This window comes from Melozone crissalis, unplaced genomic scaffold, assembly GCF_028551555.1.
Source record: "Melozone crissalis strain CALT ecotype California unplaced genomic scaffold, PUWL_Pcris_2 ptg000002l_1, whole genome shotgun sequence".
NCBI classification, from domain to species: domain Eukaryota; kingdom Metazoa; phylum Chordata; class Aves; order Passeriformes; family Passerellidae; genus Melozone; species Melozone crissalis.
In genome coordinates this window covers 11,021,111-11,148,145 of record NW_026535780.1, presented here as the reverse complement: position 1 = coordinate 11,148,145, position 127,035 = coordinate 11,021,111, and the positions used below count along the sequence as shown (strand labels likewise).

At 42.1% G+C, this 127,035-nt stretch overlaps 1 protein-coding gene across 1 annotated transcript; it reads left to right on the top strand.

Annotated features, from left to right (window-relative positions):
- The first annotated feature begins 41,311 nt into the window (after positions 1 to 41,311).
- Positions 41,312 to 110,205, top strand: FER1L6 (fer-1 like family member 6). Its single transcript, XM_054270408.1, has 42 exons — positions 41,312 to 41,346; positions 49,071 to 49,153; positions 49,857 to 49,983; positions 50,608 to 50,662; positions 50,758 to 50,889; positions 51,601 to 51,663; positions 56,271 to 56,349; positions 57,850 to 58,006; positions 59,057 to 59,243; positions 60,848 to 61,040; positions 62,064 to 62,404; positions 65,019 to 65,127; positions 66,853 to 67,033; positions 70,000 to 70,120; positions 71,391 to 71,491; positions 72,149 to 72,239; positions 73,027 to 73,146; positions 74,201 to 74,353; positions 75,661 to 75,847; positions 76,411 to 76,535; positions 78,476 to 78,610; positions 79,152 to 79,301; positions 80,506 to 80,616; positions 81,232 to 81,393; positions 82,541 to 82,724; positions 82,910 to 83,094; positions 83,648 to 83,770; positions 83,902 to 83,941; positions 84,911 to 85,026; positions 86,129 to 86,260; positions 87,186 to 87,311; positions 88,325 to 88,452; positions 89,694 to 89,864; positions 91,079 to 91,239; positions 94,175 to 94,317; positions 94,898 to 94,986; positions 96,895 to 96,993; positions 98,728 to 98,969; positions 99,291 to 99,454; positions 100,655 to 100,755; positions 104,880 to 105,062; positions 110,070 to 110,205. The coding sequence occupies exons 1-42, from the start codon at positions 41,312 to 41,314 to the stop codon at positions 110,203 to 110,205; spliced, it is 5,721 nt and encodes a 1,906-aa protein (XP_054126383.1).
- The last annotated feature ends 16,830 nt before the right edge of the window (positions 110,206 to 127,035 follow it).

Below are 127,035 nucleotides of genomic sequence, written 5' to 3'. Positions count from 1 at the left end.
TACTCTCTATAGTGGTTTTTAAGTTGCCTTATTTCCTCCAAAGTAAATTGAAGAGGAATTGGATGTCAATCTGCTATAAATGGCTGAGAAAACCTTTACTGTGAGAACTGTTACATGGAGATGAAGCCAAGACCTGGCACTGTAGAGGCATTCAGCAGTAGTGATGGCTTACACTTCCAGGGCTATAGATGTTACTTTAAGTGCTACTGTGAGCTGCACTAGGTGAGCTAGTTTGCTGTATTGTATTACATTTTGCCATGCACTATCCATACTAGTATGTAAAGTGAAGATAGTGCAAGTTGTATGAAGGTTTGAAAATAGATGAAAACTTACTGTTCTCACTGCATATTCTTCAGTGTTGCTAAGTGAAGGATATTATCCTTTGTTACTAGGTTGTCTGAAGTAAAGTTTCTCAATAAAAGTAGTCTGCTCCTCAGAGTTGGTTAATACCCATAAATCTTACAGTTAATGGTGAGAATTCCAGATGTGTTGCAGTTTGTTAAAACTCAAGCCACTCTTACTTAGGGGCTTCAACACTAGTTTAGGAGCTTAAATATTCAAATCTGCATATCTGAAGTTTACTGAATAAATTGTAACCAAAGAAGTCTATTGAAATTCCTGAAACTCTAGTACAGCAACAGTGATTGGGATGGTCAAGAGGCTTCAAACTATGTGACTTTTGTTTTAAATATGGTGTAAAAACCCAACAGGTCTCAAAGATCTTCATACCAAAAGAATCTATTTTATATTGTATTGCAAATAAAGACAAATTAAATCAATTTCTTTTCTTCAGGTAGTTTTATTGACTGGGGGAAAAAAATCACATGCATTACACATTGTAAAGCTGTTTTAAGTTTCTGTTTCAGCAAGATTTTTAGCTTGAAGAAGACAGTTTGGCTTTGTGCTCTGGCACAACCCAAGCAGTATTGAAGCTAGATGGATATACCTGAAGATGTTCAGGAGCCAGCTAAGAAGTGTGTTACGTTTGTTTTCAGGTTTTTTTGATCATGATTTATTGCACTTTTTTCCTTCATTGTTCTCAGATTTTCCCTTACTTTCTTGTTCAGTGTTTCAAATAGTTTGTATTTTGGAAGTTTGAAGTACAACTGTAACTGAATACGGTTGTGCTCTTCTAGTGTGACATTGTTAATATTATACATTGAATTGTACAAAGTCTGTGTTCAATTAAATTATTGACACATGTAACAAATGTTTACAAATAAACTGTGGTGTAGGTCAAACCATGTGCAGAATCCTTCTCATGCAGCAGTTTTGTTCTTGGGCAGAGTCGTGTCCCTCTGTCCCTGCAGTGCTCAAGCCCTCCATGTCATTAAACCACCACCAAATGTCATTCAGCTTCTCTCCCCAGTACACTGCAGTTCTGCAGACATGCAGTTTCCCCAGTGCAAAACCTCTGTTCTGGTGTCATCTTTCCCAGCAGTGTTACTTGTCCTTCCCCTTCTCCTCAGAGGTTGAGAGCATTGTGCATGCTGCACCTCCTCCAGCCACACCTAAACCTGTAGTTTTGCATGCTGGGTATTTGAAAATATTTGTGCCTTACCTGTTTGCTTTGGCTAAAGATATTTTCGACTAGGAACTTGAAAGAAATGAGACAAAAATTGTTTATGTGAGGTAATGCAGGCTGAGGATTAATTTAGCAGTATAACTGCAATGATCTGATGTCAGTGTGAAAAATACAGACCTAGATGATGAAAGAAGTCAAATAATCTCCTGTGTTTAAACCTTCCTTTATTCTAGCCTGGATTTTCTGAGAATGTGTATGTAACTATCTTTTTATATGTTTTTCCCCTTCACCATTTGTTCCATTTGATCACTCCCAATGTGTGTTTCTCTTTGTCTTTGTGATAGACCTCAAGGCTCCTTTTGGACCACAAAGAAATGCATCTGGTTTTTTTGTGCAGCACTTGAAGCTAATGTTAATCCTTCCCTCAATTCCCTGGAACAAAGCCAAGCTTCTTAATGCTTCTTGGCAATGGCTTTGGGGGACTTTGATAATCAAGATTGCTTTTTTAGGAGCTACTTGGTACAAAAATTGCCTTTTGGAAATGGTCCTCCTGGTGAGGGAAGGCTGGGGCTGGGCAGGGTGTCGGAATGGCCTGGAGACATGAAGTCCTTGAGGGTCTGCTCAGCTCAGGGTACACACAGAGCTGAGTGAGTGAGGTGGCACAATGCCTTGTGCTGTGCCAGAGTCTCTGCCCTCAGCTACACAGGTGTTAGGGCTAGCACATCCCTCCTCCTGTGTACACCCTTGTCCTTGATGCTGCAGAGCTGCACAGAAGTGAATCAAAAGTGTCACTCTGAACAGGGTAATGGTGGCATTGGTTTGTGACAGCTTTAATATATTCAGCTGGGAAAAAATGGAAATGAGAAGAAACTAATGGTGATGAGGGGGAAAGAATAATAGACTAGAAAAAGTGTTGGGAGAAGGGGGGGAAACATCTTTCTGACTTACGTCCTAGAGCTTGCTCTTAACAGAATAAAGAAGTGGAAATGCATCTCTTAATTACCGATGTTCAGGGACCCTTCCCTGCCAAAAAAAAAAAAAAGAAGGGAACGAAGTTAGAGGCAGAAATGAGAAGTGCAAAGGTTGTGAGCAGAGTGGGAAGTAAGGAGTAGAAATAGAACTGGAAAGTACTCTTGACAGCTTATTTTTTCAACTTTCTGAGCTTCAAATAATCAGCATTAATTGGCCTGGATTGTATGTTCACGAGATGTATTAAAAAAAGTGTTGAAAATGTGTATGAAGTATTACTCCAGTCATTTGTGAATAAATTCTGATGGAGTAGCTGTTGTACTCTGAAGCCATCTGCTTGTTTAATTGCACCACAGTGTGAGTGATGTAGGACAACCAGAACGGGTTTCTAGACACACAAATGTCCTGTAGGTGTCAGCACTTCTCTTGCTATTTTCCTGATTTCCAGCAACAGAAGTAGCAGGAAAAAACAGTGGATTGGGCTTTTTTGGTTGGTTGGTTTTTTTAAATTAAAAATATTCAAGTGGATAGTCTTTGCTACTGAACACTACTGAAGCAAAGTTTTAAATAATTAACAGGAACTAACAGGCAGAGCTCTCCTTACTGGATAAAGAGGCTTCAGAAAATTGACTTGGTTAAAATGCTACTTGCAGAATATCATATAGCTGTTTATAAAACTGTCTAAATAATAGGACTAAGCCTTTGGTAAATATTGAAACAAATGACACTCACCAGTTGTAATGTGCTCTGCCATATGTGACAGCATCTCTGAGGTTAAGCATTAGCTCCAGGTTGTCAGAGTTCTGTCTTCTGAAGCAGTCATGAACATGGCATGAGACACAGGACTTACATGCAGCTGGTTCACATTCATGTTTGTTCATCTGCTGTAAATCCAGCAAGGGCAGCCTGGCACCAACCCAGCTCTCCTGGGGCACTGGAGTCCAGCTCTGAAGGGTGACAGCAGTGAGTGAATGTGTGTGACTCAGGTGTCTGAGCACCATGGGGAACTGGGGTCTGAGACACCTTGGAAGCAGGAGGAGAAATGTGGTTTAACCCTGTGCTATTTACAGAAGATTTATTTCATAATCATGGTTGGGAGGGTGGAAGAGTTAATTTGAACCATCTTTTTAATGCATAGGAAGAAAATAGGCATGGAGCACTCTCTCTCTTGGACTTGGAACTCTGAGCACCCTGGCAGGTCTGATGATATTAGCAAAGCCATTTGATTCAGAAAGAGATTTGGGATTTGTGTTCAGAAGACTGCTGAAGTTCAGTTTTGTAACATTCCATGCTTTTCTTGCTCTACATTGAGCCTGGTTAGTAATTTGTCTAGGTTGTCTCTGTATTTCTGACCTCATGAATTACTAAAGAGCTCCTTTCCCTGACACTTGTTTCCAAGGCAGTCCAAGAAAGTATTAATAGCTGAATTTCCATAAGGATGTTCCTAAATATTGGTTTCTTTGGCTAAGGAGTGTGATTTTGTTGGCTCATGTTCTTCATTTGACCAACACTTCTTGCCCTCTTCCTGGAGAGGTGATGTCACAACTATGCAGAATATGTTCTGAGAGGACTGAGGGGATGCCAGTGACAAAACTGAAGGTTTATCCATGGTAGCACATGTGATAATATTTCAGAAGGGGGAACTATCCTGCATTTTTATCTCTAATCTTCAGCACAGATGCATCTGAGATCCATCACTGAACAGATGGCAGGATCTGTAATTCAAGCATTCAGTGCCTCCGGGATGCCTGTACAGGAGGTGAAGATGCCATGAGGTGTGAGTGAAGCCAGATAAAATAGAACCAGTTCCTCTGGACAAGATGGTCTGGATACTATCTTTTTACTGGAGCTTATGCATTGAAATAATCAGTTTATCTCTGTCAAGCCTGCAGATTGAGTTGGTGAAGGCAGCAGCTCCTGAGGGGGTCACTAAACCTGTTTTCAGTGAGGTGAGCTGGGGAAAGGCAACCAGCCCTGTGCAAAGCCAGCAGCAGTGAGGAGCTTGGTCTTGGCTACAAAACAAACCCACAGGGCTGCATAAATACATGAAGTGCCCAAGCCAACTTTTACAAGCAGCACTGCACAGAAAATGCTGATTTGCTAAAAGGGAAGAACTACATGGGCCTGAGATGCCAGGATGTGTGCAATGGATCCTTTTGATTGATGATCATCCCCTGATGATCAGACTTAGTCCCTGCTCTGAATCAGGTGTGCCATTACTCTGAAGTAATATCATCTTCTTTGCGGTAACTATTATAATTCATATAAATAGCTGCATATTATGGAATAAAACTCTGAAGCCAGAAATTAGAAAAAAAATTAGCATGCCACATAGGACATTGTTTATAGTCCTGGCTCTGAGTTGGGTAGAACAGCTGCTTTGTTTATCAAGGGGGAAATTGAGCTACTGCTTTCTTAGCATGGAGAACAAACTGTTAGTTTTTTATAGACTGATTTTTAACTCCCAGCCAGTGGGACCAGTGTGCTGCTGATACTGGAAGAGCACCAATTGCTGCCTGATAGCAAACAGCAGGCAGGACTTCTCCAGTCCTACAGAGAGCAGCCTTGCATTTAAAAAATAAGACTAATCTGTTAGAGAAGTGTTGTTGTGTCTGATTCTCTTAGGGTAAAAGTCAAGAGCACCTATCCAGAGCTTCTGATTTTTAGAAAAACATTTTTTTTTCTCTAAACACAACTTCTGCCCTCCTATCTTCTCTATTCATGACTGAATCTCCATCTGCAGAGAGTGGATGAGCCTGGTGTGGAAGTTTAAACATCTAACTGCAGCTCCTGGCTTGGCTTTGATTCATCTTGCTTTTCCTTCACCTTTACAGGTGCCCCAGGGCTGAGGTGGCCCCTGCTGGGTGTGTTCCTGCAGCAGAGCTCCCTGCCTGCCCCCAGGACCTGGCAGGGGTGGTGGCTGTGCCTGGCAGCCTGAGCTGTGCCCCCCCTGGTCAAATGCCCTCTGTCAGCAATGACAAGCCCATGGTGTTCAGAGTCCAGCTGCCAACAGCTGTGTGTGCCTGTTCCCATGGGGGAACACCATCACTCCGTGTGTGCTAAAAGGGACCCCTGGACCATGTCAGCAGTGTCCCACCCCTTGGAACATCCCACAACAGGATTCCAGGATTCCCAGGGCTGGGTTCCCTGCTGCCTGTGGCAGTGGGGTGGGGCTTGGCTGGCCCACAAACCCAAGCTGGGGCCACAGCCTCAAGGATTGCCTGAAGAAATTTGCAGACAGCTGTCCCCTAGTTATGCTTTGCTTTTTTGTGGGTCAGGTATTATTTTTGTGGGATGAGGGAAGGAGAGAGATGGGAAGAAATGATCCTTAGTGCAAGGATCTTATTAGGAAAAAAATCCAAGAATTTTTGATGCTCCTAATAGATTTCCATTTGCTTGAGTAGAGAACAGCTCAGGTGGATTTCTTAAAATATTTAGATGATAAGTGTAGTTTGATTAAATGCTATGTGGTCTGTGAAGCTTTGCCATGATGGAAAAAATCTCCCCTTGTGAGATCAATTAGTCGGTACTGAGATCAATTAGCAGCACTGGTGAGAGGATTCAAGAAATGGAGCCTAGCCTGGGGTACCTCTGGGCTCTTAGGAGGGTTGCAGAAAGGAGGGATAGAAATACATGGTACAATGCAACTGAGGAGACCCACAGGAACTGTATTGCTGCTGCATTCTGTGCTGAGACTGTAGGACCAGCACTGCTTTTCAGATGTTTCCACTCCATTTCATCTGTCCCTGCTGTCAAGCCCATGCTCTGTGTTGGTATTCCAGCACACAGCAGCTCTTTGGGAAGGGCTTTTCCCCACAGCAGAGCTGTGTCTGTCAGCTGAGGCTCCTGCTGTGCCTCACTCCTCCCCTCCCTGTCCCACTCACAGGGAGCTTGACAAGAGGAGATGGAGAGCAAATGTGTCCCAGACTGCTCCTGAGCACCTCAGAAAGGAACCATGGCTGGAAGGACAGCTGGTCACTGGGCAGCTGAGGCCACTGGGGTGTTCAATAACCAGCAGAGAGGACCCACAGAATTGCAGTGTCTCTGTAAGAAAAACTGTCTCCTAAAGGTGTGCACTGAGAACAGAGGCTTCCAGAGCTGCAGAGCTTATGTAGCCATTACATTTCAAAAGAGTGCTCTGTGAACTAAAACAATTAAAAGATTGATGTTGTCAGAAGCCTTGCAAAGCATTAGAAGGAGGGTTATATGCATGGAAAAAATGCAGCAAGCTTATTTTTAATTCTGTGGACCCTTTTTAATTGTTGTATTTGTGTCTCTAATTTTTCTGCAGCAGGAAATTGAGTGGCATCTCAGGAAAAAGGTAATTATTCTTGAAAGAGGAGACATCATTCTGAAATAGGGTTATTTTTAACCTGGGATTAGGTGTCCCCATGGGGTGTTACACTGCCATACCTGAGCCACTGGTCACTCCACTGGAGCACTGCTTGCCCCTTCCTCTGTCCTCATGTCTTCTTACAGATTTCAAATGCTTAAATTTTGCTTTGTCATACGTTATGGTCTCTAAGGTTTAAAAGTGGAACTAAATGAATGGCAATCTTCAAACTGCCGATCCAACTTTACACGCAAATGAAGGTAAAAATGACAGAGAATGTTCAAGTGCTTCAAAGAAGTCATCAGATGAGCTTACCTGTCAAGGGTGTTTTTAATCTCATACATGTCTGGCAAAGAGTGTAGCTGTCCTCCAGGGTCAGGCTTGGCTTAGGAAAAACAGAAAAAAGATTTTGCAGAACCAGGCTCCTACCTCCAAACTAGTTTGGGCTACAACCACCTCTCTCCCATGCTGTGTTCCTCAGTAACTGTCTGCCCCAGAGAGCTCTGCAGAGGTCGGACACCCTGCAATTTACTCCCTGTGCAAAGCTGCTCCATGGAGACCCCTCTCAATGCAGAGACTGATCTCAGCCTGATTTAAGGATCATTAAGAATGAAGCTTCAGCTTCTGGGCTCACCTGGTTGTGAGTGAAAGCAATGGAGAGCCTGAAATGGAAGCCATCCAGAGTTTGGGGGCAATGGCTTCATGGATGGCATGGTCACAGGTGACTTTTGGGGTTGAGATGTGCAAGGGTTGAGATGTAGCATGTTTGTGCTCCTGTTCCTTCAGTTTTTCTAGTCTTTTCTCCTAAAAAATGTTTGAAAGAGGAGAGAGCGAATGGTGCATGACACTGAAGTGTTACTGGAGATCATGTCCCACCCGGGAATATTTCCTGGGGGTTTTGGCTTTTTCTAGCAGCTCCAGTGAGCCAGTTTGATGTCTTCACTTCTCTGACACCCAACACATGCACACAGCAGGGAGATGGAGAGGTTTCCTCTTGGGTTTCATTGAACTCCCAGAGGAATTTGTGTCTCCCCATTCTGAACATGGTTGTGGTATATATTTAAAATGTTCACTGTGAGGATATGTATCTATCATCTCCTTGCCATGATCCTGTTACCAGATATCTAATGGTCTCCTGGCTTCAAAAGTCAGTCCCAGGAAAGTACTTAAATTATCTGGCACTATAAAGCAATTACAGCCTTAGCACATTTTACCTTGACAAAATGGTCAAAATGTGCATTTGGGGAATGTTGTGCAATTTTAACCAGCCCTGATGTGGATGACTGGCACTGGTGTTTTATGCTGGGGGTGAATTAGATTTCTTTGCTGACTTACTGCTCTGCAGAAAAATGAAAACTTTGTCCCCAGAGTGGATTTACTTTTTCATGCAGTGGGTAGGGGGATGTTGTCGTGCTGCCTTTGGAAATATTAGCCTAGAGGAAAGGAGACTCAGGGGTGATCTTATCACTCTCTACAATTTCCTGAAATGTGGATGTAGTCAGGTGAGGTTTGGTGTTTTTCTCCAGGTAGCACTGGCAGAACCAGAGGACACAGTCCTAAGCTGCACCAAGGGAACTATATGTTGGTATTAGGAAAATGTTCTTACAGAAAGAGTGATGAAGTTCTGTTCTGCCCAGGGAGGTGGTGGAGTCACCATCCCTGGGTGTGTTTGAAAAAGACTGGATGTGGCACTGGGTGCCATGGTTTAATTGAGTTGTTGGGGCATGAGTTGGACTCAATGATGTTGAAGTCTCTTCCAGCCCAGTGATTCCACTGGGGACAGCCAGCCTGTGGCTGCAGTGACCTTGCATCCTGTTGTTGAGCTGCACCTGTGTTGCCTGACTGATAAACCATCCCAACACTCTGGATGCACAGCAAGCACAGCCCTTTGCAGGTGCTGCCTCACTGTGCACCTGAGCTGCAGGGCTCTGTCAGTGTCCTGCACACCCAGTTATGGTTGTGGGAGGGAATGCAGAAGCCTTGGTGCTCAAGCTACCATTCATTACCCTCATCTTTCTGCCATGTTAATGGTGAGCTGCAGTGGCATGAAAGAAAAGAACCAAATAGCTGGCTTTGGGTATTTAGAAATTGGAGGATTTTGGTAATGTCTGTCCCTGGGATGTCCCCAGTCTCACACGTACAGAGCAGGAAGAATTTCACAGCACTGCCTGTAGCTGTCTGTGCCCAGCCCTGATCTGGATGCTCACATTTCTGCAGGTAATGAGTACAGGCACCAGGATCCCAGCAGGCTTTTTATCTTCTTCTCCAAACACATCTAAATTCCCATGTAATTATGAAGCCATCATGCTAATTACAGCTGTGGGAAAAGGTTGTCCCTGTGTATTGCCAACAGTTCCTGTGTATTGCTGAGGCACAGGCCAGGCTTGGGAAGAATTAATTTCACTGTATTTAGTCATGTTAGCAGTTCTGGGCTTTATTATTGCAACAGCACAGACACCCCTTGTTAACTCATTGTACTGCATGTGTCACACCTGGGCTGGGGGCCTCAGGGCTCAGTGATAAGGTCAGCGATAAGGTCAGTGATAAGTGGTAAATCTGTGATGAGGGGAGCAGGCTCAGCACAGGGATTACAGTTTTGAGGGAAGGAAAGGATACTTAAACCAAATGAAAATGGATGAAGGTCTTCTGTGGTTTGGGATATCTCATTAATATTTAGAAATAGAGCTCCTAGCTCCAAAAGTTACAGAACAATGCTGTGTATCAAGTAATTTTGCTACAGGGTTATCTTTGCTCTAAGTAGAACAGAAGACAATGACTGCAACTGCATTGTGCCTTTTTATTTTTAAATAAAAATAGTTAGGCCACCAATGACTTTGCTATAAGCAATATATACCTTCTTATTAATAATTTTTTAAAAAAGCTTCATCCACAAAGGGGAATTTTTAAGGAATTGTAACAAGGTCAGAGAAATCTTCCACCTGCTACTGTGATGTTTGCATGGTACCTGCAGAAGTGTGTTGCTGTTCTGGAATTGATGGAGACCTTTTCCCTTTGACTTGCCCCTTCCCTGGGCTGCTGCCAGGGCTCTTGCCAGGGCTGGAATCAGCAGGAGGTCAGCTGGGGGCGAATGGAGGGAGATGAGTCAGGAGGGGTTCAGGCTTTGCCCTGCATCTGTGCTGGGCTGTGTCTAAAAAGCACCAAGCCCCAAAGGAATGAATTTGTTGTAGATTTTCAGAATTGGCTGAACTTTTAACCTAAATTGTCCAGAAGGCTGCTGGAAGGTTGCTCTGCATCCTGCAGGGCAGACACAGCCTTGCCTTTGGTGTGAAGAGCTCCCATGTAATGATGCCTGCTGCTACTGAAACCTGGGGGTCCAGTGGATATTTCTGGAAAGCTGGTAGGGAATCTGTGTGTGTATCTGTGCAGTGTGTGTGAATACAGTGCCACACTTGTGTTCCCTCCTTCTGTGCTTTCTTTCCCTCCCTGATGTGTCCCCCTGCCAAGTGCCTCAGGAGGAAATGCTCTGAGATGGGTCTGTGTGTGAAATGCAGAAAAGCCTCTGACCTCATCACCCTGCCAGAGACCTCCCAAGGGACACACATTGTTTCTGTCTGGTGCTGTTTAAGGGAGAGATCTCAAATATATAAATTCACAGCAAGAAATCATCTTTGTCCCACTTGATAAGCTGATTAAAGCTCCTACTCTGAAATGCAAAGAAAAAAAGAGGTGTTAATGAATAGAGCTAATTAAAATTTGGTTGGAGCTAATTAAAATCTAAATCTGGTAACACTGTGGAAAAAGCACAACTTTCTGCTCTAGGTTCTGCCTCATTTCAAGGCAGATGATTCTCATGAAGTTACTAAAATTGTCCAAAGTTGTTGTTGTTCTACGTGTTATCAGACATGCAGCATTTGCATGTCCAGCCAGCATGAAACTTCCCAACCTGAAAAAAGTTGAAAATATTTAAAAAACCCCTTTATGTTAAGGGATTTTTGTCTTTGACTCTAAAATGAGCAGTATATGCTCACATCATGGGCAGCAAGTAGGTTTTCTAAAACACAAAGGTGAGAATCAAACATAGTTACATGGCTCCAGGAGGAAACACCAAAGTCCTTTTTATCTGTGGCACCAATTATGCTGCAAGACAACTTTCTGAAATTTTCAGCAATAAAAATCAGTTAATTGTATTGCAAATGGCAAAGACTATAAAACATAATTCACAGTCCAGATGCTTCTTTTCTTAACTTCAAAGAATACAAGTTATTTTAAGAAAAGGAGAAGTGTCTTTTGAAGGTAGCCTTCTCTTCCCCACGTTCATCAGAACTTTCTCTCACAAATTCTTTAAATACTTTGCACAGTCAATTAAAATTATTATTATAACAATTTATTACAGTTCAGCAGCAAAACACAAGTGGGCATTTGACCAAGTGGAACTGTAATGGCATGAAATGTGCCATTATGCTTGGAAGAAACAAGTGAAAATTTGCAAATATGTCTGTGTGATATTCCGAAAATGGCAGCTTAACCCTTTGAGCTTTTGAATGGATTTGGTTGGAAGCACTCAGGAAGGCAGCAAGGAGATTACCCAAACTGGCCTGGGGCTGTCCAGGATGCATGTGAACGCTCAAAGCACAAAGCAGATCTGGAACACTTGTCTGATCATGGCGCTGAGGCTACATTGATGAACTGAGGCTACAATGACAATGAATTTTGTCGTTGCATTTTGAAAGTTTACCACAGTGCCTGCAGATGTCAGCTGAGCTTCATGGCATTTTGCTGTCCTATTTAATATTTACTTTTTTAGCATAATTTTTTAAACTTCCTAGTGTGATTTTGTGAGCCAGCTGCCCTGCATTCAACTTGATATTTTTATGAGACTATCCTGGTGGGAGACTAATGGGAAATAAAACTCAACCCAAATATGTATGAAGCATAGTCATCTTATAACAATTTATATATTTAAAACCTATTAGACTTTTGTAGACAGGGACTTAGTATGGCTTGTATGTTTATTTTATGCACAGGAACATTAACTGGTATTAGTTGTTTTAGCAGCTTTGTATGGAGTTGCATCTCTGAGAAGGTAATGCAGAAAGGATTGGAGGGTTTAGTATCTGCCTGCTAAAAGGGTTTTATTTAAATGACTGTCTTCCCTGCACTTAATCCCTGCCTAACTCCTGCTGCCCTGATGCTGGTGTTGTAGTTCTCAACAAAGTATTCAAGATTTGTAGAGGGTGCTGGGATTTCTGTAAATGGATTTCAGTTATCTGTTCTGAAGAGGTTGAAAAGGCACTGAATTAGACTCTGAAAGAGCTGTTCTTAGTTTTGCAGATCATTTGAGCATGACACTCACTTTTTCCAAAAAAGGAAAGTACCTGAGATGAATATTAAGAGAATAATGCAGTTTTTGTATTTTGAACAAAGAAAATTTAAAATGTAAAAAATCCAAATATTTTAAAGTTAGGCACAAACTTTTCAATCTTTAGAAATTTACCGATTTGTGATTGCAAACTTATCTTATGCTTTGTTATGTGTTTGAAGTAGACAGTGCTGAAAATCCAGAAATAAGCTTGTGAACCTGAGTTGCATTTGATGGTCTGTTGGCAACAGTGATACTTTTATATTTGCTGCCCCTGAGTGTGATCATGTTCACAGGGGTCTTAGGATGACGGAAGAGACAAGGATCTGACTCCATGTTTCAAAAGGCTTGATTTATTATTTTATTATATATATTATATTAAAACTATACTAAAAGAATAGAAAAACGGATTTCATCAGAAGGCTAGCTAAGAATAGAAAAAGAATTAACAACAAAGGCTTGTGACTGACTGGCCAAGACAGTCGAGACAGCTGGACTGTGATTGGCCATTAATTAAAAACAACCACATGGGCCAATCACAGATGCACCTGTTGCATTCCACAGCAGCAGATAACCATTGTTTACATTTTGTTCCTGAGGCCTCTCAGCTTCTCAGGAGAAAAAATCCTAAGGAAAGGATTTTCATAAAACATGTCCGTGACAACTGAGTGCTGAGGTGAGGAAGGCCATTTTCAGGTTTTCTGCGTTTATTTAACTACATGCACGAGTTGTCTTGAGCAGTGATGTTGGGAGGAAATCCACCACGATGGCTCTGCTAAAGCTGAGCTGAGGCTGTGCTGTCCCTGAGGGCTCAGCCCTGGGAAACTGCAGCTAAACCATCCCCTCCTGGGCTGCCAGGCGGGTCCAGGGTGCTTCATGCCATGGCCAGAGAGGAAAGAAAGCAGCTCTCCAGGGCTCAGGTGCCATCAGCAGGGAGGGATGGCAGGGGGTGTCTGGCAGGGGGCACAGGAGGCAGCCAGGAGGATTTCCTGCTGGGATGGGGCTGCTCTTTCCCTTCCCCTGTACAGGCAGGGACTGAGACTGCTCCTCTGAGATGAAATGTCCTGTTTGGGGTATCCCCTCAGGGGGATGCCATGTGCTGTTTCCTGGCTCTTGCTCTGAGCTCAGTTCAGCCCTCACCTGCCACAAACAGCAAATCTGCAGTGAGCCTGGGCTGCTGCCTGCCTTGGGCAAAGCCAAGGGGGAACCAACTTCTCTGGTGGGTTTTGGAGCAAAACACAGAAATATTTTATTGGCCAAGTGTAGCCATGATATTTTCTGAAAAATCCTTTCCTTAGGATTTTTTCTCCTGAGAAGCTGAGAGGCCTCAGGAACAAAATGTGAACAATGGTTATCTGCTGCTGTGGAATGCAACAGATGCATCTGTGATTGATCTCATGTGGTTGTTTTTAATTAATGGCCAATCACAGTCAGCTGGCTTGGACTGCCTGGTCAGTCACAAGATATTATTATCATTCCATTCCATTCCATTCCATTCCATTCCTTGCTAGCCTTCTGATGAAATCCTTTCTTCTATTATTTTAGTATAGTTTTACTATATAATTTTCTTTTAATATAATATATATAATAAAATAATAAATTTGCCTTCTGAAATATGGAGTCAAAATTCTCATCTCTTCCCTCGTCCTGGGACCCCTGTGAACACCACCACAGCTAAGATGTTTGTGGCCTTTTGCTAGTGTTGTCTTTGATGCTCTTTGGGTTTTTTTAGTGTTCTCAGGTGAGAAAGAGCAGTGGATGTGACAGCATCACATACATGCATTATCTGGTTCATGTCTTAACTGTGATTCCTTCCTGCAAAGCTCCCCACCTTGGGATTTATGGCTGAAAAAAAATTTTAGGAAAAATTCAGAAGACAGTCTGTGCTTAGGAGTATCAGAAGTTTCATTTCTGAGTGTGTGCTGTGAGCCCCGGGAAACAAAAATCACTTGAAGGTCTTCCTTTGATCATATTTTATTTATTCTGAAATAGGTAGAATTCCACTTCTGTAGCCTGTCATCTCAAACTCTGAAGACTGGAATAGCTTTGCAGATTCTTGGTCAGATATTGAAGAAGAGATCCAGCAGCCATGCCCTATATATTTTCTGCTGGGCTGCATCCCTCTCCCAGGCGTCCTCCACAGGCCTGGCTTTTGGCAGCTCTTTCCTGGGATGAACACAGACAGTAGGACCAAAAAGTAATTGTTTGTGTTCTGCTGCTCAAATTTATCTTGAGATTTCACACTCACTTGATTAAAAAATTTGCAAACCAATCTGCAGTTCTGTGCAAGGAATAGGATGGCAGAAAGATTCATGCCTGCACCAAGCCCTAATTTGTTTTTATCACTCGCTTCAAAGAATAGAGATAAGTGGTATTTTCTAGAGAAATGGATTTGATCTTTTCCTGCATCAGGTATAAACCAAAAGTAAACAGAAAATTGATGAATTTTTTTTATCTAAAAAGGAAAAAAGCCCCAATTTTCATTAATATCAAAATATGTATTTACAGAGGGATGTTATGGTTTATGATCATCCCTGAAAGAATCATTGTAGTTTTTAAAACTTCAGGCTGAAGTTTTAAAGTCACCCTGTTTCTTTCCTGATGCAAACAAGCCAGTTAAAACTGCAGACTAGAGCTGAGGCACTCTATTTAAATGACTTAATTTGACAAATAACTTGCCTGTTGAAAAAAAATCAAATGAAACAGGCTTCTTTTGCTGAACTAGCTGCAGATTTAATCTAAATGTATGCCATTGTGAGATATTTTGCCTATGTTTAAATTTTGGGGGAAAAAACCCCAAACAAACAAAACCATGCTAAAACAGGTGTTTGATTAAATTCCAAACTGACCAAGGTAATATTCTCCACTTCACCAGCAGAACCAAACTGCCCCTCTCCTTTTGGTCAGGACACAAGAGGAGACAGCTGGAGGCTGCTGTGTGTACCTGGGGATGGCAAAGTGCTGCACTGAGGCGTAGCTAAGCCAGGTTTATCTGTTGGAGAGATGCAGAGGGCAAAGAGGTTTTAACTCTGTTTAATGCCTCAATTTTCATGGCCTGCTGAGCAGCAGTGCTGTGTCTGTGTGGCTGATGCCTGAAACAATAGTATTTCAGAATAAGAAGTGAATATCTGGATAAAAACAGGGCAGAAATGAAGGGATGTCCTAATTACAGCGGTCCCCAGGAGCCTCTCAGGATTGACTCATCAGCTTCACCATCACATCATATTATGGACGACATTGTGGTGGTCAAAAGTGCCTTTTGTTCAGAGGAAAAGACCAGAGATCTATACCATTAAAATGAAGTGAAAAACTCGTTTATTTCCCACTTGTGCCCAATGCAGGATTGCTGAAACACTCCAAAGCCAGTATGGTTACACAATAGTTCACCAGGAGCAACCCACCTGACCTGATCTGTGACAGTAAAAGAGGTGAAGTGCCCAAAGGGTCTTGGCTTTCAATGGACCAGATTAGTTCTGAAAATGCCACACAAATTCCTGTGTTGGGTAATTTCAATGCAGCTGGCTTTGTGCACCTTGGAATGGCTCTTTGGCAGAGAGTATTTCTAAACAGACTCACAAAATGCACAATGTCCTGCCTTTCTGGCAAATATTTGGTTAAATTGGATGTTTTTGGGAATGTGCCCTGTACTGCTGTTGTTGACATTAAGGATTTGTCATTGCAAGTTAGAGGACAAAATGATGGGAAGGTTTGAAATTGTCAGATCACAGAGAGGTTTGGGTTGGAAGGGACCTTAAAGATCATCCAGTTCCAGACCTCTGTCACAGGCAGGGACACCACAAGATCCCCACACCTGCCCCTAGTGCTGGCTGAAGCTGTTTTATCCCACTATCAGCCAAAATGGGAATTTTATTCCCACTGTATTCTTGAATTAGGGTAACCCCCCCCACAAATACTGTTTAATTTGTTACTGCAGTAATTGCAGTATAACCAGACAGATAACAGAAATCCAAGGTCTGGCTTCAGCTCCTCTGACCTGTATCTATAGGGACCTTTGTAGTCCTGAGTTACTCAGGCATCTGCTGCCAAGATTCAAGCCTGAATTTGTCTTATAAATCTGCTGGAGCTTTTAAAACCACAAGAGAGCAGGTAACGGAGGCTGAAGTAAATCTGGAAAGAGAACTGGGCAGGCAGTGGCTCAAGGTTTTCCAAGCCAGGGGTTTGCTTTATGGGAACAGCCTGTAGTTAAATACATCTGCAGAACTGTGCTAGTAAAGGGGGAATTGAATTGTGCAGTGGGAAAGCTCCAGCAATGTGGGAACTGCTATCAGGAAAAATAAAGATGGGTTTATCATTCTTACAGGCAAATTAGTTTTGAGGGTAGCTGACTTGAAACTAAAATGGAAAACACTGACATCATCCTGTGGTGGTGTTCACAGGGGTCCCAGGATGAGGGAAGAGATGAGGATTTGACTCCATGTTTCAGAAGGTTGATTTATTATTTTATTATATATATTGTATTAAAAGACAATTATATATTAAAGCTATACTAAAAGAATAGAAGAAAGGATTTCATCAGAAGGCTAGCAAGGAATAAAAAGGAATGGAAAATGATAACAAAATCTTGTGACTGTTAAGAGAGACTGAGACAGCTGGACTGTGATTGGCCATTAATTAAAAACAACCACATGAGACCAATCACAGATGCACCTGTTGCATTCCACAGCAGCAGATAACTATTGTTCACATTTTGTTCCTGAGGCCTCTGAGCTTCTCAGGAGAAAAAAATATTAACGAAAGGATTTTTCATAAAATATGTCTGTGACACCATCCCTCAAAGTCTCACATTTGCTCTGCCCTCAGCCCTGGCTGCCATCGTGTGCTCTGCTGCCATCGCTCCTCCCTGGGCCCTGGGTGATCCTGTGGCAGCCCAGCCCCTGAGGAGTGGCTTTGGCACAGATCCAGGATCTCTGTTTATTTTATATTTTGGTCCATTTGGAGATGGTGTTTGTCTGCTGGCCCCGAGCCCCCACCCAGACTCAGCTCAGCCGGGGGCAGGGAGCAGCTGCAGGCTCTGCCCTGGCTCACAGAGCCCTCCCTGTGCCACAGCAGGAGAGGAGATTGTTCCTGTAATGCAGGAGAACAAGGTCAGGAGAGACCAAGACTCACGTTTTGTGTTTACTGTGAGGCTCTGGAAAAGATTGCCCAGAGAAATTGTGGCTGCCCCATCCCTGAAGTGTTCAAGGCCAGGCTGGATGGGCTTTGAGCAACCTCTTCTAGGGGAAGGTACCACTATCAATGGCGGAGGGCTGAAACTAGATGATCTCTAATTCCCTTCCAACCCAAACAATTATATATAACTGGTAACTGGCTTTTCCAGCCTCTGAGAAGTGGGTATTTGGCTCCTGAATATCCAAAATGAACAGATAAAGATATGACATGATGTGCAGCCTGTGGTCAGAGCTCTGTGTGTCCCTGATGCTGCGGCTGAGTTTCTGTAGCTGTGGTGGAAATGGATCTCTGAGAAATGGGATGGGAGTTCTGCTGCTGCAGCTTTTGAGGGGAAAGGGACAGAGCAGGAGGCCTTTGGGCTCTGCTTGCAAGGGTTCTTTACCAGGAAAGAGAGGAATTAAGTGACAAAGGATTTTGGTTATCCTTTGCAAAAAAGCATCAAGCTTTCTTCCCTGCACTTCTGTTCTGTTTTGGGTGAAAACGTAGTGGCAGTTAAATGAGCTTTGCTAAATCTTTCATAAACCATGCTAGCTGTGGAGAAAGCAGATGAGTTAAAATAAACTCTGGTGTTTTCCCTGCAGACTTTCTTGCAGAGACTCCTACAGATACCAAGGTCTGCTAGTCTAAAACTCCTAAATGCAGTTGCTCATTTTTGCATTCAGAAATTCCTGCAAGCGGGTCTTTTCAGAGAAATCTCACAGATCCTGAATTTTCCTCTGTTCCATCTGCAGTCATTTTCACCCAAACCAGTTCCTTCTGAAGTTCATTTTGTTAAATTTTCTCCATCGTTAAAAAAATATGGATTTTTTGTGTGTGTGTGTATATGTAAACATTTCTAGGTGCACAGTTCTTTTCACGAAGGATCAGCTGGTTATTTTAAAAAGAACCACACAGAGAAGAAGCAGGCTTGTGGGTACAGCTATAAATTTCTTAAATATTCCCATTTCCTGGGTATAAGTGGTTTGATAAACTACCCTTGGATATAGAACCCTGTATGAGAGCAAAGCAGCTCTGTATTTTACAGAGATTTTGCAAAAAAGCAAAGGCTGTAGGTGCTCAGATCTGGTGTAATTTATATTGCAGGTGATAGAGTGTCATTTCCAATTTTCACAGTTTCACAGTCCTGCTTGGATTTGTTTTGTACTAATTAGATTTTCTTACATCTGAAATTTCTGTTATCTCTTAATTATAATAATATCTAAATTCATATTGAAAAGTGTGGCTTATCAGCCTACACAGTACCTTTCACAAAACTGAATTAAATGTCTTGAAAAAACAAATTTAATTCACATTTATTGAGATGAATTACAAAAGAGCTTATCTCCTCTCTCTCAGCTTTTTCTTATTTATATTCCTAGATGCTTATTTTATCTGGCCTTCAGGTCCCCAGTATAGTGGATTTTTCCTGTTTAAAGTAGAGCTATCCCTTTACAGGCAAACAAATGTTTTTCCAAATGAGAAAGAGAAGTATTTGCCTTTTTGCCTTACTCACCAGAGCTGGTGCTGTGAGGAGGTTGGGCTGGTTTTGTGTTGATCCTGGCAGTGTTACTGTGTTCAGTAACTGGGCATTTCTGCTATGACTTATGGCACTTCACAATATCAAATATTATCCCTAACTTAACTCTCTGCAGAATAGCTGTCACGAAGCGATGCAGCTTTTTGTGCCTCCTTGTTTAACCAGGGCTATAATTTTTGCAGCGTGTGTTTGGTCTGGGAAGACAATTTAATGGAGACATATTTCCTCCCATTTACAGATCAAACCCTCCCAATAAACAATGAGTCAAATCACAGGGAGCTCAGGGAGATGCCTCATCTCTCATATAATTTTTTCTTTGCTGGGTCATGGGTGATTTGAGGCAGCAGCCACACTTTCCTATCTCTGTCAGATGGAGCTGATTTGAATGTTGGCTTGAACATCTCATAGAGTGATATAAAATGAGCATAGAAGTGGTTTGTATAAAAAGCATAATCTACTTTTACCTTTACTTTTCATTTTTACTGTATTTTTAATATGGTATGAGGCACTGATCTTAATGAAGATGCCAAACTTGCACTGTGAGATCACTTCATTCTGCAATGAGATTGTGTACTTGGTGTTTGGAGAGGGATGTGTATCCATATTCAAGCTCCTTTTAACCCTTGGTTTGGGTTTAAAACTCTTAATTAAAGCTCTGGGACTTTAAAACTCTTAATTAAGGTCCTGGGACCAAAATGCTCCTGTCCATTCTTTGAACTCTCAGCAGGGAGAAGATGCTGCCACAAAGAGAACTTGGGCCCACGTTTCAGCCAGCTCTGTCCAGGTGATTAAAGATCACCATCACCAACTGAGAGGACAAAATCATGCAGGGTGTGAATGAGCAGAGTCTGGTTATTGCAATTATCCCAATTAAGGCTCAGGGTCCCTTGGGGCAGGTTTTGGGTAATGCCAAGCATTACCAGCAGTCTCTGTCCCTCTGGCCCCACTGTCCATGGATCACAGCCTGGGCTCTCTGGCCCTTGCTGGCACCTCCAGGGCTTCCGCAGGGCCCTGCTGGGTTCCTGCCTGGGGGCACACTGGTGCTTCTGGCATTTCTAATGCTTCTTCTTTCTTCTACACCTCACTATGGAACTCTGGGCTGCCTCATTTGTTCTCTAAAGTGGGAGTTGGGTGCTCAGAGCTCAATCTGTGCGACCATACCCACCTTCTGTTCTCTTAAGCTCATTTTTTCCCCAGGTTGTCATTTTGTCAGTCAGTTTCATACTTGAGTGATACGAAAAGCAAAGTCAATGAAGAGAAGCCATGCCTGAGGGTCTGTTTATATGGCAGTGCACTCACTGAAGCAGGCCCTGTTTGCTCAGGTTTTTGAGTTTTTGGGGCAGGAACTATTCCTCTCTATAGGTTCTGAATTGGTGTTAAGATGGTGGCACCCAAATTTTGAGTGGGGTCTTTAAGGAGTTGTCACTCTTGCTAAAACTCAGACACTGAAGCATTTAGCTGTTGCTGAGGATGTTCAGGGAGATGTAAAATGCTTGTGTTTGGCCAACAGCAGCATCTTTCTGAGAAAGAGGTTTGTGTGACCAAGGAAAAAGGTCTGAAGTGCAAACATGGAGCCAGGAGGCACCCACCAGGGGCAAGGCTGGTGAGATCCACAAGGATGACTCTGCTGGGTGATGTTTGCCAGCCTTGCCATCTCCTCTGTGTCCTGATGAGGAAAGTGGGTTCTCAGAGTCAGAGAAACCCCCATCCTGGTTTTGCATATTCAATTCTGAATTTGCACCTGAAATCCTGACTATGTAAATATACATTTGACAAAAGCACAAGGAAAATTCTCATAACAGTGGCACTGAAATAACAAGATACTTCCTCAAATTTAGCTCCTTGCTCAATATTGACTCACCTGTGTCACAAGACACAGTGTACAGGGGTGTTGACACACCAAACAACTTGGCAGAATTCCGTGTTATAGCCCAAATTTATATTTCTACCTGGCCTACTTTTTGAAACCTACTATGCCTGAAAATTTTACAATAATTGTGTCATAGTCTCTGATCAGTCTTAGGACTGATTTGCATGACATGGGGGAACATTTAAAACTGCAGATCACCTGGAATGGAGTCCCCCAATGGATAAGATTTGGAGTTATTCCTTGATTTCTCAGCCTGTAGGTGGTTTTGGTGGTTTGGACATGTGGATGGGTTTTGCTTTACAGTCAAATCATGCTAGAGGCGGAGAGGAATATTTAAGAAGAGCCTGAGATTCTTGGGTGTTATTATTCCAACAGCTCAGGCAATTAAAAAAAATCCAATAGAAAATGCAAAAGGAGATTACGATGAGAAAATAATTATGAAATTAAGATAAACACAGTCATGGAAATACTTTTGAAAAATAGTAGTATTGATCTTGTCCGTGTAATGACCTTGTACCCTACCAACTAGGTAAAAAAATAATGCTTCCAACTTTTTCCTTTGATATCAGAAAATGTGACATTTGTCCATCATTCTCTTTAACTGAATTAAGCTAGTGTTGACCAAGTGGTTTGCAAGACCTAATGAGAGCTGAACACCATCTGGGAAACCTAAATCAGGGCCAGGTGATCAGACATGCAGAAGTGCCAGTGTGGCTATTTGTGAGGGTGTTTGCCATGCCCCAAGTTAACACAATCATTTGGAAAGCTTGTTTGGAGAGATGCTCAAGAGGCAAAGTTGGTGTTTCCTGGCCCAGGACAGTCAGTACCTGGGCAGAGCTCCTCATGGTGGGCTCTTTGCTTCCTTATAAAATCAAATGAGGGGGACAGTGGCACATCATACTGGTAAGTGGGGCCACACATGAAGAGTCTTTATCAACAGTATTGGGAAATATTTTTGGGGTTCTAAATTACACACCCAAGGGTCTGGGTGACTGGGCATTTTAGGGACTGCAGTGCTTGTACTCCAGCCTGCTCTTCAGACAGCCCTCTCTGCAGCTGGCCCTCTGCTGTATTTTGGTTTCTGGAGCTGCTCTGCAAGGATTCAGGAGGAGAGAGCTGATACCTCTTGCTGCTGTGATCTCTCGTTTAGGACCTTCAGGCAGCTTTGAAGCAGAGCCACATGAAGACATCACCATTCTGGCCTCATCCCGGCTTGAGACATCACAGAAGAAAATTAAATAAGGACATAATATGAAAACTGCTTTACAAATTATACCACTAGTATTTTGAAGGCAAAGCAATGCAGATAAAATACACGGAGCAATTCCAAATCCATTAGCAGTGGATGTGCTCAGAAACACCATGCCTATTATGGAAATTTGTGGGCAGGTGTCCATAAATTGATAAAAATGCATTTTCTGAGCAATGCTCACAAAGCTGAGGCTGGAAGAGTAATGGGGAAGTTGTGCAAGGCATCAGCAATAACTATTCTCCATAGCTATACACAAAGAGAAAAAAAATACAAAGCTGGTAAAAACAGAATTAATGTCAATCTAACTTTACAAGGAGAAGTGAATGTCTCACAAATGCCTGTAGAAAAAATTAAATCTGTTTAATGCATGAATTAGGAAATTAAAAAAAAAATCATGCGATATAATCAGAGGCTTGGTGTGAATCCCACCCAAGTGAAAAGCATTTCAAAGGTTTGGCTGTCTTTGCCTTTTCAAGCCTGTGCCATAGAATTAAGCTAAACAAATAAAGAAGCATGTGATATTACAGATGCAGTAACTACCTCGTCTTGCAGAAGGGGAGAAAGTATACAGAGGATTATATGGACATTGTTACCTTAAAGTAACTTGTAGAGAATTAGGTTCAGGATCAGCAGAGGACAGTAAAATTATACATTTTGGAAAGGGGGATGGAAGATTACTGTGGGTAGTGCTGTGTGAGGTTTTAAAGCACAGAACACATCCTCATGCCTATGACCAAACCACTGAGGCTTGGAAGCTTGCCTAGAGGTGGACACTGCTGAAAAATTTCTGTATAAAGTTGTTTCTGTTGAAGTGAAAAAACAAAGCCCAAACAGACTTCTGCTGACATAGGGGCATGAAAATGTCACCCACAGGATTTCAGATTAAATTTAAATGAATAAGCTTGCTGTGGATTAAATAAACCAACAGGTCATATCTGTATGAAATACTAAGAAGTGCACATACTAAAAACTTTTCTTTCCCTTTTCTAGTGCAGTATATCTGAGGAAGGAAGCAAACCAACTTTACCATGTGTTTAATTACAGTTGTGAACAAACAACAATTTGAATGGTTTATACAGAATTGTTTCACAGAGGGAACCCAAACCATCTACAACTTGGCTGCAGGGGAAGCTGTAAGTATATGAATGTAGAGAATTTTATTGGTTTCACATGAACAAAAGAAATTCCAATCTCTTCATACTATTTATACAAGTGAGAAATGCATCAAATCAAGCAGAGATGTCTCTTTGTATGTTTCCTTCAGTAGGATGTGCTCATTTAAAGCATTGGGGAATCCAGGTACAAGCCTTTTTAAGCTGCTTTTGATTTTGCTATGTAAGACTAATTGAAGGACATGGCTGGAGCTCTGCCTGTGGAGCAGGAGGATAAGTGTCAGTGGTCACACTGCAGGACAGGTCAGTCTGGTGTGTATTTGTGTGATGTCCTTTCTACTTGACACCAGAATCAAACATTGCAGAGTTCCTGGGAAATTCCAGCCAATGTGGTGTGGGGACCTCGTTGGTCGTCAGACAAGGGTGGCCTGAGGTTTGAGCTCGAGGGGGAGCAGGAGCTACTCCTTTCATGGTGTTAATTATTAGCTATGTCTTCTATGCCTTTGAGTGTAATCTCAGCATCACATGACTGGGAAGGACTTTTGGGTCTTTTATTCCACCCTCCACACTGGGCCAAGGCTGCCAATGTTAAGTCTGAAGCTGACAGGAGAACTCAGGAGGTTCCCTTGCTATCCAGGGATGCTCTCCATGTCCTCATCTGCATGAGCTCCCTAGAATGTGCTAGGTCAGCTGAGTCTCAAAATGTTCCTTCACTTCCACTGACCAACAGGTTCTAGGTGACTATTTCACACATCAACATTTAGTCTGCAGACACATGCAGTTAGGAGAGATGAATCTCATCTGCCATCCACATCGGATGGATTATGACCTAGAAAACTGTGTGACTTCCAGCACTACTCCCTTTTCAGAGGAGAAAGGAGAGAAAACAAGAAAAGTAAGAAATCTGATAGCAGGTTCAAGTTCCTCCTTTTATGTTAGAGTTGACTTCTGCCTGACTGTCTTAGCTTTGCAGCTTTTTTATTAGGCTAGTGGGTAAGAGGGGAAATGGATTGTTTTAAAATGGGGTAAGCTGATGGATGAAGTAAAATGAAAGAGAGCCTCCTCCCAATTCAGCTGCTACAGACAAAGAAAATACATCTCTGGGGGGGTTTGGCCCCCTTGTCAGGGTTTCTCAGGAGGGTGCCCTGCTCCATTTCCCAGCAGATATTCCTCTTGCTGCTGTCTCTACTAACTAGTTCAGAGAAAAGCAGGGAAGTCTTGGATTCCAGGAGAGCTCATGCCTGAGTAAATTTCAGCACAAGCTGTTTCAGGAGAGGATGTCACAGGCTGATGCTTTGCCCAGGCTGTGGTTGGCCAGGGATGGGCTGCAGCCTCCCTGGAATGCTCCAGGCTTCACACCAGCTTTGGTTAGGCAGCATAAAATTTTATCTGTGTGCCTCAGGGGGTTCCTGTTCTGAAAGCAGAGAAAAAGGGGCCATCAAACCTTTATGGCAGGGTGTAGTTAATTTACATGAGAACCCTTCTTCCATTTCAGAGCCCGGAAAATGTTTTTATAGTAGCTGTGCATGATGTCTATTCCAATTCTTCTACATCAATAACCATCTTTTCAGGACTGAATTTATTCATGAAAACTCAGCAAATTTTTCCAAGCAGCATGAACTGCTGAGAAGCTAAAGATGATAATCTATTAATTGTGAATTTAAAAACTCCTGTTCTTTAAAAACTGACTGTATTTGAGAACCTTGTGCTCTGTGCTCTGAATGGAGTTGCTTTACCCTTAATTTCTTCTGGAATCTCAATGGGACATGGTCATGTGCTAAGCGGCAGCAGCTGAATGGCTGCATCTGTTCCACACTGTAGCTGTGTCTTATGCAAAACACTTCTTCAGTGAGAAACTGTGAGCAAGGGTTTCCTGCTCATCTTTGCCATTCCACTCATGATTTTAGAGGCCCTAATGTATCCCCCTCATTTGTCTTTTTCAAGCATCAGTGTCCAAGCTATAACTTAGAAGGCACCCCATGCCCTTGGGGACCTCAGTCACTTTCCTCTGTCCCCTGACAATTTCTATTGTTTTCTTTTGGGAAAACTGCACAGAATGTTAGACTCAGAGTGTAAAAGTAGGTGTTTGGAGTGGCATAATCCTTTTTGTCTCAAAGTGAAGAAATGATGGATGCTTCATCCACAAAAAGGACTCTCAGACATGGCCACTGCATGAATAAAATGTCCTTGGAATTAAATATTCTCAATGAACCTCTTAATTTTTCTTTCTTCCTTCCCCCTTTCTTTCTGAAGAAACTTTGCCAGCTTTGCATCTGTCTGGGTGGAGCCCTTTTCCTCATTGCCTGTTTTCCTCATTGCCTGTTTTCCTCGTTGCCTGTTTTCCCATTTCTGTCCTGTGCTCTACCCAGACTTATTCTTCTCAGCATTTCAGTGCACTCATTGCATTGCCCAAACCCTCCCTTGCAGGTGTAATGGCACTGTTCAAACGAATCATGATAGCCATATAATAAGAACCAGCCACACCCTGTGGCTGCTCTCAGCTAAACTCTCAGCCCAATTGCTTGTCAGAGGTTTGGGATATTGGTGGGTAAACACTTCTGAGTCACACTGTTTCTGCAGGACAGCTGCCTGGGAAGCAGGAAGATGCCCAGGTTTATGTAATCCCTTAGCCAGGGAGGTCCCTCCAAAGAGCTGTGCATTGCTGGAGATGGATTCAGGCAGGTTTGCTTTCATCTTTCATCTTTCCTTCCACTACTGAAACACAGCAAAGTTTTCCATGTTCAACCATTGGGTGGATGTTGGGGAGAAAAAAAGGTAATGTGTTCTTATTGAGTTATTAGTGTCAATTAATCCCAACCCAAATCCCACTGTCTGAGGACAGCAGGAGCCTCACTGTGGATTTCCAGTGGTGTCAATCATTATTTCTCATTGCAAAGGCTGTGCTACAAGATATCCTGTTATTTCTGTGAGGGTGTATTACCCCTAAGATAGCAGCAGACTAAAAGCCTGGTTTTGACACAATTTTTCTCTTCCTTCCTGCAGACCTTCACTACAGCCACTGCTTTTCAGGTCACAGTTGTGTTCTTCAGCCTCCTTTGCCCCCATGGTGTTCAAGCAGATCAGACAGACCTCACTGGGCTCCTGTGTGACCCCTCCAGGGCGCGGAAGTGTGTCTCACTCCACTTTCATTTATTTAATTTCCAAAGCAAAGGAAACCAAATTAAATTACTTTCATGGTAGTCCTGAACATGTGTCTCTGCACAGAGATGAATGCAGTTGAATTTGTCCACTTTAAATATTAATTCAGAGTAACTCCCCCTGTGCCCCCTGTGCAGTAGAGACACCAGTGTCTCCCACAGAGCCAAGAGACTGGCATCTTTCAGGAAATTAGAGAAATAAAAATACCTAGAGTGAAATGAGGGCCATTTGACCTCAAAAGGGCCTTCTCCATTCATGCTGAGCAGTGAGGCACAGCTCTGCTGGTCTCTCTGCACAGGCCCATTGGAAAGCCCCCTGGAGTGCTGAATTGAGGGCAGCTGGTACCTGATGGGTGTCTGTCAACATGAGAGATGATTCTCCCACCTTAAGATGTGTCAGTATCCTAAATATGAAGGAAACAACATCAATTCTGTAAGGTAATGACCAGTGGCAGCTATAGTATCCACTGAACTAATGATGCCCCAGAAAAATTCTCAAAACAATTATGAAGTGAAAGAGCTCTGCACCATGAAAGACAAGTTTTCTTGAATGTGGGAGCTGGACAGGTTGAGATTACCCAGACTAGATTGGAATGACTTTGAAAAAAAATTTGAAATCCATCTTTTGTTTTATTTAATTCAGTTTTCAGAACTGAGCCCTGCAGCATTCATTGCCTACCAAAAACGAATGGGTCACACTCAGTCCTCCTGAAGTGCTGAATCACAACCAGGCTGGAGCTGTATGAACACAGGCATTAGAGATGCCATGGAGGGCAGCCACCCACAAGGGTTGGTGAGTGTAACACAGGATCCATGGTACCTATCTGTTTCTGGAGCAGGGAAGGGAGACCAAACAGGATTGCCTGAAGCACCACAGGTGGCACTGGTTGCCCCTGTTGAGCTGCTCTGCTTCCTTTGCACCCTTATTTCTGAGTCTTGGTCCTCTCCTGTTTCCAGTTGCTGTCCTGAGGAGCATCCACCTAAACATACCTGGAGCCCTCCTCAGAAAGCTGCTGGAACTACTTTGTCAGGATAAACAAATAATTGGTTGAAGAAATGAAGAAACTGCTCACCTGGCACCTTCACAGGCCACACAAGGGAACATGTGAGTGGAGAAAAAGTGCTTGAGCTGTGGTTTCTTCTGGTTCTGAGCCACCCTGGTGGCTCTGCCTTCCCTGCTGTCCTTTCTCCTGTTCCCAACTGTACAATGGCTCTCCCTCCTTTCCTCCTGGCTCCAGACTCTCTGGGTCCTCCTGGAAGACAGTTCCAAATTGCCCACTCCTTCCTGGTGGATAAACTGTCTCAGAGGAGTGTTGCTGTAGCTGGTGTAACATATGCATCAGAAAGATGGTTGAGAGCAAAAAGGGGACTGGTAAATGGGAATACTGTCCTCATCCCTTCCCAGCAGCAAAGAGGGGTTAAATTGACTCAGATTGCCATATGAAAACCCATCAATCATAAATGTCTACACTACGGGGTATGAACGTGTCCCTGTGACTTTACCTTAGCACTCAGCATCTGTGTGAGTAGCCAAGTGCTAAAACAGCCATAAGCCCTAAAAAATCAATTAAGAAAATGCTAACAAGCTTAAAACCTTTAGAGTTTCCCTCTATCATAATCTGTTTTTAACTAAGATAGAGAGGACTGCCTGTTTGGAGAGACATGAATTAACCTTCATGATGTAAGACATTCCTCTTGCCAAATGATCAGGCTTTTATTTTCTTCCTCATCTACTCCTTAATGCCACTCTTTGGCAACGCTTGGACATGGATTGCCAAGCTACTGCACTGAGTAACAAAATGACTGCACATGCAATGGACTGCTCAGTGAGACACGTCCCCTCTTTTTCTGCTAATTTTATTAATTACAGCAGTTTCTTCATTCTTTGATTTCATTCATTTTTTAATACATGGGAGATGTTTACTTTTGCAGAACCATGGAGCACAGTGTGTATATATATATGTTTTTATATGAGACATGAAATGATGAGCTGGGTAACACCCTGTGTATTTGTTCAGCAGGTAGATGTTCAGTTAGTTTAATTAGGTTAAGCCAGACATTGACTAAACTATGCCTTGTGCTTTGTCCCAAAGTCTACACTTGTATCACTTCAAGGACTAATGGAGATAGAAAATGTATGACCAATACCTCTACAGGAAGTTGATTTTATCCTCAACCCATGCTGTAAATCCTGATATGCTCCACACACCATCCCCAGAATACAGGCTCACAGGATGGGATCACAGGAGAACTGAGCAAGGGCCTCTGGGTGGGCTCCAGTTCAACCTCCTGCTCAGAGGAGAGGGACCCTGAGAGCTACTCAGGGCTTGGTCCAGCCAGGCTTTGAAAATCTGCGAGGACAGAGATCACACAGACTATCTGAGCAGGTTGTTCTAATGCTGGTCTGTCCTCAGAATCGAGATTATCTTTTTCTTTTTTGTTTGTTTTTGGGATTTTTTTTTGTTGTTATATCTGGGACATACAGGGAGCAATAACTCTGAACTCTGGGAAGACCTAAACTAAATAAAATATTTCTTATGCCTATCCACTCTACCAGTCTCTGATATCTTGGAGTTAAACTCCCAAGATTCTGTTGATTTTGTTGGGATATTTGTACACTGGGGAGAAAAGTCTGGGGTGGTAAATCTGGAGAGGGTCTATGCATGCAGAGAAGGAGCAGAAGTTGTGTTAGTGCAGCAAATACCTGGACCACATGAAGCCCTATGAAAGGATATATACTTCATAACCCTCCAAAAACCCATTTTGGCATTGTTGCACCCCAGAACATCAGGCTGTTGTGCCTCTGGAGCTGTTTTATGAGCCTGAACACTGGCTGAGCTAGGAGCTGATCCCACCCAACTGCAGCAGCATGGTAGGAGGAGGAAAAGATGTTTCTGTAAAGGAGCACAATGAGCCAAAACCACAGACTTTTGCTAGGCTTCAGTAAGCAGCTAAGAGCACTTTTACACTTCAGTGCTTTGGGAAAGCTTATCTACAATAACCATCCTGAGTATAATTCAGTGTTTAAACAGCCTCACCCTGCCCTGGCAGATCTCTGGGTGGGTTAGTCATAAACACAGGCAGAATCCCTATGGCAGCCAAAGGATGAACACTGGAGTGTCTGGCATGTGTGGGATGAGGTGCTGAAGGCCAGCTTGACAGCAGACAACAGGAAGGTGCAGGAGATGGAAGGAAAAAAGCCCAGGTAATGTCTTTTCTTGGCAGTGAAAATGTCAGACATCTGCAGTTAGAAAAAATAAGGTTTAGGAATACCTAGAGACCTAGAATTTCAACATTAAGGTGCTTGCATGAGTGTTTCATTTAAGTCAGCAAGTTTCATATTATTTTTTTCCTTGTTTGAAAATTTTCAAGGGAAGATCATGAATTCTACTGAACTACAGATGGGAGGAGATGAATGTCTCTGGCAAGCATAATTTCTCGCGTCTTTAGATCTTTTCTTTCTTTTCCACTGTTTTCTAGAATTTTAGTGTCCTCAGGATCACTCTGGTTCACCCTTGGTGTGCATTGACCAGCAGTGCAAGTTAAGAGAACAGAAATCCCTTGGAGCACCCTGGTCCAGGGCTGTGGGGCTTGAATGTGTAAGAGTGGTTTCTGTGTCTGCATCAGCTGGCTTAACATAGCTGATGTCTCTCCCTGCAGTTTTGTGATTCTGCCCTGAAGAAATACTCAGAAACAGCATTGCTGTGTTTCATAGGTAGATGTATAGGTAGATACAGGTATGCATCAGTTTATCCATTGAGATAAACTTTTCATTGCTTTTCATTGCAGTAGGATGCATCTAAAGGCAGAATATGACACCTAAATCTTTCAATACTCAGGTGCAGCAGCTGGAAATAATCTTACTTTAGTGAAATTGATCTAATTCATGAGCTGAGGACTAGCTCTAGTTTCAAGTCCTTGTTTTTCATAAGGAAAAGTTACTGGCTTTTTGCTGAAAGAGAACAGAGGAATATGTGAGTGTTTGTGTCTTTGAGAATATGCAAATATATATATGCATCTATCCATGTTTATTCATATGTTTCTATATTTCTGTTAACAGTAAGATTATTTAAATAGGATATCCTGCTTGTAGTGTATATTCTTGTTTCTACCTTCTTTTGCAGTAGAGCTGAATGTGGATCTAGAAAACAAATTTTGCCTTGGCTGTAGGAGAACAAACGCAGAATTTTTCATGGATTTTGTAGCATCTCTATGGAGTCAGAGATGTGGAACTGAGACCAAAGCTTGGCCAAAGTTCTTAGAGAATTTGCCTTAGAATTTTATATAGTTTATATAAATAGCAAATAAATGGTAGTGATTAAATAAATTTAATGTAGTGACAAATTTTAATTTGTGCCTCACCCTAAATTCTAGGACAACTACAAAAGGTTTTTTGTGTGTAAAGAGAGAGTAATGTTTTGCTTTAATGGTTTGTTTCCTTCATTGAAACAACCTAAGAATATCTACTTAAAACTAAACTAGCATTAGCTCTGATAAGATTTATATCAATTTTTCAATTTCTTCTGCTGAAATGTATTTGTTCTGCTGAGATACATATATGTGATTTTAGAGTTCAAGTCGTTTAATATTCTGTAGGACTGATCCTGCAGACAAGGGATATCTCCATCAGAGAAGAAAGAATTTCTAGTTATTATCACATAGATATTTATTCTGCATTGCTGTGGAATAGCTTTGAAGTTAACAAAAGGGCTTGTCACAGAAGAAAGGCAAGAGGAGGCTGGGTAGGATTATTAGGATTAATTGATTAATTTTAGGTATTATGTTGTATGCAGGCTGCTTGATGTCCTTGAGGAAAGTATTCCTCCCTAAAACAACTCACATAACCCCACATAAACCCTTGTGGCTAAATGCTCTCTGGAAAAGCCTGTTTGTCTCCACTGGTCTGCTAGGAGCATCCTGCCTGCTAATGTGCAGTGGGACCAAACCCTGGCTCCCTGCCTCAATCCCAGCAATGGTGAACGTAGTGGGGGCCTTTATTTCAAGTTTGGAGCTTTATTCCTGTTCACCACAGCTCAGCAGCTCTGGTCAGACTGCAGCACAAGGAAAAGCAAAGCAGTTGTGCTAGGCATGAAAAGGTTTTGAAATAGTGGATGTGGAAAATTACTTCAGGGATATATTGCTTTCCTCTTTGAGTCACACAAATCCCCTCAGAAAGTTTGCAGCCAACCCAGAGCTGCAGCTGAGTCCCCTGAGGGGAGGGATGCCATCCAGAGGGGCAGGACTGGGGAGGGGTCTGTATGAGCTTCATGAAGTTCAAGTGCAAGGTCCTGTGCATGGGCTGGGGCAATCCCCGATATCAGAATGGCTGAATGAATGGGTTGAGAGCAGCCCTGAGGAGAAAGGCTTAGAGATCCTGGTTGGGCATATTGCACATGGCAATGTCCGGAAAGCCAAGCATGTCCTGGGCTGCATCAAAGGAAACGTGGCCAGCAGGTGATTGCTCCCCTCTGCTGTGCTCTTGTGAGAGCCCACCTGGAGCCCCTGTCCCCACCACCGTGTCCAGCTCTGAAGTCTTCAACAAGAAAGGCTCTTGGAGAGGGTCCAGAGGAGGCCATGACAGTGATGTGAGGCTGGAGCACCTCTCCTGTGAGGAAAAGATGAGAGAGTTGAGGTTATTCAGCCTGGAGAAGAGAAAGGTCAAGGGAGACCTTATTGCAGCCTCTCAATACACAGAGGACACTTGCAGAAAAACAGAGAAAGACTTTTTAACAGGGTCTGTAGTGGCTGGACAAGGGGCAGTGGTTTCAAACTGGAATCCAGTAGGTTTAAGTTGGACATAAAGGAAGAATTCTTTTGATGAGGGCAGTGAGGCACTGGAGCAGGTTATCAGAGGAGCTGTAGATACTCCAGTCTGGGAAGTGCTTAAGACCAGGTTGGATAGGGCTTGGAGAAACCTGGTCTGTTGAGAAATGTCCCTGTCTGTGGTGGAGGGGTTGGGGTGAACAATTTTGAAAGTTCCCTTTCAACACAAATCAATGTATTATACTGTGATTCTGTGAATAGAAGATTAATATTTCCTCTGTATGTTTATATACAAAGAGGCATATTAGTGATTCTTCCAGCAATCTTTCTTCATATAACAATCTGTATCTTCTTTCATGTTTGTTTGCTTTTCTTCTTTATTAAATAGTCCAGGTAAAATATGAATGAAATTCGATGCAGACCTGATTCCTCACAAGAGGATCAATTTTTGTGTGGAGACAGGCTCCTTGCTGCATGGACAGGTATTTTTGACCAGCCATTTCCATCTCTGACACTCACAAGGCTTGTGACATTGCAGTAACTTGGCTGCTTCCAAACATCTTGAGAAATACTGCAATAACCAAAAGAACTTGATTCAACCAAATGTGCTGATTTTTGATGAAGTGTGACTCATACCCCAAACAGCAAACTCCTTTGAGTTCCACCCTGTGAAGGGAGGATCCTCTCAAGGACATTGATGAGATGAGAATATTGACATAGAGATGTTGCTGTAGACCTTAGCAGTGTTCTGGACATTTTATACAGCCTTTATTTGAGCAGCTTCCCTCTAGCAACAGGGAAACAAAGGGGTAATACTGATAAACAATGATATATGGATGGCTGTGGTAAAAGGTGAGAGAGAAGATATTTGCCCAGAACTCTCAGGCCCTCTCCTTTGAAACATAAAACTTTCTTTGAATTAAAGGGTGATTTTGTAGAAAATCTGGACTGGTCACACACTTTCTTTTTACAAGTTTAGATTTTCTGGTAGCAAATGGAACCTAAGTTGCTGCAGCACCAGAGAAAACTCATTTCTAGTCCAGTTTAAAGGCATTTTGCAGCATCAGTGCAAAGCACATTGTCCTGGTTTCAGCTGGGATACAGTTAGTAGCTTGGACAGCCTTGCAAAATCGGGATTTAGGATTGAGACTAATGTTGCTAACACTGATGTAGTTGTTCATGAGAAGTATTTACACTCTGTCAAGGACTGTTCAGCCTCTCACACTGCCCTGCCAGTGAGGAGTCTGGAGGTGCACAAAAAGTTGTGAGTAGACACAGCTGGGACAGCTGACCAGCTGATCCAAGGGATATTCCATAGCATATAGATCCAAGGGATATTCCATTCCATGTGGCATCATACTGAACAATATCCTAGGGGAATTGACTGAGTGGTGACCTGCTGCTCCAGGACTGTCTGGGCAGCTGTCAGTGAGTGGTAAGCAAACTGCATTGTGTATAATTTGTTCTGTACATAATAGTAATAATACATTATTATTATTATTATTATCATCATCATCATCATCATCATCATCATCATCATCATCATTATTTCTTCCCCATCATTTTTGTCCTAATAAACTTCTCTATCTCAATGAAAGAGTTTTCCCTTTTTCCCCTGTTGTCTCCCCACTCCACTGAGGGGCAGTGAGTGAATGGCTGTGTGGTGCTCAGCTGCCTGCCAGGGTAACCCAGACCCCAGTGTAGTGTGGCACTGATCAGCCCTGCCAGGGGTTGGTGCTGGGTGGCAGCAGCCCTGTGTCCCACTCAGAGCCTTTGGAGCCCCCCTGGGATTTCCACAGGCAGTTATCCTCACACTCTGTAAGTAATTGTTCAAGGTGTTATTGTTTTTCTGTCTGTCTTATGACTGGTTCAGGGCTGGAGAATAAAGGAGTTTATTTGGCCTGGCAGGGCACAGGCTGTCCACAGTGAAAATCAAGTCACCTTGCAATGATTGCTGTCTGGACCAGAGCACAATTACTGCAGCAGCTATTCCATAAAATACTCCCTGTAAACTTGGTATCTGTAGAAATGCTGAAGGCAGCATTCACTCTTCTGGTTTTCAAAAGATATGTCTGTTATGAAGGTAATCCTCTAAAATCATACCGAAGATTAATTTGAAAGTTTTGCAGAACAGGAGGTTATTCTGGAATATGTGACTGGTAAACTCTTGCATTTTACAGCTCCACTGAGCCAGAAATAAGAGTCCTTTGCACTTTAAGATAAGTGAGATTCATCCTGTTTCAAGAAATGTCAGAATAATAAGCTGCTTGCCTCTTTATCTAGGAGCACCTTTTACATTGGTCAATGATGGTCTTTCCACTTATTTGGACTGGAACTGAAGTAGGGACAATAAGAACAGATTTATAATGGAAGAAGAGATCTAAAAAGAAAAGAGATCTAATGTTGGCAGTGTGGGATCACAGGGACATAGGAAGTGAAAAAGTGTTGTCAGGCCGTGGGCAATGCAAAAATCCTAACTTTAATGTCACACGTAGGCATTTGTAAATAGAGAATTGTATTATGTCCTCAAGAATTGTCAGTAGCTTTTGGTAAAACTCTGGGAGGGCAATGTACATTCCTTATCCTCCACATTTGCCCACCAGGACCCCTGATACTGGGTGTCTGTACTTGTCTTGGTAAGGTGAGCTACAGCCTTTCTGAGGCTGGAATAACAAAGCTGCTCTGTGCCAGGTGTAGCGACCTCAGAGCTGCTTTGTGCTCACAACTTTCTGTTCATGGAAACCAAACTGCTTGTCCTCCTGAGCAGTGTTTGAACTTCATGTCTGCTTGGTAGAGAATCCCACTGTGTGTGGGGGATAAACTGGGATGCTGAGCACTTCCCTCAGCAAACAGTCTGGTTTTGTTCAGAAAGGATTTATTTGGGATTAACACTTCCCACTAGTCGATGGTTATGTTCCAGTGCAGACAATCCACTGATAAAGCAGAAGCATCTTTGCAGATGTCACTGTTCAGTTGACATTCACAGTGTATCTTGTGTCATCACTGTAGTGGGATGACCCAGACAGAAGTCTTGGGGCTGTATTGGTGGACTGTGTTTTTTGGTCATGAGTCTTGATAGCTGTACTGGGCAGACCCTTGTTTGCCCATCAGAGCATGTGAGAGCTCACAGAGCTGCTGTTGGCACTGACAGGGTTTGGTGCAAAATAGGGCAGCCCTAAGTGTGTTTCATACCCATGGCCCAGGCAGCCTTCTGTGACCAGGAATGCAAGGGAGGGAGAGGAATTAAATTCCTGTGATTTAACTCATCCCTTGACAGGAGACTGACCTCTGACTTGGGATTGACGACCACATCCAAAGATACATAATATTGTGGGCCAAGTGCACCCAGGTGGGATTTGTGATTCCTCTCCTTTTCTAGGTCCACAATAATTTGCTAACAAATCTTGCTAATGGACTTTGGAAAGTCAAAGACTTGGTATATTGTGAGTCCTGTAAAATAACAAGCCCCCTGGAGAGAGGAGATTGCACAGCTGAGCTGCAGAGCCTGGGCTCAATACTGAGATCTGGCCTGGCCTGGGAAGGGTTGAGGCACTGCCTGTGAGAAATGGCTCAGCAAGGGATGCTTGTCTGCCTGGCTGCACAGAACAAGGCTTGCTCAGGGACAGCTCCTGCCCCAGGCTTGTTTCAACACTCACAGGGCACTAAATCAGGAATCATCACTGCCTATGGGCAGATCACAGACCCCTCTGGCTGAGCTGGCACTGAGACTGCTCTGGGACTTGGCTGCTGAGCAGGTTTCTTTTGCAGAGCAGCACAGCCCTGAGTCTGTCACTGATGCTTCATTACTTCTGCAGATACAGAAGTTTTTATGGCTGCAGGAGCAGAACCAAGGGCACCAGCAGGGTCTGAGTCACTTTGTGCTGCCTGAGCCACGCTGCAGCACCTGCTGTACAAGCAGGGAGGGGGAAGGGGAAGCAGGGGCACAGAAACCTGCAGGCAGCTGCTCACCTGCCATAAGCAAAGCTGGGATTACAATTCAGGGCTCTTGAGTAGCACTCCCTCCACCCTTTTGTATGCCTTTATCTCCCTGAAATAATTTTTTTAGTAAAGCAAGTGCTAAAAGATTGAGTTAGGGATGGAATCAGAACACTGAGGTCCCCCTGGGCAGGGCACTGAATGTAATACTTCACTTCCACAAGCACATATTATATTTCTCAAATTTGAAATGTTTTCCTTTACATCAAAGCATCCATCTGTTCAATATTCAGGAAGAAATACACTCACTGAGGGTAATCCAACAGCATTGTCCCACACCAGCCAGGTCTTGCAGTGGCTGGCAGGTTCTGACTCTCCATCCCTGTATGGCCACCTTGCAACCTGCTCCCCAAAGCTGTAGGAAGCACTGGGGAAATGCTCTTGCTGTGGCCCTGTACAGCCACTTCTATATCTGCACTCCTCCTGGCCCTTGGCCAGCTTTGCAGCATCACTTACAAAAGCCAAATTCTGCTCTTTCTACTTGGCTCTATTAAACGTCTTTATTTCTTTTCAGCTGGATCATTAGTTAGATCATTCTGTATTGTTTTTGACATATGTATTCTTCCCTGAAAAATTATAGAAATCCCATTTATAGGGCTACCCATTCACTGAGAGAGCACACCAATTCACCAATTTATACCGGCTGAGTGGACAGCTTATTTAATGTCTTCTTCTAACCAGGTATCACTTCCTCCAAAAGAGGTTGTTCTAATGCTTTGAGGACTCCCTGTCAGCAGATAATTTGTGCTTCTTGTTCTCTGACTTGCCACAAAATGAAGTCCCTGTTTATTGCTGCTTGCATTTGGCAGCAACACGCCCAGTTTGGTCCCATCTGGAGCCATAGAATGGTTTGGGTTGAAAGAGATCTTTAATGGTCACCTGCTCCCAATGCCCTGCCATAGCAGGGACACCTTCAGCTAGATCTGATTGCTCAGGCACTCTCCAGCCTGTCCTAGAATGTAGAGATGGGGCATTTACCTCCTGTCCCAGAGGAACAAAGGGCACCAGGTCCCTCAGGGTCTCAAAGGTCATTGAGAGCAATATTCTGCACCCATTTAGGAAACCAAACACAAACCATGTAAACATGGGGATCACTAAGTGCCCAGGGTAGTTGGGAGGAACCACTTTGTCCTCAGATGTCATCTCTAGAAATGCCATGGTTTGATCAGAGCATTTTCAAACCACTGAAGTCTGACACCCTTCCCACGGGACAGGTAAATCTTTTAAATCCATCAGCTGCAGAGACCACTCAAAGCTGCACAGCTTTATTGATATGGCAGGAATGAGCTGGAAATAGACTCTGTATCCTGACTTTCTTCTCATCCTTGGCCTTCCACTGGAGGCTGGACTTAGCCCAGGTCTGGTCTACTTTTTTTTTATGACAGGAGAGGGGCTGAGTCACTTTTTTAACATATTGACTTATTGAAAACCTCCCCTTATGTAAACTTTCTGTTTCTTGACACTCCTGACTTGCCAAGTATCCTAGAACTTGGTGCTGGGCACAGCCCCCACCTTGATTTATCAGGCAGCTCAGAGAAACACCCACTCTGTAAATACAAGGGAGTTTCTGTTCAGCCTCAGATTCATAAAATGAACATGCCAGAACTTTCTGTCCTCCTGTTCCTGTGGCACAGAGCAATCCATCAGGCACAGGGACTGCTGTCCTGTGGTGCCTGGCTGGTGAGTTGAGGCTCACAGCTGGTGCAGGGCTGTTCCGGCTGGGTGAGAGTGGGAGATGCAAAGCTGAGCTTTGAGCATGGTGGGAAAATATTATTTTAACAAGTATTGCTGAGGTTGGATTTACTAAGGAAGGGGAGAAAAGAGGCAAGAATCAGGAAAGTGTTCCCCCTCAGGGAGTGATTTGTGATGTGCTTTGTGATCTGGGATGGGCAGCTGGTGAAGGCAGGGTTCCTGTGGGGCTCTGCTGCTGCTTCCCTGTATGAACCCCACAGCTGGAAACTGCCCCCTTTGTCTTCCACCAATTTTAATAGGTTAAACCCCCTGGTGACATTTCCCTTTGGCTACCACCAGCCTGAAGCCTGCTCTCACAACCATGGGGACAGTGCCTCCCAGCCAGCCCTTCCTGTGTGCCACAGCAACCACCAGGATGATTATGGTGACAAGTTTCACTGTCTGTGATACAATGGCAGGTAAAGACCAGCACCCCACTGTGTTGGGGTCAGATATGGTCACAGAAAGTCTCACAGAGTCTCTGAAAGTCTCTGAGGAAGCCTTGAAGAGATTTCAGTTTCACTAGCAAAGGGTGAGGAATGGAATTGTCAGTACTGTGCTCATACAGATAGGAAGGATTACATGGTCTGATTTCTCTAATTTAATGTCCAGCTTCTACATGGCACCCATGGCTTTTCTAGTGAGTAGTACTAGATGGAAAGGGTAGTTCCTGGAAGAAGACTGTCCATTGCACCATGTGCTCTGCAAGCATGGCTTGATTTCAGAGTGTACAGATACATACATGGAGCCTGCTGCTGCCCTACTTGTTCCACAGCAGTTCTGGAAACAAACTTCAGAAAACATGGGCTGAAGCTGCACCTGGAACATGGTCTTTACAGCAACAAGAACAGGAGATACCACCCTCACAGCCTTTCCTTGCTGTTACAGTGCTCAGTTATAAAATAATCTGGGAGATTTCTTGCCAGCCTTGCCAGTCTGGAGGCACACACACTGAGGAGCAGTGTACATGTTTACATCCACTCAAAAAAGCCCTGTTGGCAGCTCAAGGCAGGCATCCCATATGGCCTGAAGGCTGATTTGCACCTCTTTACACACTGAATCTTAACTGTTAAACTTCATAAGCCTGAAAACATTTCCTATGGAAAATGAAGCAGTGAAGACAAACTTACTCTCTACTTTCTCCTTCAACAAAGTGAGAAGGAAAAGGAGAAGAGAAGAGAAGAGAAGAGAAGAGAAGAGAAGAGAAGAGAAGAGAAGAGAAGAGAAGAGAATTAGGTCAGGGCAGCTGCTGAATGGTCACCTCAGTTTTTGCCACTCAAATGCTAATTAAGTCCTCAATGCAGAGCCAGTTGAGCAAACAGGATGCTATTGGATTGTTTCAGGTTTTTTGGGAAGCTTTGCCCAGTCAGAAAACAAGCTGTTTGAGACCCAGATGGTGTAGGGGGCTTGCAGCCTGCCAGAGAAGCTCTCTGCAGAGGTGAGCAGCGTTTGGCTGCCTGACAGGATGTTGGTGAACAAAACTGATCATACCCTGAGTATTGGGTGCCCAGGACTCTCCCTGACAGCTTTCTCCTGCAGAGCTGCCAGTTCTGCGTACTTGGTTGCAATTTCTAGGGCAGGGTAGGGAAACCACTCTGTGCAGGTCATGAATAATTTCTCAATTCAGCTCTGCAAGAGAGAATGTTTTTTTTTTAAATTTTAGCAGACTGTGAGCAACCCCTCCACTGAAAGGGCTCCCTGATCTCTCCTGGTGTTTAGGATTTAATCTAGAACAGGGTGCTTTAAAACCTCACTTTGGTGAAAGTGCTCTGGAATGGCTGTGCTGTGTGGGATGTCCCAGGGACCACAGCATTCTGCTATCAGTCCAGCCTGCCTCCACCGGGTGTGCTTTATCTGCTATTATCCATGTTCCAATTCCTTCCTTAGTGGAGCTCATGCTTTCTAATGAGAAAGTTATTGAATCTTTTAAAGGAGGTAGATGGGTAAAGCAACAGGCACATCATTACCCAAAACTGGGAAAGACAAGATAGATGAGAAAAAGAAGGAAAAGAAACTGAAGAAGAGTATCCCCAGTGAAAGCCAGCACAAGAACTCAGGGCTAATTACAAAATTCAGAAGGATGAATGAAAAAAAAAGCATTAATTTTCTGCTCCAGTGGAGAAAAGGGAATTTTGCATATGGTTTTTAAAGATACAGGAGCATATGAGATATCTGATTTAATTACCATTTCTCCTTTGAGCAGAAAAATCACTCAAGTCAAACAAGATTGTGATGGCTGCTGGTGAAGGGCAGGGCAGCTTCTGGACAGCTAGGCTGGAATCTTCTTGAACAGAAGAAGAACAAATAAGCCTGACCTTCAGAGGCAGCCATCTCCCCAAATTCCACTGAGAAAAAACAAAAAGATAGAGAATTTTGACCCTGGTTGATCATTTGGGTTAAGCTGTCTACTGTAGTTTAATTTCTCTGCAATGTTCACTTCAGCAATATTACCAAAACCTCATGTGCTATGGGTACTTCATCACTTCATCACATACTTAATGATGTATTTTGGGAATAATTAATCCTTCTGCTGGGGCTCAAATGTTTCATTCCAAAGGTGTCCCTAACGAGATGTTCAGCTCACAGTAATGGAGCGTCCTCTTTAAAGGCCAGCTCCCATCAGACAAGGTTAAGAACAATGTGAAAACTGTCTTTGGGAAGTGCAGAACAAAAGTGGTCTTGTGCCTCTGTAATTTGTTCTCAGCAAGGACTGAAGGATGTCCAAGAGGAAATGTCAAGGAATCAGATGTACTTACAAGACTGGAGACAAGACCTGTGACAATATGATGGTTTATTAACCAAGAATAACAGATACTAAGCCTTTGAACTGGGGAGGTTAGAGGAGTAGAAGGGGGAACCACAATCCAGAGCCTTGTACATTGATCTGCTATAGAGAGAAGTTAGGCAAGCTATAGGTGGAAAATGAAAATAGAGAAAAGAAATTATGTCCTTATTAGAAAAGAAGTGAGTGTGAATACAAGACAAGCCTGTTTTTCAGAGAGTGGTTGCTAAGACTGTCTGAAATCTAAACTTTTCAAGGTGTCTTGGTGGGTGTTATATTCCTGCTGTCCTCTTAGCTCTGAGCTGCTGTTCAAGAGCAGGGCACGGCTTCCACAACAGACTGGCTCCTGCAGATCTCTGCAGAGCAAGAGGAGTTCATGTTTGCACTGAGATAAATCTTTGTTCTTGTTCAGTGTTTACCAGATTGACTAACCAGGCACCACATTTGCTACCAGCAAGAAGCAAACTTAAATGCAAATAGAACAAGAGGACACAGCCTCAAATGTGACCAGGGAGGTTTTAGATTGGATATTTAAGAAAAATAATTCTTCACTGAAAGGGTTATCAAGCACTGGAACAGGCAGCCCAGGAAAGTGGCTGAGTCACCATCCCTGGAGGTATTTAAAAGACATGTAGATGTGGCACTCAGGGACATGGTTTAGTGGTGAGCTTGGCAGTCTCAGGTTAATGGTTGGGCTTGATGGTCTTAGTGCTCTTCTCCAGCCTGATTGGTTCTGTAAGCTTGGAAAGCCCATTCACCATGTAAAAGGTAGAGACTGAAAGAAAAGCAGCAGGATGGAGCCCTCAACAGTGGTACCTCAGCCCCACAGGTATGTCTAATACCCTCAGGAAATTCTTCCAAGGTTTAAATTAAATTCAGCTAATTAGAAGACTTTCTCTTGAAGGAAAAGAAATCAACAAGTCCTTTAATTCTTGTTTTGGCTGCTTCTGGGGAGTGTGATTATTATTCCTGGTAAGATCTAGTCCATAATGCCTTGTGCTGTCTTTAACAATTTTTAACTGCACAAGGTCATGGAAGTCTTTCACAGTTCAGCAGATGAGGGGTCAAGATCCCTGTAGAGAGAATAAAGAGCTCTAAGAGGTGCAGAAACACAAGAAAGGACCTCTCTGCATGTAACAACTGCATTCTTTATTTTGTAGGCCTGTGTTAGTATTTAGTAGATCTATTCCCCAGCTCTTGTGTATTGACATGAGAAATGTCATTGAATAGAACCACTAATTTGCATCTGTTCAGGATGTGGCTTCCTTGTTGTCATGACTCATGATGCATAAGGATGCTAAATGTCAATGCAAAGTCCTTGGTTTTCTGCAGGAGGGACAGACTTTGGAAGAGCCAAGGCTGTGTGTGCCAGGGTGGATGGCCAGTGCTTGCAGAGGTACTGTGGTGCTGCAGCTCTGGTGCTGCTCTTCCTGAAGCCTTCTCAGGGTTTGGAGTTTGAGATCATTTGTGGCAGAACTGTGCACAATTCAAAGGCTCAAATTATAGGTTGCTCAGAATGCATATCAGTATACCTGGTATTTCTTCTTCTGCATCTAGGGAAATAATTTTTTTAAAATTAAAATGCTGAAAAGCATGGAAGTAACTGTGTCAAACCAGTTTCTGCCTCCCAGGAAGGGCTAAAGGTGGAAATACAGTTTATGAAACAGGTATGAGCAAGGCCCTCAGCAGTTTCATACACTTAGGAAGTTTATGAGCTGGATGGATATCAGACCCTCTGCCCACAAACTCCATAAATGTGCCTGAAATCTCCTTGAATTCTCTAACTCAACGACCTTCTTTGCAATGTCTGATTTTGGTGTCTCACTGAAGAATACCTCATTTGTTCACAACCTCATTTGTTTTAAACTTGTTGCCTGATAATGTCATTGAGCACTGTGGTTTTGTGGTCTGGGGGTGAAACTGAGACACTCCTTCTCTATCCATCTTTCCATGTCACTCATTATTTTATAGCTCACTTCCAAAGAACACTTCAGGTGTGCTTAAACAATATAGTGAACCCAGATGTTTCTCAAAGACCTGAGGATCACATGAGACTGATAATTGGGAATGAATTCACCTTCCTGCTCAAATGTGTTCCAAGAATGGATTTGTTTTTTCACTATCAGGCTTTATGGTGGATTAAGTATAATTTTGGCAAAAGCTTGTGTATGTATGCTTTGATCATTCATAGAGAAGCATGATAATGAATCCATACCTGATTCAAATCCATGCCAAGTGACCCAGCCATGCATAGATTTGGTATTTATGATCTGGGAATGACCAGAACAGGAGAAACATCCTATGAGGTCAGATACCATATCCATCTGGCACTGTGCTCTTCTCCAGCAGGCACAAGGGTAGGATATTCAGAGAGAGCACAGGAGCCTGGGCACTTTCTGTGTCCATTCTCCTTAGCATCCAGAACATTTTTACCATGAGTGTTAATGCAGACATCCCCATCCAGTCCTTTTAGTATTTTCAGTCTTGTTTCATCAGGTGCATCCTCATTCTTGTACTGTGTGTTATGCTGTGTAAGAATCAGCTTTGCTTTCACCCTATTTGCCAGTTTAAATTTACAAAATTTCATCCTTTTCCCACTCAGTCATCCCCTCTCCAAATTAAGAGTTACAGCTGTGTCAGTCTGTCATAAACTGACTTTTCCCACCCTTTTTCTGTGCCTTCTCTAACCCTGTTGCCTTATTTGAGATGTGGAGACCAAAGCTGTGCAAAGAATATGAGATATTAAACTGATTTATTCTGTGTTCCTGTGTAATGACCTTGTGTAGGTTCACCAGTGATTTAAAGGCAAGCTGACACTCACTCCTTTCTTGCTGACACCCATCCTGACAGCACAGTGTGGATGCTTTTACTGATGCTGCACATGAGCTGCTAATTCTGAGACCACCAGGGGTGACTCCAGGACCATCTTCTAGTGTTGGGTAGCCAGTTCAGCATTTCTCAGGCATAATTCATTATTTTTACTGTACCACCTGAAAAGCACAAGCTATCATCTCTTTCTCAGGGTAAACAGTTTCTGCCAGGACCCTCTTTTGATCACACTTCACAGTGTTTTCTCTGAATTGCTGAGTTTTAGGTTCCTTTTGAGATGGGAATACAAAGCAGCCAACTGTAGCCAGAATACAGTAATTTAGTGGAATAAGAGGTTCCCTTTCATATTTTAATTTAATTTCTTATGCTATCTAAGGCTGATTTCAGGTTTTGACTGCTGCAGTGCAAGAAGCAGAAGTTTTACACAGAAATACCCACAAAGACAGCAGAATTTCTCCTGAATAGCTATTTTAGAGCTTTTTCTTGAATGCACAGAGCCAGTGTGTAACTAATCCTGACCACTGTATTGTCAACTTGAAATTTTGTTTTCTTATGGAGGAGATATTAATAGTTGAGACAAGACATGTAAAGTCACAGTGTCAGATAGATATGACAATCCCTAAGATTCAGAACTGACACCTGTGGCTGCCACTGCTGTTTTTTAAATTGTAGCTTGTCACACAGGATTCTGTATTCACCTTCTTGAAGAGCTGAAGCTTTCCTATTGCAAATCCTTGGACCTGTCAACACAGCAGAACCAGGGGGAAATCAGGAAAAGTGTAAACAAGTTAAGGCAGCTTGTAAAAGCTCCAAGCTTTGAAAGAACCACATCAGAAATAATGGATTTGGGAATAAAGGGAGGTTCTTTGCTGAAGCAGGATGAAGGATCTGACAGTATCTGAACTGAACAAAGCAACCCTGCACTGGGAAACAGAGTGAATTAAATGAATTAATTGGTGAAGTCTTCCCTTAACTTCTATAATCCTGAGAAAAGAAGGCATGAAATGAATACATTTTAACCACTCATTAAGATTTTTTTACTTTCCATATGCCCAAGATCACATAATTTATTTTATTCAGCCATCCTTAATAATTAAATGTAATGCAAAAAATTTCTTCCCTGGGACTTCACTTATTATCACAAATGACATATTGTCTTAATAAAAAATGGTTGTGAATTAACCAACTGTGCTTATGTGGCTATTTTAGATTTAGTAGACTTTTCATTTTGAAGCCACATCTTTGTATTGTAATTATATTTTATTCTTTGGAAAAAGGGATGTAAGTTATGAGATAATTTCCTTGACTAGATCATATTGTGGGAGTGCTAAAATGAGCCAAGAGTCATTCCTATATTTCAGGTTTGTTGGGTTTTTTTTTGTTTTTTTGGTTTTTTTTTTTGCATTTGAAATGAAATGAAGTAACATTTTTATGACTTAGAGAACTGGTGTTTATTTCATGGAAATTAGAACTACTCATGTAGGTAATTATTCACCTGGTGCAGTACTGTTTGATCTACTGAAATACTCTTTTGAAAATGAACTTACATTGAAAGAAGTGGAATTTTAAGGAGCTGAATAATAACCCCACCAGGACATCTTAGAAAATGCAAATAACAAAATCCAAAGATAAAAACCCACCCATCAAATTTTATGTTCATGTATAGGAAGGCAGAAGTATTTTTTCTTCTTTCTTCAGTTTCTGCCTCAGAGCTGAGGTGCACAAACCTTTGATCATCCCTGAACTAAATAAGTTTGATGGCTCCAAAAGGTTTGCTGAGACTGCTGCTTCCAGGGAGGAAGGGATTTGGGGGGAAAAGCAGGGCAAAGCTGCTCCAATAAGGACTTTCTGCTGCCAAGAGCACGCTGGCAGCTCACTCAGCCTGTCCACGTGAGAGCTGGATGGCCTTGGGAGATGTGTTGGATAAAGCAGGATTTGTGTCTGTGTCTGATCTGGTGTGCAGCTCTCACTCCCTGGTTTCTTTCCTCTGTGCCCTCCAGGAACCCAGCTCACACACCTGCACAAGGGAAGGGCATCTCAAGGCTACAGAAAATATTTTGGTGGAAGAAAATACTACATTTAAACAATGTGGAGAAACTCTGAGGTTCAGTATTAGTAAGGTCATTTGAAGTCTCATGCTGACAGCTCTGAAGTGGATTTTTTTAAAATTAGACTGCAAATTGCAGTTATTGGATATCTAAGAGAACATTATGCTGTGCAAGAAGTGATCACAAGGCCTCTGTGATGATGGTACAGCTTAGATGAAAAGAAAGAGCATGAAAGCAATTTTTTGAAAGCTGGATGCTGCCATTAATGAACGCTGACAAGAGGGGAATGAAATTTGTGAGTCTTTTTTTCAAGGTATGAAAATTAATTCAGAGACCCAGTGGACCTGTGGCACTGATAAGAGGAAATGAACACTTGTGTTTACAGAGGTGCAAACTCAACATGGTCTGAGTGTAGGCAAATGCTGTGCTGTGGTTGCTGTCCCACTCTTATTTACTATTTATATCAGGGAAGTCTCAATGAATCACACTCATAAACTAAGGTCTACGTTGTACTGTGCACATGCAGAAAAGAAAAAGTTATCCTGACTTCAGATTTTTTTACAATCCCCATGTGAAAGGAGCTGGGACACTGTCCTCTTTGAACTGAGAAATGTTCTTGATTAGCTGAGATGGCTGATTTTTAATTGCTTCTAATCAAAGCACTTAAAACAGGAAACCTCTTTGTAGCCTGTAAGAATTCTTTCATCTGCCTTCTCTTTGGGCATGAAATTGCTTTATTCTATCTCAAATTAGCTTGTAGGATTGAGTAAGGAGCAAACCCTCTAGCTGTGCATTATGTATCATGTGGGGGTTAAATCTTCACTGAAGTTTGTGAGCAATGCCTCAACACTAACAACCTCCAACCTCTCCACAGGTCCATGACAGGTGAATGAGTTTTTCTGCACCCAAGGCTCTCCTGATTTCCCATGTTTGTGCCTCACTGGTAGCCAGGAGGTCCTGGGGGAACATGGGAGACCTTTCCTCATTATATCTTTGGGGTTTACCTAGAGGTGGCACAAAGTTTTATGCCTGTCTTAGGGATACAGATGGGTATGGATAACTTTGGGGTCATTCTCAAATCTGGTAGAACTGCATAGAAGGTCCAAATTTTCTCTTGTTAAAAATTACACCATCTTGGGGAAGAAGGGATGGAAAAATGTTCAAGTTTTCAGCAGTTTCAGAATTTATGTCAAAACTGCAGGGAAAAATATTTTGTGGAAATCTTAAGAAAGTTTACTTTTTTTATTCCTTCCATGAGAACAAACTGTCTCCCACAACAAGAACACTTTGAGGATGCCTAGCTGGTTATATTAAGCAGTGTGGATGTTACTCATGTGCACAGTATTAGGGTGTGTGATGGGTTTTCTCCTTGAGTCAGGTCTTATGAGCTCTCAGAGAAACCATCACACCTGAGATAGCTCTGCTACCTGGAATGGCATAAAATCAGCAGGATGGCTTCTGAGGTAGTGTTGGAAACAGAAAAGTTTTAATAAAAAGCAAAATAACAAAGCTCTTACAGAGAAAACTCAAGCTAGGGGCAAGAGGTTTTTGCTCTTGCTAAAACACTTCACAAAAACAATTATTTCCTTTGATCTCTTCTTTTTCTAGTGAATTACCCAGGTGGGATCTTTTGGCTTCTGTCCGATTGACAGCCCTAGGTTTGAGGTGAAGTCCTAAAGATCTTATGAGGTGTCTTTTTACCAAGTTGAGGACAGAAACTGGGTTTTTTTCCTTTTTTAAGGAGACAAAGGATAAGTTGATTACTTCGTCAACAGGGGGCACATTCCTACAGGTGTGCACACTGACACTGGCTGACCAGTGGTTTACATATCACAGTAATGGAGCCTGTTGGGAAGGATTGGTTCATTCAGTTCCCTGAAGACTTAATTTACTTAGTTTAGACCCTTACAGAGAAGATTCTCTCTAGCAAATCCCATGTACAGAGAATGCCACCCTGCTCTCCTGCTGAACACACCCACGCTCTTTGTTTCCATAGCTGAGCCTTGCAAGTGACCTGTGCTTGCTGCCTCTCTGGTGCTTTTGAGGGACACATCTCTACATGGTTATCCTGGCTGAGGTAACCTCTGGGGTCAGGGACAGGGCTCAGGGACACATCTCTGCATGGTTATCTTGGCTAAGGTGACCTCTGGGGTCAGGGACACATCTCTGCATGGTTATCCTGGCTAAGGCAACCTCTGGGTCAGGGGTGCAGGACAGCTCAGATGCAGCCTGATGCCATTTGTGCCCAAACCTCTGACAGAATAAAAACCTGAGACTGAAATCTGTTTTACTTCAAAAATGGATTTTGCTCTTGGCACCATGCAGTTATCCAAAGCTTGGCCAATTGTCTTTCTATTACCCTGTGTGGCACCTTCTCCAGTTCTGTCTTTAGGCAGTTTCAAGTGTTATGTAAACAAAAGAATCATGGAAGGCATCCCAGTTAACACATCAGGTTTATTAATGGCCACTTCCTGCAGCCACCCTCTGACTCTTGCTTTGTTTGAGGTCTGTTTTTGTCTGGGTGCTACATTTCCACTCATACTGATCAGATTTTAGGATCCTTTGGCACAAATAAGTTGGGCATTTTCTGCCATTGTGTCCCTACATTGCTGACATTCCTCTTGGGCTGGCCAGTAAACTTAATTTGCTTGCTCTGAATACAACCTTTAAACATTACCAACTTCCCTTTCCAGTTTGCAGTATCTTTTCCTCCACAGCTTGAGTTTGCAGATGATTTCAGATGTTTGAGCACTGGTCACTATCAGATTTACTCAGCTTGTAGGTGCCTGCTTGTTTTGGCTCATTGGACTGTGTGCTTCTGCAGGTAAATTTTTATACCTACAATAATTTAGGCAAACAAATTCTCTGATGACAGGGGGAAGAAAATTTGCTGAATATTTGTCACTGCATATTTGTGGCCAGCAAAGAACCTGAAAAATGCTGCTCTTATATGAAATCCTTTGTGTTTCCTGTCACCACTAGGTTTGTTTGCCAGTCCAGTTAATAGCACAAAGTTCTCAAGCAGCATAGATTGTTTCTCTCTCTGGAACATGTGGCATGTTTATTTTCTTGGAAGAACTGATGCTAGGCAGAAACACCTCTCTAACACAGCTTGAGGAGTAACCCTTGTTCAGGCTTGTTCATTGCTTTGCAGCTGAAAGGGAGTGAGAACTACCTCAATTATGTGGTGCATGTGCCACTGATATCATGGGTGTAGTGGGTGTCCTGACCAAGGTATTTACACAAATGACTTTATCTCAATTCAGTGGAAAACTGCTTTTGTTCTGGATCCTCTAATCTGCCTTTTATCTCTGGTCTTGTCACAGGCATAAGGAACGAGCTACATGTGTGGGAAGTCAATGGACTGGAAACTTATCTTTGATGTCCTTTCTCTGCATCTTGCCATCTTGGTTTGAACAGAAGTTTTGGCTCTTGTCTTGATTATGTTTGTCTGTACATGGCCAAATTAAAAAAAACCAAAACTATATTGGATGAAGCAAAAAGTCAGAGCTTTCTCTTGTTTCTCTCCTTTGCTGTCGATAAAAGGAAATTCAGAATATAATGATCTTGCTAGGAAATCAAAACTCCCTCTTAACAACTCCTTGAGTTAAATTAGAATCCAGTACAGAGAAAAGTTTGAAAATACTGCACTGATCAATTTTCTTTACTTTTTCAGAAAGGGGCTGTTTGCTGGCATGAAGCTGAAGAAGAAGAAAAAAGGCGAGAAAGGGCTGACTATTGCAAACAAAGACGCATTGGGTAAGCCTCATAAATCAATATTTCAGCAGGGATGAGCAGGTGGTGGGGGAGTATATTAGATCTGATTTCATGTGAACTCATTTGAATTGTGTTTCAAGGCTTAGCATTGATAAAACTGGCAGTAAACTCCTTATCACTCCCAAATAAACAGAGAGCTAATTCCTTTTGCATTAACTGTTTCATGAAGTTCACGTTCAGATTCTGTGAGTTCACACTGCTCTATCTGGTACAGTAAACTAAAAATGTCAGCCTGCCTCTTTCCATAGGGAGATGGCACATTTTTGAGAGGTTTTTTCCTATTTTACAGGTAGGTAATTTACTACAAGTGTGTAATTCCTCCAGAAGTTTTGCTTCTTTTAGAAAGAAGCGCCATAAATACACAGCCTGCTGTGACGGCTGGATGGGCTGGCTCAATAAAGCTGGCAGCTTTACTCAGTAGTGTGTGTGTGCCTGTTGTGAGTGCACACAGGGTGAGGAGAGTGGCCACGGCCACATGGATTTGGGAAATGCTTTTGCACAGGAGGGGAGCTGCTGCTGTAATCAATGCTGCTCAATACAGACCATGAGAAAACCTCTAACTGGGACACCCAAATAAATAAAATATTCAGTTCATGATGATGAATTCACTGCTCTTCTCCAAGTGAGCTTTTTGCTACTGGAAATCAAATGTGGTTTTTACTTCCTTGTCTGTTTTCTTCATCAGGTGATCATGATGAGATTGCAAGTTTTCTCCATGACACTCTTGGAAGACAGGAAGAGGCAGAGGAAGACCTAGTGAACAGTGATGCTCTGTCTAGTGCTTTTGGATCCTTAAGCCCAAACAGGAAAAGGTACTCCTTCATGTATCTTACCTAACATCCCCTTAGACATCTTTTCCAGATTCCTGTTTCCCAGGAAGGACATTACCCTTGAACAAAACATCTGACAGAAAATCCCTTTGCTGACAGCAGTGATCCCTTCACTCCTGCTCTCCCACATGACAAAGTGGAATGCGCTTGTCAGCTCAGAGATATCACCAGGTGCTACCCAGGGCAGGGAGAGGTTGAAATGGATCCCGAGTGTGCCTCAGCTGTGCTAAGGAGCTCTGCTAAACAAAACAAGCCAAAGGGAACAGTGATGTTGATAGCAAAGAGCTTGTGTAGTTGTGCTTTTCATGCAGGGGAGGAATGCAGTCTGGAGAGGAATGGAGTCAAGCTTGATGGGATCAACAAGTGAAATCACTGCCATGATAGGTGGCTGCACTGGTTGGTGTGGATGCAAAATGTTTCCCTGTCAAAAAGGGTATGAGAAAACCAGAGATGGTCTCTGCTTAGGCTCTCTCAAGTCTAACAGTTCACAACAAAGCTGCCTGCCATAAATAATACTAATTTACTACTGGGAAGTCTTTCCACTGTGTGTCCAAGTACCAGCTCTTGCCTAGAGATGCCTAATGACTTCTTCTGTCCTTTAAACAGGACAAAGCTGGTGACCAGAATTCATGAAGAGGAGCTAAAATCCCAGAACTACCAGGTAAGCAGGGGGTGACAGCCCTTGTGTGACTGTGAATTCCCCAGGCAGACTGGCCCTGAGCCCAGGTGTGTCCATGGTGTCCCTGTGCCCCACAGATTGCCATCACCATCATCGAGGCCAGGCAGCTGGTGGGCGAGAACATCGACCCGGTGGTGATCATCGAGATAGGTGATGAGAAGAAGCAAACAACAGTAAAGGAAGGCACAAATGCCCCTTTCTACAATGAAGTAAGTGCTTTCTCTTTAAAAAGACACTTTCTTCAATGGTTCTGGGTGGACTCTGCCATTTGGTAGCTCATAAGGGGATGAATGAAGTTGCAGCACTTCCATGTCTGAGCAGGGAGGTCTCTCCAGGAGACAAAGCACCAGCAATAGCTCCCTTGGGTTTTAGATCTGTTTGCTCTTTCTCTTCTCAAGGTCTGTCCAGCCTGTTCCCCATGCTCTCCAGCACATTCTGCCTTACCACCACTGCTGCTGCAGTTTTTAAAATAATCCATTTAGGAGCTTTGTCTATACTACACCCCTCCACACCTCCACTCCCTTTTCTACTATTTCATGCTTTCAGCCTTTCCTTGACATATGTTTGCTCCAATTGGTGACAAAAGACACAAAAACAACCCCCAAAACCAACAGGTCCTTTGGGTTTCCTTGTGCCTTGTGTCCCTTTTGGCAATACCTTCTGATGCAGACTGAGGCCCATGGGCATTTGTGAAGCAAGTCTTGTGCAGCCATGCAAAGAATAGAGTAGAAAACAAATCTGGGCTGTGGGAGAAACACATCAGGGACAAGGAAAGAATTTTGCCTTGTCCACCACTGCCCCCCTGCACCCCCAGCATCTCACCTGGGCTCTGTGCAGTAGCACAAATGCTGAGCCATGCAGCTGACAGCGCTGTCTGCTGCCCAGGGATGATTCTCATCTGCTGCCCCCTCTTCCCACAGTACTTCGTGTTCGACTTTGTTGGACCGCAGGTGTTGCTGTTTGACAAAATAATCAACATCTCTGTAAGTACCCAGGAAAGCTTAACACAGTAAGTAAAGGCCATTGTTTTTGTGTCACTTCAAATCTAAATTATTCTTAATGTAGTTTAAAAGAAATAATTTTAAGTACCAAGAGTGCTAGAAAGTCACCATGAAGTATAGGAAAGAGGATAGAAAAGAGGAGAAGGAGGAGGAGTCAGCTGGCAGAGATTTGAAGGAACATACCCAAAAGGAAGATTTAGTCTGCATTTTCAGGGACACTTATTGCTGTTGTATCAAACTTCAAGGAAGAATGAGAAAATTCAGCTTAGCTCTCTCTTCTCACTGCCTTCATCCATCTAATTTTCAGCCTGCCACTTGATTCAGATGACTGAGTTGGAACTTCTTGTTTACATCAGTTCCTCAGATATAACTGTCTCTAACTAAATGAAACTAAACTAATGCAGACACTTTTCCTCAGCAGGGGCTCTCGGGCTACCTGAGTGTCACTGGTTGGCTGCTATTAGCGTGGGGGTGCTCTCCAAGAGTTCATTGCTGCTTCCACTGCTCAGTGCAACTAAAGTCCCAGCAAAACTACAGGGGCACCCTATTTCTGATACAAATACCTGAAACAAGGTTAGAGACAGGTGTGGCTTGGTCTCTTCTCCCAAGTAACAAATGATGGGACATTCCACAAGGAAATGGCCTCAAGTTGGACCAGGAGAGATTTAGACTGGATATTAGGAAAATTTCTTCACTGAAGGGGTAGACAGGCATTGGAATAGACTGCCCAGAGAAGCAGTGGAATCACCATCCCCAGGGGGAATGTGGCATGTGAATGTAGCAGCTGGGACATGGTTTAGTGGTGGACTTGGCCATGCTGGTTTAATGATTAGGCTCCATCTTAAAGATCTTTTCCAACCTAAATGATTCCATGTTTCTGTGACATCTCAGAACAGTCCTGATGGAAGACACACATGCTCTTGGGCTTGGACATTGGATAATGATGTGCAGTTTGGAAGGCCAAGTCTATGGAGCCATGTTAATTATCTTGTCCAAAACTCATCACCATGTGTAGCAAAGCTGCTAAGGAATTAAAGATCTCATGAGATCTTTTCTCTGGACAGTGCTGTATTTGTATTATTTGGAAACTCCAACAGCTGTGCCCTTCATGAACTCTTGTTTTTGCTAAAAGTCCATCCATTTTGTCAGAGATTTCTCTGGCAATAAACAGTGCAACAGTTGTTGCTGCAGGAAAAGCTCTTTTTCTCTGGAGTGCTTTGTCCATTTCAATAATGTACACCAGGAAAGGATCTGTGCTGGTTGAGCTTGACAGAAACAAGCAGTGCTCAGGAACTATAGTACACATCACTGTCTACTTCCTTTTCTGAGCTGCCAATAGAGTGACTTTCCCAGCTACAGAATAAAATGTGTTCATTTATACATGGACAACTGGACAAGTAGGTTTTCAGTGCTGGGAGTAAACTGACAGTTGGAATCCTAAAGTTCCATTAACATCCATTGTATCACACTCAGAGCTCAGATGTATGAAGTTCATAACTACATAAGGTATCTGCAGATCTGATCTCAGCTGTGAGGACAGAATTTACTACAGGCTAACAATGGCATGGGAGCAGATATCACCTCTGCTGTGACATATCACAGCCTGTGGCCCTATGGGTGTTTCAGACCTGGTTTGTGTAGCAGCACACTGCCAAGGCACCAGCTCCTGTGAGCTGCTGATGCCATTGGGCATGTAGAGTTATTTTTCTCTGAGATATGGCCAGTCTTTCCAATCTCACATTCTTTTGATACAGATTCCATATATCCAGTGGTGGAGGGGGAAGCGCCAGCTTTCTTCTGACTGTAATGAGGGTGTGGGAAAATGCATTACCATTACCTGCTGTGTATCTGCACAGTTTCATCAGGCTCAGCAAACTTATTTTATTTATAGCTGATGAAGGTGCAACACTAAGAAATTAAAGGTCTTCTAGGTAAAAGTGACTTTAGGAGAAAGCTCAGTAACAACAATGAGCTAGCCTTGGGCAGTGCTCATATATGCTACTGAAAACAGAGATCCATTACCTTGCAACATAGTTCTGGAGAATGCAAACTATCAGGGGAATTGAAAAAAAGGAGGAAATATGTGTTTTGGAGGTGAAGGAAACCCTGAGGGATGGAAAGTTTCACAGCACTTGCTTAGCATGAATCTTACTTAAGAAGAAACAAAGATTAGCGGCCTCCATTATGAACTTATCTGCATATGGAAGCTCAAGGAAAACAAAATAGGTTAGTGCCCTTGTCCATCAGTCTAGTAGTTAGTCTAGCTGTATTCAAACCCTGCATTTGAGAGAAAAATGAGATACTTAATTTTCCCAGCACCTGCTAATTACTAGAATTTTTCCGTCATTATTATCTTCCTGTACATTACAGCAAACTTGTGGTAATACCATAGTTAAACTAAGGTGGCTCTTGTGAGCTAAAACTGTATCTCCCTTACTGAAATATTCCTCAGTGTAACACTATGCATATTTGTGCTCATTCACAAAATCTGAAGAAAATCCTTCAGTCATCTACAGTCAAGTGTGAAAAGACACAAATCTTTAATTAGATATGGTGTGGATGTGATGTTCTCCCTCAGAGAAGACAAGAGGGGTTTGCTATAAACTTCATGCTCACTTGCTTTGTTGCATTTGAAGAAAATACACTTGGAAAAAAAATGATGAGGAAAGATGTAGAGTGTTTGATAGAAGCAGTGAGGTATTCCCTCAGCATTAAAAGCAACATGCACTGCAGGGAGTGGAAACCTGCATCATTTCAGTGGAACAGGGGCATTTACTTTTCATGAAGCAAACCTCAGGGACAGAGAAGTGACTTTTACACATTTAACAATCTCTGGACAGGCTGTCATGGAGAGGAAATGAGCAAACAGCAGTGAGACAGCACCACTTTGGACTCACCACATACCCTCATCTTGATTTTGAGTCTTAAAGAAGTTTGTGGGGGTTTTTTCCTACAGAAAGGCTACAACCTTCTTCCCCCTTTAACCTACCCTCATTGGATCTGTTGATTTGGGCATTCCCGTGCACTTCCTCCAAATCTGTAATATTGCCTGGCTTTGGGGAGAAGCCCAACAGATTTCAAGGCTTGTTCCCAGCCCTGTGTGTGCTGTAGTCCAACCTCATAGGAGGGAGGGTCCAGGGCTATGATGGGACCTGACAGCACCAGGGGTTGAGGAAAAGCAATAATTGTGCACACAGCACTAACTTCACACTAACTCCTTTTCCACATGAAGGTTATTTAATTTTTCAGCTTAATAGTAAATTAAAACTGCTCCTTTGTCCACTCTTGATTTTTCAGCTCTAGAAACTGCTTCTGTGTTGAAGTGAGAAATTACCAAGGACAGCTGAGTGTTCCCCAGGTCACAGTGGCACAGTGGCCATAGGCCCTTAACAGGGAAAAACATAATATTGCAACTAGAAACTTGAATTTTCTGGTGAATCTTGATTAAGGTGTCAGTGATATGTATTTGGAAATGTATGTCTCCTGATCTTGAAAAGTGTAGGAAATAAAGTCACATGACCAAACCAGTGCAAAATTGCAGAAGTCTTCCTATCCAGAAATATCCTTATATGCAAAGTGTTGGTCCAAAGTGAGAATGTGATGTGTCCCAGACTCCTGAAATGCTGTCGGAGGCCTGATTGTTTACTTCCAATATTTAGATTTAACTCCTGTACATTTGAAAGCGTTTAGTTACTCTTTGCAATTTGGGCAAAGTGTTCCAGAAAATTCAGCCTCTTTCAGAGGCTTTTCCATAACCAAGGAATAGGTTTCAATTTTTTAAGCTATTCTGAAACCAGGTGAGACACATTTTTTGAGAAATACAGCTCTAGAGCAAATCTTCCATTAGAAGAAGCCTCTGCCTTGTCTGTAAAGTGAGCCCCATGCAAGTATTTGAAAACAAGAAATGGAAATACATAGGTCTGGGAATCATGGCAATTGAAAATTATTAATTAAATTTGAATTAAATTAAATTCATCGCTTGGCAGGAAGAATGCAGAGACAGACTCACTGGGGCCTGCTTGCCATCTAATTTACATCTATATCACTTCTCTGATTTCATTAATATCATGGGGGGTAGATTAGAAATGACTCTCTTGGTTTATGTGTACATTAAAATGTTGCCAAGAAACACATTCTTTCTCCTCCGAGCGTACTCTGTTTTTATGGCAATTCAGCTATTGCGCAGTAATAGGATTTCTGCAGCCTAGTCTGAAACCAGTTACATCCCATGTGTTTATATTCATTATGATTTAGCTAAAACTGCCAGGATAAGTAATATAAATGCACCTGCTCTGAAGGAGCAGGTGCTCTAATCTTGATTTAATTCCTGCACTCTATCCCAGGGACCTGGGATGAACCTGTGTGATTCCACTCAGATGCAATTATATTGTTTTCTAAATAAGCACAATGTTGGGTAAAAAACATATTTCAAATATTGGTGTATCTGCTGTGGCTATGTGTCCCCAGTTTTGGGTGGTGCTGGGTGTTGATGCTTATTGCCTCTGAACTAAATGTGATCTTTGGATGCTCTTTCTTGGGCTGACTGTGAAAAGAGATAGTGCCATTCTTTAATCAGCTTTTTCTAACAGGTTATGCACAATAAACTGATTGGGAGTGTGCTGATAGGCTCCTTTAAAGTGGATCTGGGGACAGTGTACATTCAGCCAGGTGAGTGATGCATTTTCTGCCCTTTTGGTCTGCTAAGAGAGATTTGAGGCAGGGAAGGAGAGTAGAGGGAGATGTGCTGCTTTTCCACTCAGATGGTTGTAGTTTACTTCAACTTAAAGCTTTTGGGAGAGTTGTTTTCTTATTTGGATAGCAGAGTACCAGCCAAACTGTTGGAAAGAAGTTCAGCACTGAAAACACCTTGGCAATCTGCCCATTGGTGGGTAGCACTTTTCAAGGATGGCATTTCTTTAAGTGGTCAGAGTGGACAGCTGAATATTCTACAAAATCCAGCTGCACTCATTTGCTACAGAGCATCCAAAGCTGTTTCACCTGTGTTGGGGTAGGAGCAGAGGGAGGGAGACCAGCATGGAGAGGGGAAGGAATGGTGAGGACAGCGCAAGACAAGAGGAGAAGCAGATCATAACAGGAGAGAGAAGATGACAAAGAGGTGACCATGGGTCCACTTGACTTGTCATCTTCAGAGCTGTTCGGTGCTTTCTGACATTTGAACCTAAGAAAAGATCACCTACTTCTCTTTTGGAGTTTTTTACAACCATCCACGAAACATGTGCCTTTTTCTCTTCCAAAATTACTCAAGGACATGGTCTCTTCTTCCTCCTTGGGAAAGAACATATACAGCCACTTACTGTAGATGTCACACAGTTATAGCAAGAGTGTAGAGTCACTTGGGCCACCCTCTCTGCAGGGTTCCTGTAGGAGTCAGAGAGGAATGGCCTATCTGCAGTGAGCAGTCTACGTCCATGCTCAGGCTGTGTCAGTCTTGAGTTCTGTCCTGTATCTCCTGCTCACACTTTAGCAGGACGGTGGTGGCTGAGGATTGATCTTGAGCTCATATCCCTGGTACTCTGTGGTGTCTCCTTCCCACTCCTTTACCCACCCAAGGTGATGTCCAATGACTTAACATGAGATCCTAGGACCTTTCTTGATGGGGTTGTTGAAACAGAATTACAGCAAGGGCTGTTGTGGGGGAATTGTCTTGAACATTTTCCTCCCTGAAAGATAGAGATGAAGATGCTTCTGGTTCATTCTTCTTCCTCTGATGGCTGTCCACTCTCCCTCCCTTTCTCAGCTGTCTGCCATCAATACAGTGGTCACAGCACCCAGCAAGGGTATTGCTGCTGGAGTTCTGAGTACTTCAGAGAGTTCTTATCAAGGAGGTGGCCTTTCCTCATGAGGGCTCAGCCTTAGTTCAACTGCTGAAATCTCACCCAGGCTTCCACTGGTCTGTACTCATTGATCTCAGTAAAGAGTGATGAAAATGAGCTTGTCTCTGACAAGCTCTGGATCAATCCTTTGCTTGCCTTTTTGATCACAAAATATTTTGGACCCTCTAGAAGTGTCTGGTAAACAAATATATTTCAGCACAATTCTCCTGACAGCACAAACATTGTTTGATGTACCTTTTCCAGGAGTGAAGAGGAAGACACTTGCATGTTTTTATATCCTCTATTTGAGTGTTTAAGCTTGTCCTTCTTACAGGTCATCAGTTTTGTGACAAGTGGGCACTTCTCACAGACCCTGCTGACATTAGAACAGGAGCCAAAGGGTACCTGAAGTGTGACCTCAGTGTGACGGGGAAAGGTGATGCAATACAAGCCACACAGAAAACAGCTGATACCGAGGAACAGATTGAAAAGTACTGCAATAATTTATTTTTTTTACTGCTTTCTTCCTTACTAGGTGCCTCAATAAGTCTCTGCCCTCATTTCAGTCCTTTCCTTGTTAACTCAGGGTTAATAGCAGGATAACATTGTACACCTGGTTGTTCTCACATGCTCAAAGAACTTTTACAAGCCTCTCATCTAAATTGAAGGGCACATTAAGGTCACTTCTCTGCAGCTGATAGAATTGACCAAGTCCTGTTGGTTAAGTTCCAAATTACCCCTGACAGAATGTTCATTAATTTGAAACCAATTAATGACTATTTAAAGCAGTGAAACAAGAAGAAAAAATATGAGGAAAACCTATTCCTTGTCCACTCTTGGATTTGAGTGTGTGGATATTTCCATTTCCTTAGGTAAACTCAAGCACTTTATCATACTCTTTATAAAATACAGAAGTTCAAGGTGGTAAATATGCTACCAGCATACTTTAAATTTTACCTGAGCAATGTTTCTGGTCAGTACTGACATCCTGGACCAAGTCTGTGGAAAGTCACCAAGCTGATGGAGCACATGGTCTATGGGGAAAGGTGATGGGTGTTGTTTTTTTGAACCTAAAGGAGAGCACTCAAAGGGGCTTCATCATACATGAGGAGGGCAGAGACAGACTCTTTTCAGATGAGTGGCTCTTTTCAGTAGAAGGATGAGAGGCTTTAGAGGCAGGTAAGAACAATGAAATTACAGAACAGATTGTTTTTTACCATGGATATGTCAAATGAAACAGGGGCCCAAAGAGAGTGGGAAATCTATGTCCTTGAAGATATTCAGAATTTACTGAACAAGGTCTGTAAAACCTTATCTGGCTGGACCTGATTCTATATCACATAAAAAAGTTTGCTGAGTAATGCCATATAGTTTTCTTGTGGTAAAAGATTGGTTTTGGTTCAGGTGAAAAATCAAATTCATACACCTTTTTGTGTCTTCTCAGATTCATGCTAACCCAAGATCACAGGGCTGGTGGAAAAAAAATCACTTCATTGTCCAAGTTTTCAGTTTTAAGACAACAGCTTCTCTTTTCCTTTCAGGAATCTCTTGATCCCCAAAGGCTTTCCATCTGAAAGACCATGGGCCAGATTTTATGTGAGAATTTACAAAGCAGAAGGACTTCCAAAGATGAACTCTAGCATCATGGCCAATGTCACCAAAGCATTCATAGGCGACAGTAAGGACCTTGTGGATCCCTATGTGGTGGTCATGTTTGCAGGTCAAATGGTAATTGGGATCCTCTTGATCACAAAAGTAGGCCTTATTTCCTATTAGCTGTGCTGCAGGCTGGTGATGATGCTGATGTCCTTTAACTTAGTGTTACATGAATTAGGTAAAACCTGTATCTTGGTCATCAGAAAATGTTCAGTTCTTAAATTATGCAGAAATAAAGTAATGGAGACATTTAATACCAGCAGATCTAATATCAGGCTCACAGCAGTAGGTTACAGGCAGGCAGCAGGAGGGGAAAGAGAATTCTGTAGCACTGTTACTAAAACTGAGTTACAAGACAGTGATTTACACAGCATGGGATCAGGTAAGAGCTGTGTTCTGGTCTCCCTTGAGTGAAATAAGGAAGCAGGGCTGAAATCAGTGAATGTGGTTCAATCAGGCTTTTAGGGCTATGTATTGATTTCTGAATTACTCTGCTGAAATTCAGGATCCTCTCAGCTTTCCTGTGTAGAGTAAGCATTTTAGCAGACTGGCAGTGCTGCCTGGCTTCATTGCTCCTAGAGCAAGTTCAGCATCAAACATGGTGTGACAGATTCAGCATCAAACATGGTGTGACAGATACTGCTTAGAGAGGCTTCTGACTCTGGTGGAAGAGGAATGCAGGGAGGGCCTGGTTCCCCTGGGGTGCACCATGAAACCGTGTGTCAGAGAGCCTGTCTTGATTACTGGTGCAAATAAACCAAGGATCAAAATGGAAACTATTTTAAGCCAGCAATGGTTTCTGTGTGCAAGGAAGCCTTAGGGACAGCTCCAGTTAGTCCTTTTCAGATGTTTCAGGCATGAGAACGAGGATCTTGGTGCTGATTGCATGTTTTGTCATGAATCCAAATTGCAAAGTACTACTGTGGGTTAAACCAGGCAAACACATGCAGCACCCTCAGGTTCAGTAGAGGGCTGAAGAGGACAAGAATGGGTCATTGATGTGAATTTGCACACTGGTGTGAAAATTAGGATTTTATAGAAGGGCTTGGTGGGTTTTCTGACTCAGTTCTCTCCATTTAATGTGAGAGTGTAAATCCTGCCACTTCCAGTGACTGTACAGACTGTGACACAGTCCTGCCATCTCCTCAGGTTTGGAGGAACAGCTCCAGGACCTACCCCTCTTGCACACAGGCATATGCCCAGAGCATGAACCACAATAATCATAGTTTAGGCTAGATAAATTGCCTCATTTAAGGAAAGCCCATTGGCACAAACAGCCTGGAATCTGTAATGAATTTAGTCTTTTATGAAAAAACTGCACTGCATCATCACTACCCAGATATTTCAAAAGACATTTGAAGGTGTGCAGTTTGTAGAAGAAATGCCAAAGTCTGGCTTTACAGATACATTTTGTTAATAAGGGTCCTGAATTATTAGATTTTATTCCAGACTCTGCTGTGTGCATGTGAGAATTCTTCAGCCATAATGTGGTCTTTTATTAGATATGGAGTCCAAAATGAAGAAGCTAATAGAAAAGCCAAAGTACTTTCAAGAGAGCATATTTGTGCTTTAAAAATGGCCTGAGAGATGCTGCTAAGTGCAATTTCTGCTGTACTCATTGCCATTCTCCAGAGTTCAACCCTTCTGGAATTAAATTGGCTGGACTTCCATTCCAGGGCCGGACAACAGTGCAAAAGAACTGTGCAGATCCTGTGTGGCAAGAGCAGATTATCTTCAAAGAAATGTTCCCTCCACTCTGTCGGAGAGTCAAAATCCAGGTCTGGGATGAAGGCAGCATGAATGACGTGGCCTTGGCCACCCACTTCATTGATTTGAAGAAAATATCAAATGAACAAGATGGTGACAAAGGTAAAGGGGAAAATATCTGTTCCAGGATATACCTTTGAGGTAAAATCTACTTGCATGGGATCTTGGCACCGGCTAATCCTAATTTAGGGATGTCCAGAGTTCAAGTGTTGGTTCTGAGACACCTTCTGTTGCTTAATTTCACATTATATTACATTGTGCTTGGCACATGGAGGGTCTGACATTGCTGTTCTTGTTAAAGGGCTGCTGCATAATTTGTTACCATCTGTGTGGCTGCGGCAATAGTCTGCTCTAATCCATTGGGGATGACAGATGTACATTTACAGTTCATGTGAGTTTCTATTAAGCAATGAAGCCACAAACTGAAAATCCCTAAAAATCAAAGGCAGAGCAGGCTTGTATTTTGGATCTACCCACTGGAGCAAAGTGTTTAGGTGAGGCTCAGCTGGGTGCAACCACAGCCCAGGGAGGCACCATGGACTAGTGTGTTATGCTCTATTTGAGGAGAGACTCTCTACCTGGAGTCTTTTCACTGATGTTTGAGTCTACCTGTATAGCCTTGTTTATGTTGTGTGCCCTGTATGTGGAACATGGTCAGTTATCACAGCTCAGTGAAGACACAGTAACTCCTTAAACCTGCCAATCCAAATGTGTATATCAGTCCTTAACCAGAAAATAAAAGAAAAATGTGTATAGATTGAGTGACACAGACTTGAAACAGTTTGACCTACAAGAGAAAGCCTCCATCCTCTCCCATCATGTCCCAGTCTTCAGTCTGCAGCAGCAAGCTCTTTTTCAAGAGAAGCAACAGACCTGCCCAGCAGGTGTGGTACCATCACCTTCTGAGAAAGAGCTCCAACCCAGCAGAGTTGGTTGGGTATTGGCAGAGGTTTCTTGGTGTCTAAGAATTGCCGTGCCAAGCAGTGCTCTGTGTGAAGTGATTCCCCCTTGCCTAAAAATGGGTCCAGGTTTGGCTTTTGGGGCATTAGAGGCAAGATTTCTTGAGCAATGAGAAGAGCACACTAATACCCATCAGAAAAGTCACAAAAATTACTTTATCTCCAGGGTTTTTGCCTACGTTTGGGCCTGCCTGGATCAATCTCTATGGCTCACCCAGGAACCACAGCCTCATTGATGACCACCAGGAGCTTAATGAAGGCTTTGGAGAAGGGGTCTCTTTCAGGGGACGTCTCTTCCTTGAGATTGCTGTGGAGATACTTTCAGGAGGAGCCCGTGAGTCAAAGTTTTCAAGCATTATCAAGGATATCAAACTGTCATCTAAAGATAAAGCACTGAAAGGAAAAGACAAAAGTGACAAAGCAGGAGAGGACCGAAAGTCAGCTTCTCCTTCAGACAAGATGAATTCAACTGAAGTGGAAGTTGAGCCATTTGATGTACCTTTAGAGGTCAGTATGATATTAAGAGAGTGGTTGTCATGTGTCTCTAAACCTCCAAGAATGGCACTACTGTGGGTATTTGGGGTCAGGCCATATAATACTGCTTTTTGTGCTCCCTGCAGTTTCTCCATGCTTTCACAGCCTTGTGACCTCCCCACAAAAATACAGCACAAATGGAGCATTAATGTGTACCTGTGACTCAAAAAACTCTCGAGTAGGATTTGGTGTTCATAAAACTTAGCTTCCTATCGTATAATTCCTTTTGCTCTAGCTGCATACACATGTTCTTACTAGAAATTTATCTGACATAATATCTGCCAATGGACAGAGAGCCAGTGTGGACAGCTGGGAATTACAAAGCCTGACTTTCTGCATTCACTCAAGAAAATCTGGAGTTGTTAACTGAAGTCAATAGAGAATCATTGACATAAAATCTGTGCAAATGCAGAGGGACACATACAATCTAGCCTGATTTAGTCTCTTCCTTTACTACGGCATTGCATATGTGGTGCTAGTGTTAGGCTGATAATCCCTTTAGAGGAAGAGCTGAAAATTATGTGCTCAGTTTCACCAGTGGTAATTGATGTTGTTCGCCTAATTCCACCTGTTGTGTAGGATTACATCATGGGGAAATCTGCACTATGGTGCTTGGAGAAGGTTGGGCAGTTGTGGCAGGATGTGTGAGCTTTGGAGCTGAGCCAATGTTTGAGCTTTAATTCTCAGTTCCAGCACGTCACTCTCTGGGAGCAACAGCAATATGCAAGCTCATTTTTTTTACCCAATAAATAGGAAAAAATATTCTCATAACCAGCTTTCCTCCCACTTCACTGTATCTACTACAACTACCTGGCAGGAGATTGTGGCTGGGGGGGTTGGCTTCACCTCCCAGTCAACCAACAAGGGGACAAGGGGAAATGGCCATGAGTTGTGCCAGGGGAGGTTCAGGTTGGATATTAGGAAAAATGTCTTCACAAAGAGAGTGGTTAAGCTTTGGAACAGATTCCTCAGGGAAGTGGTGGAGTCACCATTACAGGAAGTGTTCAAAAAATGAGTAGATGTGGTGCTTTGTGACATAGTTTAGTGGGCATGTTCAGTCAAATTTGGACTTGATGATCTCAGATTCCAGCCTTGATGGTTCTGTGATTCTATGTCATTGATCAAAACTGTATCTTTTGTACAGGGAGTTCCAGCTCACTTAAGATATTTGTATCCTTTATTGGTTCTGATTCTTGGTCTTTCCATTCCATCTCTACAAGTAACTAGGAGAGGAGCAATTGTTCTTTGGTCTTGAGGCCTCACCTTGAGAGGTTCACTTCCTTGGCCTTGGAATTTCTGGCCTGAGGGCTGGCTGGAGTGGGTCAAGGAGTGTGTGAGCACAAAACTGGCATGGGTAATTGCAAGCCACTTATGTGAACTTGTGCTCTGCTGTTACTTTATTTACTCATATAGCTGTAAATTACCTCTGTCTCTCAGTTCTTCTCTGAGGACTAATAGAGATGACATTCAAAGACACTTATTTCCATATACATTTCCCTTTGTATGCAAGAAATCCATTATTATGAGTAGCTCAGACACTATTGGGTCTTGGGCCTGGTGAAATACCCCAGGCAGAGAAACAAACCCTGCTGAAACACCCACCAACAAAAATTAATAGTAATAATAAGGATTTATTTCCAGCTGCTGTTTCTCAGTTTCAAATAGAGAATACATAAAAGGAAATAGCATGATACAGTGATGCTTGACATTCTTTTAGTTTTGACATTCAGCAATACTTTGTGCTCCAGTAGGCAGTAATTGTATTACCACTCTCTGAAAGGAAAAGCAGGAACTGGAGACATTACCAATAATGCAAAAAATGTCTCATAGAGCCTCTGAGACAACACAGGCAAATTATCCATCCCCACAGCACAACTTTATTGACTATTCTGACTGCAAGAAGATATTAAAATTTGTTTTCTTTGTAATGGGAGATAGATGCATGTGTCATAGTCCCTGAGCCTTGGCTTTATTAGGGTTTCATACTGGACAAGTATAAAAAGCTAAAGTTACTCTGGAGCTGTAATCTGAGCTGTTGACTCTGATATATGATGCTGCTAATCCTTTCACTGAAGACCTATGATATTTTGCTGTGTATAGCAAAGGTTTTTCAAAATTAAGAGATCATGGGCTGTGTCAAAAACTGTTTCTGCTTTGCAGAAGTCAGGGAAACAAATATTCATGTAGAGCTGATGTTTTATTCATTGCCTCACTCACACTGCAGAAGAATTAGGGCTGATCTTTCCTAATGGGCCTCAGTTTGCAGGTGTTGTGAAATGAGAAGGGTTTGGATGGGAAGGGCACGACAGTTGGGGTGTAAATTTGGGGAGAACTCAAACCACAAAGTATATCTCCTTTGAGCTTAGGCTTGGCTTGGTGTTAATAGCTGTTTTTGATAATGACCCAAGAGCATCAGAAGTGTTGGCTGGCCCTCCTTGACTGAGAGTCCATGCCAGGCACAAGGACTCCAATAGGTGTAAACAGAGCCTAGCATTCAACAAAAGACCATTGCACTTTTCCTTTATGTTGTAAAAAAAGAGTACAAGGTAAAACAAATGCCAACATTTTCCTCCTTCTTCTTCAATAGATTTATGAAGAGAAATTTGAAGAATTCCTTCTCTTTGGGACATTTTTTGAAGCCACAATGATTGATAGGAAGTTTGGGGACAAGCCAATAAGCTTTGAGGTTTCTGTTGGTAAGTGTGTTAAGGTTTTATCCAAAGGAGAGGGGCAGCCTCAGGAGCAGGGGGATGGTAGGTGTTGACTGACTGATGTGTCTCAGGGCTCAGCTTCAGAGCAGAGCCTACATTTGAGTTAACCCTGATTATCATTTCTCTGGATAGATAAGTTCAAGCTGAACATACTGATGCCTATCTGTCTTGCTCCCCAAATGCCCTGTATTAATGCAAATCCTCTCCCTCACTATATACAGCATCTTAGCCAGTATTTGTCCTTTTAATCACTTGGGAGATCAAACTCAGATAATTTACTTCAGACAGAGTTCATTCTGTGAGGTCCATTTGATCAGCCCCTGGCTGTGAGGGAGCCCTTTGTGGGGGATGATCCCTGTCCACGGTCCTGGCCAACCCCAGTGAGTTTCCTGTGGGTCTGTGAGTGTGGCAGGGGGGTGAGGTACAGCCAAGACTCAAATTGCAGACACCACCTTGTCCTAACATCCTCCTGGCAAGTCCTTTCCTCTTTCAGGGGAAAGCAGGACCAAACTGCATGAACTCTTTATCATGGAGCTAAATTATCCCTCAAAGCAGACTAAAGAGAAAATGAAGGCATTTTCATCAATATTTTCAAAGCAGAAGAACTTCCTCTTAATAGAGAAGCTTGAATGGGTCTCATTTCCCTTGCAGGGATTTGATTCTCTCTGTACCAGACCCACCAAGTGCACAGGGGCACTTCCAGTCTCTGTGCTCATGTCCATGACTGTGCTCAGCTACAGGGCTGTGTGTGCAGGGAGAGATGCTGTGAAAAACAGGGGAATCCAATGAGGGATACTGATTCCTGCTGAAACTTAGCAGGAAGCTGAGCTGAGAATGACAAGAAACTCATTTAAATAGCTGGGCAAGGAATTATAGTGATTCTTGACACTGAAGATGAGTCTGGCCCTGAATTCTGGACCTGAACATCTCTTAGCCTCCTGTGTAGCTGAAATTTGGACCCAAACTTGGCCAGTTGTCATTATACACATGAAAGGCTGAACCAAAAATCCAGATCAGGATGTCATATGGGGTGATTCAGCACATTCTTTTCCTGCAGGGAATGTTTTCTGCCTCTCTTTTAAAATCTGTAATTATCAGTTTGATGGATGTACCTCTTTCCCAGTGCTGATAATTACCCTTTAAGGCAAAATCCTTTTAGGGAAGATGATTGTATTATTAGCAGAGTTCTGGCATTAGGCTTGAAGCTGAGACCTCAAAGTGCTGTTATTACTGACTCTGCAACCCTAATGTGCAAAATTTACTTGTCTGAAAAAGAGTTCATCACTTCTGAGATCAAACTTTGAAATGATCATCCATATGTTATGAAGACATACATTTTCTGTGTGAATCAATCCCATATCAGGGCTCCTGAGCATAGAAATATCAACAGCAGTATTGTTTTGGTTTCTGAATTTCTTTACCAAAAGCTGAAGGTCCTGGGGGCCAGCAGTCAGAGGATCCCATCACTAAGAGATGTGTTAGGTATTTGTCACATGGGACAGGCAAGGAAGCACTGCTCTAGACCCTGACATTCCAGAGACAAACAAAACCTGTCACAACCTTTATAAACTCTGGTGTGGTTAAAACAGCTGAATGAACTGGCAGGGACAAACATTTTCCACTGGTATGATTGGCCATTTTCTTTTTTTTAAACCTCATTCATGTTTACCACCTCCAATTTAGACATCTCCTGTAACCCTGGGTCTCTAGGTAACTTTGGAAATACTACTGATGGAGTGCCAGCAGGAGCTGGAGGGAAAAAGAAGACACATAGTGGAGAAGCAGAAGAAAGCCTTCTGTATGATGGGGAAGATGACATTTCTCATGACCTTGGAGTACCCCTGGTATCCACCACACCCCCTGAGAAGCCACTGATCACAGGTGGGAACAGGTGAGGATCTGTGTTTCAAAACCTCATCATGTAGGATTCTGGTTCTTATTTTTATTATCCTGTGGGACTCATGGATGAACCCATGCAGCATTAAATGTTTGTGTGAAATGGAGGCTTTCAGGTCTTCAATTACATCTTTCACAACAGTAAATTTCCGTGTCTTCACTGGAGTGAACAGGCTCTGAGCTATTTTATATGCATCTAATCTTGGCCTCACGGGCTCTTGAATCCTTTCTGAAAGTGTTGTGTGTTACACCAGCTGTACATTGGAAAGTTACAGGAAAATGCAATTTCTTCAGTGCCATCCCTGGTTTAGGGTCCCACGCTGTGATCACAAGTAAGACCCAGCCAGTGTCCAGCTCCAGAAGCAAAATGTCACATGTGAAATATTGAAACCTGTTCAAGGCAAAGGCACCTTCCCAGAAAACTTTCCAGAGCTAATAATTGCAGATATAGACTTAAATAGCAAGTAGTAACAGAGGTAGGAGGACATAGGCTTTGAGAAAAGAAATGGAGCAATGGATGAAAACATGTAGAACAGTTCTTCCAAATAACCTTGCTTATAAACAGAATTGTAAAGGTTTAATTCATTTGAAAGATGCTAATAAAAAGAAATATTTTCTTTGTTGTTTTGGTAGGTAGAACAATCCCCAGTGTTGGTGACTGCCAATGGCACTTCTTCCTTTAGAAGGCCAAGCAGTTTACAGATATAAGGACCAGGAGGAAAACATTGACCTGGATCTGTTTGGTTTCTGGATTTCTCTAAATTTAAAAAGCACTTTCATTCTTTTCTGCAATCAATGGCTCACTTAGATGAAATAGGAGTTAATGAAAGAAAACAAGAATGAAAATATCATGGTAAAAATATCTGAGTTTTCAGCAAGTAAAAAAAGAGAGGGGAAAAGCACTTTCTGTCAGTGCTTGGTGGAAAGATGGTTGCTTTTCCTTGTTAGCAGAACTGCAAATTTGGGTACATGCAGAGGATTATTATCTTCCCTGAGAGAAGCTGGGATTTTTCATTTTTCCTTAACAAGAATTTAGATGTAAAGAACCATTGTAAAAGAATGAATCACTCTTCAAATCAGCTTTTTGCTTCTTGACTTGCTCCAGTATTAATAAAGTTTTCTCTCATTAAAGGTCCCTCTTCCTCAAATTTATGTATAATTCTGCATCTTTTATTCCCTCCTGTGGTATTTAAAACAGTTTGGTCAGCCACAGATACCAATTAATGAGTTTTTCACTGTCTTCTCATAATTATGTCTTGGTGGTCTCACCACTGGATATTTTTAGTATTAATAAGTACTTAATGGGATATCCAGTAGTTTAGAAAAACTGCATTTTAGATTCATAAATGAACAATGGAAAACAAAAAGAAAAGTGTATTTTGGAGATTAAAACCATGAACTAATTAAAGGAACAAGCAGAGTAATAAGACTTCTAAAGCAGACACCATGAAAGTCCCAGGAGTTTTCCACACTTATGTTAAAACTTAAACTAAGTATAAGCTAAAACTGAAAAAGCAATTCCTCAAAATTGTCATAGGGGGAATAATACACCTGAATTTTCAGTTTTCCATTTGAATTTTTTCATGGCTATATGCTCTTAGTAAATCCAATAAAAAGGTTCATAAGCTCTATGAATTTCAGGTTAAGAAGTTCAGGCCCTGGGAGATGGTTGAATTGATTTTCTTCCTTCTGAAAGCACCAGAATTAATGACACCCAAGGCCTGTGTAGCACTGCTTTGCACCAATTTCAATGGGTAATCCTCACCTTGTTGTAGGTTATTGAGGAGAAAGTTAGTGGAAATTTCTCTTTTGATATCACATGGGGCAGTCAAATGATGTTATGGGGAAGATAGTAATCTTTTTAAACAGAAAAAATTCACATATAAACCTCTTTGGGATGTGTGGAAGTTTGAAGTCATTGATATGACACTCAAGAGCAAAAAGTGATTCGGTTTCCATGGTCTTGGCTTGGTGATCTAATATGTGGATATCAGTTCTATCTGAAATCACTGAGACTATCTGAGGCCATTAGAGCCATGGCCAGAGGAACATGAAGTGGTTTACAAATGTTTATACACATTGAAAAGGTCTCCACTGTCCCACCATTGGTATGGAAAATGAGGAGACCTCTATTGCTAAATCCAGGGTGGCTGAGCAATGAAGTTTCATAAAGCTGTATTATTTATATACAGGAGGACACTGTGCTTATGGGGTTCATGGACTTGGCATGGTACCTACTGCAGATCATTAATCAAAGCATCAGCTTTGTGGCAGGTCTGCAGAGACTCTGGGTATGCTGGCCTCCTGCTCATTTTTTCCAGTGCAAGTCACTCCTGCAGCTGAACACACAAAGAAAGGAGAGATACAAGAATCAATACGATGTCTTGGACATAAGATCAAAAGTATGAGAAGTGAGAGCAGTGGATGCATTTTATCATTGAGTTATTATGAGCTTGGTATTACTTTTACTAAGCAGGCCTTGCAGATCAGTTTCTGACAGGGAATGTCAGTCTCCACAAACTCTGGAAAAGAGCATCTTGTGAAAGGAATATGGTGTTGAGACTCTGACATGGCTCTCCCACTGTGCAGTGTGTGGAACCATTGCTTTTGAAGATGTGATCAGATATTAATATTTGCTCCTTTTTCCCTTGTAGTTTCCCACCATTAATAGTATTTAAGAGCTTCCTGCATGCCTTTTTGTTTGGCTTTTCTCCCACCTGGAAAGCACTGAAATTAGATCCATTGACTTCAAACTGTTTCTCTTCAAGGATCTCACTGGTAGCACAAAATGATGTTTGTGTTTGCCATTCCCAGGCAAAATGTACTTGTTAGCATGTGAGAACACATCCTGTTGTGCTACAGCTTCTGTGCTGTGAGAGCACCACACAACTTCTCTTTGCTCTGTGTCCCCTTGACCTGCTCTGTCCCCTCCATGACCTGCTCCCTGCCTTGTTTCCACAGGAACTACCAGTACCTGCCATACGAGGAGAGGAAGCCCTGTGTCTGTGTGAGGAGCCACTGGGGCAGCCAGACCTTCAGGCTGTACTCCTCCAACACTCTGGAGAAAATGGCAGATCACCTGGTAAGGGGCAGCCATCCTCCCAGGCTCATGTACTCAGCAAAGTACAGTAGTGAGAGGCCACACTTCCCAAATCAGACCTTCAGAATTTCCCCCAGCTGCATTTCTTGTCAGTCATTTTGTGAGATAGCAGTTGATATAAACACTTTCCTTTTTATTTCCCCAAATTGCCTTGAACTGTTAGAGCTGGTCAAGTATTCCTGACCACAATTATTTTTGGCCATAGGTCTGCTTTCCTTCCTCAGCAATATTTTATTCTTTGTAATAACATTCAAACAATTAAATTATGAAAAACAGAGTAATTTTGTCTCCTATGGCTCTTTCTCTAATGTCTTCTTGCCTTATGTTTATACTGGGCCCTCATTAAAGGACAATATTTGCTCCAGTTTTCATAAAACATTGACAGAGACAGAAAGGCTTGTCATCTCATGGGCAGTCACTCTGATGTCCTAGTCACTGTGTTTTCCCATAATGATGGTTTTGTTCTACCTTTGTTTAAAACTGACTATCAACAGTCTCAAGAAAGTAGGTTTTGTTGTTTGGGTTTTTTTTTAAAGTGACTCCTAGTGTTAAATATTTTAATGTGGGGCACTCAGATTAAGAGTCTGATTCATCCCTCATTTATCCATATATATCTTATGAGGAACAACACAGAAGTCACACTTATTATGCAAGGTTGTATCAGGATAAGACAATAACTTATAACCAAACATTTTGAACTCAGGTATTTGAATATTAAACAAATGTGGAGAGATAATGTTTGCCAGTGCACCCCAACACTCACAGGCCTGGCTGAAAATCCAGATATTTATTTTAGCTTTCAAGAACAGACTCCATTCCTCATGGATAACAGTAGGTTTTGTGATGGACCTTACACATGGACTCAAGTGACCATTGAATTTTAAGATGTTAACTCCGGCAACTTGCTAAAGTTAAGCAGCAGGATTAGAAACTGAACCAAGAACTATTTTTCTCCTACCTGGAGGATAATGTTTCCAAATTATTGATCTTCCTCAAAGAACTAAGAACACAAAGTTACTCCAAGCAGTAATAGCTTGGACAAGTAATTGGAAAGACTGGGAAAAGGTCAAAATATATCATGCTGCTGGAGTCTTTTCTCTGTGCACTTCAAGTATAGTGATATATCAAAGGTTCTTCCTGTCAGGTCACAAAATCGCCTCCCTCATTCTTGCTAGTCATAAATGGCACTGAAACACCGACAGAATGACAAAGTGCCCTCCTGTGCATAATGGCTTTCTCATGTTTTTCATAGGAAGAATCATTAGAGCAAGTAAAGGACTTGATCAAGGTTTCAGAGACAGCAGCTGAGGAGAAAATGAAGAAGACCCTAAATGGTTTTATCAATCAAAGCAGGTAATAACCTTTACTAGATGCATACAGAAAATTAAATTTAATGTTAGCTACAAATTTAAGGCTAGACAAGGAAACTGATGATAATTTTAAAAAAGTACCGTAAACTTACTGAGCTATATATTTTATTTATTTTGCTGTAAAAGCAAAGACCTTCTCAAATTGCAGTTTCTATTTAGAGAGAGAAAATATATATTGTTATTTTACATATTCAGAATTGACAATAGAAGACTGCCAATCATTGTCATATTATTTTGCCTTTCAGAACTCTAAGAATACATTATATAGGTGATAAGTAGAATTTAATAAAGTGCATGATAGATACACTGTAAAAAAAACCCCAACCATAGTTAATAGAAAAACAAAGGATACCACATATTGATATAGAGTCAGTGGGCTCTGTATCAAATGACATGACTGGGCTCAAAAGCCCTTATTTCTAGATATTGTTAATCCATTTCTGGGAAGTGTGGTGCCGAGGTTTTGGATTCTATTCCTTTAATCTTATAGGCACATAATATTTTAGAGATTTTCAGCACTTTTGTCTTCTGGTTCATGTACTGCAGCAGACACAGAACATTCCAATGTATTTTAGCACATTAGTATTCTCATATTAAAAAAAATAACAGATTTAAAATCCCTGTTATTCCTGTGTCCTAGGGCGTTCATGGTCATTGCTGAAAAGAAGCCCAAAGGGTTGAACTGCACTGCTTTGGACAAAAAGAGGCTCATGCTGTTCAAGCAAGAGCTGGTATGTGCTGTTCTTTTCCTATAAGCATTGATGCAATGATGATTACTGAAAGCACACTGCTTGGGGTTTTTTTCTATTTTATTTTCTATTTGATTGCACTATATGGGAATGCTTTGTAATTCATATGAATATAGTATCCATGAGCATTTATTTTAATAAATCCCACTGTACTTAATAAAGAGCTGTCAGATACACTAAAATCAATCAGAAGGTGTTGTTTTTAAATACCAATAAGGCATTATAATAATCAGATTATTTTTCTCATCCAAGCATCTTAAAATGGAATGATGCTGAGTTCAGTGGAAAAGCACCGAATTTACAATTTTACAAATTTACTGCTGTGGTGATGCTGAATTTCATGACTAGTAAAGTCTGGCCTTTGTAAGGACCTTAGGAGGAGGAGTTTACTGGACCTATAGTCATCTCCAGGGAACCAGTGAGAAGAAACAAAACTGTGTGCAGGTCATCTGGATATTTGTTACCTTTTTTTACTGTTTGTAGCACAAAAGATTGTGCCTTCTGTGGATCAAAGCCCAGTATTTCCAGGTGGCAATCACATGTTCTTTGGGACTTCCATATATGCAGTATACAGACAAAGACAAAAGGGGGACATTCAATTTTTATGTTGTCCAGCTCCAAAGAGTTGGTCAGTTTCTGTTGTGACAAAGAAACATTGAACAACGCGTCTCCCATCTTCTCTTTTCAACTTGAATCAAAGACTGTTTCTCGTCCACTTCAAACTACTTGATAACAGATGAAAAGTATATATTGTCTTTCCTCACTGCAGGAAGCAATGTCCAGTGATGCCAAGGGAATCATTCAGCAGCAGAAAAAGAAGATGCCAGTGGATGAAATGATCCATGAGACTCAGAGCTTTATAGACAAAATTAGATTCTTGGTTGATGAGGTAATCCACACAGAATTCAGAAAAAATTTATTTTCATAATCCCATGTGAATAATAACTTCTGGCTTGGTTATCCAAAGAGTTCTCCTTCAGATATCTGGACCTTATTCTCTTTTGCACTAAATGGAGCTGTTATGAAACCAGAGTAGGAAATATTGTGCTGTGTGGTATGGAGAGGATGCACCACAGATTCTTTTTTTTTTAATAAGGTTATCCCATACCTGGTGCCTTGGAGAAGCCAGCTTTGTGATATGAAATGTCTCCACCTGTATGGACACCTGTGTGGATTTGGACTGATATAAGCTTGGGGTGCCTGTATCATTTAGCCTGAGAATAACAGAAAAATTGATACATTTGGTTGGGCCAAAATCCAGCCAGTGGAAAGCCTCTGCCTCTGAGAGCTGCCTCTGCTAGCAAACCTAAGAGGGCCATGGCTGTTCCCTGGCACAGAGAGCAAGTGGCACAGTTGCATGGTTTGCATCCTACACACAATTCTCTTCCTTCCTAAAACAGAGCGACCCTGCTTACAGCTCCTTCAGGGAACAGCCCGTTGGCTGGTCTTTTTTCCAAACCACACTGAAGCTTTGTTTGGGGAACATTATCTGGGACAGAGCAAGGCAGTCTCACTGAGCATTGTCACAAGCAGAAAAGATGATCACATGGCAGTGTTTGAGCTTGGTCCTGCTCCTTTTTGGTTTGCTGGTATAGATGAAATTGGTGGTATTTCCATGGTAGTTGCTTACATGGTCTGTGGTTAAGTTATTTCCTGGGACAGAGACATACCCACATTCTTAATTTTAGTTTCTCCTGCAATTACTTATGAAGTAATCCTTAATCACTCTATAAAGCTCTTTACCTTCAGCTGTAATTAGAAATTGAGGTATGGACTGCAAAGCGTGAAGTGACAGCCTCATTTAATTCAGAGGCATATCTGCCACTCCACAGGAGCCATGAGGGCATCAGCTCTTACTCTTAGAAAGAATGCTTCAATAAAAATATGATGGTGGTGGCTCACAGAAAGAATTCAGTTTTAGTTCAACATGCCTCATTTAACAGCCACAGCATACAGTGCCTGATGTGTTCATTTGGATGATCAGCAACAACAAGAGAGTTGCATATGCCAGAGTCCCAGCAAAAAACATCCTCTACTCCCCAGCAAAAGAGCAGAGAGGCAAGGACTGTGGGAAGATTAAAACTCATTTCCTGAAGGTAAGTCTGTGGCACACTGCAAACACCCTAGGTAATGCCTGGGGAGAATTTGGTATTCAGATTTCTTCCAGGGATAGTATTTTACAGATTAATCTTTGTAATATAAAAATTATGTACAGATTTGTATCCACCAGTTATTAATATTTGCTTGTAACATTTATACTTGTCATTCTTTAGTCACTCTATCATTGCCAGGCTTTTTATGTATGAGTAATTAATTCCCTCACTACTTGTTATGGGAAGTATAGAACATTGTTCATCAATGGCTGTATTCATGAACAAGTAGAAAATGTACAGCCTCTTTGCTGACAAAAACATCAGAATGCAGCACATGAAAGCCTGTGAGGAGACTGGTGAGAGATCAGCACTCAGCAACTCAGTGAGGAAACCTAGGTATTCAGGGGTAACACAGGAATTATTTATACTTTCTATTTAAAACATGCTTAAGTTTGCACAATATATGGGCAAAAAAACCTGTTATGGGATTATTCATGATAAAGGAAAGCCCTAGTGGATATAGGCCTACAAAGGTAGTGTGACCAGTAGCTCCTAGAGTGGAATATTGCGCAATGTAATTGTTACTGTGACCATCAGGAAAAACCCAAATACTCCAGACAGCAGTAACTCCATATAATGACTTTTTAGTGGTTTTTCACCTTGGACTTCTGAGAATACTCCCATAAGGCACAGCTAAAGAACAGATCAACATATCCAAGATCCTGAGATACTTGCCATAGGTACTTGCTAAGAAAAGTATTGTTTGCCTGCATGAAATAAAATATTCTGCAAATAACTATCCAGCCCCTTCAATATCAAGAATTACCTTAGGAACAGACAATACTAAACTCTGAACTTAGCAGATCAAGATGAAGTAGGAAGGAAGAAAAAGGAAATAAGAAGTCAAGTAACATTTTGTTTTCTGACCTGCCCAATGGCATAATACTTTTAGTAGTACATGGGACTAACTACTGGATATGCATGAACCGGAAAGTGGGCTGAAGTCTGGGCAAAGTAGGGGATAAAACAGCACTTAGATGTGTGCAGCTGTAAGATAGTGTGTACAAAGCTGTGCATATTTGCATTATGCAGTTTACATAGACTGTTAGTTGAGCAAGCTACTAATTCCTTTCCTAAGAACCCCAGAAGTTTCTTGTGCTGAATGAGTTTCAGAGTCACTCACTGTGAAGAAATGCCATTTATCAGTATATCAGCTCAGAGAATGCTCCTTTATTTTACTCTGGCTTGGTAAGACTCAGCACCCAGCCATCTCACTTGAGCTTGTTGGTAACACTGGATTTTTATTTCAGCTCCCAGGCAAGCGCCCTCTGGGCTGGACTGTGCAAGCAAAGGTGGACATCTACCTGTGGCTTGGACCCAGCAGCTATGCCCACAGTGCCATGGACAATTTGCCTGTAGGATATGAGATTGAATTATCATCTAACACCAACTCAGGGCACAGTGGGCTGCCCTCCTCTGCTTGCCTGCTGTATAAAAGTAAGGCACTCTTTCTTCTCCCTATTAACAATTAAGAGAAATGGCCCCAAAAGCTCTAGTTCAGTGTGGCACAACCCCTGTGTAAAGTAACTGTTCTAAGATCATAATGACTTTGCTTCTTCATCAGAAAAGGCTGGCTTCATTGCCAAGTCATCAGTTCTGCCACTGACACTTTGTAGATGTCAGGGAAAGAAGGAACTTGCTCACTTGCAGTTTCTGTTCCCTCTCCCATGACTCTGTCTCCTTGTAGAGGAAGCATCCCTCAGTTCTCCTGATGATGCGTAGAACACCTAGTGCATAAGAGTGATGGCAGATAATAAAAATTGGCCAATAAAAATTGACACTTAATAGCCCTGCAGTAGAGATCTACATAATTGATTTCAAGTGAATTCAGATGTCTTGCAGAACTTCTGAGTGTCTCAGGTGCTTCTTTAGTAGGACAGCACCAGCAACAGTTCCCCTTGTCAGATCCTGGTTGGAAAGCAGCTGGTGACTCTCCCCCCTGCCCGTGTGCTGCACAGTTTCATGGAGCTGATGTTGCTGTTTTCTCTGCCCTGATGCAGCCCTGCACCTCTTCCAGCTGAGAGCCCACATGTACCAGGCCAGGGGGCTCATTGCTGCTGACAGCACTGGACTTTCTGATCCTTTTGCAAAAGTTACTTTCACATCACACTGCCAGACCACAAAGGTAAATTCCAAAGCCTCTTTTGGGTACTGAAAACTCTTTTGAAAATGGTTTGGGTTTTTTGGGTCTGGTTTGTGTGGGTTTTCTTTAAGAATTAAGATATGAAAAGGGAAAATCTTGGTTTGGCAAGGAACTACCTAGCAGGAAAAGTTAGATGCCTGCTGTTAAAGAGCTGATCTTGAAAGTGCTCTGCAAACAGGCACAAGTTTACATGTTACCTACTACTCTAATAAGAGGTGCAGCACTACTAGTTTATTTTAGCTCAGATATCAGATTCTCTGGGACTTTGTAGCAAGTGTTCCTTTCTTCACATCTTTATTTCTGTGTTTTGAATTTGGACAGTTGTCATTGCTAGGTATAAATGTGGGTATAAAGATGAGCCCTCATGGTTCTCTTTTCCTCCAGCCTGTGCATTCAGTCACTGAGCAGAGTGAAAACTTTTCCCTGGCTCCTGTGGCCATGTGAGCCAGCACAGCCCTCTGTGATGGAATGTGGCAAAGCCCACTGGTGGTTGTAGAGCCTTAAAATGGGAATGAGCTGAAAACAGAGAGGTGGGAGACTTAAAGGCTGCTAAAATATGCCCAGTAGGGAATGGGCATCTCCCTCAGGAAACTCCAGGGATCAAATGGGCACCTGTGGGGCCTTGAGAGAGAAGTGGAAACTTCTACAGAGTTTCAGCAAGAGGGGTTGAGGTACAGCCTGGGCAAGTGAGCAGGAGGATGGTTCCTTACAGAACATGGAGACTTTCAAAGGTCCTGAGCCCTTTACAGCTACCCTGGAGTTAAAATTGGGCAGGAATTCTGACAATCATGCCACAAACAGAATTTGCTGAGCCAAATGTGGTCTTGCTTCACACCTAATATGGTCTTGCTTCAGAAAAAATATTTAACCCTCCATCCAGCCCCTCCCTGAAAAACTTCACAGAAGACTGTTTCAATTCAATTAATTCTAATATTCCTCTGACATTTTATTCTGTTACAAAGCAAGTTCTGTTGCATATGCCAAAGGGAGAAAAAGTAAAAACCTTTCTCTAAATTGTAAATGCCTGCTTGTGCTACTTCTGCCTCAGGGTTATTAATTGATTTTTTCCTGTAATGTGATTTTAACTTCTAATAGAAGATGGTGAATGAATCAAATTAAATTTGTGTCTAGATGCACCAGATTCTGGAAAGTAGAATTTGACCCCAGAAAAATATGTGTTTATAGGCACAGAAGTGTTAAATTTATTTACTGCCTGAATAAAATATTGCAGCTGATAACTTGCATGTTTTCATAAGAGTTTCAGCTAAGAGCCAATAAATGGTAAGGAACCTTATTTCCATTCAGAAGAATGAGAGCAGGTTATGAGTAATTTTGCAGTTGGCACATTTTTCCTCTTTAACTGTTATCTTTGTTAAATGTAATTTCTGCATAGACAGTTAAAACATTCTCTGTGATGAAATGCTATAAGTATCCATGTAATTCAAATTACAACAAATTAAAAACTTTTAATTTCTTATGAGTGATTCATGAAAAGACCTTCTTTCTTTTTCATAAAGTGCTAAGTGTCGTTACACAGAACTAAAAATAAGATTGAAAAAATGTGCCCTGGAGAAGTGAAAACTGGCCTCAGCTGGGGACAAAGCTTTATTTTAATAGCACTTGGCATGAGCCTGCTCTTCTGAACCAACAGCTTTCCTCTAACTTTAATACTGAAGTTCGTCTACACAGACTGGTTGTCATGTATTGATATGCTTTTAGGGATTTGTGAGGCAGAGAGGGAAATGGAGAAATTGGAGGTACCAGCCTCACAGTGAAGGATTCATATTCTCCTGCTGAAAAGTGTGGTGTCTCAGCCATGGCATTGCTCAGGCTGTGGAAAAGGAGGTCACCAGCAGATGAGCACGTCCTGCTGGGGGGTACTCAACCAAAGAGCTCATTGAACAATTCCTCTCTTCCATTAGATCATTTCTCAGACATTGTCCCCAACCTGGAACCAGACCCTGCTTTTCAACAACATTGTGCTTCACGGTGACAAAGAGGAGATCGCCCAGTTCCCACCGGAGATTGTCATCGAGCTGTACGATGATGATGCAGTGGTAAACTCAGAGTTCTTCTCACTAAAACCGGGGCTTTTACACCCTACTGCAAGCATGAAAGCAGAGCTGAGTCACTGAATAGGCTTTAAATGGATCACCTTGCTGGACAGAGCTCAGTGCTACTGTGGTTTGCAGTTTAACATCTGAGAACAGCCCTGAGATTCACTACATGGCCTTGCAAAGATGTGGCCTTTTATTTTCCCCAAGTGAATCTTCCTCCCAAAAACCAGTTTACAGAAATCAGAAGCATCTTGCCCCCAGGCCCCTTGATCTCTGCTGTAAATATTGTGCCTAGGTCTGGGTCAAGACCATGCGCACTCTGATACAGTCTCACTGACTAAATACAGACCTCAGAAATTTTGGATACACTGAAGAGCTGATAAGTGCTCTGCTCTTCCTCTTCATAGCTGCCTTGCATCTTACCTTGGACTTTCCTTCAGAAGGTTTTTCTTTTTTATAAATACTAATTCTGCATCATCTCAGCTCCTATAACTATTGTGAAATCCAAATCCATTTGACCCCCATATTCTCCTTTATTTAGGGCAAGGCAGAATATATTGGGTCTACAGTGGCTGCCCCTGTGGTGAGACTTGCTTATCAGAACTATGAACCACCAAAACTTTGTTACCACCCAGTGCACTGTGGAAGTCTTTCAGGTGGAGACCTTCTTGCCACATTTGAGCTTCTGGAGGTAAATTTGACTTTCTCAACAATTACACTTTTACACCCTGGGGCTCACAAAGTTGCCATGGCATCAGAGTCCATGATATCTTGAATTAATAGGAACTATGAGCCATTGGGCCTCACAGTCCCCATGCAATTCCTGTCACCCCTTCCCCCTTGCCAGGGGCCACTGCTCACACACACACACACCCCTGCCACACTTCACAGGCTGTCAGCCTCCTTTGCCTGACACTTGCCCTGCCCTAAACTCTGCTCTGCCCTGAGAAACTGTGACAATGCCGCTGCCATTGCAATGAGCTGCTGTTTGGAGTAGCACACAGCCCTGCCTACCAGCCTTGAAGCTCCCGTATTGCTTTCACTTTTAGGGAAATGAAAAGGTGAATAGTAAGGATTGAATTAGGGAGGTTGAGTTTTTAGATACCCCTACTATATTATAAGAATTACATGGTTTCCAGCTGCAAGACAAAAGGAAAATTCAGTCCTGGTAGATGCAGGATTGGGGTCTATTATGCCAAGATTTCAGGCAATTTCACTAAAATTTGCAGAGCTATCAGTTAAAGGTAAATTCCGTCTGCTGAAATCCTACAACAGTTTATTCTGAAATCTGAAATGGGAAAAATGTGGAATGTCATAACATGTCTTACTGATAAAACAGGCTTTTAATCATGATAATTATTTATGTCTGGTGAAATATTACACCACATGGAATATTTCCTCATAGTGGTGTCACAGGAGAGGATGAGGGCTTCAGACAAAGTTCATTAGAGAAGCCTTCCAGCTGAGTCACAAGGTGCAGAAAGGATCACATCTAGAATCTTCCTGTGGAAGCCTTCTAAGCAATTTTGCTCAGGACTTTTGTTAAATAGAATTACCACGCTTTCCATTTTTAGTAAGTAGAATTACCATGCTTCAGTACATGCATGTCTTTAGGGCAAACTATGTCCTACTAGGTAAAAGGAGCCTTTTTTTTCAGAAATATATTGAGTCACCCAATCTATTGAATACTTTTTCTGCCATACGTTTTGGCATCAGAGCATGAGAGGGAGAATTTCAAGTCACATTCCTCTCACAGCACAACAGTTCTGCTCTGCAGCTTGTCTTATAAAAGGGATTGAACTGGTGTGTTCAATGGGCCATTATCAACAGATACTTCCAATACTGGTTTTATTTGTTCAAAAACCAGCATGAGTTACAACTGCTTCATTTTTCAGATTCCTGAGTCAGATCCAGACAGACTTCCCCCACTGGATCCACCAGATATTGGCCAGATTTACCCAGTCCCAGCTAACATACGGCCTGTTTTAAGCAAATACAGAGTGGAGGTGAGATACTTTGGCTATTTCCCTTTCCTAACCTCATCTCCTTTTATTCTCTTGTTGAACTGTAACAGTAACTGAAGATTTTACAGTCTTGATCAATATGAGTCACATGGAAATAGGATATGAGGTCATGCAAGGCTGTGCTTCCACTGAGGGGAACAGTGGGGCTGTGTCTCAGTCCTGACCTGCTGGGACTTCTCTTGTGGCAGAGCAAGGCTGGTGGATCCAGCTCTGTGCAGCCAAGGAAGCGTCCACAGGAGATGGAGAACTTCCCCTGGCAAATGGCACCCCTGGAGCTGCAGTTTGGCATCAGCTGCCTCACAGGCTTTGTCCCTGACTTCAGTCAAACAATGCCTTCTGCCCGTGTACCAATGCCTACACCTTCCCTGCCCTTCTCTCCTGTACAGTGTGTGTCCAAAGTAGCCTGATATTAGAAAGCTGGGAAAAGAGGCAGCTATTCCTCTCACTGCAATGCCTGACGCTGCCCAGCCTCACTGTTCACTGCTGCTCATTCTGCAGCCTTCACACAGCTGCTGCCAGCCCATTTCCCCATGGCAAGCCCGGGTTTCTGCAGGCTGACAGAGTTTGTTCCTCTCTGTTTCTCTCTGCACACTACAGGTGCTGTTCTGGGGCGTTCGAGAGCTGAAGAAAGTCCAGCTCCTGTCCGTGGATCGGCCCCAGGTTCTCATTGAGTGTGCAGGGAAAGGAGTCAAATCCTCTGTCATACAGAGCTACAAGAAAAACCCCAATTTCACTGGCCTGGCAGACTGGTTTGAAGTGGTGTGTACAGCATGCTGCCCCTTGCCTGTCTGTTCTCTGGGCAGACAAGGTGTTAATTACCATTATCTTCCTTTCTTGTCAAGTAATTTGTTCTGTGTCCTGATTAAATACTAAGGGAAGTCAGTCTTCGTGCAAAAGCTACTGATTTGAAAATGCTTTAAAAGACTTCTGCTAAAACCATATGATAAATATGATAAATAATACAACTATATGATAAAAGAAGATTACGTTAAGTCCCAAGTAGATAAGAAAATGTGTTGCAATCAGATTTTTAGTGATAGGTTGGAACATGTGGGCAACTAGCAGAAATATATTTATTAATTTTCCTTCTCCTTTCTAATTTTGCTGGGTAGTGTTCGATTTCCTTTGTTTTCATTCCATTCTTGCAACTTTCCTTTGTGTGTTACTGGGTTTTTAGGGGATTGATCACTTTTGGCTTTTGAGCTCAGGATCTTCTTACATTGTCACACCTGCTTTTATGAACTGCAAAGTAATGTTGGTTGGGTTATAAGAGCTGGCACAGTCACCAGCAGAATAAAACAGTCTGTTCAATTTGCTCTTGAGAAAAGTATATCAAAACAATAATATGGGTACTGAAGTACAGTTCCTACAGTATTTTTAGTCCTATTGTACTGTCCTAAGGGCTGTTTTCCTCTTGGTAGTTCATCCTATAAGGCATGTAGCCACCCAGGGCCCACATCTCGTTGTTGGGCAAACTGAGGCAGATAGGGCAGATAGCCTTCAATAAAGCAGCACTGGAATTGGGACTCACAACTTCCAACACTGTATTTCATCCTTCTGAACGCTCCTGATTCTGCCAGTTTATTCTAGCAAGAGATGCTTCAATATGAGAGCATGGGATTCATCCCAGCAGCATGGTCTGTACAGTACACGCTGTATGTTAAAGAGTTAAAATTGTATTTTAAAGAGTAAAAATTGTATTTTAAAGAACAAAATTTTTAGATTTTGCAGAAAACAAAAATCATATTGCCTGTGCTGAATGCATTTTGCATTATGAATATATTCATTTCTAAGGAAGAGAAGGGAGGGAAAAGTAGAAGCCTTATTGCTGTGCATGAGAAATATTCTAGACATGTTCTATGTTCTCTAGCAATTCTCTCAGGCTGCTGTCTGTCCCCTGCACTAGGAGCTGCCTGAAAATGAACTCTTGCATCCACCACTAAGCATCTGTGTGGTTGACTGGAGAGCATTTGGGAGGAGTACTCTTGTTGGAACACATACCATCAACTGTCTTAAGCAATTCCTATGTAAAACCCCATTAGGTCTTCAAGTTGCACCTAACAGAGTAGACATTGCAGAAACTGAGAAAGGTAAGTGCTCAATTCTGACCCAAATAAAAAGATAAAGGTCCTTCTTAGAGGTTTACACTTAGGAGTATGCTTTATTGTGTTGAGTGTGGGATCAAACCCTTGATCACATGATTGTTTGATGATCATCAAATGCTACGATGGTATTTCTGCAAAGTCTTACCTAACTTGCAAAGTTTCAATTTCAGCTTCCCCTGAATCATCCCAGCCTGCTGAACTATCTCAGGAAGATCCATTTTTAGCTGATGGCATCTATGCTGAGGTGGAGCAGGGTAAATGGACAGTGGTAGAGCCAGACCCATCCCTCACAGCACCTCCTGCCACTGAGCCAGAGCACTCTGCCTCTGAGCCAGGGAAAGAGAAGAAGCACAAGGTGGGTACAGCTGAAGGCACCAGGTATTCCCTCCTGCAGTCTTGCAGATTTCAGCCCTTCCTTAAGAAGTGGTAACCTATTGACCCCAGGTTTAGAGAATTTGGGTATTGATGTTGACACCCACACTATCTTGCTGACCCTCAAAAGAACTAATTAACAATGCAGCTTTGACCCCACGGAATTTCATTACTTCCACTGATAGGTTCTTAAAATTCTTGCAGGTTCAAGCTGGAGAAACCAATTTGTATCTGGATGTTTGCTTCCCTTGAAACATCATTATTTATTATCTGTGTAGATTTGCCTGTTGTATGGGTCACTCCTGTGGCAGTGTCTCCAATGTGTAAAGTCATGGCAGAGTCAATAGAAAATACAGAGGCAGATTTAATAATAAAATGATCACAATTTACTGTCTCAGAATAAAAGACAGAGAGAGGAATTTATATTGCATTTTGTTTAACTCCTGGAGGCTGAAATTTTCTGTGTATACAGCTGTTCATGCTTGATGCCATGACCAGTTTTAATCAGTTCTAGTGCTTTCGCCATTGTTTGGTAGGAGATTAAAAAATCCATCCGACGGTCAACAAAGAGGAGAAAAAGAACCATTGCAGATGAATCAGCTGAAAATGTCATTGACTGGTGGTCAAAATACTATGCTTCTGTGCTCAAAATGCAAAAGGTGAGTCACCCAGCATGCCCAAACCTCTCACAGATGAGCAATGTTGTAAAAGCAGATTTACTGCTGAATGATTCCTTTTCGGTATTACACTCATAATGAGGACTTTGTCCATCGTGTTTTTCTTTTGAAAGGCAAAAGGAATTTTTTCCGGTGAAGGAAAACCTGAAGACAGTAAGTAAATTATTTGCATTTTTCTAATATTTTGCACCAATATTGTCTCTAGTGTCACTTTTGTACTATTTTGCTGGCAACAATTAATGTCTGGTAACAGAGTACTGTTGGTGTACTGGGTTCTTTCCTCTACTGCTGATCAGATGATGGGTAGGTTAAAACTTCACAGTCAGGGTTGGGTTAACATGAATTTCCTGTCAGTCAAATATATTGTAAATTCTCTTCTGATCATTTTTGTTGCAAATTTTCACCTGTGATGATAAGCATTATACATATAAGACCTATCTGACATTAAATTAAATATTTAGTGCTATTAAACACACAGGAACTACTCAAAAAAATGAAAGTAAAGTGAACTCAAAATCCAGACTTCAGCCAAAGAACTGAACCATCTCACTGTAACTTTTGAGGGCTCAGCCTCTTTTTGTTTGGAAATCCCCTCTCAGTGTTTGGAATCTGACTTTAGTCTGGTGTACCTCCTCCCATTTCTCACACTTCCAGCCTTTCACCAGGTGAAATACACCCTATTTTGAGATATTTTTAAGCAGAGAAGGTACTTTGGTCATCCTGATATCTGGAGTAGCTGTCAGCCTAAACAACAGTTTTCAATTTTAAATAAACCTTGAATTTTATGTGAAAGCTGATGAAATCTGTTTATTTGGACTGAGGAGGAGTCAGAGAGGGAGGAGAAGGGTGGTCTGGAGGTGGCCATTGAGGAGGGGGCCATACAGGGCACCATCACACTTGGGCCAGCAAGCTCTGTATGAGCACTGGCAGCCACAGAGGGCACAAATTGCCACCTCCCTGCCTGGGAGCACCAGTGGTAAAGAGAGGATCCCTATCTCTGGCAGTGGAGGAATAGAGAAAAAGCAAGGAGGAATCTTTAAAAAATGTACTTTGCATCCCTGTGTGAAGCATTTTATGTACTTTGCTTACTAAGACATGCATGATATTGTTAAATTTCTGCAGATAAGCAGACTTCTGACCACATAGCATTGATCATAGAGGATGAGCCAGACAAAAAGAAGAAGGATAAGACATTGAAGAGGATGCAGAAGGAAACTCCAAACCTAGCAACACTGCAGGTAAGAGAAAAGTAAGGCTGAGGTAAAGCTGTTGTTATTCACTGTCTCTCCAAAGTTTGACATCACAGATGAGTTTGGCAAACCCTCTTTACACATATTTCAGACACTTTAAAATGAATAAAACACACTAAATTATAGTGATAATGGCCTTCAGCACATGTAACACAGAGGAGACCACGGTGTGACCCACTTGGTCTTAGACATAAAATTTATTGGTGTAGACAAACCCAGAGAAACTTCAGTGAAATTCAGTTTTGTTGTTTGTATGTAAAATACTGTAGTTGGAAATTCCAAATTTCATGTTAGAAATATTGCAGCCTATTAAGAATGTCCTTAAAAAGAGGTGTAAAGCATTACTGTGATGGCTAGTGCAGCCTCCCTGACGGAAAATAATACTCAGCTCACATTAGATTTGGTTGGGTAATGACAGAAGGAATTCAAAGAAAACTATATGGGCTGTGCAAAATGCCTGGAGAGATGAGAGGCTTGAAAAGATTAGAACAGTTTGGATTAGATTGTGGCTGAATAATTGGGAATTTGAAACTCCTGTTTCCATTTTTTAAGAGATGGCAGTAGTATAGACCCTTCCATTTAATGCTTGATAAATTACTGGGGGAGAGTATTGAAAAAACATGTTCTTTGAAAAATTATTTGGTCTTTTGAGCTATCCTAAAGCTCTGTCCCCACAGCACTTTAATATTTTCTGCTTTGCTCTCAGGTTTTGATGCATTAACACAAATAGAATGGGTCAGTTCAACAAAGGAACAATACAGGAAGGAAACAGAAGCCAAGAGCAGCACATCCACAATTTTTCACTCACACCAGTGGCTACAAATGTTCATTTTGGCCCCTCCAGATTCACTTCCACCTGCTGCATTAATGTGTTATTTCAGTAGCTGGGGAAAGCCTTTGGTTGAGGACAAAACTGGTCCTGTTTTAAATGGGGAATTAACTTATTTCCTCAAGGACTTTTGCAAAACCTTGGTTTTTATTAAAGTCTGCATTTGGGTCGAAATGAATTTCTATTCATTCTCTAATAAAAAAAGTTGCTATAAATATATTCACTGCACCACAAAATTTTTGCATTCTTCTATTTTCAAAGATTTATGAAGGAGATTTGGAGAGTGAATTTAATAACTTTGAGGACTGGGTGAAAACTTTCCAGCTCTTCAGAGGAAAATCTAATGATGAAGTTCATGCTGATGCTGAAGACAGAATAATAGGAAAATTTAAGGTAAGCTTTAATGTTAATTAAATGGGTAATAATTTAGAGATTTTAGGTTTTAATACATATTTCAGGTATGCCAGGGATGAAAGAAATAAATATTGCTAGTCTGTTGTAAATAGAATTAGTTTTATTATATCTAGAGCCAAGTTTTTTCCTTTCCCATCATCTGATAGAAAAAAAGGATCATCCAGGACCAGGTGTTCACTTCTGTTTTGAGATGAGAAATCACAAGGAGTTTGAAATTACAGAAGGGGAAGAAGAGATATTATGTAGTCCAGATTTCACTGATGCAATTTGGTTTCTACACTTTCAGTTACAGAACCTTAAATGTAATTTTATGTAATTTTAGTGTGGGCCCTCACAGCTACAGCCTCCTCCAGGGTTCCATCAGGCAATCTGAAAAGTTCAAAGCCTGAGTAATGTTATTAGGATTTGTTTGATTAAACTCATTGATGCTTCAATTAGCTTGCAATGCAGATTTCTGTCCAAATGACTTGTTAGTTGCTTTCAGGCAGTGTGAGCTACTCAGCAACATGAGTCAGTATTGATTCATATGAGCTGCAAAAATACAGCTGGATTCCTCTCACACTCTTATGAAACTCACTCAATGGAATTATTAATTTGCCAATATACAGCTAAGGTCAAAATATTATTTTTAAAATATTTATGATAAGAAAACTAGATTTGGAAGACCTACAGGTATTAGTTTAAAATAGGCACAGAGATACTCCTTGTAAATATCTAAATATGATGGTACCATATTGCAGAGAACAGACAAGTTAAAAGGTGATGTTTGGTGCAATGCAGTTTGGGTTCCTTGTGAGGGCTACCACAAAATACGTTGCATGAGTTATGGTTTTTTCATTCAAAGGGTTGTTTTTTATTGCAATTGATCTGGTTTCAAGGGAGATAAAATTCCATGTATTTCCAGGGCTCCTTCTGCATATACCCAAGTGCTGAGGATGGCAGCTTGCTGGATGGAGGGCAGCCCCGCATCCTGCAAGGGATCCCCCCAAACCACCCTGTCAAAGTGCTCATCAGGGTTTATATCGTGGCAGTACGTAGACAGATGCTCTTTTCACCTTGAAACAACTTGGATTTTTCTTCTCAACTCAGTTTACTTTAAATGTCTTTGTTTAAGCTTCTGAAAATCCTCATCCATGGAGTTTGGGCTTTTTCTTTGTCATATTTCAGACAAAGTTTCATACTGTAGAAATGTGTGTTCAGAGTAGAAAATGTTACATATATTCCTCACAATAAATCTGGAGATTTCTGCAAGATTGGAGAATCACTCTACTTGTTGAAACTAAAAGCTCTGGATACATAACTAACATAGTATAGATAACCTGTTCGAGCCACAATATGCAAATGCAGCCAATTTTAATGAGTAGAGTTGTTAAAAATGACACACATTTAAACAAAACCTCAGTAAGGGGGAAATTGTAGTGTAGTTTTGAGGGCCTATGAGTAGCACACTATGAAAGTTCTACAAGTGAATAAATTTTCAGTAAAGGTAGAAATACAGAGCACAGGATGAGAAACAAAGCTGTGAGAGGTAAAATGGGTAGCAGAAACTGGTGTTTCAGAGAAACAAGAGAGTTGCAGGCAATCTAAGACAGAATGATGGCATGCAAAGAGATTGTGGCAACAAAATATAAACAGATAGTTTTACTTCCTGAATGAATATATGGACCTAGAGGTCTTTTCCAGCCTTAATTCTGTGATTCTATAAAGAGTTGGTTTGCACTGTTCAAGGCTCTGGAACAATATTTGTGGTTAGTCTTTCCTGAATCCTACCTGCACTTGTGCACCCAGCTTCTTCTAGCATTGCCTTTCCTGCTCAACTTTTTCTATCTTAGTGATGGGACAACATTTCCAGCTTTGCAAACACTCAAGATCATGTTTTTGTAGTAGCCTAGAAAGCCTCAGGCCAAATTTTACATTACATGAGGCAGGCAAAGTCCCTGAACTTCCAGAACACCAGGACCAGGCAGGAAAACCACAGTCCTGTGTAGGGACCCTGCTGTATTTAAGCAAACTCCTTGAGGACGCAATTTTCCTTCTTTGCAGGCATTTAACCTCAGCCCAGCTGATCCAGATGGGAAGTCAGATCCCTACATTGTGCTGAGGCTGGGAAACACAGAAATCAAAGACAGGGAGAACTACATCCCCAAGCAGCTCAACCCCATATTTGGAAGGTCAGTGATGACTTATTTTTGTATTCAGTGTAATTTGTGCTTTATCTCTTGCTGTCACTGTGGCTGTTACTGTTTGCTATATGCTGATTTCTGCCTGTTTGGATGTTTTGTAATTCTGATGGTCAAAACGTTGGGAATTGGTTTCACACTGTATGATAATAAAATTTTTCATTTTCATACCCATCAAAACATACCAAGTAATGCAATCTGTGAGAGGTTTTGCAAAATGATGTGTGAGAGGAAATGAGGCAACAAATGATAATTGTCTGTGAAAATTAATGCAATCATTAAGTTTAAAGCAAAATAAATATCAGAAGAGTAAAGTGTGATTTCACGATCTTTGTTGCTGTTTCAGGTTGAATAGGGTGCTAAATAAATCTCATAATTCTAGAACATCTGATTTTTTTTAACTCAGACAGCCAGGGGCAAGCTGTCAGTAAAGATCCAGTTTGTATTATCAATGCTAATAGTTATTTATAGTTTTAATGCTAATAGCTGTGACCTTTTTTTTCCAGTAAATTTCCCTATTTTCAGAAGGTTGAAAATATTTTAAATTGGGGTGGAGGAAATTAAGACAGAAAAATGACACTATTTTGGACTGAAAGTACCCTAGAACAGAGGGAAAAGTAGAAAACTCATCTTTCAAGAGACAAAGCTCAGTTTTTTCTGTGCTTTGGAGAAATCTGGAGCCGGTGTTGTGATCAGGATGTTCTGTCTTTCACTAATTTGTCAAATCCCTTTTACAATCACATTTATATTTTCAACTTCCCATCACATCTCAACAATACTGATTCCTGAAAAATGCACCTAGTGAAAAGGAAGCTCTTTGCTTTCTTGAGATTTATTTAAAACTTTTGCCTGATCATCTTGTTGGGTGCTCCCAAATTCCTATATTCAACATTTTGCAAGAAAACAGAAAATACTTAGATGTCCCTTTTGGGGGTACTGAAAAATGTGTGAGAACCCTTGCATTCAGCTGTATTAGCATTACTGGATTCAGGATTGTAGGAAAAATCTTAGGAGTGTTCACAGGGTGCTAGGGGAGCAGGGGAAAGAATACACTTTTGCACTGTGTTTCCAGCAGGTTCATGTATTTAATTGAAGCAAAAAGCACTACCAAAAAACTCCACTGTGTATGAGAAGAGGCACCACTCACACAGTGTTTGCATGGCATTAATTAGCCTAGCCTTTGAGGTTTCAAAAGTGATTTGCCTTCACATAGGTCTCAATTTTTCCTGTAGATCATTTGAAATACAAGCTACATTCCCCAAGGATTCCTTGCTCACAGTCTTGATCTATGACCATGACTTCATTGGGACAGATGATCTTATTGGAGAGACTAAAATTGATTTGGAAAATCGTTTCTACAGCAGACATCGAGCCACCTGTGGGTTACAGAGTCAATATGAAATGTAAGTGCTTCTATAGGAAATGTAAGTGCTTCTATAGGAAATGGAAGTACTTCTATAAGAAAGGTAAGTACTTCTTCAGGCAGCAGCAGAGCTCACAGTCAGTGACTTGACTCAAAGGAGAAATTACAGATGTGTTCCAGATCCAGCACAGAAGTGTCACAGAGGGTATTTTAATTAAAACTCACCTAAGAGCTTAGAGGTGGCTTTGGTTAGCTGCCAGCCTCAGTGGGGAATGGATATTTTTAAATTAACAGCACTGTTGGTTCAAGAAGTATTTTAGATAGTAAACAGCTGATGTTTACAACATACCTGCTTGATAAACTGCCTTTGGACAGGCATAAAGGACAAATGGACAGGTAAAGAGGGAAAAATCTCTCAGAGAAATCATGCCAGGGCTCTCCTTTGCTCTCTGCTATTCAGCTGCAGTGATTGCAGCAGGGCTGCTGGGGCTGGGGTGGCACTGGGGGAGCAGAGCAGGGGCAGAGGCTGCTGACACGACCTCTGTGATGGGCTGAGCCATGGGGCAGTGAGCCTGAGCTCCTGGTCCCTGCCAGACAGCTACGTTCTCATGAACCTTGCACATAAAACATAATTAATGCAGAGAAAGTCAACCTAAAATAACTCAGCTGCCCTGGGGTGGGGCACTAACCTGGGAGATGTGTGTTTGGGACTCCTCTATGATTGTTTCTCATTTTTTCTACAAACCAAGGGTGGACAATGTCAAAAAGCAATCAGGAACACATACCAAACCCCAAGCTTCCCTTGCCAGCTCAATCTCCAGTGTGAGATATTTCTTCATGTGCTTGTTACATGTCCAGATAACCTGAGCTTGTTCTTTGCATCTGGGAACTGCAGAATAATTCTCCTTGAATGGAGGCAGCACATGTAGTCTCAAATCTTTTAGGTACAACAGGGAACAAGCTCTGTTCCTTTTCCTCATGGGAGGCCTGCCCATGTTATTACTTTATCTAAGCTGTAGCAAGGCTGCCTCAGTTCTCCTGTGTTTTAAGACAAAGGAGTGGTTATCTCCAAGGACCTGAGCAGAAGGAGGCAATGTCTCAAGTAAGTAGAAGTGCTGAACAAAGGAAAAGTTTGACTGAGCTGGTATCAGGACCACTGACCACAAAGTGAATCTCTGCATTGAAATTCCTGATCTGTCAGTGCACTATTATGAAGGAAACCTCACCCATTTTTCACTCTGTCCCCTCTTGCAGAGAAGGGTACAATGCCTGGCGAGATGCAACCAAGCCAAGTGAGATCCTCACCAAGCTGTGCAAGGACTACAGAATCAATGGACCCTTCATGAGGCCAGGAGAGATACAAGTAGGAACAAAAATCTTCAAGGGACAGACAGTCTTCACAGAAGATGAGAACGGTAACAAAGTAGTTCAGCATCCTCTCTTTGCCTTGTAGCAGTACAAGGAGCCTGCCCAGATGTATCTGGAGGCCTGATAAGCTATGAACTGCCAAGATGGAGTTCATAGCCTCTGTCTACTGGAGCCTCTGTCTGCTCTTAAACCCTCCTGTAACTCTGGCAATGAAGGCTGTGTCTGTATGAGCTTTTGCTGTAGCTTAATTGCAAAAAATCTGTAGGGTGAAACAGCTGCTGCTGATGGCTTGACATCCTCATGGTGGCTGTTGGGGAGTACCTTGGACTAGGTCCTACTTGATCCCAAGGACGGGATGTCCAAGATTGGTTGGAGTGTGGGGGACCCTCTTGGAACATGTTTTCTGGCTTAGTGTTGGTCTGTGCAAGCTCTGAAATCCCTCCCCACAGATTATCAAAGCATGGGAAGTCAGGAAGAGTCTTTCAAAGAATGTATTCTCTGTCTAAATCAAAACACTGGAATAGACAGACCCAAGAAGTGAGAAGTAGAAGGAAGGGAAATACTGTTTTGAAGGGAGTTACTCAAGGTCAGACAAATTTCTGACCATAGTTATATTCCAGACCATTTACCAGCCAGTCCTACCTTTCCTCTGTTGTTTTATTTTCCTCCTCTTGGTTTCTGCCACTCTGGTTTCCCTTCTGACACAGCACTCTGTAAATCCAGGTATCTGTGAGGTCCATGGATCCATGATGCAAATTACTGACAGAGCTCCTTGGTTAAAAAGAGGTCAAAGCAATAGGGACCTCCACATCACACTGGGGGAGAGTGGGACAGAGTCATCAGGGAAAGGTGCCCCTGCCCATGGCAGGGGGGATGAACAAAATGGTCTTTGAACATTCATCAAACCCAAACCATTCTATGACTCAGTTTTGTACTTAGAATAAGGAAAACAGATGTGAGGATTGAACCTTTCAAGGGGAGTGGAAGGAGCTGGTTTCAGAGACAGTAGTGGACACTGTGGCAGTGTAAGAAAACTTCCAGCCCCTTATCAGTGTTGGTTTGTCTGTGACACAATTCTTCTTAGCAACTACAAAATACAGCTCACACCTTGAGTGGAAGGCTGCCAAGGAAGCACTGTTGAAGGGAGAAGAGTTGATCCATTTTTGGTTTCTTGGCCTGAAAGAGATTTTTTACTCCAGTATTACTGTTTGTTTTCTTCACTAGCAGATGACTGAGTGTGACTACAGCAGCAGGATGTCTCAATCAAAATTCTGGTTCACTAAAATGAGCTACAGACAAACCAATGTCAGATAAGATGATGAAAATCAGAAGCAAGGAAATATAAAACCAGATGGTAAAGACCAAAAGTCTTATGTACACAAGTTTTTCAATATTGTACAGAAATAGTTTATCGCATGTAGAGTTAACGTAATTTCTCTCCAGATTGCTGTTCTGACAAGTACATCTGGGTCCTTATTTCCTGATGGATTACTGGGGTGGCCATCATTTGGATCTGTAAAACCAACAAAGGCCACAGATTTGAGTTCTAGAGGCATACTGAAAATGGAAAGCAGTCCCATTTCCACTTTACAGATTGAGAAAATTATAATTATCCATCCGGCTTTAACTTGCAAAGGAAGGAAAAATTTAACTTTGCTCTAGGAGCAAAGAAGCTGGATAGGATAGGATAGAATAGGATAGGATAGGATAGGATAGGATAGGATAGAATAGGATGGGATGGGATAGGATAGGATAGAATAAGAATAGGATAAGAATAGTCTGGTTGGAACAGACCTACAACAATCGTCTAGTCCAGCTGTGTGTCCACTACTCCTAGGCAGTCTAGGATTACCTGTAGCCAATGGGAAGAAATATGCATCTTCAGAGGTGAAAAAAAATCTTTAGAAAGGTTTCTTTGAGAGGATACAGGATATTGTAGGATAATCTGTGTCATTGTTACTGAGGCTGCGTGACTGAATAGCAGCTAGACACATGACTTTTAGCTGGCTAAAATTAGATGTTGGTGCACAAGAGGGAACCAAGATTCATAACCACAAGATCATCCTTCCTCAATCTCTGAGCCATTAGGGAGGTTTAATACCTACTGTTTAAATTCCAAATAAGTCTTCTGCCAACTATCAGTAATTCAGATATAGCAACACCCGTAGGAAAAGTGATAACAATATGTTGACACAAATAAATCTTAACCTGCTTCTCACTTAGGGACTTCTAATCTAGAAGATATCACTTGTCAAAAGTCTGGGCTCCTTTTGTGTGGAGCCCACACAAAAAGGGAGGAAAGAGAAGTCCAAGAGCTCGAAGGGCTTTCTCTGCTTTCTAACATCCACACTGCTTTCAGTATTAGCCCTGGTCCCTCCTTGAGGAGCCATTCTCTGGGATTCTCTGGTTATCCCTTCCAGTGGCCAAATGAGAGGGTCAGGAGGTGAAATGTTCTTGCCCATGGACTTCAACTCTCTTCCTCTGAGGTGTGATTCAATTCTCTAAGGTCTTTGCTGTTGCCATTACAGAGTAAAAGGAGGCATAGCTAACTTCTAGTGCCTATTTACTGTCAGCTTTGTCAAATCCAAGTCTCCTTGTCTTTCACAGGCTTTAAAAATTTGCAATTCTCTGCCAAAAGTATAACTGACATGTCTCTTCCATTTTTCTGTTAAAAACTGATGCTGTAGCAGTGGAATGATTTGCTGTATTTACAGGAAAAGTAGCAGTGGAATGATTTGCTGTATTTTACAGGAAAACTGCTGCCTGAGAGCTAATCTTCTAATTAACCCAATGGGTCCCCTTATTTATGCAAATTAGAAGTATTTCAAGGCCTTCTTTATTTGGCTGGAATGCATAAAACCTTCCTCTTAACTCAAGCAAACTTTTAATGACTACCTCTAATAACTAATGAAACATATTGCCAAGGGGTTTAATATTATAATTCAGCTCTCATTGTTCTTTTTGTTTTACTCTTTCCTTTAGAGGAGCCAGTTGAATCATACGAACATCTCTCCCTAAAGGTTTTACGTGCTTGGGAAGAGATCCCTGGAGCTGGCCACAGACTGGTCCCAGAGCACATTGAGACCAGGCCCCTCTACCACAAGGATAAGCCAGGCATGGAGCAGGTAGAGCAGCTCAGAGGTGGTGGTGATGGCAGACCCAGGAGCAGTTTTCATTCCTTCCAGTTATCGTGGTTTCTATTTGTAACTGCAAACCAATGGAGCCAGCACTGCTGTGCTGCACCAAATGTGAGACTTTGCACAGTGTTAACCTGGAAATGGTCAGCCATGGGTGTACAAAGCCACTTTCCCGAATCCACAGTGATCACACAAGGTGGAACTACCAAATTTTCATTCTTTTAAATGCTTTACTTTATTAAGTTAACAAAACCTCTGCTTGTATTTAAACCTTGATTTTCTTTTTTTTTTTTCTATTCATCGCATACTGTTTTTCATGGATTTTACCTTGAAGCTGACAGTGTTTGAGCTCTATTTCAACTTCACCAAATACCTGAAAGATTGAAAAAATATGTGCACAAAAAAGATATTGTATAGAAAGTTCCTAGATTAAACCATAGTCACAGGATATTGAGCTGGTTGGGGCTTGTAGAGGAAGAGGTGATTTTGGATGTCAGAACTACATTGAAAGCCTTTTAAATCCTCTGTGAAATAGGGTTACAGGGATGTTTATCTCTTTGTTTTCAAGGGTCGTGTACAGATGTGGGTTGACATGTTTCCTAATGACATGCCTCTGCCAGGACCCCCTGTGGACATTTCACCAAGAAAACCCAAAGGGTAATACTCTGTGTTTCCTCCCACCACAGTGGCAATAGCTCTCCAAAGACTGAGTCTTTCTTAAGTGTCTAGAAATAAATAGAAAATGAGCTACTAAAACAAACTCTCCAGTCCAGAAGAAAGTTTTCTCAAGTTCACATGACTTCAAATCAAAGAGGAGCATCTAGTTTGGTTTCCCCCATTAAGCTACTCAAAGAATTGTTGGTGATTTTTCAGCAAGAGCTATCACACACCTCTTACAAAGATATCCTTTTTTATCCTTTATCCCTTTATCCTTTATAATAAAGAGATTGTAGGTGACTAGAGCTAGTAATTCTGATGTTATCATCTGCTTGTTGAGCTGCAAGAATTAATTCTGGTTTCACTAGCTTTTTACTGAGATAACTTCCTCGACCCTGGTTGAGCTCTTTAATCTGCTGCAATAGCATTACATGTATTGGATTTCCAGCAATTTGTCCAAGATCAAGAAACACATAAAGCAGCAACAGATAGAAGAGATTTGTTTGGAATAGCCTTCTCCCATTTCCTTATGCTTCTTTACATGCACTACTGCACATAGTTGTTCAAGCTAATTGAATATTGTAAAGAAAACACTAACATGAGAAACAGAATTCTCAGCCCATCCTGTATTTTAGCAAGGCCTTTTCTGACAATTTCATGTTTGAAACATCAGCAGGTACTATTCCTATATTATTTGATTTGACAAACAAACAAACAATCCATGTAGCAATTACTTCTTTCCAACCACAACTTTCTATAAAACTCCTTAACAACAAGCATTTTCCAATCCAAAAAGATTTAAAACTAATCAAGCCCACAAAACCAAATTGTTGAAGCCATTTTTGTAGTATACTGTAGCAGGGGAAAATACTGTTGAACATTATTTACGAGGAAAAAACCCAGTACATGTAGACACATGTTACACATCTTGCTGACAAACCATCTTTGTTGCAGCAAAACAGGCTCCAGCCTCTATAAAACTCCAAACACTTTGTGAAAACACCTCCTATTGATGATCTTTGACTGAACAAGACTCAGGTGGGGCATTGCAGATTCAAATTTCTTTGGCTATTGCAGGGGCTTGGTTTTCATGGAGCTCCTTAAGAGCAGATACCAAATACAGAGAGTATTTGGTAACTTCTGAAGCAAATTGTTCCACACCCTGAGATTGAGGCTACTTCCAAGACAAAACATGTCATATCAGGGAAACTGTATGTTTGTGTTATCAAACATAGATAGTTTGTCTTTTTTATGTATTTTGCAGTTCATACAATGACTTAAGGAATACCTAAATTTTTCAGTATTAAATTTTTATGTCACCTGCAATATCTGTGTATCAGCTCAAGTTTTGTGAGCTTTGGATGGCCACCAAAAAGGTTTGCATATAGGGAGTGGAAAGGATGGAGAAACTTTAATTCCTTTTACTGTAGCTTCTAAAGATGACTGTACCTGCTTAAATGCAAATATCTCCAAGCAGTCCTCTTCCCCTTTAATGCCCTAGATTGCACTAAATGCAATTTTTTAGGCATTTCTTCTAAAAAGCACCCCTCAGGGAGCTCTATTCTTTATTAGCAAGCTGATCACTGTTTTGGAGACAGCTCTGATGAAGTTTTTCAGATCCATTTTGTCTTGTTCCACTGCAGTATTTTTGTGAAAAAAGTTGAAAATGAACAGACATATAAAAGGCAAGGAATTTTCCATCCTTCCAAAGCTGGCAGTGACCCTGTTGTTTTCCATGAGCTGAGGGGAACCAACTCCCCACTCTATCACCAGACTCTTGTAAACAGAAGAGGCCTGAGACTGATGCACAAACACAATATTTCCCACTTTATAAAAAACATGATTTGATAGAGGTTGGCATAAGTGCCTGACCAGGGCTTTACACAAAATCCTTTTTTTCTTTTTCAGCTATGAACTGAGGGTAATAATCTGGAATACAGAGGATGTCATTCTAGAAGATGAAAACATCTTTACAGGGCAAAAATCAAGTGATATCTATGTAAAAGGGTAAGGTCTTCACACTTCAAAATAACATGCAATATTTCATTCAAAAATCAGGGGAAAAAATTATGTTGTGAGAGTATTTGATGAGCTATTCTGTGACCTTTGCACTTTGCACTAAATGCCTGCCAAAATTACTCACCCCAATGGGATACTGTTCACTTTTTGCCCTGTTTTATTTCCTCTGAAAATCAAGTAACTGAAATGACACTAAGAGTTAGTTCCTACTCAGGCAGAGATGGCACACAACAAGCACCAAGCTCACAGTTTAGTACAGAGATCAAATAATTACAGAACTTGAACTGTAAGAGCTTACATGGATGCAGGGAGTTTTGACATAATCAGAGAAAAGAGCATTATGGCTGCATTAGAAATAAGAAAGGAGGTGTTTGCCAAGCTATTTCTGTTGGAAATATTTTCTAACCTCATGTGGGGAGTGTGTGTAGGTGAATAACCATGGTCATGCTGAGGAGAACATCACATGGGCACTTTCTGCTCTTCATCTCCTTCCTTCCCTGAAATTGTAGCAGGTTATTTCTTAATTCCTTGCCAGCTTTGGAATACTGCTTTGCACTTTCTGTTTCTGAGCAGGATTTGAATACAGGTACCAGGGAGGGCTTGGAGGAAATTATAGACATAAGTGGTAGCACAAAGTACTGAAAATCTCAGGTTCCAGACTGGTCTTAGATTTCTGGCCATTTTTCCTCTCCTAGAGAGTACGTTTAATATGCCAATATGAATTGTGTGTTCAGAGCAGTAGCAGAGTAGCTTTGAGAACACAAATTTGAGGAATTAAATAGGGGCCCAGCCCATGTGCTTAGCTGTGTGATGAGAACATCACAATCAGTGCCAGAGTGGTCTGACAGAGAAGCCAGGAGTGGGACACTTTTTGCTTCTGTGCCTTAATGATGAAGACACAAATCTCATTATGTTCAAACAGTGCATGTGGCACTGTATCTGTCACCAGGCATGGGTTTGCATTTGCAGCAGTGCCATGTTTCAGGTTGTTACCATTTTTCACAATTCCTTTTTGAAATATTTGGGTTACAGGAGAAAATGGATACAGCACAAAAACACTAATCTCTTTGGATACAGCACAAAACCACTAATCTTTATTCAAGGTGTGATAAATCATCTACAGAGCTAAAACACATTTAGCTGGGTCATTACCTCTCTTCAGACGAGAAAATTATGTTTAAGAAAGCGTTGTCCTTTGTACCACAGCACATCTGATATTGTGCACACTGTAGCATAAACCAAGAGGAAATCACAAAAAAACCAAGAGAGACTTTTCCAGCCATATAAACACCATGTTTATAACTGCAAACAGGAATTGCAAAAAATTAAGGCTCTAATAAGGAGCACTGATATCAGTCTTGAGACAGTGACACAGAATTTATTAGTGTGACAAAACATCAATACAGGGTGATTAGTGCTGGATAAATGACTCATGGTGTCACCACTGCCTGTCCCAAAGAAGAGAGCTGTCCTGGCCAATAGCAAATTGGTACTGGCCAAGTGGTACTTTGGGGTCTGACTGAAATAAAATCCATGTTCTCATTCTCAGCTTTTGATCACCACTGGTCATTACAGCAGCCTGTGTCCCAGAATCCCCCGACACTGTGTTGTCTCTTACTGGTTAGGGAGGAATTAGAAAATGGTCAGGTCTGGAACCAAACAACAATTGCATTTCAAGATCCCCTGGTGACAGCAATGCTTTCCACTGTGTGCTTGCTGTAGGTGGATAAAGGGCCTGGAAGAGGACAAACAGGAGACAGATGTACATTACAATTCCTTGACAGGAGAGGGCAACTTCAACTGGCGCTTTGTGTTCCCCTTCCACTACCTCCCAGCAGAGAAACAGATGGTGGTTACCAAAAGAGAAAACATATTTTCCTTAGAGAAGACAGAACGCAAAATACCTGCTGAGCTGGTGCTTCAGGTGTGGGATTTTGAAAGACTCTCTTCAGATGATTTCTTGGGTAAGTACACAATGGACCTGCCTGAGCTCCATCTGAGGTCTCACCAGGCCTGTGTTTTGCAGAGGAATGCACAGAGTGGTGTCTGAGCCCCAACTTTTGCTTTTCTCTTTCTGAAGCACCACACTGCAAACTTGCACATTTCTTGTGCAAAGCCAATAATTAGGTCAGATGAGAATGCCAGGGCAATACAAATGAATGACTGACAGTACAGAGAGATCCTCAGCTGCTAAATTCCTCCATGGATCTCACCTGGAAGCTGCTATTTGGATGTCTTTGTGTCTGTCTGCTCCCTGAGTGTTGTCAAACTATTTCTTTCTCCAGGGACTCTGGAGCTGGACCTGAATGGGTTCCCTCGGGCAGCAAAGACAGCCAAGAGCTGTGACTTGGGCACAGTTGTGGCAGCAAGTGAGGAAAACAAGATCTCCATATTTCAGCAGAAGCGCATCAGAGGCTGGTGGCCCTTCATCAAGGCTGGGGAGCTCACGGTGAGCAGCTCACTACAGATGAACAGCTTTGCTCTGGGACTAATGTGCTAATTTTGGATTTTGAACAGCCACCACTGGCAACCCATAAGATTCCTCCAAATACTTTAGTGGTTCTCCATATATTTGTTCAGAAGAACCCAGGTAACTGAGTACTGAAGTACCTTTTCAGGTGCATTCAGTTCCCTAGGGGGACACTGACCAAGAGGTACTCATTTCCAGTAGTATAGCCCTCTATGAATTCACCGGCTTTGGTTCTTTTTTAGGGGTTTCTTCCCCTGTCTCTAAACTTTCATTGATTCTCCAAGGGTGTTCCTAAGGCTCACCATTCCTTCACATTTCTGTCTATTCCAGCAAAAGAATGTTTTAATGAAATGTACCATCTTCAAGTTCATTGCCTTATTCAGCTTGAAGTTGACTGTGTGCTTTCCATGGATTTAGTGAATGAACTCCACTTCCAAATCCCAGATTTACTCCCCTATTCTACACTCTAGTACAATTGATTCCCTTTCTCCCAGTCCACTTTAATCTCACCCTTGCTTCCACATTTATAACTTTTATTGGCATCCTTCTTTCAACCCTGTTCTGTGCTGAGTCACAGCCAGTGGACATAGATCAACACTTCAAATCAATACCATCCACAAAGGTATAGGGTAGGAAAATGGCAAATATATACAAAGTCATTTGTCTGTTTTTCATCCGTCACAGGTTCTATAAAGCTGATTTGATTTATCCACTCTGAATTGTAACTGGACTCTTTAAATCCCAGCCTCCTTTTGTGAGCTGAGACCTCACAGGTCAATGGCTCCAGCACTTGTGACTGGCTGAATTTCCCCCTGCTGATGGATTATATCTGGTCTGTGTCACCAGCACAGCTTCCAGCTCAGACATTCAGTTCTGCAAGGATGTGTGATAGATAGAAAACATGTTTGTTTTTTTTTTCCACATGAATTACATGATAATTTAGAAGCAGAAAATGTATTTGCAGGTCTGGAAGAAAATATCTGACCTCTCTTTCCTACAGTCATTGAGCATAAGTCAGGAATTTGTGCTTTCTCTTCAGCTGCAAAGACTACCTTATTTTCCTTAACCAATTTCCTTTGCCCTCAATTGGTTCCATCATTTCTCCACAAGACAAATCCTGCTGTGTATTAGTGATAATAACCCAGGGCTGGATGCTTACATGTTCTCTCTCTGATCCAGGGCAAGGTGGAAGCTGAGTTTCACTTGGTCACAGCAGAAGAAGCTGAGAAGAATCCAGTAGGCAAAGCTCGAAAGGAGCCTGAGCCCTTGGAAAAACCCAAGTGAGTAGGAGCTCATTAAACTCATTAAACATGCTGGGGCAGGGGCATTCAGCAGGAGATGGGGAAGGGCAACCACCTGACCTCCTTGCAGGACACCTTGCTGGATTTTCTTCTCTTTCCTGCTGCAACCTTCAGCAAGAAATTTTGCAGCTTGTGCATGGCACTGCTGCTGGCAGCACCTTCAGGTTTGCTGGAATGCCTTCCTGTGGAAGCCCAAATAAATTGCATTGTTGAGCATTTGTTTGGGCTCAGCTAGTATTCACACATGAGCTCATTCCATAGCTGACCTGGCACACGATGACATCTTAAATCATCATAGCTTACACATAGATTCAACACCTCAGTTTGGTTACCTATAAAGATCAGTTGGATTATATTTATTATAGTAATAATAGAATCATTTAGGTTGGAAATGATCTTTGAAATTATTGAGTCCAACCATTAATCCAGCTCTTCCAAGTCCATTGCTCACTCATGTTTCTAAGCATGACATCTGCACATCTTTTAAATACCTCCAGGAATGGTGACTCCACCACTGCCCTGGAAAGCCTGTTCCAATGCCTGACAGCCCTTTTGGTCAGTAAATTTTTCACCAATACACAATCTAAACCCTCCTTGAAGCAACTTGAGGTTCTTTCCTCTCATCCTGTCATTTGTTACTTGGAAGAAGAGACCAATTCCCAACTGGCCACAGCCTCCTTTCAGGTGGTGTAAAGAGCAATAAGGTCTCCTCTGAAGCCTTATTTTCTCCAGGATGAACAACTCTACTTCCCTCTGCTGCTTCTCACAAGACTCATGCTCAGACCTTTCACCTGCATCATTGCCCTTCTTTAGGCACACAAAGGATGTGACTTCTATCTCTAATTTTATTGTTCTTCATACTCAAAGAATGAAGATGCTTATTTTTTCTGAGGACATTGTAAGTGTTTTAACAAAGGCAAATGATCTAGAAGGAGCAATTTATCTTTCAGTATTTGTCACATCTAAAAAGAATCAGCTGAGTTTTTTGCATTCAGGAAAAAATTACTTTTTAATCTATTTTGGCTCAAGTGCTTTGTTCTACCAAAACACTTGAGCAGTTTTTTATGAGCTGGATAAAAAAAAAAAAAAAGAGTGTGAGAGACTGATGTTATGTTTCCTGCTACAAAAGCTTCTAAAATTCAATTGCTAATCTTAATGGTAATGACTACACATTCTGTTTAATTTTGTTGCTTTGAGATACATCTCAGGATAAACATGAGAAAGGAGGAAGCAGCATAAAGGAATTATCAGATCAGAGGTATCAGAGCATTGTTTAAAACCAGCCTTGGAAAGACTTGAATTAATCACTTCAACCAGCCCCTTTACCCAAAGGCAGGATGAGCTTTGTCTGACAGGTGTCTGCTTGAAAGATTCCCAGTAATGGAAACTGAAGCTCCTCTTTCAGAGGAGAGAGGCCTGGGATAGCTCTGAAATGCATGTGGTGGAAAGCAATCAGCCTAGGGAGTTTTAAGAGGCAGTGTCAAGTGGAATAGAAGGATTACATGTACAGAAGGTTGTCCACGGGATGCTCAAGGCACTGTCTTATTTTCCTCTCATTTTTTGAGACCCAGCCCATGCACCCCTGGCTGCCCACGGCTCCCTGTGTTTTCAGCCCAAGGACATTTTATCTGCAAATGTGCTGCTGGGCCAAAAAGTTGTCACCAGCCTGGTGGCCTCTTCTCTGCTGCACAGCCTGGAGGTGTTTTGACCCAGAAGCCACAAAATCAGAGCCTTCCTCCAGATCTTGCACTGAGCAATCAGTGGTTTTTGTGGTGTGAATACACAGCCAACATATGGCTCAACATAATCCTACTCATAACTGAGATATATGCCTCAATTAAATCAAAAGTAGGGTGGGGATAGTGTCATTGACACTTCCCATCTCAGAAGCAAAACATTCAGGCTCCTTTTGTAGCTGCTCATGGTACAGGTGGAGGAGTCTCCCATTATCTCAGCACACATATCCTGAGACATGAGCTGGGGAAAGAGATGACTTGGCCTCCTGAAGGTCCTTCCTCTGCCCATGCAGGCAGCCCTGAAGCACCAGACTGAGCACCCAGGCTTTAAAGTTAGGCAGAATAAATCCTCAGGTTACTAAAGCAATATCAGCATGTGAATAGTAAAATTTATTTTAGCTAGACACTCACTCACTGGAAAGAAAATAAACTGTTGAAGACATAGCATGCCTCAGTTTCATTAAAGATATTAAAGTTTACCAGCTCAGTGCCCACAGATCATGCAATATGTGGTTCATACATGCAGCTGGGAGATAAAAAATAATTGATTCTACCCTTCAAATGAGTTCTCTTCAGGAAGGAGTGGATCTCAAGGACCTCTTTTCTCAGGACCTCCAAATCTCTATGCCAGTACTGCAGATTCACTCAGGTTTTTTTTGCTCATCATGTAGGAACACCCAGAGAAGCAGAGACATTTTCAGATTTTTTTGTGAAATTATTCTTTTTAATTAAGAAACAAAATAATTTCAAAACAAAAAAAATATTTTCTAGGAGCTATAGACAGTAGCAGACTCAATAATGTGCCAGAGCAAAGGTGGACAAAAATGAAATGTCTGTAAACTAGAGGGAGGAACATGCAAACAAAGAATAAGGTTCAATGAGTGTAATTTCCTGCTGGCCAAAGCACTGTGAGATCATTCATCTCTTCAATTCTGCTGATCAAGCCACGATGCCTTTCCGGATGCATTCTATGATAATAAATGCACTGCTATAACTGATAATGGGTTCTATTGCCCTCGTTCAAAAGGAAACAAATTAAATAAGCAAGAGTCTGGCTTTCTTTTTTCTTCCAGCCTTTAAAGGTTATGAAAAGTACTCAAGCAGGTGGTACATGCAAACTGAGGGTCTTGTTACTCTAGTAGTTTTAATCTTCAGGGTGTCCAGTTATTTAATAATTCTTTTTAACCTGGAGCGCTAATTTGATTATTTATTTCTGAATAACTTCCACCTCAATAAAAAGCTCAGTCTTTCATAAAAAGACATTCAGTTGGCCTTTTACATTCACAGACTTTCTGTGACATTGGCATTCACTTCCACTGGCTTAATGCTGAGTTCACTAGATAAGACCTAAATTTCTAGAACACCTTTCTGGAGTGAGACATGGCCACAGCTGCTTGTGACCCTCAGTTAATTTCATTCTCCTCATTGGTGCACCATCTGCACAATTCCAGTGACATTGGATAAGAAAGACAACCTGCCCAGGTTCTGCAGGTGTTAATGTTGCCCAGCCCCACTGCATTCATTGGGCCATCCCATTGAGAGCTGGCAGGTGCTGCCTTGGGTAGGGCTGCTGGAGCAGCAGCACAGTGCCCTCCCAGTCCAGGTGCCATGCCAGAGGAGACACCAGGCCAACATTTTTCCTAAATAGAACACTGTTTTCCTCTCTGTGTGTAGTCAAACTTGTTGTGTAGTGGGAAGAAACTTCTGGGTATGGAGGAGAATCCAATATGGGGCAACATCTGGAAAAACTTGGAATGTGGGATGCAGATATTCTCCACTGGAAGAAGGTGGCTCTTCCTTATGTACACAGGCAAACCATCCTGGTTTCATTTCATCATTTCCTCTATTCTCGAGGCCTGTGTTAAATTTCCTTCTGAAAATACACCATTTTGGAGCCACATGCCCAACCTGAGCTGGCTCTGATTATTATTATTGCACCTTGACTATCACTGTGCAATCAGACTTTTTGTAGTGGCTCATTTTGTAGTGGCTTTTGTGATGGTAAATTCCTTGAAATCACTAGAAAGCTTTTGTACTCAAGTTTATGATGCCTGCATTTCTTCTTTAGGGTTTATCATGATCTTGTTTTCAATTTTGAACCCTATACCATGACATAAATTGAAGCATTTATGATGTGTGAGCTGGAATTTCATTAGAAGTTGTGTGGACCTTGGTTTGGGAATGGGTGGAAGAGAAGTGATCCAACAGCTTGTGAACATGGGCAGACATTCCCTCTAATCCCTGTAGTGGCTTTGAAGGAGTTCAAGGTCCTTTTTAACCTCAAATATATATTTTGCAGTGGGATAACTTTGGAAAGAGATTGATCTGCCTTAACAAAAGATTTTCTTTTTCTTTCTTCCCCTTTAGTCGACCAGACACATCCTTCTCTTGGTTTGTAAACCCTTTCAAGTGTTTGTATCACCTGATCTGGAGGAATTACAAGAAGTACATCATCATTGGCATAATTCTGCTGATTCTCATTATCTTCCTGGTTCTCTTTATCTACACATTGCCAGGTGCAATTAGTGAAAGGATAGTCACAGGAAAAGGGTAGGTCATGGTTCTCATTCTAGTCAATCAAATAAGGAAATTTCTGCTAAAAATAAGTAAGGCAAAAAGAAATAATTAATCTTAAACACATCTTATTCCTTGTAAAAAGAAAAGTAACTATTCACATCAGAAACTGGAGCTCACAGAATATTGGAATGTCTTCTTTGAATGCTCATTCAGACCCATCCTTCAGGTACATTATCATTCATGTACATTAATGGTGTATATTAATGATGTACATCTTCACTGCTGCAGCTTTATTGACATTATTTTTGAAAGTGTTGTCATGCACCTAAAATTGAATTTAAGAGTAAATTCTTCAATGCTATGCAGAAATTAATTTCTCAGTCAAGTGTTTATTGTTACAGATGTATGATGAAATGTGAAGGTCAAAATCTTTACACAAAGATAAATGTATAATACAGTCTTTGCATAGTTTTGTAATTAATTCTTTTAACTGTTTTTAATAAGCTTATAATGGCATGATTATTTTTAGATAAAAGGTATTATTAAAAGAACTCTAAGGTTAAATTGTCTCATTTGATGTTGTGTAGAATTTATCCTGCGCCTCTCAGTAAAAATGCTGTGCTCTACAAAAACATCTCACACACTCATAAATGAGCTAAGTGCCAATGACAGGGATGTAGTAACAGAGATTGAAAGAATTTTTTCCAGCTGCAAATTGAATGTGCTGGTGATCTCTGGGGAAGAGGGATCAAGAAGATGAAGACTTGTCCACGGGCATTGTGGTAACAAATGATCCTTGCAGAGGACAGGGAACAGGGGAAATCCTGCTGCTTGAAAAGCAAAGGCAAAGAGCAATGGAAAAGAGATGGACTGCAGAACAGAACAAACCATGGAGTATTAAAGAAAACAAGGAATAAAACCTTACACTGTTGTCAATGTGAAAATCCTCATCCTACTTAAGAATACGTAAAATGTTGCCACTTGTGTCATGCACAAGGCAAGGCTGATAACTCAATGATTCCACTTGGCCTTCAGATGAGTGGTTATGAATTTGGAATAGCCATCCAAATCTCCTCCAGGGTCACCCACAGTTAGATCTGTTGTAAAAACAGCTTTTGTGAAAATGCTTTCCACCATGCACCCCTCACACAAAGTGTGAGCACCCTTTGCACATTTCAAAGCATCAAAAGGCAACACAAAGAGATCCTATAAATCCTGCTAATTCTGCCAAGCTCAGGATGCAGGAATAGAAAAGCAGACAGCTTGATAATTCTCAGAAGCCACTTATAAGGAAGCTTGTTTGGTACTGCTTGTACCTGGCCTGCTAAGGCTGTGCAAACAGCCTCTGTTCATCTCTGGCCTAAACCACAGCTAATTGCATTAGTCTGGAAAATGACTATCAGTGAAACTTACCCAGACAGGACATGTCACCTCTGAAAAGCATTTTAGAGGCTTATTTTGGATGGGACAACTTGCTCTAGAAGTGCCTCTTCCCCATCCCATTGATGACAGAGGCAGAAGGCTAAAGGCAAGCTGAAAGCATCCCCTCCCTGCTCTATCCAGCAGATCCTGACTCTGCTTTCCTTCTAAATTTCATTTTCTAAATATATAATAAATATAACTAAATTATCCAGATATGTGAGTGAGTATAGACATGTGGCAAAGGACTGCAGTGGGTGAGTTTTTCTGTTCTATTTTCCTTTAGAAGTTATTATTTTGACCTAGAAATTAAAACACAATTACATGGTTAAATCTGCCCCAGTTGAATGTAGCAAGACAATGATGTGAAAAGGTGCTGATCACCCTTGAGTCCCTCTTCATCTCATATCCCTCTGCACCAGGCCATTGTCTGGTGCAGTCTCTGCTCACACACCATGTGTGACATATTCCACTGAAACCACATTTTCCAGTTTTGTGCTATTTTGCAATTGAGCCTGTATGAACCAGAAAACAGAATGTTGTTTCTCCTAATATATTTCATCATACCATGAATTTTGGAAATGCAATTAAAAAGCTCCAGTGAGACTAAATAAAACTATTCTGGTGCAAAAGATGAGAGATAATTATTAACAACTGGAGTATGTTGTGACAGCCAAAAATGCAATGAATCCAAATTTTTTCCATTGTTTCAGGTCAGAGGTCCTGGTGCTGCATGGCAGCTGTTGTGATCATCTGTCCTTACTCTGCTTGTTTGTTCTTGCTGCCTTGGACTGTGTGAAGCACTGTGGTCTGCTCTGTCCTGGTTTTTGCAGAATGTTCTGTGCCTTGCTCCCAGTCTGCAAACTGCACTGGACCCAGCAGATTGGTCTCATAGTAACTAATGGCTATGTTAAAATGAATTTTATATTTGGAAGAAAGAAAACCCTTGACAAGGTGATATAAGAATTTTCTTTCTTCATATTTTAGTCACAGAAAGGTTTTTGGTTGCCATGCAGAGCTCCTCATTGCTCTGTGTGCCAGCTGCCAGCTCCAAAGGGATTTTTATCATCTTGGCTGAATATCCTGCTTGCCATCAGCTCCAAAGTGCAGAGCACTGTCTACTTCCAGACTAATTTATACTTTTTTTATCAGCTATTTGTGGCTAGGGAAGAGCTCAACCCAAGATCTGGTTCCAGCCTCCCAGACATTTGGAATATGACAGCCACCTCTTCTTTCCATTCTCTAATTAATCTGTCTCAATAGCAAACAAATAAATTTTCATGTATTTTTTATGGAGAAAGGATAATTTATAAAACTCTTCCAGACAGCCTCTCTTTCAAGCACTTCTGTAAGCAGCTCTGAAGACTAATCAGAGCTGCACTGACGAGCAGAAATCTGTGTCTGCTTCCTGGATGCCTCTGCCGTGGCTCCAGGACTCCACATCAGGAACAGAGGCCTCCTTCATTAGAAACAAGCCAGAAGGATTTCTGGATGTTCCTTCCCTCCCTCTGACTGGAGAGTGGCTCTGGTTGAACTCTCTGTGATGGCACTGCCAGTTCATTGCCTGGCTAATCCCAGCACCCTGGCATTCCAGAGCTCCCTGCCCAGCACAGCTCAGCTCCTCAAGAGGGCTGTGCTTGACCCACTGCTCCCAGCAGTGCCTCCTCCTTTTGCTGCAGGGGTGCCTGGAGCCCTTTCCCAAACACCTGGCTCCTGCCAGGGAGCTCCTGGAAAGCTGCAAGGGCACTGCAGGCAGCTGCTGCCTCAAATTGGAGTGAAGGGGAGGCTGACAGAGGGCAGGGAAATCTCCTCCCATTTACATGCCATGTGCAGCCTGCATTTTCCCTCACCATTCAGATACTGAAAACACAGCAGACCTGTAGGTGATATCAACAGGTACTGTAAGATTTCTTACCCAAGTGTATTTTAAGAGAGGCACATACAGAAATTTGGTATCCACTAGTGGGCAAAATTGAGGATCACTGGAGATTGGGAAATACTGTAAGATAGATACAAAATTATAGGACAAATACAGACCAGAAACCTGTAAGATGTCTACACTTCTAGGTGGGACGGTCAAACAGGATAGATGTACTACCATCACCCTCTTCCAGTGGACTTCTTTTCCTTTAGTTCTTTGTCATTCTCTGAAGTTCTCAACCATTGAGGGTCTGTGTTTCCTCAATCCCTGAACCAACGCAGTCAGCTACCCTGGGACATCTCAGAGAAATCCTTCACCCACTTTTCTACCTCCAGCCAAGGTGGCTACAGCTTGTCCTGCAGCCTCCTTTGGAAGCCCTTCCTCTCCACTCTTCATCCTGGATCAGGGCACCTCGCCCCCATGAGCAGTGCTTACACCTGCAGGCTCCTGCTGGGCCAAGGGACATATTCCAGGCACAAGAAAATCCAGATAGGTTTTATGTGCCCAAAGCATGCTGGTGCACACTGTTTAGCTTTGCACTGCTGCTTAATGCCAGATTTTAGAAAAATATTAGGCAAAGAGCCAAATGCAAAGGCTCATGCTAAATAAGAGCCAAGAAAGGATTTATTTGTTTGTTTACTTATTTGTTAGTGATGTTTCTTTTCCCTGACAGATAAGCAATAGTTAATCCTCTCCAGGAACCAGCACACAGCTCTAATATCCTGACAAAGCGCTGGCCTGTCAATATGGCTGTACAGCAAATAAATATTGGCTCCATTTAGTGCTTGTGATGAACTTTTAATTAGCCATAGCAGTAAAACCTCACCAAAGCACTTAACAAAACACGTTTCAAAAGCCTCTTGACACTGTCAATATGCTCTTAGCTCTTGGTGTGTGAATGGTTTCACCCAAGAAAGCAGCTTTGCCTTTGACCGACGGCTCTCCATCAGATGGATGGAGATGGGTGCACACAACTTGTGCAAAAGTGCTACAGCAGCTTCAAGGGCTGTTTCAGTGTGTGGAACACAACTGTGCTGAATAAAGCACAGAAAAATCAATATATTAAGAAAAGAATGGTAATAAGAGCAACACTTTAGGAGGATTTGTTCTGCTCAGTTAGTGCATTTCTTCCCCTTTGTTATCTTTATTTGGAAACGGTTTGCATGCCCCAAGCTCTGCTTTGACTGAATGCTGATGGTATTCAGCTCACACAGATATTCCACCAGCATCTATGACCATAAAGTGGATTTGCACATGGCTCTGGAAACTGGACTTTGATTTACCATGGCCAGGACTTCCTGTTCTTGGCACAAGGAGCTGCAGCAGCTATTTGTGAGGAGCACTCATGGACTGGGTATTTAAAATGTGACTATGGAGGATGGGTTTCAAAGCCAGGCATTCTGATTCTCCCTCCCAGGGCCATGACAGAGAGTTGAATAACCAAGGCTGTCCATGTGATTCTGGCTCAACATCTACCTCTGGTGATAGAGGTGCCCTTGAAGGACATGCCCACCGCAGACCTCTGCAGTGTGGAGCCCACACATGTGCTGTAAAAATAGTGTTGGAGTTTTGGACAGGAAAGACTTTTCAGACTGGAAAGTGAAGCTGGGATGCTTTGTCAGAGTATTTGTTTCTTTTTTTATGATTGTGATAGGGAGAAGAAAGATGGAAACGCTTAATGCTTTCTATTGTCTCCACAGGTTCTGGTCAGGGCCTTTTCAGTTTGTAAAGCCAAAGATTGTGCAGGCAGATAAAAAGGGAAAGTTTGGGAAGAACTATATTTTAGCTCAAATCCGATTACTGTCCTCTAAAATTCAAGTGACTGTAGACCCCTGACAGACCCTCAGGTCAAGAGCCAAGGCATCTTTTTCTCCAAAATACCTCACTTTCCCACACAATATCTCTAGTTTGGGAGCTGAAATTTTATAGATCATCTTTAGTGGTTCCATTTCCATTTAGTGGTTTGAGAAGTCATCTGGATTTATGGAAAGGGAAGCAGAGACTGATGAAAACTTGGTTTTAGTGTCTCTGTCTGGACTGTGAGCCATCAGAGTCATCTGCCCACCCAGCAGCAGCTGAGTTCTTCCATCAATCTTTGGGGGTTTGTATCATAAACAATCCAGAGTGTGAGATCTTGTCTAGCTGAACGCCCCCTTGCCAAAGCCTTTCATTACTATGTTGGGCAAATTATTTCCTAGCAGATGTTAGGTTTTCCAAGGTGGTCTTTCCTTTGGAAGAAAGTTGCACCTATAGATCTCCTGCCCCTGTGGTCACTGGGGTGCTGATTTAATTCCCTGTGGCATCTCAGTCTGTGTCAGACCCCAGGTAGTGCATTGCTTGTGCCACACACAAAACCTTTTTTAGGCACAGAATAAAAGAGGTCTGATAAGTGCCTGAAAGGTTGTTCTGCTTGGTTATTATTCAGATATGCTAATTTATTCATGGGAAGAAAATGATCCTGCTGCACACAAAACTAAACCCTCATGCCTGCAATCACTTACATTTCATTAGCTTCACAAAAAAGTTTGCCTTTGAATTTACTCCCATTCATTTTGCTACCCTGCAAGGAGGTTCCTCATGAGTCCCCATGAGCATCCTGAGGACTCCCAGACAGGTTTGGGGACTGACACCTTGTGAGAGAAATGTCAGTTCTGTGTTGGAGTCTGGTCTTGTAATGGCTGCAACCTTTAACAAGCCCTGCTGGTCACACCCTGCTTTGTTAATTGAACCCATCCAACGGGGCTGAAGGACAAGTGATACAAATCCTACCTGTTCATTACCTTTGGGTGACTCTTTGCCTCCAGACCTCTCCTCTGCATCCTTCAAGGGCACAAAGTTTTTCCTGCAGTCCCTGATCACAAGAGAAGGTTTCCAAATCAGCTCTCACTCATACTAAAATTAAACACTCACCATTGCCAAGTGGCCTTCTAAAACTCCTGTTTCTTCTCCCCTGTGCCACCTGTTCCCACTGCTGCAAGAACAGATAAGTCATTCCCTCTTTGGAAAAAAGCAACCTCTTGGGTTCTTCTTTCATTTTAAACACTGATGGAACAAGCTCTTCTTCCACAAGCAATGGAAAGTAGACACACGCTTTATCTGTGCTCATCATTGCTTCCTGTGAGGCCAAGTACCCACAGCAGGTTAATTACTGAGCCTGTATTGTTAACTTTCTTCAAGTATTGGCGGTAAATTAAAATATAAAATCAGGAGGTTCACATCTCTGCTGTCCATGGGACTGGGACACCTTCCTGCTTGGGGAAAAGTGAAATTTAGTTTCAGAAAATGCATTTTATGAGCAGGTTTGGCAGCCCAGACCTGGAAGCCAGCTCCTGTACATTCCAACCCACAGCAGAAGCACAAAGGAGGAACCAGCTCCAAATTTCACAGCTGATCCTGCTACCTCCAGGTTTTAGCAACTTGATCCCAACAGGAGCAGGCTGCCCTGTGGGATGTGTGGTTGAGGACAGGCTCTGATGATGCCAGGACTCCTCAGCACGGATCAGCAATAGCTCAATCCTACATGACCTGGTCTCATCTCAGCTTTATGAGTCTGTAGGCAGTTCAGTATATTTTACAAGTTTTTCAAAGGCTATGGTTGATTCAAAACCACTGGCAGTTTCTCTTGTAACTGAATTAAATAAATTATGATCCCTGTATCAGAAAAGCAGGCAATATGGGATGTTTTTTTTCAGTGCTTTTGAGAGAGCAGAGCAAATTTGTCATCAAAAAATGTTCTTTTAACCTGGGGCAGCTGGAAAGTACTTCATATGGGACAGCTCTTTGATTGCACTGCTTGTAATTACATTAACTCAGAGCTTTTACCAGGCTCTTGATATATGAATGTGCATGACTATGATCTCTTTTTTTAATACGCCAAAATACCTGTCATCACAGGGCAATAAGGTCCTTTATTCAAGAATGCTTGTGAATTGGTTTTACTTTACATACTTCACTAAAAAGGAAGCAAACCAAGTGGGGCATGTGTGCATTTGCAAGGCATCTGCTGAGCTGTGTGCAGCTGCAATGCATCCTGCTCACACCTTGCAAAGCCCTGACAATGAGACCCAGCATCAGAAAAGAGCCCCTGAAACACTGGGATGCCACAGTATTCATGCTCAATTAACTAATTAACAGACAATATGGCTTGTGTGGTCAATCATCCCTGGCACAGCTTAAACATTAAACTGAAATGACTCTGTGCCAAAGCATCGCACAGGAAAGCAGTGCTGCTCTTGCTGAGCACAGTGGGAGTTGTGTTCCTGGTGTGTGTGTGGCTTGAGACTGCTGGATTTCAAACAGTCAGCAGACTGAGAGTGAGTGACTTTGCTGCTGAAGGCTTTGGAAAAAAATCCTCTGCTGGTTCTCATCAAATATATGTGCTTCTCACAGTTTTATATGTTGGAGGAAACAGAATGCACAGGAAAGAGAGAGCCACTGTGATCAAATGCTCTGCTATAAAAAAGCTGTAAGTAGCTCCAGTATTCCACATTTCCAGACTTTTGTACTGCAGGACTCAGCATGAGGGCTGGGGAGGGAAAAACCCTCAAAAACCTCTCTGTAAAAAAAACCAAAACAATCTTCTCTAAACTCCTGCAGTGTAGCTGCAGCCCTGGAGATGCATTTCTCCCATCAGGCTCTCATGGGGCAGGTCTGAAGCAGTGGTGGCAGGGAGAGGCAATGGGGCCACCAGGGCAGGGCTCCCATGAGAGGCCCTTTGGCACAGGTGAGGTGGGGCAGCACTGGAGCAGAGCAGCACTGCAGCCACATCCTGTGCTCACCCCACCACCCCTCCTGCAGCACCTGCACCACCCTCCTGCCTCACCAGCCCATCCCCACCAGGACACCTGCAGATGCTTATCCAAGCCTGGATGTGAGCTCTGGCTGCAAACACCTTATGGGACACACTGAGATGGGGCAGGAGATGCCACAAAGCATTTTAGCAGTCAGGGGCTGCAGAATTGACCCCTCCTAGTCTAGAGCATTTCAGTGCTGGAAGAAGGAACAAACAGTACCCAGCAGAGTAATTCAGAGTGCCAGTGGAGAGAGGGCTCCTGAGCTCAGACTGCACAGCAGCACCGACCCAGAACTAGCTGTTCCAATACCCCTACCTATCCAACCTCTGTGGTTAGGAGATAGGGATGTAGGTGCAGATCCAAGTTTAGTCCCAGACTCAGTCAGCCATTCCTATTTAGAGGGTTATATGGCGCAATGAATTCTTTATGTCCCTTAGGTAAGATTTCAGAGTTTAGCATGCAAGCTTCTGTCAGCCTCAAGGTGTAATATCTACATCAAGGATGCATCCCTACACAAGGGAGATCATGTCACACAGCCTGCTGCCCTGCAGGAGAATCCAATGGACCCTGGGCTGCCTGCTATTTATGGACTAGGGTGATTGACTTAGTCAGATTTACTCACCTGCTCTATTTTAGGTTGGCACATGCTCAACTAGTCCTTGGCTGTTGAACAAGATTTATGGCCCTCAATTGTTTTGTTTTTCCCTCTAAGCCAGATGTGGCCTTCATGACCACCAGCAGAGGCTACTGCATAAGCAGGAAAAGGGGGAGAGGGAAGCACACTGTCACAGGCAGGGAGGTGGTAAAATCCCTCAAAGAGTTTGAGGCACTCAGAAAGTGTGCTCTCATAGTTATTTAAATCAAAGAAAAAGTTTGGTCTCTGGTAGTGACCAAGGTAATGAAAAACCTTCCAGCTGCTTCCTCTGTACCCCACAACACAATAAATAAAGAGATATTGACTTCCCAGCAGGCTCTCTGTGTGTGGGCAGGTTTGGGAAGGAGCACTTAGGACAACTCCAGCCTCTGCAGTAGTGATGTGGCTCTCAGCCCCAGCAGAGAGACAAAGCTCAGCAGGGCCGTGGGTTTCCCATGGTGTCAGTAAAATAAATTCATCCCACAAAGTGTGAGTCAGGAAATCAAAAGGAAGGCCTCAGCCTAAGAAGACTCTAGAACTGAGTGGCTGTGCAGGAGGAAAAGAGAGCTCCTGATACATTTGCACATTATCCCTCCAAGACTGTATTTTGGAGCCTGTCTTTTATTAGAGCAGATGGTCCAAAATAACAACAATCTGAGCCACCAATGCTGCCCTGCTGCCACAGGGAAGAACCAGCAAGCAGAATTCAGGTGCAGCTGGAAAGGGGGCCCATCACAGATAAAAAGAGCAAGAGAGAGTTCAGCCACAGCCCTCACAGCAGGGACAGGAGCTGTTTGGTCAGGGCTAAGACCTCAGAGCTCAAACACCTTTAGGGTTCAACCATGAATAGCAGCACTCAGGAAGAGGAGTGCCAATGCCTGAACTCCTTTCTGCTCTGAGCCTCAGGGCATCTCAGCAAGTTCCAGGGAAGAAGGTTTCTACAGAGATAGGATCTGAGGATGCGTTCATTTAACTGAGTTTGGGTTCATTTATCCTGCCTTTCTCTTCTGTAATCTTTTCTCTGAACTAAACCTGCCATGTTCCCATCCCTGCCTCACCTTGTGAGAATTCTTGGGAAAGTGAGAAGCCCATGCACCAGGGGAGCTGGAGAAGTGCACAGCAGCACCACTGGGACCTGCCAGCCAGGATGAGAGAGGCTGTGCCCCTTGCAGGGCTCCAGAGGCAGCTCCTGGGCAGCTCTCCCCAGGCCAGCTCCCAGACAGAAGTCCCTCTCCAGCACCTGGGGCACAGCTTCCAGCTCCAGCACCCTTCTCTCATTGTCTGCCCTTGGCACATGCCTCCCTTGTCCAAGGGAATGAAAGGTTTCATGCAAGGCACTCCTCAAAGCACTCGTGTTTTTCCTCCTACAGAATGTATTTTCTGTGAGGTTGCTGCCCAGGCCCAGCACAGCTGCCCCAGCAGGTATTTCTCTCTCTCTCTCTCTCTCTCTCCCCACATGGGCTACACTGCCTCATCCCAGCCATGCTTGGGCATGACCTGAGATAACACAAAGAAAGTAGGAGTTATCTCACCTCTCTATTTCACCAAGGAAAAATACCATTACCCTGCTATCATCACAGAACTTTTCCATCAGTCTCTTTTGGACAATATCAGATATCTGTTCATTTCTCTTCAAATGGTGATATCATTGTCACATTTTCACTATTCTGATGCAGAAATTTCCTGCATTCCTATTGGGGGTTGAGGGCATTGCTGTTCTTCAATAACAGGAATTTCATTGCAGAGACTTCAGAGGTTGAGTAGGCTCTTCCAATCTGCTAATTACTATTATTACAGCTAACTAGCTGAATAATTAAACTGTGTTGCAAATAGGTGTTTGATTGAAAAAAAGCCCCTTTCATCATGAATCCAGCCCAGAAGCTGGATGCGGGTTCCATGAAGAGCAGCAGGGAGCAGGTCCTGTGCAGAAAGGCTGGCAGGATGTGACTGACCCTCTCCCCTCAGACAGGGGAAGGTGCAGCAGCTTTCTACAGCACTCTGGCAATAGGAGCAGCTGCTTTAGTGATACTGGCAGGATGACATCAAATCGATGGCAAAGGTTTGTGCTTCATCTCAGTTTCCACATTCAAGAGGAGTGTTTGAAGTAAGCAGAGATAAGGGCCTGAGATAGGGTCTATGCCAATTATTGGAGATGTAGCAAAACTTGCATCACTTTTTCACTTCGTTTACAAGGGAAAAAAGCCACATGTGAATCATTAAAGACCTTGTGAGCCTTTCACATTCTGTTTAAAGTACCAATAGAAGGACCTTCTTCAGCACCTGCTGAGACATCACTTATTTGAACAGTTATTAGGGGCTGGGCTCGAGCCCCTGAATGCAATGTCTTTTGTTTGATAACCACAAAATACAAATTCTGTTGGGTATGTATTGAGGTTTGGGGTTTTTTTAAAGTAGCTCCTTCCGTTTGGATTGGATGACTGGGAAGAGCAAAGACTGCCGTTTTTCCAACCCAAATCCTTCCAGTCCAATTTAGCAACGGAGCCAAGAGAAGTGGTAGATCATAAAATTTTGTTGCAACTTGGGCTGAAAGTTTCATTAAAGCTCAGGCCCAGGGAGATTTCCGAGGCTGGAAAATTTCATCTTGAATAGTTACAATTGAACAATGTTACAAGTGTTTATAAAGCAAATTTTAAATTTTGGGATTAGAAAGATCCTGCGTTCAGATTAGGTGAGTAGGTAGTAGAACATCTTTTGTTCTCACAGAAAGTGTTTTCTGCTTTCCAATATGTGATTTCTTTCACTTTTCCCTGATTAGTTCTTATCCTACCCATCCTGGGAAGGAAGTGGGTATTACTCCTTTCTCCCTCATAGAAACCTGACATATTTCAAGACCCTTTTATTGTTTCTGAGTCATTGATTCTGAATGTATCCAAATGCATCAGCTGAGACCTCATTCCTGCTGAACACAGCAGCAGCAGGGTGACCTCAGGGGCCGTGTGGTCTAACTGCAAAAGTCACCTTAATAATTACTCTGGTGTGACCTGCTGAGCTGAATTGCTTGGGGAAGGTGGGGGAGTCGGGCAGATCCAGTCCCTTGCTCTGTTGTCCCTGTTTCTTAGCCATGCTCTGCAGCCAGCCGTGGAGAAGGAACAAAATGGTCAAAGAAATTAGTTTATTTTCTCCATTGTTAATCCCAGCGGATCTCTAAGGCTGTTCTTGAAGCTTTGCAGTTGAAAGGCACTTTGGGAGTGCACAATATGCTGAAGAGTAGAACATGTCTTATAGTGTCAGGACACTAGAACATCTTTTTTACTCCAACATGTCATTATATGCAGGGTGACATTATGGACTATTATATGCAGAATCTGAGCAGAGAAGATAGGAAGGAAAAAACTTAACTCAGAGAGAGCTTCAAAGACCAAGGAAAGGGCAGACATGACTTATTTGCATGTCATCTAAATTCTATGTCTTATCCTGACCTCAGGTCAGATAGCAATTATTAAGTGAACTTTGTAGATCAGACAAAAAAAATGTACCAAATTACAGTATCCCCCAAAGACTGTCTCCAGTGCAAACTCAACCTCCCACTTCTGTTGGTGGTGGATTACTTGTGACAGACTGGGCAGAAGATTGATTATTATTATAAATTATTTCATGATCCCTCCTCTGGTGCAATAAAAGGCAGTGATTCAGCTATCCAGAGAGTGGTGAATGAAAAGAAATTAAGGACTTAATTAAGTGCAATTCTGGAGTAGAAGTTTGTTGGTCAAGGATTTTTGAATCCATTTAAAATTTCACTCAGTTCTTTTTATTTCTATTTAAATCAGTAAAATGATAGCAGCATTCCACTGTGAGAGGTTGCACCTTGACTGACCATAGTAATAACCATAGTGAAGCTTTTTTGAACTTTCTGTTTTAATGTATTCTTTGGTTTAATAAGATTAGTATTTTCCCATATTTTCTACAGAGTGCTACAGGTTTTTTATCTGTGCCAATGCAGCATGAAAATATTCCAAGGCTGGAACAGAGGACATGTGTAAGAGAAACTGGTTTCTACTAGTGGAAGAAATTAATTATATTAATTAATATACTGGTTGTGAAATTGATGTTATTTTTTCTAGAGGGAAATTGTAAGTGGATATTAAATGGATAGAGCTACATATTAATTCACATTTAAAGGGTTAGACACAAAGGATTTTTATGAAAAAAGTGTGATGTTGCATTAAGCAAGCCCTGGGAGTGACCCACCATTCAAGAGTTGATAGATGACTGAGTGAAGTCCATGAAGGGAGCTGGTGGCACTCACTATCCCAGAACTGGGGCTCCAGCACTGGCCCCATCTCTCCAGCCCAAGTCCTGAGCTCAACCCTCAATTCTCAGTGTGACTCATGAATCAGATTCCACAAATGCCACAGGTGTAAATAAGAATGGTGCCCTTGTGCTCTCTCAGGCACTACTTGGAGCAATGCTCAACTCTGGAGCTAACCTTTTCCCTCCTTCATCTTCCTCCTTGCTGCTCTTACAGCCCATTTCCTGGAGTGTAAATGCTATATCTCTGTGCCCTTGTCCTGTGGGAAAAGAGAGGCTGTGTCCTTCCCTGCAGGTGGCAGGAGGGGCCACCTGTGGGACAGGCACTGAGGCTCAGCTCAGCCCCACCGTGTGCTTCAGGCTGAGTCACACGACACCCACTGCCCATAAAGCAGCAGGAATGACCCAATGAATCCCTCATGTGTCACCATGGACAAAAGGGCTCAGAATTCTCCAGCAATGAAGATTTAGGAGGGACAGAATGCCAATAAAATCCTCCTTCACAGCACCAAGGTCTTTATATATAATTTCTTTCAGTGAGCAATATCTGGCATTCTTTGAGACGCTGAAATTTGGGAAATTTACTTTTTACTCTGAGTTTGCAGCATTGCAGTCTTCAGCCAGAAAATTCAGCTATTAAAAATGTCAATCTATTTTTTTTCTTTCCCTTTTCTTCTTTTCCCTTACTTTTGAGGATAGGAGGAATGAAATCAGCAGAAGTTCAAAAGTTTAGGTGAAAGGCAATGAAATGTTCAAGAAGGAGCAGAGAAAAAAGGTGGATTATCCTAGGAAAAAGAGAAAGTATTATGTTTGGACAATGTGGATTGTGGAAGCATTAAGAATTCAAATTCATGAAACTCAGGGACTGCAGAGTATGGCAATAGATGCAACTTCTTGCAGTGTATTTTCTCACAGTAGTGAACAGATAATGCAAAGATGTATAAGGGTGGGACACAAGAGCAAACCAGGAAACTGTAGAGCTGCAAAAAGGAAAATCTGTTCTCTGCTGTAGCAGTAAAGCACAGAATGAGAGGAAAAGATGACTGATCTCAATGATAATTGTGGGCAATTGAACAATTTGAAAGAAAGATGGTAGGTTTGTGGTTTCAAGGTTTTAACTTTCCCCTCTTTGTTTCTTTTCAGAATATCAGGTAGGGTTCTTCTATTCCTGCTGCATTTTCAAACTTCTCAGCAGTTTATACAGTTCCTTGATTTGGGTCCTTTTATCATGGAAGAGTCCTCTGGAAGCCTGGGCACGTATTCCTGTGCTGCCTGACCAACATGCCCACACTGGTTTGTCTAGGCAATGTCTCCTCTGTACAGGGACACAGGAGGTGAATATAACAGCAGAGGACATCTCTGTTTTCCTTCATATTCTCATCATATCAATTTTTAAATGATTACAGGCCTAAATATATAAAATGAGACACCAGTTAAGTTGGATACTCCATTACAATTCATTGGGAAAATTAGGCAAAGTTCAGCTGCCACTGAAGTCAGCACGTCTCCCCAAAGTCTCCTCTGTAGGATTCAGCTCAGTACCCACAACTTTAAGGCAGGTCCATCTTTCCAAAAACCTGTTTCTGAAAATAGCCAATACAGTTATCCAGTTATTTCCAGGTTCATGCTCAGTCTTAACTTCCACATTTGGCCAGCAGGTAAGGTTTAGAGAAGCCCCACTCTGGATAACAAAGGAATCCATTCCATCAATCAGCTAGCTGACCTTTAGATAACAAGCAAAGCCTGAACTCTGAAACTGCTTGTTCTGCCTGTGTTTTTATGAAGAGCAAGCATGATCCTGTAATGCCGCTGAGTCAGTTCATGAGCACTGAGATGAGAGAGCAGCTCTATCAGATCTGAGCTGCTCCTGCTAAAGAGAGGCTTATGTTTCTTGGAAGATAATGTGGGCCCATTGGAACACTCAGCACATGGAATTTCAGACTTGACTGAAGAGAAGACATAAAAATCCTTTTCCTCTGGGCTTTGCACTTCCTCTCAGTTTTGTTTTTTGTTGTTGTTGTTGTGTTCTTGCTTGTATATTTGTTTGCTTTCCCATTAAGATATGAATTTAAGTATGAGCTCATCTAAAGAAGATAACATTGGAATAGCCAGCAATTGTACTTATACAATTAACTGATTTCAAGCCCAGCATGGCTCAGGGAGAACTGACACTATCCTGCACAATCACAAGATTGATATAAAAACCAAACCTAATCCTTCTTTACACTTCAGTTTAGTGTTATCCTAGGTGTTTTTGGTTTTGTTTTTACCTGGCCTGCAAAGCTGGCATCTTTGTAAGACTTGACAAGAGGAAAACTGAATTGATGACCAAGAAGCCATCTGTCCTTAATCTTTGTGTCGTGGCATATATGCAAATAAGTGTCTTGATTTCCAAATACAGTATTTGCTTCCCAGTATGATATCATCTTTCCTGCTTGATTATGTCAGAGCTTTTAATCTCAACAATTAATTTAGCCAAATGGATATGATTCTTTAAACATACCTCTCCCTCCCCCTCCATTAAAATTAAATCTGAGATTTGGGGTTTCTTTAATCAGGAAGAATAAGATAATAATTTATCTCCCTGTTTCCCCTAGTTAAATCAAAATGCCCCTCTAAGGCATAGATAAATGGTTTCTGTGGTACTATGACTATCATGAGGGACTCAAATGGGGTTTGAGAGTTTCTGCTTCAAGAAGATGTATGTCCCAGTGGCTGACTAGGCAGAGACAGAATGGCTGTAATTTCTCCCAGCCAAAGACAGCTGGCTCTGATGAGACAAGGAGTCTCATCATCTTATGAGACTCTTTTTACACTGTTTACCCTGGAGATATGGCTTGGGTTTTCTCTACTGGAAGATTAACGAGTGAGGATTAATTTGCTTTCTGTTTATCATGCCAGACTGTAAAACTGAAAATAAAGTGAAAAGAAATATTACATTTTCTTACTACCTAGAGATCTTGGTTCTGCAAAATTCCAGTTCTACAAATGCTGTTTTCCAAAACATTCTGGTGAAGCAGCTAACACTGAGTAAATTTGATAATCTGTGATAATTCAGAACAGGGTATTTTTTACTGGGATTGGCAATAGCCCACACTTGGAAAAACTGTTTCTCTTGAGAGATGTACACTGGAATGTGGTGGGTAGGAAGGACTGATCTGTCAGAAGTTGCAACACTACAAAGTTGTTTCCTGATCGCTTGTTCTGTTTTCTGTTTATTCACCTTAATCAAGGCTAACTGGTTCTAAAGCTCTCTGAGTGATATCAAGACAAAAAAATACTCCTTTCATCTTGTTTTCTCACTCTTTTACACAAGTTATGGTTGGCAAATGTCCTTTGCAGTCAACTACCTTGGGGAACTTTTCAATCACAAAGTTTGCCAAAGACATTAGATAAGACCTAAAAGTTACCCCCCAGACCAAACAGCATCAGTCTCATCCGAGCTGAGTCTGAACATGGCATTTATCACAGGGCAGCAGATTGTCTTGATGGTGTATCAGAAGTAATGCTAGAGAATGTGACATTTATCACAATGAAGAAATTGCAGCTCACTGCCCATCAGTTTCTAAAGCATTGACATCTGCTGCCAAGCTTGTCATCACTGCATTACCTTTGTGATCAATAAGGAGGAATGGGAGCTGTTCATCTCATCTACCACAGGCACAATGAATCCTGCCTGCCACCTGGAAAAGGAAGCTGAGGTCTCTAGTTCAAATGGAGACATTAAAGTGGTGATTATCCTGCTTTTGAGGCTCTTAGTGTGGCCTCACCCTCAGCACTCTGTGCAGCTCTTGGCCCCAACAATTAAGAAGGAAGTCAAAGTCCTTCAGTGTGCTCAGAGAAGGACAACAAAGCTGGAAACAAGGCTGGAAGGCACATCCTGTGACATGTCCTGTGAGGAGTGGCAGTGGAATCTGGGCTTGTCTGGTTTGGAGAAGAGGCAGCTGAGCACCAACATCATTGCTAGAGCTTCCTGAGGAGGGCAGGGGGAGAGGGCTGAAATTCTCACCCTGTGATCCAGTGATAGCATGTAGGGATAGCTCAAGCGGCACCAGGAGAGGTTTAGACTGGATACTGGGAAGCATTTCTGTACCAAGAGAGTGGCCAAACATAGGAACAGGCTTCCTGGAGGGTGTGGTAAATATCTCAAGCCTGTCAGTGTTTAAGAGGCATTTGGATAATGCCCTTAATAAAGTGTTTAACTTGGTCAACCCAGGAATTGGTTAGGCAGTTGGACTAGATGATTCTTGTAGGTCCCTTCCAACCAAAATACTCTGTTCCATCCTGTTCTGTTCTTGCTATTCTATTCCTTTCCTAGCCAGTGTCTGAAGACTGGCACAGACACTGCCCTGCACTTCTTGTTCTGCCCTTCTGCCTCAGAGACCCTGCCAGAGAAAAGTGAGATGGCAACTTACAGACTTCACTGAAGTGTCTTGAGTAGCACAAAAATCTCATATCAAAGGAGTTACCATTATTCATTTCACTTATAGATGTCACAATGACATTTTTCTTCCCTTAGGACTGAACTTAAAAGTAAGCAGACCAAAAAAGAAAGTAAGGGAAAAGGAGCAGAGGTCAAAGATCTTTCACAAGTGAAATCCCTCTGCAGGATGGTGTGGGAGGAAGGTGCCAGTCAAGCCTTGTCCTGACCAGAGCTCACCCTGACATACAGCTGCTGCTCACAGAGGAAATATTAGAAGGACAGGACAGAGGTGAAGTGAGGTGATGGCTGAACACTCCCCATGGTACTGGCTTCCTTGGCAGTGCTCTGCCTCTGGTAGGACCCAGAAGATACTGAAGAAGTTCTTGTTCTAGTGGCCACAATATAAAACCCCCTGTGGGAGATTGGGATGTTATGGTAATCAGCTTAAACATTGCTAAAGGAACTGCAACCACCAAAGCCCACTCCTCACTCAGATACACCTCCTGATAGGAACTGGACTGTGAGTCAAACCCCCCCAGGTCTAAGGAGAAGAATTTATCCACAAGGAAAGCCAAACCCAGCAGCTGTCCTGACCATCAGCCCTGGCGGGGTTCTGGGTGGGAGAGGCCATAGCCCACAGAGTCATTTGCTGGTGCCAGCTTTGCAGACAAGGAAAGTTTTTTGATTGTGGTGTAACCTCTGATCAGAGGGAGTGAAAATCCATCCTGCCTTACAGAAAGTGTCTCTGTTGTAAAACTCTCCACCTTGGGAAGGCCACATTCACACAGGACATTTATGTGAGAGGCAGCTGAGGAGGTGTCATAAACCATCAAAGACACCGAAAGCACTCCCAGACTCATTCCAGAGGGCTGCATGTGATGCCAAATAATGCAACAGATCCAGAGTCTGTTGCAAGAGACAGCTCCAAACTTCCCCCTAACAAGGTGAGGCACCTGGGTATTCCACCCAGTGTGAGCATAGATTAATCCACTGAACTCTGTGTTTAGCAGGACACCCAGCACTCAGAAGACCAGAAGAGGATCAACAGGACAGTGTCAGGATCCTGGGAGTGGTGATATTTTCTACTTAATCTGTCTCTCCATCACTCTCTTTGTCTTTTCCCCACTCCCTTTTTCTATTTCGTCCTCTCTCTCTCTCTCACACATATTTACTGTTAAATACAATCCATACCATTGACTTGGGCATATGGTCTCGTTTGCACCTTGATCAGGACAGAGGCATCTCTCTAACAATTTTAATAACTGGATCTTTACACCTCCTCCCTTCTGCATCCTGAGTAGGGAAACACGTGCACACATATTGCTTTCAGTAGCAGATGCAGTGAGCAAAATCCCTTTGTATCCTGTCTTGCACTTCTGAGGCTTCATATTCATATTTTCTATCAGTTGGATAAAACTCTTCAAAATCCCTTAATCAAATCTGTCTCTTTATAAGGTGCGTTGGTTTACACCAGAGATGTGGCTAACATTTCCTGCCTTTGCTACAGAAAAGTCAGTAACAAGAGCAAAGACACTTCTTTACCATGAGAGGAAACACAGGGAAAGTGTTCATCCCCCCTGAATGTGAACACAAAGTCATTACTGCCATTACAGTGTGACATTTTTAAGATTGATCATCTCCTTTTAATTGCACAAACACAGAAGGTAGCAGCATAGATTATGACTAGAAGTAATTTGCCAGATAGACACTGCAATAGCAAATTAACTTGAACTTTCTTTGAAATTGGAAAGGTACTCACTATATATATGGTCCTGTTTAGACCACCTGCCCATGGGCTGTCTGGGGAAAAGCTATTTGAGCAAAATTGGAAAATGCTGCAGAACAGCATGCTGGCAAAATAATCTCTCTTAAGCCAGCATCCTGCCAAGTGAATATAGAGAAGAAATTTAGATCTGAATAAAGAGATAGACTTCATTTAGCTGTGGCTGAAAATATCATGACTAACGTTTTTCCTTTGAAAAATATTTGTCTTGCAGAATTCAGACTTCTCTCTTAATTTCTTATCACACAGCCACAGGTGAAAATGCCTGTACTGCTATAAGATTTCAGATTTCCTGGTTGGTTTGGGTTTTTTCAGTTTGGAATGCAAGGTCAGAAATGCTAGAGTTTCCCATTGGTGGAAACTGCCATTTCTGAGGAACTCAAAGGATGGGAATTAATTGGAAATGTCTTATCCAGACTCTGATTTCAGGCCTACTGCATGCCTTTCATAACCCCCCTTGAACAGTTATAAATTTGCAAAATGAACATATTTTATGGAATAATGAATAGCAGAAATGGCAAGAAGATTCAGGAGAAAGACAAAGAGAGCAGGATAGATCTACAGAAGAAACCAAGTGGAAATTAGTCACCTACCCACCAGAGAATATCAGGGTGTGCAGCTGAAAACCAAAGGATTCAGGGGCAATTTATCTGTGCCTCAGAACTTTGTAGGCTCCTATACTGCTGTCAATACCTTTTTTAGTGGATCAGGAAAAGGAACAAGAAAAGACTGGACTGCTTGTCCTCCTGGTGACACACTGCAAAGTACAGCTGTGGCAGTCCCTGTTGCTGTTTGGGGAGTGAAATGTGGGGTGTTCAGGCATCCCTGAAAATACAAAAATACAACAGTCCAGAGAGGAGACCTGGCTCAGGCACTGCTGCCCCAAAGGCCATAATCCTCCAATTGCTGGCTCAATCAGATCAGGGATGCTGCCCCAGATGACTGTAGAACATTGCAGGTTAAATGAACCAGCATGTCCACATGGGCAGGAGGTTAAAGGTACTGAGCAGGGCTGGTCCACACAGGCCAAAGTCTCTTGGGTTAAACTGCTCCTTCCCATGGGACAAGATGTGGAGAGCAGTATGTCAGAGACACTCACCTGGCTTTTCCTAACAGTGGTTATAACTGTCCATTATGTCACTCTAAAGTCTAAAACACACTCTATCAATCATATTTAAAACTACTTCTTCTTTCCATTGGCAGTGTCAGGAGCTCAGATAGGGAAACAAGCACTATTGTCATCCAAACTTAGGAATGATGTATCTTTCCCTGTACAGCAGAGTTAATTTTGACACAAAAACAATGCCCACTCTTTTAAAAATGAATCATATGCAAAAGCAGGTACTTTGACAATGTGTTTATTGGTTGGCATGTAGCATCTAATCAATGAAAATGCTTTGTTCTTGCAGTGCATGGAGCTTTATTTGGTTACATTGATGGTAAATTCCTGCACAGAGGCTGTGTGCCAAGAGCCCCTGGGAATCACTGATGGATTGCTCTGGCTGCTGTACGTCTGCCTCTGCCTGTTCCCATTTCTGACATAATCTGGTTACTTCAGGAATAGATCCCTTCCTTCCTTGCCAGAGGCAACTGCCTCCAAGAGCTAGCAGGGATGAGTGTTTCAGAGCCCTGGAGAAACTAAAAAAACTTTTGACACAGGCAGTAAATTACATTTTACATTGGGAAGAGTATCTGGCCTCTAAGTGACCTTGCAAACTGTGGGAGCCAAGAGAACCCCAATGCACTAACTGGAGAAGAGGCAATGGTTCATATTGCACATTATCTTAATTTTTCCATGAAAAGGGGTGCTCAGTGGGGAGGCAAGAGGTTTCCATGAGCTTTCCTGGCTTCTTCTCAATCTCAAGAAACAGAAAGGTTGGATGAGGATGGTAATTTTCCTCCACCTTATCATTTCAAACAAAAATCTGCTGCAGCCACCTGCTTGTCTCCAGGACTTTCTGTTTTGCCTGACAACTTCTATTTTTAAACTGGCTGAATTCCTCTCTGTAAGGAATTGCCACAGCCACTGACACACCCCTCCCAGTCACACCTCCCAGTTCTACCCTGCTCTGGACTGTGGATTACGTTTCCTCATTCCTTGTGGTCTTGTTGCTATTTTATGTCTGTTTCTCTGGTTCCTTCACAGCACATGCTGCTTGGAACTGACTGACATAAAGGAACAAAATCCAGAAATATGTCCCAGTTCCTTTTGCCTTCCAGGCTACAGAGGAAGGCAAATTTCTCTGAATTTCTCTGTTTCCTATTTTCTTTCCACTCCCTACCACTGCTCTTATTTTAAACATTATCTTCATATTTGATTACTGTAGTTTGCAATTGTGCTTGACTTAATAGTGGAAAAAACACAGCTGTTCATTGTGTTAGTTTGCAAATGCTGGTTGCTTTCACAGTGGTTTATACCTCCAGCCACACTCCCCTAATACACTGGAAAAAGGTCATTACAGCATTATTGCTCATTCATTCACATGACCCTGGGCCTGTGGGGCACGTGCATGATCCAGGATCTCGTGCTCCTATGTGTTAACCATGAAAGTATTTTTAGCACAAGTCAACAACTGGTTTGTTTCACATCTGAAATGTTTTAGTAATTTGCTTTTTCTTAATTATTATGCATGTTTCACATGCATGCACTCTGAGTGAGTGAGGGTTCAGTCAGTCAGGATCAGACTGAGCATTCAGCCAGGACAAGACACCATGCTCTGCTGCAGATGTCCTCACACAGCACACAAATGGGGAGTGTAATGAG

Coding starts and splice junctions, on each gene's coding strand:
- FER1L6 (XM_054270408.1), top strand. CDS start 41,312: ATGGAGCCCTCAACAGTGGTACCTCAGCCCCACAG. Junction 41,347..49,070: donor GTGGTACCTCAGCCCCACAG/GTATGTCTAATA, acceptor TTACTTTTTCAG/AAAGGGGCTGTTTGCTGGCA. Junction 78,611..79,151: donor TGTACGATGATGATGCAGTG/GTAAACTCAGAG, acceptor TCCTTTATTTAG/GGCAAGGCAGAATATATTGG.